Raw genomic sequence first — 144,179 nt, forward strand, 5'->3', positions numbered from 1 at the left:
ACTCAGGAGCAATAGTGGCTGATGAAACTGTGTAAAAAATTTGACAGGCTAGGAAACTTTAAAATTTTTAAATAAACTTTTGTGATTCTTTCCCCACATTTGAGTGAAGGTTAGAACATAGGAAAAGCTCCAAAAACAGATCAAAAAATGTCCTCTGCTCTCCTAGGGTGAGAACTCCTCATGCCACAACATTTTAAGGCCCTGACTTTCCTTGCAGCCTTGTGTGTGGGGCTGGTTTTTTTGTTGTTGTTTTGTTTTGTTTTGTTTTTGTTTGTTTGTTTGTTTTGTGAGGACCTAAGTGGTAGTTAAGGTTAATGCAGTCTCACTTTTTTCCATTTCTCCATAATGAAAAATTAAAAATCTAATGTTATTTTTCCTTTTTTTTTTGCAATTGTGGCAAATATTAATTATACCTCAAACTTCTTTTAATAGAGCACTCATAACTGACATTATGACATTCTTTTATGTGTCATTATCAGAGACAACCTTAATTTTGCCTGCAGAATCCAAATGTAATTAGTGTGAAAAAGACACAGGAAACTCAAGCCCCCCCAAAATGTTATATTTTGATTATTAAAGGGTGTCTGCAGAAAAAGATCTGCAGAAGAGTACTCTGGGATTTACAAATTATTCCTTTCTTATTCTTCCTTGTTGAAATAGAATGTTTGGGCTCTCTTGAAGTACCTCATGTCTTCCACACTTTGTATCTCTTAAGGAAGAAGCAAGTGCTGAATGGACATAGCATTTAGCATAAGTGTCCAAAGCACTTTACACAGAGATCACAAGTTCAAATCCAATCCAGACTGGACCAATATTTAGTGGTGAGTCAAAGTTATGTGAAAATAATTACACAACAGCAGAATTTGTAGTAAATAGGATGCAGCATTACCACCACCAGCAGCAGTTAATTTGGCATTTTCAGGAGGTCAAGGATTCCCTGGACATGACATCCTAAAGACAGCCCTGAGGCATATTGATGAACCTGCTCAAGGAAGTTCAACCTGTTTGTCTGTTATGGACAGATGAGATTTTATTGTTTAGAGCTTTTAATTTTCAGAAACTTTGGAATCTCCAAAACATTAGCTTCATATTTAACATATTTAAAAATCACAATGCAAAAGTTTTTGAAAATTATATTTTAAATTAAGTATACTTGATATAGTTATAACAAGATTCTTCTACGTCTGGCATTAATTGATATGCGAAAAAGTTTTTCCACTCTGTCTTATCGAGTAATTATTTTACTCTCCTTAATCAGTATTAATGTTTTAGAAATGAACAAGTAAGTGCAAAAATTTTGAGATGAAACTTAATGTTCATGAATATGTAAAACCCCCAGATTTTTATAAGTAATGTTGAATCTGAATTGAAAGACATCAAGAGGGAAAATTCAGAGTGGAAAATTATTGACTAGAAAATAGGAAAACAGTTACCTAAGCTTGTGAAGGTATTTTTATATGTCTGGCTACTTCCACATTTCAGCTTTATAATTATTTGCTGGATTTGGTTTAGAGAATTTGGGATGTCAGAGTGCAAGAATTTGCCTCGTCCATGGCTGTCCGTAACAGTGCGCAGTATGGAGTACTATCAGCAAATTTAAACTTCTTCCTAAAGAGGAGTCAGTATATCAGTGAACGGTTTCTGGCAGTGGGACTTCTTTATCACGTTGGGGGCTTTTTTTTTTTTTTTTTTTTTTTTTTTTTTTTTTTTTTTTTTTTAATTGCGTTTATTTTATTAACTAAGTTTCACAAATGTAAAAGCAGTAAGAAGTAGATCAGCACTTGAGCCTAAAGAGATACTCGCTGCGCACAAACCAAACAAGCGACGAAAAGCTATTTCTTTTTTCCTGTTTTTAATTAATTCACGCTTTAAAAAAGCAGAAAACATCCGGCGTACAAAGCCCACGGTCACGCCGCACCCACATGAATTACCACCTCATCACAAGGCCGAGAAACCGGGCGGGCAAACCCCGGAAGAAAGAAACAAACAAACAAAGAAACAAAGAATTAAACAAAAATACAGCAAAAACAAGACAACAAGCAAACAAAAACAGAAAAAAAAAAGGGGAAAAGGAGCGATTTCTGTCGCCAGGCCGCTGCCAAGCCCGCCCCGCCCCCGGAGTGACGGGGAAGGCGCCGTCGGGGGGCGCCCTTCGCGTCGGCGGCTCCGCGCACCTCCCCTCGCGAGAGCGGGCGAGGTTTCCGGTGTTGTGGCTGCGGGGCCGCAATCATGGCGGCGACGCTCCGCGCCCGGTCGCTGAGGCACCTCCGCATCCGAGGTGAGGAGTGTCCCGCGGGCCGCCCCGCCGGCGTCCGCACCGCCACGGTGCCCGCACCGCCACGGGGCCCGCTGGCGCCCCCCGCTTCTCTCCTCCCTTTCTCTTCCCTGTCCCCGGCTTCTTTCTCCTCGCCCGTCTAACGCACTTCTCTCCCCCCGTCCCCGCAGGTCGGAACGACAGCGGCGAGGAGAACGTGTCCCTCGATCTCAGCCGAGGTACGGGCGAGGCGGGGGGGCCGCCCGACCCTCGCTGCGCCAGAGGCGGGCAGGGGGCACGGCGGAGCGGCCTGGTGGTGCTGTGGGGCGGGTGCGGGGGCCGGGGCCGCCGCCGGGGGCTGAGCGGAGCCGCCCGCGGGTGCGAGCCGCTCCTCGGGCACCGTGAGGCCGCGGCGAGGCCCTGCCCGGGCAGCTCCGGAGCCGCGGGGCTCCCTGCTGCCCGGCGTGCGTGCCGAGGCGACTCCGCCGCCACTGGGGCTGCCCTTGAAGCCCCTATTGCTCGCAGACAGGCTTGTTCGCAGTGACCGTGCCGTGCGCCTCCGAGCAGCATCTCGGCAGCGGCGTCTATTCCTTACTCCATCCCTTTCTCGTGTATCCCTGCGTGCCCTAGGCCGGCTGGCCACCCCGTTTGCCGTGAGCCTCTTGCTCCAAGACCAGCGGCCACTCGTCTCCCGTTTGCTTGTTAAATTGCTCCAAACATCCTCCACTGCTCTCAGATGTGTCTGGAGGGGGGGGAGGGGGGTGACTTAAGAGGACGGAAACAACGCTGCTACACGCTGAGAAGTTTTGTCTCAGACAAACAGGTACTCGTTCCCTACCCACACGTATAGGGTACAAAATGTGATCTTACCTAGCTGAGTACTGAGGTAAGACTTAGACCCTCTCAAAGAGACTGGAAAAATTCAAAAAGCAAACTGGAATGTTACTGCTCTAGAAGCAGCGATATTTCGTGGGACAGAGGATCCTGGTCTGGGGAGGGAATGAAGTTGATACTGGTGTGTAACTATTCTGCTTCAGGAGATCCAGGATGACTATTATGCTGAATAGATCCATTTTATGGGGAAGTAGGCAGGAAAAATGACAGAATCAATGAGATAAAAGTGACCTGTGAAATGGAAAGGAAGTAAAAATACCAGCAGCAGAAGTACTGTTTTCATCTTGGAATTGTTGATATTGCATTATACTTTCTCTAATTCTCTTTTCCCACAAAGTAAGCTGTGTTTAGTATTATTTTATTAAGCAATTCTGTCGTGGGCTACAAGTTATCTGTGTGCATACATACCATATTTACAAGTGTGTTTTAATAAAACAGGGAAAACTGCTGGGGTTTCCTCCGTTTAAAGAAACAGACTCTTCTCATTCTGTCTCCCAATGGACATGATTGCTTTAGAGAAATACTGTCTTTAAAAATTAAAGCATATGAAGCTTTCATCAGCAAAATGTGGAATGAAGGCCTTAACAGTTTAAGCACATGACAAAGTTATTCCTGTAAGCAATGTTACCTGTTCATAAAACCTGCAGAATTAGGATTTTAATGAATGGGTTTAATAATTTTTTTTAATGTTCTATAGCATACGGGAATATTTTGAGGTGAAAGAACAATACAGAAAATTTAAATGCTGGAGTGGTAGTTTTGAGATGTGGTCTGTTTGAAATCTTCTAATCAGAATTTGATAAGTGGCCATCATTGTGATATTGGTTTTTGCCATGAGGTGTTTTCAGCTGCCTGCTGATTCCAAGAGACCTGTAGTAGTAGCAGTACAACTATTACACGTGTATAGTGTTGTAAAAGAGGCTCTTGAGTAAGACGCAAACTGCATTTTTAATACGTGTTTTCGTTTTTTTTAATTAAAAAAGGTGTTTTGCACTGTGGAGATATATCTTCTGTTATCAAAAGTATAAGTCATTGGGGAAATCAAATGAGTAGCTACTTTAAATTTAGATGTTAAAAACCCAATGGTTTTGGGTTTTTTGTTAGACTACAGCTGACTGATCAGTCACCGTATAGCATCGTATATCTGTGTAGATATTAACTGCATTTTAAAGAGGAAACAAAAGCAAGAAGCTTAAAAGTCTCAGCAAGACATTAACTGAGCTAGATTTCCATGATTTCCATGGTGAACACGAGTATTTGTTTTTCCAGCTGTTACAATAGTTATGTAAGCAATTATTTTAAATATTTTGTTACCCTAATTTGGTACTAATAGCACAATGTTTTGATTCACTGTGTTGTGCAGATCACATAGTTTTCCACAGGGCTCACATTGGTATTAGCTTAAAAGAATGTTCTAATGTTTTTTGTTTCCTGGTACAACTGAACTTTGTGTTGATTAATGTGAAATATCTGATTTGGAGAAAGTAGAGAATCACCATAAACAGAGCCTCAGCCATATGCTTCTAGTTACAGGGGCCTCTTTGTTACAAACACAAGAAATTATATTGGTACTGCCTTACTTTGCATAGGTTCCTGTTAGTAATGGCATGACTTATCCTAGAGGTTAGACCTTTACTTGTCCATACCTGTGACTACACTTTCCATGCAAGAGGCCAGTGCTGTTATAAAGAACATCAAAACAAATAATAGATGTGGGGAGAGTGCTCCAGTTTATGCTGCTCTGAGTTCTGCTTCTTCCTGGCTTTTCGAGCAGTAAGGCTTGAGGCGTGCCTTGCTGCTTACAGAGTGATCTGCATTTCTCTGTATGTGTTTGGTTTGCTCTTTTCTCTGGTCCTGTAGTTACAGGGCTGCTCATGTTTTCCCAGAAGACACCAAGCTTTTTACAAATTTTTAACATGGCTGCTATACTAGGTTTACTTTTTGTAGCTTCTTGGTGCTTTGCCTTTTTTAAAATGATACATTATGTTTATGAAAGCCATTTTGCATGGTGGTGGATGCTACATTTTGTGTGTTTGTGTAGGTATGTATAAGCTTTCTGTTTACAGTTATTAATCTGGTTAAAGATGATAATGTAAAGTATGTGTGGTTTGCTTTTTCTGGTTTTTTTTTTTTTTTTTACTTTTATGGGGGGCTGGGTTGGTTCTTTGGGGGTTCTTTGTGTGTTCTTTTGTATCATTGGGGGTGGTTTTGTTGGTTTTTGTTTGGGGTTTTGGTGTATGTTTGTTCATTTGGTTTTGCGTTTTTTTTGTATTTATTTTGTTTCTGAGTCACTAAGCCCTGCCCATCTTCTAAGGGAATTCAGATAAATCTTTTTTAAGAAAACCACTTTGCTGAAGGGCTGATCAACTCTGGAAAAATTGTCCCCAGGATAAACATTTGTGTGTATAATGTTGGTATAGTAAGAAAAAAGGTGTAGATACAGGGTAGACTCATTGCTTTTGTCTGGTTAAATCATATATCATGTATTCTGTTGATTACAAAATTGCAATTAATAATTGGGATTTAGAGCACTCATGTTTTGGCCTTGTGTTATATTACCTGCTCAGAATAGAACAGAAAAGAAAAAGGAGGACAGACTCACCACCAGTACAACTCCCACTGCAGTCATCTGGAAGGAATTAGCAGTGGGATGAGAGAGATTGGCTTAATTAGACTGCTGAAATCAAGCTCGTAACTTCCTAAGGCCAGAAATGACAACTGGAGGTATCAACCAGATTAGTGCATTTGGTAGGGGTTTTTCCACTGACTTTGGCCATGGTTGTGTATTTAAGCATAATACAAATATTGTGCATGTTTTCTTTGTTTCTGACTGTTTTACAGGCATTCAAAGTTGAATTACAGGAGCAGATACACCTCCCGCAGCTCTGGGCACTGTTAAAGGCACGTGTAATCCACACTTCATGTGCTTCTAAGTTTTTGCGGGGAGGTTGGACTACATGACCTTGAAAGGTCCTTCTCAACCCATACCATCCTGTGATTCTTTGCTCACCTCTGTAACTGAATCACCTTGTACTGCTGGGTGACCAACACCTCTTCCTTTGTTGGAATTTTGGCTGTTGTCCTTGGGTCTTAAAGGCCTAAGTAGTTTGGAACTTGGCTAGTTGAGAGTAGTCTCATGGTTCATTATCTGTCGTCAGGCTCATCTTCTTTCAAGGGATCCCTATTTTCTTGGAATCCTATGGCTCAGAGATTGCACTGGCTATTAGGAACTTTTCAGAGCTTGTTTGCTTACTGGTGCAGGGGGGCCGACTGCATACTGAAGTTGAGTGATGTTTGTGTGTGTATGTATTCATTTCCTCCTTTTTGAGGGTAGCAGTCTTCACTTGCTGATAGTGTACTCTTTAAACAACTGAAATGTATCTCAAGCATTACTACTTTCATTTATTATTCAAAAACATGCATTACAAGATTGTACTTTGGTTTATCAACTTTTCATGTACAGCCGATTTTATTTTGTAGAGATTTTGTAGATGTTGAGTCTTCTGACTAACACAGGACATTCATGAACAAAGCAGCAGCTGAGAAAATGAGTTGTTTTTTTTTTTTTCTCCCTGAGACTGATATCGCAAAATTGACTAGTGTTATCTGAGAAAATACTCTTTCCTTTTTTGCCTTCATTTTTTCCTGTCATGAAGGTAATAATAAAACATAAAGGAATTCCATTTAACTTCATGGGTCTAAATGGTGTTACTTTTCTTACTATGCTTCCATAATTTTAAACCATGTAGTATTTGAGTCCATGTTCCCACATGGTATATCATAATGCATTGCATGCAGGGCAAACATCTCGGGATGCTATTTGCAGTTTACAGCCCACAGAAATGTCAGGCATTTTTAAGGGTTATTTGTGGGATAGTTAAAGAAGGCTGGATGAATTTTGTTTCCAAAATCAGCTTGAGATCTGATGACCATACTGTTTCCAGCTTCCTTCATCAGTGTGGAAGAAGCAGGGAGGAACAGAGCACACATCTGATACCAAAAGCTCAAGTAGTTGGGGAAGCAGAAAATAACCCTTTTGTATTGCTTGCAGCATGGCAGTAGGGAAACCACTGCAGAGATGGCAGCTGGTGCATACTTTTTGATGGCTCAGAGGCAGTTCTTCCACACTAATGGCAAGTCTGTTACAGAAACACCTTTAGGTAGTTCTTCCTGTACTTATGAAATGTGGCCTGGCTTGAAAACGTGGAGAAGTGGGACTCCACCACACCATAGAAACAATGTTTTTAAAGTAGCCAGATAATCAAAATGTGTGGGCACCTTTCACCCTCACTTTGCAATATTTTCATGGGTAGCTATAGCAGGATGTTGTGCTTGAGCAGGTCACACAGAGCAATAGGTGTTTTTTGCTCCCTTTTTTGTGAATCTGTAACAGAAACTGTAACAGTCATAAGAAGGTAATTAGTAACATTTTTTATTCAGTCTCCTGACGTGCGAAGTATGCAACAATGAGGCAAAAGCTGTTGGAGAGACCTCTTAACTTTGTTGATTGAGAAACGTTATGCTGCATTATTTTTGTATGTTGAAGTTTTTTATTATATAGGAGGAGCAAAGGGAAAGTGATCAATGATGGTGGCCTGCTAGCTTTTTTGGCAATGTGTAAGCTTTTGATAGGTTTTAAAAGTAAGAGAGTTAAAGTGCTGAATACATGCACTTCAGAATTAAGTCACACACTTAACTGTCCTGTGCTTTCACTTGTGCTTTAGTTGACCGTTGTTTTGGAATTGTATAGTGCATTGTCCCACTTAGATTAATAGCACTTTTGTACCTTTGGCTTTGCTTCCTAAGCACTGCTTTTATAATCTTAAGACTTCTCAGAACTACTAAGATGGTGTGTGCTTAAAATATTTCCACTTTCCATTTCTTCAAAACAAGAACAACATTTTTAATGAAGGAAAAATTTTAGCAAAAGACCACTTTAAAAATCTTACTGCTTGCTTATCTGTTGTTAAGATTTCTGTAGGAATTGGGTATTACCATGTCTTTGAAGATCTGCACTTATGTCTGTCTTTAAAGTTTTTGAGTAAAGCACCTCTAAATTTGTTTTTGTGTGTGGGTTCTTTGTTCTTGCTGTTGTGGTCAGAGAATAAAATGACTATTCTTAGATCTTTACTTTCTATTACAAGATATTATTCTGTGATTTGGATCGGTATCACTATACCAATCCAAACACCTTTGTAGATGTTCAAGCAATGCTGTGTTTTCACAACTTTTTTCAACATACTTCCTTCCTCCCCAAGTGCTGAAGTATCAAAATCTCCTGCTGCTGTCTTGATATATTTGAGTCTTTGTCATAAATATTATTCCTGGGTGTTTTGTTGCTTCCCAGCATCTCCCACTTAGAGATTAGAGCAATGCTTAGTTTCAGCATTTTTTTTCTCTTAGGGCCTATCCAATGTAGATGCTGTCTAAAGGAACACAGCCCTCATCATAAATACAGTCACCAAGGAAGCTGTGTCAACCATCTCCTGTCCATAAAGAAATACATCACTAGCCCAAGCTGATGACCTTCATCTGTACTTTACTAGTTCTCTAGCAATCTCAGAAAATTTACCCTAATAACATAAAAGAGTTGCTTAACATCAGATACAGTTACTTTTCTTTAAAGTGGGAAGAAGTGAAATAGCCATAGTTAAAATTGTAGTTTTCCAACTCTTAATATCCATACAAACTCTTAACACTGCAGAGAAAGGAGCAATGCTCAAGGGCTTTACAGGACAGCTTAAGAACTGTTATTGAAATGACAACTGACTTGGGGGAATGTACTAAAAATGAGATAAGTTTTTCTTAATTTTTATACTAACAGAAACTCATTCTGAGATTTCTTTTGTAAAACACAAGTCATCTATTAATACTAACTACCTTCTTGCAACTAAGGCAAGAACATATGTCTTGAGGCTTAGATAACTACACAAAAGATCAGGTAAAGTAAGAAGTTTGCTTTTCTTTGGAAGTGTTTTACCTGCATGCAGGCAGATGCTTTTACAATAGTGCGGGTGAATTCGCACACTGAGCAGTGCTGTGAATAGTTCTGATACAGAAGGGTAGGTGACATAACGCTGCTACAGAAGTGCTGCCTGACATTTATCAAATTTCTAACTGGAGCACTTGTGACTGTGTAAAATGTATCTGTTCTAGTTTGTGTCTGTAATGTTGGTATATTTGTTCATGTTGCAGAATTCCTTTTTTTTTTTTTTCATTTGCCTATCATCTGGTGTAGTGATGGAAAATTTTGGAAGCAAAACTTCAGAACATGATTAGTGAAAAGTGTATTCATCAGATCTTTGCATCTGATGTAAAGGAGGAACACTGGTAGAGATGCATAAATGAGAAAACGTAGTTAAAAATCCCCAAACCAAACACAAAACCCAATCCCAAAAAGTAAACAAAAAAATACTTACAGTTATATTTTTTAGTTATGTTACTGAATTTTACTAGCACATACTTGAAAGCTTTCTAGCTGTCACTGGTGGCCTGCATAATTTTGCATAAATAAATACATCGAAAAAATCTCTTTGCCTAAATTCTACCTCGACAGCAGTAGCCTTCGAATCAATGTTGCTCGTTAAAAAATTAACCTGAGTGATAGCCTTTATGACGTTTTCTTAAAAGGGGAGATTTTTTTTTTTTTTTCTAAATTTTCTGGTTTTGTTCTTCCCTAGACTTTTCTAAGCTCATTTTAGTTAAACTGCTGTCTACTGCTATGGGTTTGGGTACACCTGAAAAGTCACTCAGCTAATTGCTCCTGCAGCATTTCAGAAATACAGTTTTAAGTTTGTTTATTTATTTATTTACTTGCTTAGTAGAATTTCGTTTAATTGTCTGAGATACAAAATGAAAGTTTTTAATTCTTCATATAAATCTCTTCATATAAAGGTGTATGGTGAACAACACAGGGATTTTGTTTAGGTTTCTTTAGCTGCGTAGGAGATTGGTTTCCTGCTTAAAATGTACATAGACTATAAATAAATACATATATTTAAAAATAATTACTTCATAAAAAATGGAGGACTATCAAGAACAGCTGTTGCCTAGAAATTACTTATTTAAAAACAAATTATTAAATCTGTAAGTAATCTTATTCCTTTGTTAGCTCCTGAGCATGAGTGAAGTCATGAAGTCAGAATTCAGTTTGAAGCAACCTCATATCTAGAGAATTTAGATTGTGTTCATCTCCTTCTTTATGCAAACCATATGTGTGTGTCATGGGTAGACTTCTGGGCTTTTTCATGAGGTACAAAAAAATGAAATAGAAAAAATCTTGCTATTTCTATAAATGTGGCATTTGCAGCTCTGTTTTTAGCTTAGCCTGTTACTTCAGCTGGATAGGTTTTTCTGAGTTGAGATTGACCAATAGATTAGGTGTCTTCTGTCTTCAGAGAATTGTTTTTAGATCTTGTGAAATCTATAAATATGACTGACACTTCCTGTCCTTTTTCAGGAGAAATAGTAGAAGTCTTGAATGATCACAGCAATGTGACTATATTACCTGTGTGACAAAAGAATATGTCCTATTCCTTAGTATGAGGAAATAAAGCCCACAAATTTCATCAATCAGCACTGTTTTGAAATCTTCTGGTTATAAAGCATTTTAGAATGGGGAAATTAGCACATGACATTTGCTGCAGTTTAAATGTTTCCTGCTTCAGTCAGTACTGTTTGTGAATTACTTGTAGTTTCTAGTTGTGTCCCTGTATTAATGCTTGAATTTGAGTATGTTATTACTTCAGTGTTTCCATGTCATGCAAATTTTCCTTCATGTCCTTCATTGGCACACTGGGTGATCCTACATTTGCTAATGTTGATGGACTTCTTACATGATGCCCTGTGTAACAGGGTATTTCTGGGGACAGTGGCTACTTCCTGACAGCTTTGAGTTTATTGGTAAGTGCCATGCAACATTTATGCTTTCAGGTTCTTGAACATACTGAAATTATGCAGAGAAGAATAAGAATGCTAATTGAGAAAGTAGCCTCAGAATAAGATCATATTTCAGTTTGATAATATTCAGCAAACTATGTGATAAAAATTCTCTTGGGTGGTTTTGAAAGCTGATTTGCATGGTCCACTCTCCAAATACGAGTTGCAAGATGTCAGAAAGGCACAGCGTTTTGTTAAAACAATGGAAAATTATGACCATCCTGATATTTCTGCTTCTAGGAATGGTGGCAGAAAAGAAGAAAATGGATTGGAGGAACTGAAGATAATTTTCTAAACCATTACAATAAACTCATATTCACCATTCAAATTCGTAATTGATGTTCTGGGAAGTATTAATTTGATTTGTGTACAGACATAAGCAATTTTGTAAGTCTGGGAAAGGCTTTTACTAGCTCTTGACCATAAGAACAGTTGTACTGGGTCACTCCAACCTTGGCCGTAGTTGATAATTGTTGCAGAGAAGAGAGCAGAACAACAGGGCAAGCAAATGCATAGTCACACAGTTATGGAATGTTCCCCAGCCTCCAGCATTTTGACCCTCTGTGTTTTTTGTCTCCTTTATTTTTCTTTTTTGTTTCTCTTAAACATCTGAGCTTTTGAAAGTTTAAAGGAAGTTCTTCCTGAATTTAACTGTATTCCAGATTTACCTAATAATTTGTGTATTATTAGGTGGTCATGATAAAAATGTCAAGAGACTGTAATTCCAGTTTGGTTTTAGTCATGATAATATGCAATAGTTATGGTTGTGTATCTTGTAGTGCAGAGAGGTGACATTCTGGAGGGATTTTTTTGAGGGGCGAGAGGCAGAGAAACTTGGTCACAAATATATATATATCAAGACTTATTGCTATGATTCTTGTTATCAACATCATGTCTTCCTGGGAGTTGAAGATATAACTGTAAATTTAAATGGAGGACTAAATGAAACATTTTCTCTCTATGAATAGGCAAGGGTTTTTTTTAAGAGTTGTTTTTTAATATGTCTTGGTACCTTACGTAGTCTTAACTAATGCTATTTAATATTATTTTCATAATTGGTCTTTGTGGAAGCTTATGCAGGACACTAGATTTTGTGCTGCTGTAAAGCACTTAAAGAATAGTTTGTTTATCAAAAACTGTATGTAATTAATTTTCAAGTCAGCCTTGTAGTTATCCTTCAGAATGGTCCTTCAGTTTTCTCTTTCTGTCCTGGGAAAGCTCTTAACATTTCAGCTATGAAACCCATTTTTTACAAGTTTTAGCAGTAAAGCAATGCTGTTTACAAAGCTGCCATACAAGATCACACATTAGGAATAATTAACATAATTCCTAGGTGAAGATATAAGAATGGCTTTTGTACAGGTATAATCTCAATGTCTTTGTTAGAAATAATAATATAAGACCACATTCTGGAAAGTGGTCCATTTTGGAGCTGCTCTTCAAGCTGACTGAAACACCAACCTGCTTATTTCCTGCTACTTTTATATGTACTTAGGAATATTAAAATGGAAAAAAAAAAGTCCTTTAATTTACAACATCTATGCATATCTGCAGAAGAGAAATCTGTACAATCACAGTAGGCATTTAAATTTTACTTAATGTTTTCAGAAGCGCTTATGTGCCAAAGTAATCTTGATACGTGATTTCCTGTTTATCTGACATTCTAGTGATTCCTGAATCCTACCTTGAATGCACTGTCTTTTCCACTGATTTCTAGTTCATAGAACCTGAGTGAGAACCTGAGCTTTTAACCTGAGTGATGTAAGGAGAGGATGATTTTGAGACTTTCTTTGCTGACTGCCATGAAAGAGAGGATGTGTACTTTTTTCCATATTAGTGAGCCAGTTTCATATATTCATAGCTTTCTTAAGCAATAAGAAGGAGAATAGTTGCAGTTCTTAGTTTTTATTTGCTTTCTGTTTACACATACATGAGTTACTGGAACTTACCTATATTCAAAATAAAGTGCTCTTTGTATGGTTCTCCCATGAAAGCTATGAGAGTCAAACTAAATAAATCTCTAGGTGTGTTCTGCTGCAATGACTCTTAGTCATAGGTACTTTTTGAGGGGTTACTCTCAATTGTTAAAACTTGATATGTGTGTGAATTTTTTTAATCTAAAATTTTCAAGTCTTATTTGGCAAAACATAGAGTACGAAGTATTTCCCACCTTATGGCTTGAAGTGTGATAGTAGAATTTTTACTATAATCATAGGGCTTATCTGGCTTAGTATTGATTACATTTTTCAACATAATTACATTAACTTGATACTACAAACTGACAGGTCTTTTTAGTTTTACACTATAAATCAAGACATACCTTCAGTCTAAAGATGTATTACTGTGTTTTTGAAAATCACACGTTGAATGTAAAGTGTTCATGAACTAATTTTTTAGAATTTAGCAAAGTAGAGTTGATGTGTTAATACAAATAATACGGGAGTGATCTGTGTCACGGAGTTTGCTTTTTTTATGTAGCATTCTCAGGTTTTCTGAGAATATGCAGTGAGAATATGCAGTGCAGTTTACACCTTTTGAATTAAATGTAAATTAAGAATAATATCAAGAAGATTACATAAGTGTCCTGATTTTTTTTTCTTGCAACAAGTTGATAATGGTAGAATATGACTTACTATTGATGTCTCATTTCATTATTAAAGGTCTTGATTAAAATGTGTTTTAGGAGGCTGATTACTTATTGTATAGTCTTACATAGGCACCTCTAAGTAACTGATTTCTAATGTTTCACTGCTTTTAATAACTGATAACTCGTTTCAGGGGAAGTGAAGAACAGTGCATTAATGTTTCTAGTCAGTGTATTTCACTCAACTTCTTTTATTTTGGCAGCATGTACTTTAACAAGCTAAGAACAGCTTAACAATATGCAATTGCATGGCATTTACACTTTAAAAATATCTAATAAATGTAGAAGTGTATAGGAGGTTCATCAAAATGATCCATTATCCAATCATTACTGTGATTCTTTCAGTAAGAGGAAGATAACCTCTCGTGTATGTCAATGCTTGATTGTAGAGAAGTACAACTTCCTTCTTTAAAGGAAGTATTTAATCTTTTATCTCACTTTTTGGCCTTGTGATTCTAGTAGGTGTGACATCAGTCTCTCACTTGAGAATTACTGAACATATATATATATATATGTATGAATATATATACACATCGGCTACTGTATACAGTACTGTGTACTGTTTTAGCACCTACCAAGTGATGCATATAATACACACTCCTCAGTTTAACTCATGCCTCACTTCAGAGTTACTGAATTATTTGTGTGCTAAAGCCTGCCATTCTTTTTTTTTTTTCTTTTTTACTCACATGTGCATAACAGAAGAGAATTGGCATGCTTCTAGCACACTCAGAGTGGTCAAACAATGCTGCTAAATCTGTCAGGCAAACGGAGTTGTTACTTGTGCTAATATAGCTATTGCTGGTCCTATTTCATCCCTGCATTAGATGGAGCGCTAACTGTTTTGTGTAGCTGGACTACTGTCTTGTGCTTTCTCTCTGGAGAATGGGATCTGTCAGAATGTGTCGTGGTTCTCACTGGGAGAAAACAATGTCATGGTCCTGAAGGGGTGAAAAAAATGAGTCAAGCATTAAAAGGTCATGAGAGTTTAAAACAAACAACACAGCATTGGAAATATTTGATATACAGCATCTGTGAAGTACTTTTAGGCATAGAGAATAATGGAGTTCCTGAGGCTAGAGTTTTAAAAAAACACCTTTGCTGTGTGCTATAGATTATACAGGGTGTTAGTGCAAAGAATTGCGGGTGAGAAACTGTTTTATATAACAGAAGTAAACAGAACAACTACTGTTGCTTCAAAGTTTTTGCTGTCCAACAAAAAGCAGAGAGAAAATGAGAATATTGATGAGCAAGCTAAGCTCTTGCTGCAGGACACAAGTGAGCTGACTTGCAGTTTTTATATGTATCAATGAGTTTTTAGATGACATTTGAGCAAAGTGGCTTTGTGTACAATAATTGGGACAACTCGCCAATTGTAAAGTCCAGTCAAAAAAAAAAAGGTGACTTCTTTCTACTGAGTGTCATGTGGAACAGGTATGTCTTGCTTCCACCACACTACCTTTGAATGGCTCAGTGGCACAGCTGCTTCTGAGTGGGTTTTGTAAGAATTTAGTATTCAGTTTGAGTCAGTAACTCAGTAGAGAACTAACATAGAAGAACAAGAAATGGATTCTACTGAGATACTTGGCAGGATGATTTTATTGTGAATTTGAAGAAGGATGCTGAAGTAGTGTAAACAAGAAGGGTGTATTATGGCGGGACAGGAGAGGGAAGGAAAGTAAGGGAAGAGGTTGCACATCTTCTTAGAAGAAAGCTGGAAGATCAGTTTAGTCATTTTGCACGGCTCCACCCTCAGAAGCACCATGGGAAAGAATATGAAGATATTTGGTTGTAGCTGTGGGCCAACTGGAGATCGTAGAATCGTTTTGGTTGATCATCGAGTTCAACCATAATCCTGACATTACCAAGTTCATCACTAAACTGTGTTCCTAAGTGCCATGTCTGTGCATCTTTTAATTACCTCCAGGGGTGGTGACTCAACTACTTCCCCAGGCAGTTTGTTCCAGTGCTTGACAACCCTCTGAGTGAAGAAATTTCTCCCAAGAAAAGTCAGTGTATCAGTAATAAATGAAGTGAGTCAGGAAAGAATAGACTTTTGAGAGGGTCTTAAAATAATAAGCTACTTATCTTCTTATTTTATTGTTTTAGATACAAAACAGGAGGAGCTAGAGAGCAAGAGCTAAGAAATCTCTACAGCAGTGAAATGAAGCAGGGTCCTTAAAACAACACATACAACACTGAGGAGTGCAGTGGGCTAGAGCATGGTGCTAATAACACCAGGGTCTTGAGTTCAATTCCTGTATGAGCCATTTGCTGAAGAGTTAGAGTTAGTGATTCATGTGGGTCCCTTCCAATTTAGAATATTCTGTGAATCCATGAAACAGCAACAACAGCCCCTTCCTCTCCCCCCACAACCCTCCCCCCAAAACAAAACAAACAAAAAAAAAAGTCAAAAAACCCACCTCCAACAAACCAAAACAAGCAGAAAACCAAACAAAAAAATATTTGTCAACACCAAGATGAACTGTTAACCTTGACAATAAAATCTTAAGGCTGTGATATTTCTTTGGAAAATCAGTCTGTGATTTTGCACCATGCTTTTTGCTATTTCTTCATTACTCAGTGTTTTATAGTGCCTTTTAAGATTTTGTGATAGGAAGATAGACAGTGCTGGATCTGATCTGTGATTACAGGAAAGCTACGTGGCTTAGTTGTTAGAATCCAGGATGTATTTAGTCTATTTCCAAGTCCATTTCAATGTGAGGGGCAGACTAGTGAAAAACTGAATCGCCATTTATGAAGTCACATAGGTTTGTTCAAATTCTTTTACACCTGTGACATGAAGTTTTCTTAGACCTGCCTACCTTCCTTACTGGCTTTACTTTTACTAAAATGAGTCACACTTGAGTAAGTAATATAAATTTTCTACTTCTTTGTAATGTATGATGCATTTTGAGAAGAAGGAAAAAAAAGATAAGACAGTCTTACCTTGAAGTTAGTATGTCACAGTTATTTTGTTAAATTTTTTATAGGATACTTTTTGTGAGAAGGTTCTTCTGAAGTTTAAAACAAGACTTCACCTGACAATATTTGACCAAAAAGCTTCTGTTATTTTAGTTCCTTCTGAGGTAATATACCATGAGAGGGTCTTGATTTATTTACTGTCTTGTTTTTCTGCAGCAGTATTGGATTTGATAGGATTGAAGACAGCTAACTTGCTCTATATTTTCAGTACAGTAGTGGAAATGTCTATCATGTTCTCAGTTTTCTCACAGTTCTGTAGTTTTTGCTCTGGCATCCCTAGTTTGCTTCAAATTATTTACCTGCTAATAAAGCTTATGGGAAATACCTGACTGCCCTCCTAAGCACCACAAACATGTCTTTCCTCAAACTTTTTAGTTTCTAAAAATGAGTTTTTCCTCAACTGAAAGAGGACGCAGTAAGGGAAAAAGTTGGTATAACTGCAGTTTTTTGTGCAAAAATAGAGGAAAATAGTTTTAATATACATTTTCTTTAGGCATCCTTATTATACAGATCTGTCATTGCTACAGATTTATTAATATGGGAAATTGTAGTAACATTGTATCCTTGTTTCTTCACATCCAAACTGACTTTTTCCACAGGACAACTTGGGCATTTCTGAGTTAATGCCAGTTTTATCAGATAGCCATATAAGAATGTCCATTGCTATTGCACAAGGAGTTTTCTGGGCTAGTCCTGTGGTCTTTCCTGTCCATGCGGTGAGCTTAATTTTTGTAGGGCTTTGTTGTGCATATGTGGCCATCTGCACTTTCAAAGTCAAAACATACTTTCAGTCATTTTGGAAAGTTATGCTGCTCTAAAACTGCTCACCTGGGATCTTTCTTGTGGCGTAATGGGGAATTCTACAGGTCCAAAAGTGTTGTGAGCCAGGGAAATTCTCAAACATTACCCAAGGCAAGCCAAAGTATAGATACGAGCCACTGTATTTTCAGAGAAACCAGATTACGAGGAAGCTATCTTCCTCTCCTGTTAAGTTCTCTTGAAAGTAAGTTTTTGATATAAACTATTTGTAGTGCCATTCACTAATCCAAACTACATGCTATATTTTAACTTCTGTTTTTCAGTTTACATTATGTTTAAATTACAAGGGGATTAACAGTAAAGTTGTTCACTTACAAGATGTAAGGATTGGTGTTTCAGACACTAAATGTATTTCTTTATCAACTGCAAATCTAAAATACTGATTAAAATCTGTTTTAAAGTAAGAGTATCTCTCTTCCGTGGCCTTTAGCATTTATTCTACAGAACTCAGGTATGCATGGTTTTGGTTCCTAGCATAAATCAGATTGATGCTTTTTGGAGCAAAAGTGCTCTGCATCCCTAACTGAGACCAGGAGAGTACCTGTTATATTCTTGAAGCTGCATATTGAATGCATGTTTAGATTTTTCTTCTTTTTTTATTTTTCTTTTCCTGTATCTGCTAATACCCTCTTTTCTTTTGCAGATCCTTGTGATAATATGAGAGAGATTCTCCAAAATGTGGCCAAATTACAGGGCGTGTCAAATATGAGAAAACTAGGTCACTTGAATAATTTTACTAAGGTAAGAACTCAAGTAGTGTCACAGAACAAGTAATTTTACAGGTAAAATGTTTCGTATTTACTTAGTCAGACATTGACTGGGACGTTAATGAAATTGCTTAATATTACAGAACAGTACTTGAAGCCTACATACTGTGGGAAAGGAAGGTGAGAAATAAAGACAAGCAAATATGTGAATGCAGAGTTATGCTGAATTTTGCATACCTGTCCTGCTGGCTGAATTTTTGTAATATTTTAGTGCTTAGAAGATGGAAGAATCTCCCTATTAATGGGTTAAGTTGCATAACTCAAACTTAAGATTTGGTTCCTGCTGTGTAGAATTGAAATAAAAAATGTAAAATGCCATACTTTCTGAATGTAAGCTGATTGAGTATGGTAAGGGGGGAGGACTGTATCATTGTACATTATATGCAATGTTTTGAACACTAATAGAGTAGGAAATGCAACTTTCACTGCAGTTTCCATAGCAAAAAAGACTTAAAGGGTCCATTTCTGGAATATGTCTGTGTTGATGATTTTTGATGTGCTTCTTCCAAATCGTGGATCTGTGACCGGTACGCGCTGAAAACACAACAGACATATTGGAAGCTGTCACTGTGAGCTGATGAGGCAAGAATTAAAAACTTACTGCTTCATGAGGGTGTAAGCTTAAGAAAGAAACTGTGAAAGATTTTCAGAAGGACAACAAGTAGTATTTTTTGGGTAAAAGAGAAACCTGTGGAGAGAAGCTGAGATGACTCATGGGAGATGGTCAGAGAGTTAGGGAAAAGGTGCTCATTGTAGGATGGTGAGTGGTTGTGGTTGGACCAGTGTTCCATTTGTCAGTGCAAGGGAAAAGTGCATTGCAGTCAGCAAGGCAGGAGACATTGAAGCTTTAATGTGGGCCTTACCCAAATTGATGGACTGATAGAGGGTTATAGTGTGTTGTACACCTTTCTGATAGAGATAGGGCAACACACCTGAAAATGAAAACTGATTTCCTGTGACTGAGGATGGATCCTGCAACCAGCAGCAGCCAAGAAATAACACAGTAGAGGAGAATGTAAGGAATAAAGTAAGATTTAAATTATGCTTGCAGATAAGTTTGTTACAAAAAATTGAGTAAGGTTGCCAGAAGTCCATTTGATGTTTTTGACCCAATCTTAAGTGAAAGAGCGAATACTCAAGGGAAGGTGTGGGGAACCAATTGATGCGAGAAGGACAAACATGCATGATAACCTTTGAAATAGGCATCTTGGCTGTTAAAGACACTCCTTGTGAGATTGACCACTTCAGTAATGTGTAAGATTCACTTAATGGGAGGGTGGGTACTGAGAACAAAATCACAGTAATAAATGTATTTATCTTCTAATGCATTAATAGCAAATCTGTAAGTGCTAAACTTTCTGGATTGATTCAGAGCACGTGTAGGAACGTTCACTAAGAGGTTCATTCACTAAGGAACTGAATGTCACACTGAGATCTCTTTGGGCTATTGCTTTGTGTCTGTCAGAGATCAACCATTGACAGAAAGCTGCTGTTTTCACTGGGATTCCAAAATGTGTTGCAAGAATGCCCTTTATTCTGCTAGAAAAGTCTGATGCATAGCTCGGTTTCCTTTTTCTCATATTCTGGAAACTTAGAAATGTGAATGCTTCCAAATTCTCTAGTTGTCTTAAAATTAAAGAGCTGGATTAGATTTGTAGATGCACAATTTGGAGTGAAAAGTCAATATTTGAACTAGGGATCTTAAGACAGGATCAATTTTGCTATTGAAAATCAGATATAAAATCACACTAAAATCATCCATAACTGTGTTAAATGAATAAATATGCATATTGTAATAAAAGGTGAACTAAATATTCTTTTTAAAATATAGTTTTGAGAGATTGCATAATTCCATAATTGAATATTTGAAGATTATTTGGGGGTTTTGTTAAACCCAGCATTGAAAACGGAAAATACTTAGAGAAATGTAAGGACGGTTTTCGTAAATTGCACTTAAGACTGGCAGGAAATTATGAGTGTGTAAAGCAACTTAATAAAATTAAATACGATATTTGAAGTTGGAGACTGTAGTTCGTAACCTGATATTGATTCTAAATCAGAATCAACGTGCATGAGGGAATCATGCTACTCAATTTAATATTGAACATTTGCTCTTATATTCATCTCCCTGGAATATGTACTTTGTATAACTTAGTGCATTTGATTTTTAAAACTCTTCCTATTTTGTTTGACCTGTAAATGCAGACATGAGATTAGAATAATAGTTGCAAGTTGTACTGTGTTGTCTGTCTTGTGGTTGGAACAATTCTGTGGTTTTCATTCCAGTGGTTAAAAGTGAAAGCCTGGAGCTTGGCGAGATGGTTTTATTTCCTTTTTGCACTCTGTTCTTCTACAATGAGTTGGTGTAGTCTCAGTTCCTCCTTTGTGAGACAGGAGTGTGAATAAGATTGATATGCTAAGGGCTGAGGATGTTTGTATCTTGTGTTGGAATTACAGTGAATATGACCTTGATTTGTTTATAAATTTGTTTATAAATTTGTGTTCCATTTTTAAAGAGCTACTTGTTATCTGCAATATTTGTACTATGGACAGGGAAAGGACCTTTGAACATTTTTAATAGTGTATTTCAGATAAAATAATATGGAACATCTATTATTCTCCTGCTAGAAATACTATTATACTTAAAAGAAAACATCTGAACTAGTCTAAGCAGTTGTTCCCAATTACCCCACATTTTTCCTTCAAAGAGTGTGAATCTTACTGTTTTAGTTCTTCAGTCAGGGAAAGCAAAATGTTTTTATCACATGGAAACAATAATGTAATTTACTCCAAATATGGAGTTTCCTGACAAAGATCAGGATAGACACCAAGTTTTGTATTATTTTCAGGATATCTGAGGTGTGTTATGTTCAGATTTCTTTACTTGAAACTGGACTGGATTTTTAAGGTGAGATCTGTTCCCCTCACCTCCCTTTTTTTTAAGAAGCAGGAGCATAATCATTCTTTCAAAATTACTGAACTAGTACTGATTTGGACTTCAAGGTTTTATGTAGAAGTTAAATACTTTAATTTTTTTTAACATAATGATGATCAGAAGTCAACAGGAGTTGACTTCTAGTTCATCTGCAAGAATGAGACAGTAAGGCAGATGCTTTATATGAAGCTTGTGTGCTTAGTTGCCGTAACTCCTGTTTCGTTGCTACTTCCCTTTAAGAGAAATGTTAACTAGCCATGTTCAGGTTTCCACAGCACCCATTATTACTTTGAAAATATTCTTTATAAGTGATATCTTACAAAAACTTGCATTTCATTTATCAAGTATTTGCTAGTTCTCCTTAGTAGCTAAGTAGCATAACTGTTCAAGTTCTCTGCCGGAACATGAGTTGTTCTTGCCCAACAGGTGGTCTTAAGTTTTCTGTTCCAGGAAATTAGCATTCCCAGTCTGGTGATTCACAGGCTGTGAAAAGGTATGTTTGGTTCCGAATTGTAGCGGCAGCAGACTTAGAAATTTTATCTGCTTTGAATGAGAGTGCAGTCCTCCTGTGCTTCTTGTCACCTAGTAAATGAAGCTACAGTTTTGTGGGTGAAAACTTTTATGAAGTACTGCCTCCATCTATATTCCTTTCAAGACACCCTATTTAAGTTAACTTACATTCTGACCTGAAAACTGTTTGAGAATTTGACCTCCAGTAAATGGTCAGTGACACTTTCAAGTGTCACAGCACTTCACAAGTTCGGTACATGCATTTAGCTCTGGTGAACGGAGTGGGATTACCCATCTTAAATTTATATGGCCGCCTACATAAGGCAAGCACCTTGAAGTTTCCCAGCCTCTGCTGATTAGTACCAAAACATGGTTACATCTTTTGGGTTTTCCCCACTCCCATGAGAAACAAAGATAAATCACTGAAAACCTGAAAAAACTGTACTATTGCATTTACCTAGTGGAAAATACCTTTGTGATTTGAATTATTTATTTATAATCCTCTATTATAGAAGGTTTATCCCACTGGGAGCTTCTGAGAAATCTTTCATACCTCTGTAAAACTAAAAGGGTATTTTAATCACAAGCTGAAAAAGAAATCCACAGATACTTAGGAATTTAAGTTTTTCTTTCAAAAAGAAAGTTAAGTCTTAAAGGACAAAATCAAGCAATTAATTTTAGATATAAACTTAGGAATGGAACAGCATCATTTTCCATAGTGATATGGAAAATTATATTTTCAGTCTGTTTGAAACTAACTGTCATTATTTAATGAAGCTTTGCTATTCTGCTCTGTATATCTGTTAGCTTTTGGCCATGCTGCTGACTTTCACTGGGGTGATATGGATATGGCCATAGAGGCTTTCACGGATTGTGTCTCTTATTCATATTCTGTCATTTTAGAGTCTCTTTGTCTTTTGCAAAACCCAGGTGTCTTAGACTGAATGTGTTGCCTGACTGCAACATTAATCCAAATAGATAAACCACTGACAAAACCTGAAATCTCACAATGATGTAGCAGATAGGAACAGAACATGTACTTAAAGACATTCAGCTGTGAAACAAATATGTCTAAATCCAGAGTCCACAGTTTCAGTAGGGGCTTCTCTTAAGACTAGGATCTACATAGTAGTCTTTGCTTAAATATTACCAGTCACAGCTCAAACTATATTTCCAAAGCTATAATGCAATAGTTACATTCTGAATGCACAGAATAATATAATATTTTTACCTAGTAATTGCTGTGGCTATTCTGCTAAATATAAATTGGAATGGTCTCAAATATGCACTCCATTTGTGCATGTTGTTGACCTCCTATGGTTTTGTTGTTCTGAGCTACTGTTTCCAAGACATGTTGATATGTTACTCATATTGCTGTGACTCATCTGAGTAGTATGAAGAACTCATAGCTGACAGTAAACATGAAAAAAACCTTCACTGTAAATTAGTCACTGTCTGGCCTAGTGTATGTACCATTTTGTCCTAATATTTAATCTTATCCTCAGAGAGTTTTTGCTGTGCCCAGTCACTGTGGTTTTGATCACAAAATACTAATTTTGAAGTGGGCTCATTTGCAGATTTAATTCAGAATATACTGTATTTGGTTTTGTTTGTACCAATATAAAAATATATAAAATTTATTATGTGTTTTTAAAAATTTATACTTTTTAAAAGTGAAATCAATATATGAAAAATATATATAAGTAAAAATAATTTCATCATTCCAGGTATTATATGATAATCCATTGCCATTTTAATGAACTATGTCAATCTATAGCCAAAGATAGATTTCAGTATTCTGGTACTGCTTGTCTACAGAGTTATGCTATCATGGTATGTATGTTAATTGTTAAATCTTACAGTCAGACATATGACAGTTACTTGACTTTGTCAGGAGTTCAGCCATCTACAAATACCACTGCATTTGGGCCAGAATCATTGATCTGCTTAATGTTGTTTGAAGGTGAAATGAGAAGAAAGTTTGTTTTTTAGTATAATATATTTAAGGACAGACATTTATAACATAGCAAATACCCAAGGAATTGGAACCAGCTGAACAGTCTGTTCTTTATAGCAGCTTCCATGACTATTTTCCCCCTTTCAAACTTATAGAAATCCAGCCTTACCAGCCAGTTTGTTTTTTCCTTTTCCAAGGTAAAATAAAACAAATGGCTCAGCCTTCATGGGTGGATTTTCTGTCTGCCTTGTCCATTTTTCTGCTACATGTTTTCCACTTTGCTCTTAAAATGTAGCACACAAAATTTTGTTCTTGCAGTTTTGAGAACAACTAGTGAAATGGAAAAAGTCTTTTAATCTGAAACATAATGCAGTCCTATTAGTATTTCCAGAGATAAAATTTGTTTTGTTTTTTTCTTTTAAATTAACATTCTGAATGTGAATTTCTGGACATTTTCTATTTCTCTGCAGGCCTACTTTCATTTCTTATGTGTCTGTTAATTTGTAGTGTTCTGAAGGATATGGTACATTGTTCCTACTGTTTAGTTAAATCTTCTTACTGAGTTTAGGCACACCTTTCAAGTCACTGAACCATTTTTGAATTCTGGTCTTGCTGTCCATCTTTTTAGGCCCTTTTCTATATGGAACATATATAAATTACAAGGAAGGCTAATACATAAATACTGGTGTCCCATTAAAGGGAGAATAAACTAGTAGTTCTTTTTTTGTGGGAGCAATATTTCAGATGCATGCACAGACACCATCAAACACTTCCATAATTATTATTGTCAAATTCAGAAATTTATATGCAAACAGCAGTTAAACTTGATGAAAGTTTTAACTTGACAGGTTACATGACTGTGTTTGAATTTCAAGATAAGATCAAGTTCTTTTCCGCATCGGTGAAGATGTATGCAGTGGGAGCACATACATAGGTGAAAACAATTGGTATTGAGGAGCTAATAACCACTGTATAGATTTGGTGAGAATGACAACCAGACTAGAACTGGTTCAGTGAACTGAATGTTTTTTAGCAGTGCAGCAAGTTAGGTGGGTTCCTGGAAGATATCAAATGCTTCCATTTAATCTCAGGACTGCTAAAGATGCAAACCAATGGTAAATGTGTGATAGGAGACTGCTTCACTAATGCACTAGTGCACACTATAGCAGCTTTCTAAAAAATGTGTTTTTCCTTCATCGAAATTACAATTCTATGGGTTTTTTTAAAGTAGGAAGAATAGGCTGTTGAGGACAATATGTTGTGTTAAGTTAGGATTTCTCATTTGTGTCTGGGGTGGAATGCTGGGGAAAGGTTTAGATGTATAAATGATTAGCCTAAACAACTATTGATGTAATTGTCTGCAACTGAACAATGAACTGTTTTTACTCACTGTCTTCTCGCACTGCTTTGCTTACACTCTGCTAGCCAATTTTTACAGTTCGTAAGATGTCAATAGAAATGCTGAAGCAGCAGTGGTGGCCTTAGGCAGTCCAACAACGTGGCATAAAAATAGATTGATGTTAGGAAGTGACATGCTGTCATAACCAGTTAGTGCATCAATTGTCTAGTTTTATTATCATTTAAATTTGAAAGGTGGTAAAAAAAGGTATGTAAAAACTTTCTGTATGTTTTATAATTGTCTTTGGTTAAGAAAAATGCAAAATCCAAAATACTTCAATTAACTTAAATTTTTTGAGCCCAAACGTGGAGCTTATCCAGGCCAATTTAATAATCTCTCATTAATAGCTTTAAATTTCAGCATTATCACTAAGTATTTTTCTTGAAAGACAATTTCATGAGACACAATGTTATCACTGAATTAATTTCTGGTTGTTGAGCATAAACCCAAGAACTGTTTGAATTTTAACGATCTTTCTAATAAAATGGGTTTACTTAAAAGAGGAGTTTCTGTCAATATGCCATTTTTTCAGATGGAGGTGAACAGTAGAACTGAAGCATAGAACAACTAAATACTTACAGTAGCCTTAATTTGGTTGTTTGTGTTGTTTATTATAAATTTCTTATTGTTAGCAGTAAATACACATAAAGAATGTGTCACAGGGTTTGATATATTGCAGTATTTTCAGAGCAGAGGTAATGACTAGTTAGCACAAATACTTCCTGAATTCCTCACCAAGGAGAAACTTAATACTGCACTGACTTAGAACTGAACACATGCCTGTTTTGAAAATGGGGGACAAAGTGCAAAGCTATTGCAATCACTATTAGTCACTTGAGTTTTTGGAAGCGCTCAGAAAAGTGCTTTGGGATTTGGATATGATAATATTTTATAATTTTAGCCAGGGATAGTAAGTGAGATTACTAGGAATTTCTTTGCTGCTCTTGAAAAGAAGAACAGCATCAGCTCTTCTTACAGAAGAGATCGTTTTCCTTTCCTCAAAAGGCTAAAACATTGGCAACCTAGCTTGCTCCTTTTAAACATGGTTTTGGACTTAAAAACTGTGCTTATAAATCTTTTCTGTTCACAATAGTAGATATGGTTGAAGTGTCCAGTTTGTGACAGTTTACAGCTGTCTTTTTGTGTTCATAAATTCAAACTTTGCTCTGATTTTTCAGAGGTACAAGTTCTATAGAATGGTAGCAGGCCAAGACCAAATGTCAGTTACAGGACACTTGGTAATGCCTTCCAATTTTTTTGTACTTCTGTGCTACTGTGACAAAACATGACAGTGGACCATCAGTGTCAGTCTTAGTTTCAAAATTCTCACCTGAACCCCTGCAGATTTGCTTTGACTTCAGTCATTTTTGCTCTCTGCTCAAATTACCAGTTGCCAGCTAGCAATCTGGTGCTGAAAAATGGACTGACCAGTACACAGCTTACACAACTACGAAACCTTTTTTTGCTATGAAAATCCACAGGTGATTCCCTGTATCTGGTGTGTATAGGAACACAATACAGACAGCAGAAATTCTCAGGGAAGTCTGAAGCTGGTATTCTCTCCCTTGCTACAAATTAAATTCTTCAGGTTTTTTTGAAAGCATTTCCCAAAATCTATGATTTTTCATGGTTATTTTTGGAGATCTATAAATAATAAATATTTTCTTTTATTTTCAGCTTCTTTGTAATACTGGCCATGCTGAAGAAAAATTAGGTTTTACCTATGACAGCATCATAATATGGTAAGTATTAAAGAGCACTAGGCAATCCTTAGGAACTTCAGTTGTTTTGGTGCAAGTAAATAAACTTTTTTTTGTACTTCTGAACAAGGATTTTGTATTTATAATATGTTTGAAGCTTCATAATGCAAGTATATAACCTGCAAATATTTTAATGAGTAAAATCAGAAATATGTTATTCACTTTTAGGCAAACAGAGACAAACCCTCCAAGTTAGAAGTGTAGATTTCTTCATTATATTCCTCAGAGATGTAAAAGTACCTCTAAGTATTTCAGTAGTTGTAGAAAGCACTTCTAATAAAAATGTACATCTACAAAATACAGAGCATACTTTTGATACAGAATCAAGATTTAAAGATCAATATTTTATGTTGTACTGGTATGTATGTGTCCATGAAACTGCTTGCCTTGCTACTGACATGTCCTGTGTATATACTTTTAAGTGGAATTTCTGTCTATTTTGTGGCCATTTTGACTGTCAAATGTAACTACATGCTTATTTCCACACAGAAATTTGTAAATTTCTGTTGAAGACCAGCATTGGTGATAAAAGCAAATAAGATCTAATATTTACTGCATTTCTGTGTACTTTCAATTTAGATCTCACTTAAGCAAAAAAGCTTAGGAAAGTTAATTGCTCTCTGAGCAAAATGTTGGGAAACCTTGTGTGTTTTCTTAGCTAAAACTGATGTCTTTATCTTTTTGACTAGCTGTATTTTTTCATTGCATACCTAAAGATAGTGACACATCTCTTTTTGGTAGCTTTTGCTTTTGAGTGTTGAATCTCATGATAGTCTTTTCCTTTGTGGTGGTTTCACTGTGCCAGTTCTTTGACTGGTCTACAGCTTCCTCATGAGGGGAAGAGGAGGGGCAGGCACTGATCTCTTCTTTCCATTGACTAGTGACAGGACCTGAGGGAATGGCCTGAAGTTGTGTTAGGGGAGGTTTAGACTGGATATCAGGAAAAGGTTCTTTACCCAGAGGGTAGTTGGACAACAGAACAGGCTTCCCTGTTGGCAGTGGTCACGTACCCAAGCCTGGCAGAGTTCAAGAAGTGTTTGGACCATGCTCTCAGGCACAGGGTGTGATCCTTGGGAATGTCCTGTGCAGAGCTAGGAGTTGGACTCAAAGATCTGTGGTATCAAGAATACATTCAGTATCAACTCAGGCTGGGCTTGAACTGATTGAGAGCAGCTCTGCTGAGAAGGACTTGGGGGTCCTGCTGGACGAGAGGCTGGACATGAGTCAGCAGTCCCACATCCAGTCTTGCAAGCCCAGAAATCTGTGTCCTGGGCTGCATCCAAAGCAGCATGGGTAGTCTATTCATATTACAGGAAAGATGGTCTTGGAACAATTCCCTGTTTGGTGCTGAAAGTAATAATCGGTTCATCTTCATTATGGTATAGCAGCCTACTTGGTCCAGGTATCACCTGGGAGTAGGCTCCTGTTATAGTGACTTACCCTGGCCAGGTATTCACCTAAAGACTCTAAAGATTTTTTGCCTGGGAGTAGCTGATTACCATGTAGAGCAACCGTAGAATAAGGAAAGCAAAGAAAAAAAAAACACCAAAAAAACCAACCAACCAAACAAACAAACAAAAAAAAAAAAACAACCAACCAACCAACCAAACAAACAAACAAAAAAACAACAAAATAAAACAAAAAAAAGTAAACCCCACCTTTTTAGAAGTAGAAATTCAGTCTCAGTCGCTGAAGTATTTATGTTCTTAGATGTCCAGTGAGAAATCCTATTAGAAAATATCACTGGCAGGTTGAGGATTCCCACCCCACCCTGCCTGTGGTTGAGGAAGAGGGACAAATATCTTGAGGGCCTTCAAAAGGACAGTGTGCTACCTCATGCTTTCTAACTCAGTTTCTAGAGTTCTTCCATATCTCATTTTTTCTCACCTACCTTATTCTACCTCTTAATTTTCTTGGACTAATATGCTCAGCTGTTTTGTCAAATAACAGCTTGTGTACAGATTTTCATTCTATGTCATTTCATGGAAATACAAGCTGTTAATTGGGGGGAAAATTAATTTGTGGCTTTTTAATATTAATATATTGTTTACATCTGCTGACCAAGATGAGGGCTTGCCTCCTAGGTTGCACATGAGAAGACCTGAAAGTCAGAAAATTAGTTCAGAACATTTATTTTTAAAAATCATACTTTTTGTCTTAAATGAGTGAGTAATAGGTGCATGTCAGATGGTGAAGTCTACCTGCTGCCTAATAGTTGTTTGTTCCTCTTGTTTTCTTCATTGTAGTCTGAGGTTAGCTTTACTAAATGAAGCAAAAGAGGTGCGAGCAGCAGGATTGCGAGCCCTCCGCTATCTTATTCGAGACTCCAGTATTCTCCAGAAGGTGCTAAAGTTGAAAGTGGATTATTTGATAGCCAGGTAATTTTTCTCTTTCTTCTTGTTGTAAGTTGAAAAGTTCTAAATCACTTTCCTTTTCATGGTTGATACAGGAGAGAAGTGTTTTCATATTCTCTTATGTTTTTAGTAAGTAGTTTTATAAAATACATTTTTCTTCAACAGAATATTTCATCACACTAGCTAATCCAAATAAAATGCTGTAATCCAAATAATTTCTACTTTTAGTCAGAAATGCCATTAACTATAAATTAATAAGGTTGAAATAATAATAATTTTCATGTTTTTAAGTTTTTGTATGGGAATTGTTTGATTCTTTGTATTATCACATTGCTGTGATAGTTGATGTCCAAGAATTTGTAGTCTAAATATAATCAATGACGCCACAGAAAAATACCAAAGGGCAAACCCAACAGTGAGATAATACAATCAGCATGATGAATAGATGTAAATAATAGCATTTCTAGTGCTTCCTTTAATTAAATTTTTTATTCAACATGCTGATACAGATGTGTGTGAATCTGTTTATAAATATACGCATGTAGTTTTAGTGTGCTGTTCAACTTTTCTGGAGCAAAAGGATTTTTCTGATCTCAAACACTAGAACACTCAAGGTGTGTTGATGTGACACATTACAAATATGTGGTGTGGTCTCATTTGCAAATGACAAGTGCAGCTAGCTTGGAAAATAATTGTTGGAGCATTATGCTTTGCCATTTTATATTTGAACATTTTAGTGACTTAATTGTAATGTAAATAGTTGAGAAAATATAAACCAAGCCTAACTGATGTATCATGAGTATATTTGCTGAAAAGTGTACTTTTTAAACCATAAGTCAGTTCTTTTTCTTTTGTACTCATATGCATAAATATTAACATGAGTTGTTAACAGGTAAGGTGAAAGTCACAAAATGTGTTTTTTTAACTTACTTTAGGTGCATTGACATACAGCAGAGTAATGAAGTAGAAAGAACACAAGCACTTCGATTAGTCAGAAAGGTAAAATCTCCTATGTATGGTTGTATCTGCTGTGCCACTCAATTGTGCTGACTCCTGGTTGACTCCTGGTTGTCTCCACCAACAGTGCTTTTTCAGAGTCTCTAATTCCTTGCTTTACCTTTATCATGTAATACAGCTGATAATTTAAAAGACAGAAAAATGTAGTGAAGAGAGTTGCTTTGATATTACAATTTTACCGTTTAGAATCTCAAGCGTGCTAGAAAAATTGTGCTGGGCAAGGTTTGAGAAACCTATCAAAGAGTGAATGCAAGAGCATAAAAACAACATTAAGTTTCAATATTGAAATTATGACTACTTTATTGTATAGTTTGTTTAAACATCTGTGAGTCAGAGATTGGGAGATTTTCTGCCATGTGAGAACAGAGCTAAATTGTCACTGAAGTGATCATTCAAGGAATGCTTATAGCCTTACTGCTTTGTTTGTGGCAGTTGATGCTATCCACAGGATTTTCTCTCAGATACTCAATGATAACGTGTTTAGTCTATGATGGTTACTGTACTGTGTACCCATGGATGTAAGATTTGAAAGTATGGTAGCTGCATTTTCAAGTTTATCCTAGGGAAGTTGGCATATAGAGGTACCAAATGTATTCAGCAAACAAATATCCTGCCTTTGTGCTGGACTTCACTCTTCTTTATTGTTCTCATATTCTTATAGAAACTACCAAAGACTGGAGTAAAGTTTGAAGTAGTTGAAGAATGGTTTCCCAGGCATACTGTCTGTGTTAAATCTCTATTTGTGTTTTAAATCTACCTAAATATATTTTCTGTCTCGCAGAAGATACAATGTACTTGATTAACAATTATGCCAAAAAAGAGAGTTTGAAATATTAAACAGGGCTACCTCCAAACCCAAACAAGCCAAAAACAAACAAAAAAGCCCCAGTATAAAGGAATAAGTCCTTGAGGAAGTTGCACTTTCATAATTAAAGTTTTTTGAGAATCTACTTTGAAAGAAGAGCTTCAGTGTAGACTCATCAGAAGATGGAAGCACATCCACAATCAGTTTTATTTGGGTCAAAAATTTGTCCTCATTATTCCTGTGCTTTTCTGAGCATTTTCTACTTGAGCAAAAGCTTCTGTCTTGCATGAAAGAGGAGACAGCAAGAAAAACAAATTCATTAGTTTGATCTGAAAAAAATGATGGTCAAAGAGAAACATCAAAGAAACCATACAGCTGACCCTTGGTGGGTTTTTCTCTCCATCATGGTGCAAGGATATTGGCGTGCACCAGGTATGTGCATCAAATGCACAGGCTGTGCAGCCATGCTTGTGGTTCCTTGATGCTGAGAACTGTGTTGATGGAAAGCCTTTTCTAGCATCTTTTGCTACTTACCTATAACTTTCTATTTTCTTGAAAGAGTGTCAGACCAACAAAAAGTCACCCAGCCCACTACCACTAAAGTTAACAGCTTTCTCGCTTTCTCATGTGCTGTCTAGGCCACAGCAGTTCAGCATGCATTGGCATAGAGCAGTCAGTACTCAAGAAATTCTCTCACAAGGAATACTGTGCTTCCTGAATAGCACTTTCTGTGTTTTTACACTGTCTTTTTGTTACTCTGCTCTTGCCCTTTTTCTGTCTTCATCTCCCTAGATGTCTCAGATTTAGTGATTTGATGCCAGGATTCCTAAAAGATTATGTAAAGGACTAAAAGGGAAGAATAAATGGCAAATAAACTTGTTCAGAAGATAATTAACTGTGAAACTGAACTGGGTTTTTCCAGTATCACAGAACTATTATTTTCAGTTTCAAGATTTGGCTCTTTAACCTCTTAGGTAGTAAAAATGTCTGTGAGGATTGCATACATTAAAATTAAAACCTTGTCTTTTCTTTCTTTTCATAGAGAAGAACAACAAAATATGAAACAGTAATATTTATTTATGAATTTAGAAAAGGCAATTGCAAACTTTGTTTTAAATATATTAGGTTTAAATGGTATAGGTAGATTTTAAAAAATCTGATTTTTTAAACTTGATGTCCAATAGTTTTTGAAGGCTGAGTGCTCATTGCCTCTTTTGACTGTAATCATCTCTACATTTACAGATCAAAGTTTTACAATTTAGTAATATCTTCAGCCATGAAATGGATGGCATGAAGTTGCTTCAGGAGGCATTTTTCTATCTGATAGAAGTCAATAAGACATTTCTTTTAAATTTAATAGTTCGGGTGTTTTATTTTTAAAGCAGAAGTCTGGGTTAGATGCAATATGGGCCATCTTCTTTCTTCCTCTTTTCTAAAGGAGTCTTAAAAGACCAAATTCATAGTCTCTATTACTTATTTCATTGTAGCTACTTGTAAGTAGCTTTCCTTTACCTGTCCTTGTTCTTTAGAACTGCATTTTAATACCTAGAACAGATACAAAGTGAATATGAAAATTTGTTTATTCTACTGATGTGTTCAGAATTGAGTGTTACAAGAAATCTTTGCTTCTCTTGTCTTCAAAGCAAAGAAGACAGTGAAGCAGAACTGCTTGTGTCCTCACAGGAAGCACCATGTCACTATCAGTAGCAAATAAGTTGCAGTTTCTAGAGTAGATTGATTCACCTATTCTATTGCTTATTCTTTTTTCTTCTTCCCAGTAAAAGTGAAAGAATGTGTGGGTGGAAGAGAATTTGTTTTTTCTTTAAAGTCCTATCTTAAAGCTTCCTGTTCCATTGACATTAACATTATATATAAGAAGAAGCTTCTCGAAAACATGCATTTAAAGATAGATTTGTTAAAACTCTTCCAATATTTTGATTGTTGATCCCATCTCATTTTAACATCTCTGCAAAAAAAGATAAAAAGCTAATCATCTTTGCACAAATACTACAACACATCAAAGGGAGATATAAAATGGATATAGGACAAAACATTTTTGGAAGAATTACGAAGATAAGCCTGGTTTTGTTGAAAACAAAAAAGATTACAAGCAAAAGCATGGGATGGTAACCTTTAATTTTTAGGTGTTTGGTGGATATTGAGTATTTTTTTATTTCTCATTTTTATTTATTAGTGGAGAAAAGTGACGCAGCTGAGTGGGCTATAAAACATTGCACTGTTCCCTTTTTAGGCAGTCAGACGAAAACTTGCTTCCTCCTTAGTAATACATCTGTTTAGTGATCTTCTTGTTTCAGAAGGATATGTGTATTTAATTTTCACAAATTGAACAAAATGTGAGCAAGCAGTTGCTCAGCCTTTATAATCAAAGGCTCACTTGGAGGACAGTGAAGAGTTGGTGGTATTGGTTGTTCAGGAATGGTTTTCTTTACCTTTAATGCATCTTGCTCCTTAATCTGGTGTGAATTCTGAGTGTCCCAAACTAACAGCTGAGGCTTTCCATAGTGCACAATGTTCTTAATAGTAGATGAGTTTGTAGTCTACTCTGTGTCATTGGATAATGTTGTCAATAAAGATATTCTTGGGGAAAAAAAACTATGATGATGGTAGTTTTAATTCTCACTGCAAAAAAAAATATATTTTAAATTCTTTCTTATTAAGATAAAATATAAAAAAACTGAAGCACAAAGAGAATGGTAAAGTAACTTGACAAATTGAAATTGAAAAAAATTCGAGAGCAAAATAAATAGTTGTGAAGATTCACCAGTTCAGCCGAGTAATACATGGACTGGTCTGTCTAACTGTATGAATGTAACAGAATATTAATGAATATGTAAGTGTATTTAGAGAAATGTTTCTTTACATTTCTAGAGTTTCTTTACATTTCTCTAAGGCTTTTTCTTTCCTTTTTGGCAGATGATCACTGTGAATGCTTCATTATTCCCCAGTTCTATTGCTAATTCTTTGATAGCAGTTGGAAATGATGGTCTTCAAGAAAGAGACAGAATGGTTCGAGCATGTATAGCCATTATCTGTGAATTAGGTAAGATAATTTTTCTTAATTAGTGTTCAGTTTTGACATGGTTGTCATTCACAGTATTTGTTCAATAAGGAATTAGATGTTAAAGTGTTCCTGTTGACAGTTTCATGGATTTTAGTTTTTTTATGATATAAACCAAAATAACTTAAAATCTATTTATGTATCATAGGCAAAATTTTCAGGTTTTCATCTTTTCCTTCAAGACTTGACAGTTTTTGGTTTGCCTTAAAAATATTTCTATACAGCAGTTGGTTTTTCTTAAACTAAGGATTTTAAATAGGGAGATTTCCTTACACAAGATGCTGACAAATTTAGAAGAGTTCAGAGAACTCCAAAATGTCCTCATTTTTGAAAATTTTTGTGGTGGGTACTGTAGTTATTGAGAGAGTGGTTTATACTAACTCCCTAAACTTTCATTTGGCTGCTGACTTTTGAAGGTTTTCAAAATCAATCAGTGGGAAATAATTCAGCAATTTGTTTTCAAGATTAAAGCTTCTGTTCTAAGGAAATAAACAAAATGTCACTGTTATTTCAGTATAAATATTTTATCTATGTCGCTTCAGTGAAGCAAGAAAACTCTATGGGAAAATCCCGAAACTACTATATGGAAACTTGGTTGGGAGTTAAGTTGGGAAATGGCCCAACTGGAGACTGAGTGACCAGTATTTTTGTGTATGATAAATGAATCCAAAATCACCATTCATTACCAGTGTCAGCTAGTTCCATTAAAAGCTTTACATGTGCCTCAGCAACGCTCAGGACAAATAAGATACCCATCCTAGAGATGACATGTTTCCATATGCTATGAAATGTTCGCTCACTGGCCAAAATTATCTTCGATCACTGGCCAAAATTACTTGTTTTCCTTTATCTAGCACTTCAGAATCCTGAGGTGGTGGCTCTTCGGGGTGGTTTAAGTACCATCTTGAAAAATGTGATTGACTGTCAGCTAAGCCGAATAAATGAGGCTCTGATAACTACAGTTTTGCACCTCATTAATCATCCAAAGACCAGACAGTATGTGCGAGCAGATGTAGAATTAGAGGTGAGTGCAATTTTATTTATTTAGTTACAGAAATTAAACACTGTATTACTCATTAAAACGTTTTACTTTTTTCTCTCAGATTTCGTGTGTGTTAGTGCACAGTGTCTAAAAGAAAATGTTTTAGGCTAAAAGCCTGAGATTTATGAAGCAGAAATAATACAGCAGTTTGGAGTGGGACTGAGGAAAGGGCACTAGTGATTTAACTAGATTTTAATGTGAAAATAATGCGTGTCTTTCTTTTGTTTAGCGAATTTTAGCCCCTTACACAGATTTTCACTACAGGCATAATCCAGACACAGCGGAAGGACAACTCAAGTAAGTGTTAGTGCTGCTACTTGTGCCATCAGTTATGTTCATAGCACTGGAATTAAGCTGTACTTCCTTCCAAATACTACATTTGAAGTTATGAATATCATAGGCCAGAGTGCATTTAATATCTAAAATGGCTTGTTGAGCCTGGAGAGGAGAGGGTTGAGGAACACCCTCTGCTGAATAGCAGCCTTTTTACTACTTATGAAAATGCTTTCAAGATTATGTAGCCAGGGCCCTTCATGATGGTGTAAGGTGGGAGGACAAGAAGCAACAGAGACAAATTGAAGTAAGAAAGATTTCAACTTGATAAAAGGGGCCGCGGAGATGATTTTATATGAGGCTGGTCAAGAGTTAAAATAGGTTGTCCAGAGAGGTCCTGCTGCCTTGAGTTTCTAGCACCCAGCTGGATAAAGCATTGAGGTTTTTTGCAGGTGTTCCAAGCTGAATTACAGAAGCTTGTATACTTCGTAAAGCTCTGGACACTGTAAAGGCATTTGCTGAGTTCTTGCAGAGGGGTTGAGCTATGATGACCTCTAAAGGTGCCTTCCAACCCAAGCCATTCCATGTTTCTATAATCTGGCCTAGTCTGAAAACAGGTGAATTTTTGTGCAGTAATTTGGACTAATGAGAGATCTCCTGAGATGGCTTACAACTTGAATTATTCGGAATTTTTTAATTATCAAATGGGAGTAGATGCTTAGGTCTGGGTAACTGAGTAAGGTCCAAATCTTTACATCTCTGCTGTAGACTTAGTGTCAGTAGAGATGCAGAGTGATTCATCTGACCCCTTTGAGTGTTTTTGATGTTATCCTCTTGTGGAAACTCTCCTGGAAGAGGAAACTTAACAATAATCAAAAATTCTGAAGCTTTTCTGTGTGTATATACATTGTGTAAATACATATGAGCATATATAAAATATTTCTTTTACTCTGGATTTTGTCCCCCATTTCAGTTAACTACATAATAATAATAATAATAATAATAATAATAATAATAATAATACTTTAGTACTGCTTGTTTTGTAATTATTACCTGCATTGTGACATTTGTTGTTTCAATGGCAGAGAGGACAGAGAAGCACGATTCCTAGCTAGTAAAATGGGAATAGTGGCAGCATTTCGATCATGGGCAGGTAAGATATGTTTATTTGTTTGAAACTGGATGATTGGAAGTGTGATTTTACTTTCTAGTATAAATGACATGGGATCTGTCTCATTTGATATGTCTAATTTCTGTCAATACCTTCCTGCAATGCTACTTAATATGTGTTTTGATACTGTAAAATTGGAGAATGCAATACATAGTTTCCTTAGACTCCTGACAAGGCACAGCTTTTCCCCTCCTGTGTAAAATGCCTTATAAATTACATCTGATGGTCATTCTTGAAATCTAATGTGTGAAAGGATGTTTAAAATAACATCATATTATAAGAACTTGCATTTGAGATGGTTCTGCCACTGTAATTGAAGTCTTTGTGTTAAGAGATTGTCCTGGTTTAGGACAAATTAGGGGAAAACGCCTCCAAAGGAGCCCCTTATAGGAAACCAAACCCTCCGCAACTTCCCCCCACCACCGGGTTCAGGAGGAATTCCTTCAGAGGGGAAGTGGAAAAAACTTGTTTATTAAGGCACAACAAAAAACACTCCCCAGCACAAGAGAAATAGCCCAAGATGACCACAGATGTTTTCACCAGTCCAAGGGGGTTGAGCTGTATCTCTCTTCGCCGCAGAGGGTACGGAGCTTCTTTCGCAGACCCCGGGGGAGCTCCTGCCCGGAGTAGGTCCGATGTCTTCGGGGCGGGGGGGGGGGGGGGAAGGGAACAACGGAAACCGGGGAAAAGGAAAAAAAAATGGCAAAAAAGCAAGCCAGCGAAAAGCAGAGAAAAAAGAGAGGAAAACAGAGCCAGCAAAGCATGCAGCCAGCAGCAAGCAAGCTAAGCAGCAAGCCAGCAGCCAGCCGGGGGGGGGGAAGGAAGACAAAACAAACTGAGAACAGGGAGCAGAAACCACGATTGGGATAATGAGCATGAAAATGTCCTGTCCCCACGACAGAGATACTGGCAAATACTTTACCTGCTTTTGCCATAGCTGAAGAGAAATTGGAAATGGACGTAGTTAGCAATTTTTCATGTAGAAGACATTTCTAAATCAAAAAAGTATTTTTTTCATTTTACTAAATCCTTTCTGTGCAATATTACAATATGTAAGATGAAGGTACTGCCTCAAAGACTGCTTTTTTTTTTAGTCAAGACACTGTCTTGCAGATTTAAGTCACTTAATATAAATACGTACCAAAATTTTGAGTGGAATTTTTCCAGGCTATACTTAGGCTGTTTTTTGGCACTATTTGTGTAATTTTTAAAGTTCTGACTAAGTTAAGCCTAATTTTAATATCCAGGTATCTTTCAAGTCTCTTGTATGTTCTCACATGCTTGAAGAGGAAGCATGTGATGACTTTGAAACTTCTAGAAAACAATTTCTCATAAGTGTGTTACTGCATCTTCCTGCACTCAGGCACTTAGATCTGATAGCTGTTAGAATTTACCCGAGACTAAAAGAAAATTAATTTGTTAGGTTAAGATACAACTTTTGATTGAAATTCCTTACAGTTCTGTTCAGATGATGAAAACCTTTCCAGCTAAGAGTTACTCATTAGAGACAGTTTTGTCTTTTCATCCTTTCTTCCATGCATATGTTGTTTTCACAGGTAACTTTTGAGTACCGTTCACAATAGGAAAGACAAAAGTAGCACAATTTTTAAATGAGAATATAAAGTTTTGTGATTAGGAAATTTTGTTAAATATTATTGCCTGGGAAGAAGATGATATTATCAAGGTGGAAATGTTTATGATTAGTAATTTTTTTTTCATTTGCGCTTGTTTTCAAACTTACTTTAATTTAACAATGTGTCTATTGCCCTTCCTTTTGTTGATGTGAGAATACTGTTACACATTTAATGTTTTCTAGGTATTATCAGCCTGTGCAAACCTGGAAATTCTGGGATTCAGTCTCTTATTGGGGTACTCTGTATACCAAATACGGAAATCCGGGTAAGTGGTGAATATTTAGTACTAATATAGGAATAAAACTTGATATTTTAATTAATTTATTTATTCTTAACTTTTAAACAATTAAGTGGTTTAAATAAACACAGACTCCAGTTATGAGACAGCTATCCTTGAGTTTATTTAACCCCCAAAGTTCAAATACGTAATTCTGTTAAAAAATTGCTATGAAACTGGGAAGCACACCGTGGATATGTGACAAAATGGAGGAGAGAGAAGTTAATAAATTAATTTTTACTCTGTTACAAATCAAAGCAATTTTATGGTAGCTGCAGTTGCAAGTTTAAAGCATAATAATCGGAGTTGAATTCCAGGTAAAAAAAATACTTCTTCACAAATTAAACTTACTAGAGAAAAGTTGATGGTTCCAGATGTAGCTATTCTAAAAATATGCAATCCAAGTAGCTACTATAGCATTCATAGTGACAATAAGGGACAATTAAAAATTAAAAAAGCCCCATCCTCTCTTCTCCAGTTTATTTCCATTTGTGAAAAAACACTGCAACAAATGCACCAGTGTTAGCACTCTAGAAATCTTAAGGTTGGTATTAATAGTGAAAAAAGGGACAATTTTTTAAATCTGTAAAATTCTTGTTGTGTAATGTTTTCTTTGGTAGCGGGGTCTGCTTGAAGTTCTCTACGATATATTTCGCCTTCCTCTGCCTGTTATTGCAGAAGAATTTATCGAGGCACTTCTCAGTGTAGGTAAGTATTTAAAACAATTCACATAAGAATTCTGTCTATTATGCTCCTATACAAATTCAAAACTTTTGCTGTCTCCTATGTACAGTAAATTGCCTCTATCACTGAATTTATTTGGAAGTCCTGTCTAAAATTCTTTATCACCTGTTAAGTGTTGTAAGTTTGATGAAAGATCAGCATAGTTAGGCATAAACACAAAAGACTGTAAGGTCAGCACTACGGATGAAACTTCTTTGAACTGTTAGGAGTACTCAGAATTGTGGATGTGTTCGTGAATACTACCAACAAGTTATTAGTCAGTCTTCTCTATATATTGTCTATTTGTTAGCTGTCCCCATTGTCCTTAGATTTCTGCTTTTTTTTAGGGCAAGTGTATGCTTTTTCATGTCTTCAAATTTAATCAAGTTAGTATTTTACCTTTAGAATTACTCTTTTGTAAACCCAAGAGAAGTCTCTGCTTTTTTAAATTTATAAGTAAATAAATCATTCTTTGTTGCAAACTTGCTACTCATATATATGGATGCAGCTTGTAACATTTTAGGTGCTAATGGTATTTTCTCTTAAGCATGTTTAATATGTTTATGAATTGGAAATATCACTGTTTTTGTTGACACTTAGATACAATCTTTGTCCTAGTTTTCAAGGTACCCTTGCTTTGTTCAGGACTGTAGATTAGATGACTTGTCAGAGATGACAAAATTTTCTGTAATTTGAAACCACCTGAAATAATATTTGCAGGCAAGGATTATTATTTACATACTAACTGCCATTATAATAATACTGTAAAAGCCAAGCTTATAATTACCATTGTCCATATTTTCTTGTTCTAGATCCAGGCAGGTTTCAAGACTGCTGGAGACTTTCTGATGGCTTTGTAGCTGCTGAGGCTAAAACTGTTTTACCCCATCGAGCCAGGTCAAGGTGTGTATAAAATTTAGGTCCTCCGGGGGTTCCCTGGGTTCCCAGCCAGTCCGGAGAGTGATCCTCGGCTGACCGGTCCGCAGGGAGGGGTAGATGAAACCCGGAAAGCTCCACCAAATAAAGACGAGACGTCTCCCGAGCAGCAGGATCCGAGAGGTTTATTGTAGGAGAGGAACAGCAACCTCTCGAAGGGAAAACTGACTCGGGGACCCTAGTACAAGGGCGGGACCGAGAATATAAGGGCAGAGGGATAGGAGTGGCTAGGGCACAAACCAACCAATGGGTAACGGGTAGAGGGGAGGAGACGGGATGGGGTGACATGTAATGAACCAATCGGGATACAGGAGAGGAGTGGCATTCTAACAGGGTCCAATGGGATTAACAGAACAGAAGAACTTTCTAGAACCGGGGAGTGTGTTAAGCTTTGACAGACAGCCTCAACTGGGGAGGGAAACAGCATGTGATTGACAACTTCTGGCTATATTGAAGTTGCCTCCCAAGGGAGGGCGGGGACCCCTCCCACAAAGGTGAGGATTTAATGAACTTCACTTAGTCTAAACCATTCTTCTTGCTTTGTTTTGTGTCAGTGTGGACAAAACATTCCTTGTTTTCTTGCAGGAACAATAAGAAATGTTTCTAAGCTGTTTTCATACTTATTTTCTCTTTAGACCTGATCTCATGGATAATTACTTGGCTTTAGTGCTGTCTGCTTTTATTACCAATGGACTTCTAGAGGTAACTAATGACTTTCAGTTTTAATAGATGCTTGCTACTTCTTTCCCGCAAGAGTTCAAATGAGATGTTATACTTTAAATGTTGTAATATTTTTTTGCTTTCTGAAGGGTCTGGTTGAAGTCATCACAAGTAGCGATGACCATGTATCTGTTAGAGCTACTATCCTTTTGGGAGAACTTCTGCACATGGTAAATATCACTTCATGTAACTACTTAAAAATAGATATTTGCTATTATAGCATTCATTTGTATTCCAAGCTTGAAACATGTTGTTTTCATCTGAATAGTGGGTTAATTTCACATTACATCTTCTGGCACTTCATATATTAAAACCAGTATAATTCAATAGGAAGGTATTTAAAGTGCTGGGGGTTCTGCTCCAAGGCTGTCTGTAGGTCTGACTCTCACTTTCTTGCCATAGCAGCAGTTGTATTTTTAAGCTAGAACCCTTCAAACACACCCATCAGTAACTCTGTTTGGGAAAAGGACCATTGCTAATTTTTGCTTTTCTTAGAATGATGGTCAGTAGGCCTCTGACCAAGTGTATTTAGCTTTCTGCCTCACAGGGAGGAGAGATGAAGATTTTTTCATATTCAGCTTGATGTGCTTTTCCTACTTGACATTACTAATTCAGGGAACCCATCTTGGTGGAGTGCTCCTGCTGCAGGGAAACTTCAGCTTCATTCCACTTCTGTGGACCTAAGACAGCTCATACAGTATCTTCTCTCTCTTAAACTAATCTTGTACTGAGATGATGATACTATTTTCATAAGCACTCTAGTGCTACATTTCAGCCTTCTCTTTTTATAATATTATATGCTATTTTTCTGGTTTCCTGAATACTTTTAAATGGGCGTGATTGTTAACTCATACTGGAGTATGCTGTAAAGCACAGATATTTTTTAATTTTCTGAAGGATGATCTCTTAATCAGATATAGCTACTGTTTCTCAAAAACTGAAAAAAATACTTATCTTTTATTTAGTGTTTGGAAATGTAAGTAATCTCTTTATCTTCGTGTTTTTTAGTTTCTAAAAATATTTGCAGAACTGCATTTGTTTATTAAAACAGTTAAGTATCTAGTAACTTTGAATGTTATGTTAATAAATATGGGGTTTCTATGTGTAAAGCTTTAGTAAAAATCATCAGCTTTAATTGGATTTCTGATTTTAGGGTTTTTTAGTACTTATATGTACATGACACAAGCACATCTGCTGCTTTGCAAGGTTTTGCATATTGCAACTTAAACTCCAGTGGAAACAATATGTATTATAAACTCTGAAAGGGTTTCAAGTTACTTTCTAGTGTAATTCAGGTTGATTTGTTGGATCACAAATTCAAAATGGTGTTTGTAATTATGCCCTGACATTAAGCAAAATGTAATTTTGTTGTCATAAATTTGTGAAAATCTTGTGAAAAGTGGTAGATTCTTGAAATGTTGATCCTAAAACGATGGATGAAATAATTGTAATAAGTTATTCTAACTGGTGTTTTGTTGGGTGTTTTTGTAGGCAAACACAATTCTTCCTCATTCTCATAGCCATCACTTGCACTGCTTACCAACACTGATGAATATGGCAGCATCCTTTGACATCATGAAAGAGAAAAGACAGTAAGAATTATATGTTACATTTGAAACATATATGAAAGCATAAAGTTCTGTCACAAAATGCCATCTTCTGGGTACTTTACAGAATTGAAACTTCCTAATGGAAGAAGTGAAATAATTTTATAAATTCACATGTCTTTAGTATGTATTTTTTCAGTTTTGTGTTCTTAGTTGGTTTCCTTTGTAGAAGACAAATTGAGTGTGTTGAGGTTTCTTTCACTTGTAAAAATGTATTTGTTAAGGACTCTTGCCATTTCTGATCTTTCTTGTTAGATCAGTACTCTGATATGTAATATAATGTTCTGTCTTTCATTGTGTTGTCAGTGATAAATTACAGCATTTTTCTAAACTGCTAGTGTGAAATGATAAATGCTGCTCATCGAGTACTTTCTGAAAGTGTAGTGCTCTTCTGTTTTTTGGTTTTGAAGGTTTCGTATATGTCAGTGGAAGACTTTGCTATGCCACGACAGCACTAGTTTTCAAAAAAGGCATATTTGAAATTTCAGGAGAGGATCTTTCACATGGCCAAAGTGGTGGGGTGAAGGAAAGGATAAAGAGCAGAAGATAGATCCTTATGCGTTACCTGGAATTGTTGTCCTTGTTGGCATTTCTGGACACACCTGATAGAGTAGTAAGAATTCCCATTACTGTTGAAATGGGATTTTTTAGAAGTACTGTTTTTGTTTGAGGATTTTGGCATTGGTCAGCACTCGACACTGTTTTATAGTCTGAAAATTTGTAATCTGTGTTACAGATTAAATTTAAATAATTTAAATGAGGGACCAAATCCAAAGGTGTTCATTTGAAAATAAAATAAAAGCACTCTCCTACACTATTACAATTTTTGTTTATGGGGAAGAAAGATAAGCTTAACTCCTCTTTTTTAAACTTCCTTATTTTTATTTGCTCAGTAGGTGGGTTTATTTCTGCTACTAGTGTTTTGTAATTAACTGGTTTTACCCTTGTCAGCTGTCATTCAAGTTACTTGCTATCTTTTCCCAGAAAACAGAAACATGCTGTTGCTGAACTCTTTAGATATAAAAGCAGGAGGTGTACTATTGATTCTCCTGCCACCCTTTCAGGGAGGCGGGTTGGGGATGGGAATGGATGAGAGACACTTGTTACTCTTAAGCTGAAGCTAGCGCTCTCATCATCCAACTTTACTGCAGGATGTTCATCTACTGTGGTATCTCACAATGGAAATCAACTTTAAACTTTCGAATATCCTCTCTGAACTGTGACAGATACCAGTAATTGCAGAGCAGAAGAAAAGTTATCAGGAAGGATAATGCTTCAGTGCTAGAAACTCTAAAAGATAATTTTCTGTATAATTTTGATATGAGACTGAATCTTGTGGATGTATAAAAATGCATCTCAAGAAAATAATTTTCTTTGTTTCAGAATTATTGGTCAGCTCTTTCTTGAACTGTTTACTCAGGAGGTGGTGGTCCTCTTTAGTCTGATAACAATTGCCAGATAGTAATTTTAACATTTATTTTTTCTATTAGGCGAGCAAGTGCAGCACTCAACTGCTTAAAACGTTTTCATGAGATGAAGAAAAGAGGCCCTAAACCTTACAGCCTCCATTTAGATCATATTATTCAGAAAGCAATCTCAACACACCAGAAGAGGGATCAGTACCGTGTGCAGAAAGATATCTTTATTTTAAAGGTATTATGATAATTCATTTTTCAAACCTGAATTTGACCCTGTGTTCTGGAGACTTGTATCCTACCCCTCAAGCTTCACTCAGTGTAATTCAGAATCATTTGGGTGAATCTGTGTAGTATCTTTTAATCTTACTTGTCTTGCGGGTACTTGTGGATACTAAATTGCATTTCTGGAAATTGAGAAATAAAATTTCAATAACTTTTAATGCTTTTTGTGACCGGTTGTGATCTCTTACTTTTAGATTCTTAATGCAGTACTATAACCTTACAATTTACCTTAAAATGCACATTACTGAGAAACACAGCCCTTTTAATGATTTTTACGTGAGCAGTAAGTATTTCATGTGGCAAGACTGCAAAAGATAATGCAGGGAAACCTGTTATAATTTTTCATGTCTGTATTCCAGGATACAGAAGAAGCACTCATCATGAATCTTCGAGACAGCCAAGTTCTCAATCACAAAGAGAACCTCGACTGGAATTGGAATTTAATAGGGACCATACTGAAGGTGAGCTTACAAAGGCTATGATAATATGTTGGAGAAAAAGTCTGTTTCACATGTGAGTTTTGGCTTTCTAATATTCATTCCAGAGTACATCTAATAATTTGTTTTATTTCAGGAAATTAGAATCTCCTGGGTTTAGTCAGTGCTGCTATATCCTCTTTATATACAACCCTTAAACTATATTAAAAAAATGCATGATAGTTAAATTCACAGTTTTCCTAAGAAGCATGTATTAAATGTATTGTGTCTTTATTTGTATAGAAATCAACTTTATAGAATTAGGTATATTGTCTTTAAAAGCTGCTAATACTTCAGACTGCAGAGAGGTACTGCTATGTTTAGATTCATAGCAGATTTTTTTAAAATAATGTGAGCTGAAGGTTATAGTAGAAGGTGGGTTCTAGATCAAACTTCAGATGCTTAGAGTGAATCATGTATGAAAACTTCATTAAATTTTTTGAAGTAATGCAAATACTTTTGTAGCATTGATTTCACTACAGAATCAATTTCTTTTTACGTCATAGAGGAAATAACTAATGGGGTGATGGGCATTGTTTTAAATATATTTATATATCTTAAATATATTTAATGCACAGATTTTAAGATGCTACCTCTTTTTGTAAGCAGAAAATATACTTTGCTTGACTAAGAAAACTTTCCACTTACTTAATATAATCTTCAAACCAAAATTGCTCCAAAATGTCATTCTGTGCATCAAAGCCATCCTTCAGCTGAGTAGCATTCTCTTACTGTCTTCTTTAAAGTGTTGTTACAAAAATGGTGAAAGTACAAAAAGGCTTAATGGTGACAGTCATAATCAAGACTATGTTGTTTTTTTTGAGAAAAAGAAAAGAAACTAAATATTTCTGTGCCTTTTTTTCAGGGACCGATAAAGTTGAAAGAGCAAGAATCTGTCTGGTATAAAAACCTGAATATGTATATGACAGTAGCTTTGCTCCACCAGATTTCACTGTTTACTGCCATTATACTATTTAGTGGGTTGCTAGATAACTATTATTAGTCATAGATACTTTTATCTTTGATTCCGTATTAAAGATATTATCAGAAAACTGTTTTTCAGAATCTCGCTGTTAGTCCATATAGTATTTTGACAGTGGAAGCCTTATGTAGTTGACCTCTTGTGTTTTGGGGTTTTTTTAAACTGAAACTTTTGTCGAACAGCTAGTTTCTCTGCCATCTCAAACCTCCCTAGCAATGTATTTGCTAGTGTCCTGTCAAAAAGTTCCTAATGTGTGAAAACTGGGGACTCCTTTCTGAATGAGAAGAGTGTGTGTGTTCTGGCTTACTTCTAACCATTTATGTTACTGTATAACACCAGCATAAACTGAGATAATGTTACCAGAGTGGTTGTCTTTAGTCCCCTAATGAGCAGGATCCAGATTCCAGTGTCTGAAACTTGTTACCTCATTTGGCTGCCCACCTCCCCCTTGTCTGTTGCAGCCTTGTATCTGTGGAGCATCAGCTCTCTAACCGCCTCATTGTGTGCATCTCAGGTGGTGCATTACTGCCTTTTTCACTTGCTCAGCTTGCTGTCTAAGCTGCTAAAAGAGCAGCAAAAGTGTCAGCCTCATCTGTATCTGGCACTGTTACTTGGTGTAGTCAATTTTACTAATCATTAATTAGTGCCATGTGTGTCTTAATACTGGAATACCACCTGGAAATGTAGAACTGTGTCACGTAGATAGGAAAGCAGAATGTTTGATTCACTTTTTCCATTCCTGACAAGAAGATACTAGTAGCAAGAGAAAGAAATCTGAAACCATATAGACAATAGATGGCTGTAAAAACAGAGGGAAATGTAATGGAAGAAAGAATAGGTCCTAAAGAGAATATTATTTCTCATGTGGTCCTTCTTAATACATCTTAGTATCAATTAGGGAGTTTAAATACCATTCTAATAAGCAGCTTTTAAGTGATCTGTAACAGAATAAAGATTACTTTTAAACCAAATCTGATAAATATTCAAAACAGCAGCCAAAAATTATTTCCCTGTTATACATATCAATTTTTTTGTTATTTGCAGAAAAGAAACTAAGCAAAATTGTTTATTTTTCATCAGCTTCTCATAGTTTTTTTGTTTTCATTAGAATTGTGGTCTTGTACATATAGCATGTGACCAACATTCCCTGTCCTTCTTTAGATAAAATTTGAACAATTCTTGAAGCAGGCAGTGTGGGCTTTTCAATAAAATAATGTCTTTTTTAAGATGTAACATTAGGTGCAATAAAACTTTCTAATTATTAAGTAAACACAACTGATAGAAATAAGTGAATTTTACTGACTACTCAAGGACTGATACAAGTTTCATATAATGCTATATTTGCTGTTTTTTCTAGTGGCCAAATATAAATCTAAGGAACTACAAAGATGAACAGTTGCACAGGTATGTAAAAATTATGTAGACTTCCTTTGAAGAAAGAAATTTGGAAAACTGGTTTTTAGCACTGCAATAAAATATTCCCTAGATGTATCACATTTCTAAAAGTGTGATCTATAGATAAGAAGTTAAGTTTTGATTTGGATAAGTAAGTTGCAATATTTCCTTTAAATAAACATGTGTTTAAGCTTCTTTTCTATGCACAAGTACTTTATACATTTAGTCCCTTAGGAATCATACCACCTTTGCAAATACTAAATTTAATTTTAAACCTTAGAGATGTTGTTGCTTGATATTTCAATCAGAAGTGTTTTATGTCAGTACTTAGAAAATTTTTACAGAGTTAAGTCCATAGTTGTACAGGTTTTTAACTACAGCTTTCATCAATAACGAAGAGGAAATTATTTCTAGTTGCTGTTAATAGCAGGAGAAGTGTGTGTAATTTGGGAAAAAACTCAACCAACCAGACAAAAAACCTCCAGTAGAACTCTGGTTCCTTTCATGTCTGTTGTTAGTAAGACATGTTTATTACTTCTGTTCCTATGTGTCCATAGTGTTACTAATTAGTTCTTGGGCATGCCTTTTAGCATGTATTTCAGAAATAGATTACATTATTTTGAAGAATAGGCCTGTACTTGTGGGCATGAAAAGCTTCTTCCTGAACTGGGGGAAAACCCAAAAGATAGAATATATGCTGAAAGGCTCGTGTGGCTCTGCTTTAAATTTTTACCAAAAAATAGTCAGGGTACTTTTATGAAGTATTTACAGCATAAGCAGTAGTCCCATTGTTATAACCATGATTTAATTTTACATTTGTATTTTTTTCTGGGTTTTCCTGAAATATTAATTGCCAGTCTGTACTTTAGGGTAAAGGAATATTTTCCAAATATGGTGGTTTATAATATTGGTTCTCTAAAGTAGTGTCTGCAGTTCTGACTATGACACCAACACACCTCAAGCTACCTACGTGGGACAGTGTTCCTGTTCCGTGGTTTTGTGCTGCACTCAAGCGTTGTTGTTCAGTGCCCCAGTGATTTAATTCTGAATAAATTGGGAAAATCTAGAATTGAATTGGTGTGAAGCTTCTATAGTTAATTGATCCTTTCTGCAGGATTGGGAATTTAATGGCTTTAAAATGCCATTGCTCCTGTTTAATTATACGTAACTAAGCCCCAAATCTCTCTAGTTTAACTGCTGATGATAAAAAAATTTTCTGCCGCTTTGTTTTTCAAGTGTAAATTACATTTATTTCTCCTTCTATATATGATCTTTTTTATGTTAGTGTTGTTGTGACAATCTTACAGTAGTTAAAGTGAAATTCCTGTAATTTTTTTAAAGATTCCTTCATTTCATAGAGATACAGTTCATGCAGTGTATGTATACACACAGGATCACAGAACCATGAAAAGGACCTCAAAGATCATTGAGTCTAACACTGCTAAAATATGTTTCCAAGTGCCATGTCTATGTGTCCTTTAAATCCCTCTGGAAATAGTGACTCCAACAGTTCCCTGGGCAGTTGAAATCCTGACCACTTATTTAGTCCAGAAATCTTTCCTAATATTCAATCAAAACTTCTTTGGGGCAACTTAAGGCCTTTTTTTCTCATTCTTTCACTTGTCACATGGGAGAAGAGACTACCTCTACTTGGGTGCAACCTCCCATAATGGAGTTGTAAAGAGCACCAAGGTCTCCCCTGAGCCTCCTTTTCTCCAGGCTAAACAGCCCCAGCTCCCTAGCTGCTCCTCACAGGACCTGTGCTCCAGACTCTTCCCCAGTTCTTTTGCCCTTCTCTGGAAATGCTCCAGCACCACAGTGTCCTTTGTGTGGTGAGCAGCCCAGGGGCACCAAAACTGAATGCATGCATGTTGATAAACACACATACACGCTTAAATGTACACATAGATACATATGTATATAAATTTGTGTGTCAATATATATTTATTGCTAGTAACCCAGGATAAAATACATTTTATTTCACAAAACTTAATTAAGCCCTCACGTTTCCTTTGTATTTGGTCCTGTGTTAGGAGTTGGGGGTAGTGGATTACTCTAGCTTTTTCAAATACGAGTGCAGTTCCGTAATTAAATTTTCTTAATGCTGACATATCTGCCTTCTGATGGAACATTCTGTGTTATTTTAAAGCACAAACATGTGTTTATATTTTGAAGAATTTGTGAAAGGAGGATCTTTGCTGAAGACTTATTCCTGTGATGCAAAAGTCAAACTACATTGCTTACTGTGATTTTAAAAAGTCTGAGAGTGTCTTAACAACCAGTGTGTTATGCTTCAGAAATGGTTAAGTGAGATATTTGGAAATAGTATTGCTGAATAAATGAGACTTTTTCCTGTCAGAACACGAAATTTTTTTTTTTTCCCAGTAGCAGTAACTACTGGGAATAATACTGGGAATAATAGCTGAAGAAAGCTTATGTCACAAGTTTCTTTTTTAAGCTGTTAGTTAGTCTAGATAGTACCATCTTTGAAATTTGCCATAGGATAAATTACAGCAGAATAAATTATGAAAATGAGAAGGAAGATAGAGCTTCTGAGAGCATAGAGATTTTAAGTTCCTTTGCTTATGTAGCAAAGTAGGCCATGGCATAGAAAACCCTTTCTAATGCACATCTCTTAAATTGTGTTTGGATGGAGTCACTACTGTTACCTGCTACTCTTTTGATAAATTTTTAAGACTTTTTGCCAAGAAACGAAGTTAAGTATAACCCATTTTTTTCTACTAGCATCATTTTGTATTGTGAGACTGTCCTTGTCATCCTGAAAAATAGCCAATTCTATTTTACTTTCTTTAGGTTTGTAAGGAGATTGCTGTATTTTTACAAGCCTAGCAGTAAACTGTATGCTAACTTGGATCTGGACTATGCCAAGGCAAAGCAGCTCACTGTTGTGGGTTGTCAATTTACTGAATTTCTTCTTGAATCAGAGGAGGTAAGAAATTTTCAGCTATAAGACTGGAAGTAGAATGAGTAGTCTTGTTGAATGCCACCCAGAAAAACCTTAGTTTTTAATAAAGACGTCTGAGATTTTGGGTGTTAAATCTAAAATCATCAGTGTAATTTAGAAATACAGTGGGAAATATTGAGGAAGATGACTGTGTTATGTAGAAGTTTTATTAAATATAGCTTTGTTAAATGCAACTTAGAGTTTGAAGGAATTTTTTTATTATTATTTACGGTGTGTATAACCTTCCTTTTTGAACTCCTTTATTTTTTTACACTATGTATAACCTTCCTTTTCGAACTCCTGAGGCTAAAGACTTTTCTACCTCAGGTCAGATGAAAATGTCACGGAATAAAACTTTACCCTTTTCCTGGAAAGAGAGAATTAATCCTAAGATATCTCCATGCTTAGCTCCTTTTATTTGCTTTGAAACTTATTTTTTAGTCTGAATCGTTTTCCAGCCTGCATTTCTGTTTTGTGTCTGTATTGTGTTTGTACATTTTAAGACAATTAAAGTAATGAGTTTCAGTAAAGAAAAGACACATTTCTATTACTAACAGATGCTATTCCTCTTTATTTTGCTAGGATGGACAAGGTTACCTGGAGGAATTAGTTAAAGATATTGTACTTTGGCTCAACTCTTCATCAGGCATGAAACCTGAACGTAGTCTTCAGAATAATGGGTTACTAAATACACTTAGCCAGCACTACTTCCTGTTTTTTGGTACTTTATCTTGTCACCCTCATGGAGTGAAAATGCTTGAAAAATGTAATGTTTTTCAGTGGTGAGTGATTTTATTTGTTTTGAATTGTGCTTGCAGTGTAGTAGTTATGCAAATTTTAAACTGTGAGGGCCACCATCTGAAAAGCTGAAAACGTTAAGGTTATTTTGGTGTAGTTAGAGGTAAAGGTCCCCATTTTTTTTCTAAAGTCTTCTAGCCTGTCATTACTAAGCAGACAGAGGTGATAAACAATTTACTTTTTCCTGTCACACATCTGTGTGACAGAGATGCATATCAGGAAGGATTATAGGATACTGAAAGATGCAGTGTAGGGAAATAGAAAAACAAACAAAACTAAAAACACACAAACCATGAAAAGTACCATACTATTTGTGAAATGCTGATGTATGTTGCACTTAAAACTTCACTCCAGTATATTTGAGTGAAGTTCTGCAGCTCAAAATTTTGTTAAGTACAAACAAACTTAGCTTCCTTTGGGAATAAATTGGCTGGTGACTAATACTAGTTTATCAACATATAATAAACTTGAAGTAAAAATGCAAGTATTTTAATCTACTCCTTTTTATTTTTTATTGTTGATTTTTAGAAAGTAAGCTTTTTACTGGCTTCAGGAAACTTGATATACAAAAAAATCTGGACACTTAATAGGACTAACTTAATGGCAAGCTTTATACACAATGTTTTAAAATGAAGAATTGTTCACAGAGCTTCATGAGCATTTGTTTTTATACTTATAATCACTAATTATGCTCACAAAATTTTTACAGGGCAATTATAAAAGATGCTGGTTTGAGGTTTTCCCCTTGCAGTTCAGTGCATTATTTCATCCCTATTTGACTTTATAATTATAACAATTTAATTTACTCAGTTTCAAACGAGAACATACTTTGTACATCACATTTATAGTAATAAAAGTATAATTCAAAGTACTTAAGTTTAAATTATTGATGGCTCAAGTGGGTTCAAATACTAATTTTATTTTCTTCCTCCTCCCCTTCCATGCCTCCAGTCTTCTTAATCTTTGTTCTTTGAAGAACCAAGATCACTTGTTAAAACTGACTGTTTCTAGTCTGGATTATAGCAGAGATGGATTGGCAAGAGTCATCCTTTCTAAAATCCTGACAGCAGCTACTGATGTAAGTTCAGTTCAACTTATATTCCTTATACTGCCCTCTACACATTTTTTTTTTTATTATTCAAGATATATGACTTTATTTTTAAGTTGTTATATGTGAAAATGGTTCTTATTTTTGTATTCAGAGAAATGTAACTCCTACAAGTGTAGTTTTTGAATATATGAACTTCATGCCCTGTATTGTATTTGTGCTCAAGAAATTCTTTCAAATAGAACTTTCTCTCACGTCAGATGGGGGCTAAAGTCTTGATATGTATAACTAAGTGTAATGTGATTGTTTAGGTCAGTGGCATCTTAAATAAATTGTGAAGATATTGCTGTCACAAACAGAAATCTGTATTTCTAGCAGCACTGAGCAAGTTAGCCCTCTAGTAGACACTGTTCTGATAATGATTGAGGTTACTCAGTGTGTTGAAACTAAGTAGGTGCTATAGCTGCTGGAATGAGGGGTTGGTTCAGAAATAGGCATTTGGATTTGTTCTTCTGAATGAAAGAAGCTGAATGGGGATAAAAATATAGTTATGTGGATTTGGGAGAGGAAAATCTTGACTTTTAAGGTAACATTGTTAGACAAGCAATCAATGATGTCAGGGAGATAGATGAAAATTAAGAAACTGAAATGCAACTAGGAAGGAATGTTCATTACTTCAAATGAAGTTGTTTTTGTTGTCTGAACAGACAGAATGTGTTCTAGAATAGATACAAGAGAAAAATATAGGCACTAGCTTTAAATGTCTCACTGTATTTTGGAAGAGGAGGACATAGATTGAGAATATTTCTCTGACACTGTCAAAGATATGATTCTTATGGATTCTTATGGATAAAAAGTGGAGTCTGAAAGTAATGAAGATAGTTGAGGTTGAAGGAATGACTCATTGAAAGACGAAGCTCCCTACTGACTATAATTTTTTTATTTGCTTCTAAAATCTCTTCAAAACATATAGTAATAGAATAATAAAAGATACAAGATTAGACACTTATGATGACCAGTTTACTTGTGATCTTAGAGTCAGTTTTCCCATTTGCTAAGATATAAATAGCTCTCTAATAAACTGTAATTTTAATAGATAAGGTGTGCATCACAGTTGCTTGCTGCAAAATGCAGTAATTGAAAGGTATTTTTAGAAGTTATAAATCATTAACTGTGTTAGTTATTTTCCTTCCATTCAAGAAAACATTTTTCTTACTTTACAGAGCTGCAGATTGTACGCAACAAAACACTTAAGAGTGTTACTGAGAGCTAATGTAGAGTTCTTCAGCAACTGGGGGATTGAGTTACTGGTGACCCAGTTACATGATAAAAATAAAACTATTTCTTCTGAGGCACTTGATATTCTAGATGAGGCGTGTGAAGACAAGGTGAGCATCCCTTCTCTTTTTAACCTCTTTTTGGTATGCTGCTTTTATGCTCTTCCCCACCCCCTTCCCTTGTAGCAAACTACAAATATGCAAGAAGGTACTGATGGTTTCCTTTTTGAGTTGTCATTGATGGACTTAAAATAGTTTATAAGACCCCTTTGATGAAACTACGCAATATTACTTACAAGAAAACACAGACTTCTGGATTATGCCTGTATTTAAATAGGAATTGCAACTTATTTTATTCATTATACTTTTTGTGAAGTAATTTATATTTAATGACAGAAGATACCTAAAATTACTAACACTAGGATTAAGTTAGGATTTGATATTTGTGAAAAACTTGTTGCTTCATTGCAGGCAGAGTGTTGTAGTTATTGCAGTATTCAGAATTATAGTAGTGCTCAAATACTCTGTATGTGTTCCTAATTATTTTAGGCCAACCTTCATGCCCTTATCCAGATGAAACCAGCTCTTTCTCATCTTGGAGACAAGGGTTTGCTTCTACTCCTAAGGTAAATGTTGAATACACTGTTTGACTTCACATTGTGGAAAAAAATTCAGATTCTGGGGGTTGTTTAAGTTACAATGTTAACTATCTGATTTTTTTTTACAGATTTCTGTCCATCCCAAAGGGGTTTTCTTATCTAAATGAAAGAGGTTATGTAACAAAACAGATGGAAAAGTGGCAAAAGGTAATGCTAAGAAGAAAATGTTTGCCAGACATTAGGAGGAATGGTGTAAATATACAGATTTAGAACAGAGATTCTTAAAAATAATTGCATTTTAATGTACCTGTAAAGCTTGTACAATACATTTAATGTATCAGTGACATAATGTTTTTGCTGGTAAAGGTTGACAGACACTTACAGTTCCATAGCTTTTCTGTACATACGTGGTTTAGATTTACCAAGACCTTTATATAATTTCGGTATTTCGGCAAATATTTCAGGAGTCTAGTGACCTTCTAAAATCGGTTGTTGTGGAAGATCATTATCTAGAGAAGTGTGCAAAGTAATGGTGCTTTTCAAGATACCTGTTACCTCTGGTAATTAAAGTTAAACCTAGAGCTCGTGAAGACAGAATTGGCTGATGCTTTACTTTCTAAAGAGGAGCACAAGACCATAGAAAAATTCATTATTGTCATAACTTGAATAAAACTCTTCATATGTTATTTTGGTTTTGTAATTGATTATAAGACATTGGTCTCATTCCTATTGGCAACTTTTTTGGTAGCTAAAGTGTCACTTCTCAAGGAGTACTGAAATGCATGATGATCTTTTGAAATTGAGTGTGTCAGATGTGAAGTATTTCTTTCTTCCTTTTTTTAACAAATTCCCTTAAATAATTATGAAATCAATTGTTGACTCTGCAAACTCATTATATATGTGAAGTGCATTCATTTTCTTGAGCCCCCACCTTCAGATAGTAAAAAAATTCAGTCTTTCTCAAGGAACCTTCCTCAATTATTTCTTCCTTATAAAGTCTCATGCTGTAACACCATAAACTGCTAAATGTACTGTGTCAACCCTCATCTGTTTTCTTATAGGAATATAACTTAAAATACGTTGAATTGATTGAAGAACAACTTAATGAAGCACTTACAACATACCGCAAACCTGTTGATGGGGATAACTATGTTCGTCGGAGCAACCAAAGGTAAATTTGGGAAAATGCGTTCTGAGGCATGAGCTGGTGGGACTGATCAGGAGAGTTGTAAACTGCAATGTATGAGGGAAACTGGGATCCAACAGGATCTCAATTTATTATGTTCCTGGAGCAGTACATCATCAGCACAGTATGAAAAACACACAGGATGAACTGGATGCATTGCTTAGCTCCCAGTGTTTGCTTAGCTCCCAGTGTTTTAATATAATTTATTTCGGAGCTGTTATATAATTAGTTTTAGAGCTTTTAGAATTCATTTTATTAAGACTTGGTGGATTGAGTCCCATGACTGGAGTGTTGGAATGGAGGGCTACAGGCTTTTCAGCAGGGATGGGCCAATGAATGTGTCACTCTAAATAAGGAAGAGGTTTGATTATACAGCCTTTACAGTTAGTGGTGATGTGGGTAAGAACCTCTGGCTGAGGATTAGGGGATGGAAAACAAAGGAAGTGATGTAATGGGTGTCTGCTACTGATTGCTCATCCAGGATGTTAGTTCTGATGAATCATTCTATAGACAATTAGGAGAAACTTCTGGATCAGTAGCTCTTGTTCTTATAGGCTTCCTGTGGAAGATTTCAACTTCCAGGCATCAACTGCATATATCGTGATGCAATGACAGGCAGCCTTGGAAATTCTCTGTAGGAGAAAATCTGTAGGAGATACCTTCTTTTCACAGGTACTCAGTGAGCCAATTAGGAAAGATGCCCTCTTCAACTTGCTGTTTGTGACTGTAGGTCTTGTGGCACATGTGATGGAGGGGAGGTTTTCTAGGCCACAGTAATCATGGCATGGTTAAGTTTAAAATTTTCTATGTAACCAGAAAAAGTACAGCAGTGTTGCTACCCAGGGCTTCAGGAGAGCTAACTTGGGAAGCAACTTTAGCAGAGTACATTTTTGAGGGCCAAGGAGTCCATCTTCAGGAGCTATCTTTTAGAAGCGCAGGAGTAGGCAATCCCGTGGTGTTTTAAGTCAAGCAAGTGGGGCAGAAGACCACCTTGGCTGAACAGGGAACTCCTCATGGAGTTCTAGAGGAAAAGGAAATTATATGATCTCTAGAAGGTCACCCTTCACAGGAAGACTACAAAACTGTGATTCACATAAGCAGGGAGAAGGCAGAAAAGGCCAAAATTCATTCAGGACTGAAGCTTAGCAGTGTTCTGTCACACAACAGGAAAGAGGAGGTCTGAAGAAAACAGTGCATCAGTTCTTGCTGAAGATGGTCACCTGACTTACAGGGATGAAGAAAAAACAGAGACAAATTAAAATTTTGTGGGGTTTTTTGTCTCATCTTTAGCAATATTGATAAACCTTGGGATGCCTGGTTCTCTAAGCCAGAAGTCCACAAATGTGGAAACTGTGGCTTTTGTGGACACTAACATTGTAAGGGACCATCTGTATCAGCTGAATGTTCACCAGGTCACAGGGCCTGGTTCCCACCAGGCTGAGGGACTAGCCTCATCAGTGCTAGCCCACCAGTACTAAATGAGCTATCAGATGTTGTTTCAGGACCTGTCTTTTATCATCTACCAAAAGTCTTGTGAGTCTAGGGAAGTCCCTGCTGACTGGATTATAGCCAGTTTATTCCAGTTTGCAAGAAGCACATAAGGGAAGACCCAGAGAAGTACAGACTTATTAGTCTAACCTCAGTTCATGTAAAAATTGTGTAGAAGATTATACTGGATATTGTTGAAAGACATTTGAAAAACAAGGCAATCATCAGGCACAGTTAGCATGGGTTCACAAAGGGGAAGTTTTCTTTAACTAAGTTGTTAGCCTTCTGTGATAAGGTCACCCAGTAGGGTGAAGGGAAGGTGGTGGATGTTGTTTTCCTGGATCTTGGCAAGATTTTTGATGCTTCCTTCACAGCATCCTTCTGGAGAAGTTGTCAGGCTGTGAGATGAGCAGGTTCATGGTGTAGTGGGTGAAGAACTGGCTGAGGGACTGAGCCCAAAGGGTTGTAGTGAATGGGGCAACATGTGGTTGGTGACTGGTCACACCAGTGGTGCTCCTCAGGGCTCCATTCCAGGGTCAGTTCTGTATCTGGAAGTGAGTGCACCAGTAGCACGTTTGCTGATGATCAGACTGGAAGGTGCTGTGGATTCTTTTGAGGGACAAGAGGCCTTGCAGAGGGATCTAGGTAGATTGGAGCACTGAGCAATCTTAAATGGGGTGAAATTTGTCAAGTCTAAATGGTGGATTCTGCACCTGGGAAGGAGCAACACCAGGCACAGGAATAAAGTGGGAGGGGAGTGGCTCAGGGTGGGTCAACAGTGCTGGGGCAGCCCAGAGGACAAACCCCATCCCAACAAACCCCATCCCAGAGCACCGAGCACGGCACAGCCGGCCCAGAGAGGGGATGGTCCCGCTGGGCTCAGCCTCGGGGCGGCCTCACCTGGGGCCTGCTGGGCCCTGCAGGTGGAGAAGGATGGGAAGGTCCTTGAAGGATGGGAAGGTCCTTGATTTTTGGCCACAAAAATCCCCTACAACGTTACAAGCTGGGGATAGTGTGGCTGGACAGTGTTCAGGCAGAAAGGGACCTGGGGGTGCTGGTTGACAGCCGGTTGGATATGAGCCAGCAGTGTGCCTTGGTGGCCAAGAAGGCCAATGGCATCCTGGCCTGCATTAGGAATTGTGTGACCAGCAGGAGCAGGGAGCTCATTCTTCCCCTTTACTCGGTGCTGATGAGACCGCGTCTTGAGTACTGTGTCCAGTTCTGGCCCCTCAGTTTAGGAAGGACATTGAGATGCTTGAGCGCATCCAGAGGAGGGCAACGAGGCTGGTGAGGGGCTTGGAACACAAGCCCTATGAGGAAGGTTTGAAGGAACTGGGGTTGTTTAGCCTGGAGAAGAGGAGGCTCAGAGGTGACCTTATTGCTCTCTACAACTACCTGAAGGGAGGCTGTAGACAGGTGGGGATCTGTCTCTTCCACCGGGCAGCAACTGACAGAACAAGGGGACACAGTCTCAAGCTACGTCAGGGAAGGTACAGGTTGGATATTAGGAAGAAATTTTTCACCAAAAGAATAATAAAGTACTGGAATTGTCTTCCCAGGGAGGTGGTAGAATCACCATCTCTGGATGTGTTTAAAAAAAGACTGGACATGGCACTTGGTGCAGTCTAGTTGAGGTGTTAGGGCATAGGTTGGACTTGATGATCTTACAGGTCTCTTCCAACCTCATTATTCTGTGATTCTGTACCGATGAGGAAAACAAAGCTGGAACCTTCTGTGAGGAGCAGCTGAAGTATTTGGGCTTGTTCACTTTGGAGAAAAGGAGGCTGAGGTGTGACCTCACTGCTCTCCACAGCTTCATTGAGGAAGGGAAGGGCACAGGGAGGTGCTGAGCTCTTCTCCCTGGCATCCAGGGACAGGATGTATGGGAATGGTTCAGAGCTGAAGCAGGAGAGGTTCAGACTGGATACTAAGAAGCATTTCCTTACCACTAGGGTTGTGGGTGGTCACAGAGAAGAACAGGCATCTTGAAGTGATGGTTGATGCCCCAAGTCTGTCAGTGTTCAAGAGGCATTTGGACAGTGTCCTTAATAAAAGGCTTTAACTTCTAGTCAGCCCTGAAGTGGTCTGGCAGTTGGATTAGATGATTGTTGTACATCCCTTCCAATTGAAACAGTTTGTTCCTTTCTAAATTCCTCAAAATAATTCTCTGTTTGAAAAAAATCAAGGGTAAGTCATTGTATTACATTGCAGTGTAATTTATTTTAGAGTAAAATATTTGTAGTGCTGGGAAACCTACGTATGTTTCTCTTTCTGCCAGATTACAGCGACCACATGTCTACCTGCCAGTTCACCTTTATGGCCAGCTGGTGCATCACAAAACAGGCTGCCATTTACTGGAGTCTCAGGTGGGGATAATAATTTATAACTTGAAATATTTTAAAGATCATTATAAACCTTTTGAAAAAAAAAGTTTTAAAAGAGATGGCATTTAAATAGGTATTGCAGAATAAGTTGATTATGAGTCTTAAGTTGTGAAGACAGTCTTTGCCATCTAATCTCATGTAAAATTCCTTCCTGACACTGAAGTATCACCAAAATACCTTGCAATATTTTTCTTAAAATAACTAGCAAAATCTTAGCATGGAGAGCCAATTCATAAATAGGAAAAATTGTTAGTCTCTGTGGATTGTATAATGACAGTTATACATGTGGTAAAACTATGCCTGTCCTTTTAAGCATACAGAAAATGGGGAGATGAAGGAATAAAATCTTTCTAATATTTTGAAAATCTAAGAAAACAAACCCTAAGCCATAATTGCTTAAATTCACTTTTGATGTGGGTTGGTAAAATGATTTAATGAATTGACAATGCTCTTTTTGAAAAGTTAAGAGAAAGTATATGTATTGCAGTGTGTTAGTTTGACTAATCTATCATCCTTATAATATCTGAAATAACTTCGTGCAATCTCTGATTTCACTACAATTTTCTTTTGCATTATCACTGCTCGTAATTTATGGTTATTATTCCAGAATTACCACTGTTCTTCCTAGAGTGCATCATTTAAATTATTGCTTTAACTTCTACTATAAATGCAAGGGAACCTGTTTGGCTGAAGTTTCCTGTCAATTTTCAACTTAGTTTTTTTCTTCTGCTGTTTTTCTCCTTCAGAGTGTTGTTACAGATCTAAGTTACACTGTTCGTTCTCCAATGCTGGATAAGTGGGAAGGAATTAAGCAGCTGAAAGCAGCCCTTTGGGCCTTGGTTAGTAATATATTTACTGAGTTTTGCAGTTGTTTAGTTCTGTTATAACTGTTGATTCTTAAATAACTAAGCAAAATTCTATAAAAATAAGAAATAAGGGGGTTTTTTTCCAAAAAATGTGTGATTTTTTTTCAAGTTAGCATTTTGTTCCATAACGATACGAAAATAGTTCATTCACTGCAACTGTTTCATTATGATGTTTTTAATAATCACTTTGTCTTTTTTCTTTTATACAAATAAGAATAACACATTGACATATGAATATTAGTCTGGAATTGATAGTTACAAGTTAAAAGTTGCCATGGTCTGAGTTTAATGTATTTACTGTGGTAATCCCTAATGTTTCTGCAAGGACATTGGCAGCCTGTGTTGTTCCATGTGGTCATTATGCCCTGGTACTTGGGACAGGCAAAAACCTAGTGTTAATGTTTATTCAAGCTACACTTCTTAATGTGCTTCTTGTCTTCCCCAAAGTTAATTTTGGAACATTTGTCCAAGGTGACTGTTAGTGGAAGATACTGTAGGTATGTAACAAGATGACTGTGTAAGAGGAATGTAAAATTAATAAACCAAGATCATGCTGCAGGCTACAGTAGAACTTAAAAAGTGAAGAATACATAGTAGTTCTAATTTCAAGCAGCTTTAGGTATTATACAAAGCGTGCTGAGTGCTTTTTTGTATTAGAACAGCTAGGAAATGCCAGAAAGGGTACTCAGATCTTTCAACTGCTTTGAGAATATGTGGCTTTAAACTCTACTACCAACAAACAAAATTGTCAAAGCTTTACATTGATAGTGCTGCAGATCACATTAAGATCAAAACTTACTTGACAAATTTCATTCCAGGGCAATATTGGATCATCGAATTGGGGTCTTAACTTGCTTCAAGAGGAGAATGTAATTCCTGATATAATGGCACTTGCTCAACATTGTGAGGTTCTGTCTGTTAGAGGGTATGTGTATCTGATATATACATAACATTTTCAGATGGTAGTTGTGATCAGTTTTCAGATAGCTGTATGTGATTTACACGAATACAGATTTGTACTTTATTGGAAACCAGCTATTAAAGTCACTGATGTTTGAGTATCAGTCTCGGTTCTATGGAACTGCAGAATTGTGTAGGAAGTCTGAAAGAACATGCAATAAACAAATGAAATCTATGAAAAGAGGTAGATACTACTTTTCTCCTGTCTGTAAAACAAAATACTTGCTGTTTATATCTCTGTGAGAATTTATTATTCCATCTTTTTTATTCAATATATTCTTTATATATTTAAAATCATAAATAGATGGTATATTGTCTACTGTTGCTACTACATAAATGTTCAGCCTTTTTTTCGAAAGGTACTTTTCTACTTTATGTAATCAAGCTCTTGTGATAATTTTATTTTTTAATAGTATCTTGTTTTCAGATGTAATGAGTTACCTAAGCTTACATTTATTTACAAATCAAAATTAACAGTATACTATTTGTCAGTTTTGTGAAGTTTCTCATGAATTGCTTTGAAACTGTTTCCTTTCAAATGTCAAGTAAGTTTAGTTAAATTAGGTGCTATTATTGTTGCTCTTTTTTCCATATATACATTAAATACAGAACCTGTGTCTACGTGCTTGGTCTAATAGCCAAAACTAAACAAGGATGTGACATTTTGAAGCATCACAACTGGGATGCAGTGAGACACAGTCGTAGACAGCCTTGGCCAGTGGTCCCTGATGACATGGAGCAGCTGTGCAATGAACTTTCTTCTATACCAAGCACTCTTAGCTTGAACTCTGAGTCTACCAGTTCTAGGCACAACAGTGAAAGTGAATCTGCTCCATCAAGTAAGTAACCAGAACACCAAAAATAGAAAACAGGAGAAAAATGAAAAAGTAAACAAAAAATACCATCAAAGATCCCAACCCTCCACAAACAGCATTTTGGTGTTCTTATCAACCTTTTGGTAGGATGAGATTCAGACCAGTGGTGTAATGGTGGTCTTGAAATAAAACAGTACAAACAATAGGACTGTTATGTCCATTCAGATAGATGCATACAAGTCAGAGGGAGTAAAACAGTGTCTTAGCTTCACATTTGGTGTAAAAGAAAAATTTTCACATAAGGGTAAGTTACTAATTTTTATGTTGAGTCATGGCAGTTTGCTGTAACATGCTGCAGAAACCACCATGCTTAGGTATAAAGATACAGTTGGTTGTCCTCAAAGGAATAACTATTTATGTTCTCTGGGTGTACACACACGCACAGAATTTTGTTGTGTTTAAATTATTGTGTATTTCAAATACCTAATGCATTTTATTTTTTTGTGGATACTTGGAATTTAAATTAAGAAATATACTATATTTAGGTATCATTAAAGGAGTTCTTAGGTTATAATCCTAGTAGCTGGATGTTTACACTGAAATATGATAGTGTGGCTTCTCTTTTGGAGCAGTGAAATCTTCAGCCCAGTTAGTCATCAAAATAGCTAATTTGCATCAAGTTATGCAGGAAAAAAAAGAGGAATTAAAGTTCCAGTAAATTCTATAGACTCTGATTTGGCTTCTATAGAATGGCTTCCTATTTTGCAACATAGTTTGTAGACTTTGAAGAAATGCCTATTTTTGTAACAAAGTCTTGTATAATTTCAGGTATGTTCATCATGGAGGATGACCGTTTTGGTAGTACTTCCACCAGTACTTTCTTCCTCGATATTACTGAAGATGCAGAACAAATATTTTATGACAGACCTGGACCTTCAAAGGACAAAGACCGTAGTCCTTTTCCTTTTTTTTCTTCTAGTAGACTTGTGAAAAATCGCATTCTAAACTCTCTTACTCTACCTAATAAAAAGCACAGAAGTAGTAGTGATCCAAAAGGAGGAAAGCTGACATCATCTGACAGTAAATCAGGCCTGAGGCGAAACCGTACAGTAACAGAACCTAGTGGTAGCATAGACTTTCCTGCTGGGGAGGAATTGAACCCTGTTTTCAGAGTTCCAAAAATCCAGACTTTACGATTAGAAACTTCTTTTGTTGGAAGTAAGCATGTGGAAGATACTGATTGTACTCAGAGTATCGGAGAAAATGATCTGAAGCTGCCAAAAGGTCTTGGAAATGAAATTCATCGGGAAAACACAAGCAAAGAAAGGCTAATTGGAGATGGTACTACACAAACGCATTTCAAGAGTCGTAGCTTAAGTTTTAATACAGATACCACAACAAGTGGCATAAGTTCAATGAGCTCTAGCCCTTCAAGGGAGACTGTAGGTGTGGACACTACAAATGTAGATACTGACTGTGGAAGTTTGAGTACTGTTGTAAGCACAAAGACAGTTAAACCAAGTCACTGTTCAACACCACAGTCTAACCACCTGCCTCTCTCAAAATCCAACTCTGTATCACTGGTTCCACCAGGGTCTTCTCATACCCTTCCCAGAAGAGCCCAGTCTCTTAAAGCTCCTTCTCTTGCTACGATAAAAAGTCTTGCTGACTATAACTTCAGCTACACAAGTTCTCGAGATGCATTTGGCTATGCTACACTGAAACGTCTGCAGCAGCAGAGGATGCATCCCTCACTGTCTCACTCAGAAGCTCTGGCATCTCCAGCAAAGGATGTGCTGTTTACTGACACTATCACCATGAAGTCTGGCAGCCTGGATTCTCGACTAACCCCAAGCCGGTAAGAAATTATTCTGTGCTCCTGTCTTCAGTGCTGTAGGAACAACTTAAGTGTCTTCCTCATAGTTTTTTTTATCTGCACCTTAAAGGGACAGTTGTCGCAAGGTGATTCATAACTTCACTGAAAGCAGTACTGATATTAAGTGAATAACAGAAGGATAATTCTCCACTTTGTAAGTGCTGTCAGAGAAGCCCAGCTTTCATAGCTGTGCTCAAGCTTTTATAATGTTGTTGGTGACAAAGGAAAAAGTTTCCTTTTATCACGCTTTCTTCCTGTTTTATAATGTAAAAACTGCAGTTGCACTGCTAACATTTTTAAAGTTGGAAACACACGGAACTGTCCATGAAGTCAGAGGTACATGTCAGAAGAGAATTTTCTCGGTGTCACTTGGGGAGGTTTTAGGACAGGGCCTCCTGCCAATATGCTATATTTGTGTTCACTGCAGCACTGAGGCCAGTGATGAGATACTGGTACCACTGATAGGAATGTCAGTTTGGCTTCTTAGCTACAGCAGATCAAAGATTTTACTCATAGCATTTATTTTTAGATGGCAGTGTCACCTCTTTATTTTTGAGCAATATTAGATGTTCTGAAGACCAATTAGATAGTTACATAAGATGTCTAGCTCTTGACATTGACACTGTTCCCAGCTGCAACAGTCACTGCTTAATAACCTTCCCTTAAAAGCTCTTGTACTAAATTTTTCCTTCACATCATCTTTTAGCTAGTGCATTGGATTTTCACATTAATGTTGAGATGGAAAAGGCACTTTTTTGTCTCTGTTATTGCCTTACCATTTCTTGAATGAGAGAAGGGGGAGACGCTACCGGTACATGAGTTGTCTGCTTACTGTGGAAGAAGCAAATGCTCAGTCCTTGAGCTGCCCTTCTCATACCCAGTTGGGTGTATATGTCCTGAATTAAAAGAAACATCCATTTGTGTTGGTATTTTCCCATCATTCTGGAAAGATGCCATGAAAGATGCCTTTTTTCAAGTAAGTTAGAGCTAGACTGAGTATGTTGGTTAGATTAAGGATGATTTAGTAGTTACCCTGCACTGTCCTGGAAATTGAAGTGCCATTCCTAGCTATGTCACTGGCATCCTGTGCTAGTGCAGGGACAAATGGGTGTCATTTCAGTAGTAGTACAGGTTCTGTAATGGCTGTAAGTAATGCTTTACCATTCCTTGCAGTCATGACCTTGATGTGCAGAGCAGCCTTGCTGCAGTGGACTTTGATCCTGCACGCAGTGTCATACTGACTGTTCCTGGTGCTTAGCTGTTCATGTTCTCTTGTGTCAGTGAATAGAGTCAAGGATTTCAGCTGACCTGCTTAACACTGAACTAAAATGTCTGGAGTGCTTGTATCTCTGAGAAGGTTAAATAATTGCAGACATGCATACTCAAAGAGAGATTCATGTTGTGTTAGTTGCTAATATAATTGATTGGAAAGACTGTAGTGAATCTAGTATATATGTTTTTCTTGCTGGTGATGCTGTGTCCCCGCTGAAAAATTAAGGTCCTTGTAATTTCAGATTGTGTTTACTAATGAATTCAGAGTATGTTTACTGGCCTAGATAGAGCTGTCGTTAGCTGTTTTTTAAAAATAAACTAGAAAGAAAAAATCTGTTCTTTTTAACTGCCATCAATTTTTCTGTCAGTCTTCTGAAAAGTTTTATTTACGGTTTATTGACAGATTCTTGTATTAGTAGCAGCTAACAGTCATAGATTTACTTTTGCAATGTTTTTAGTTGTTCTTTTTATTCAGAAATTTAAAAAACCTTTTTCTTTGCATAAATTTTGTGAGGATAAATTTCCCACCTTTGTCTTTAAAGACCAACCAAAAATACTAACACACGTATTTTGGATCCTGATGTTGGCTGTCACACTATCACCTGCAGACATTCTTTCATGAAAACTTGGTGCTGTTTATCGCTACTAATGCTGTATCTGTTCGTTTTTCTAAGAAAAAGCAGGGACAAATGTTTGGGATTGATACTTCTATTTTTAATTTATGTTGAGAGTAATTGTAGAATGTTTTGTTATTAAGTATTTAATGGAGTTGGTAACTTCTTGAGTTTTATGATTAAACAATTTATTTAGATTGGGAAAGACTTTTAAGATGGAGTCCAGCTATTAACACAACATGCCCAAGTGCTCCACTAAGCCATGTCCTTAAGTGCCACATCTGCACATCTTTTAAATGTCTTAGGGATGGTGACTCAACTACTTCCCTGGGCAGACTGTTCCAGTGCTTGACAACCCTTTCAGTGAAGAAGTTTTTCTTAATATCCAATCTAAACCTGCTCTGGCACAACTTGAGGTCTTTCCCTCTTTTTTTGAAGTATGGCTTGACTTCTTTTGTGAGTCCACTGATTCTGTCACTAGCATCAGTCAGAATTACCAACAAGAAAACTATTGATATCCTCTCAGTTGTATTTTGTGCATTTCCATTGCATAATAATTTTTTTAACCTTCCATGGTCAAACTTTGATAATTTAATCTCAATATAACTCCCATCTGTAGGGATAAGAGGACACTTTATTGCCCAAATAAGAAATTGATAGAAAACTTATTCCAAGGCAAAAAGTCAAAAAAAATCAAATGTTCACTTTGCCCTCCAGTGTTTATTTGCAATAAAAATTCACTGTTCCTGCAGTGTGTCTTTTTATTAGGAAGCTTTTATCCAGTGCATATAGGCCATCTACATAGATTGATTATCAGAAAACATTTTTAGGTTTTTCTGTTTGATGAGAAGGAAAATGACAGAGCAGCAAATGTGAAATTTCCAATATCCGGGCTCTGGCCAGCACTGAGGTCTTGTTCTCTAACTTCTTCTCTCCTGTATAATTTTCCCATCCTGTTTCTTTCTTTCTTCTTCAACCTGTTTGTCACAGTCAGCTCCACTCACTGTGCAGGTTTAAGTTTGTTCTTTGTGCATTCATGTTGAGCAAATACTTCCTCCGTGCTTGGGTGACCCTTCTGGGCGGCTCCTTTGGAGTATGGGAGAAAAAATGTTCCTTGCATGTATCACTGGTAGGCTCAAGGTGTGCCTTTGCAGGGATGTGCCTGCTCAGCTCAGAGTTTGTGAATATCGAGGAAATAGATGTTCAGTGCATAGGTACATTTCAAAATTAGGTAGTTAGGAGTTTAGAAACCCAAATCTTTACTGGCTGTATCTGGTTTGTAAGTATTCAAAGCTAGAATGTTGAAGAAAATGATGGTTTTGCAGGATGGGCAGGAGTTCCTGTACCAAGAATTATAAAGGATTTGCCAGGAACTGCCAAACCATGCAAGACAATATGAAGCAGAAAAAGCAATGAGCCTATAGCTGTAATTTGTCTTAACAAGCTCTGAGATCTGCAGTGGGAGGATGACGATGGTCTTTGTGTCAGCAGCCTTTTTTACTTTTAATGTGCCAGAATGAGAGAGTAACTGCAATTGTGATTATTTGTTTCAATGTTACAGGTTCATGAAAGCTTTAAGTTATGCTTCATTAGATAAAGAGGATTTATTAAGTCCTATTAACCAAAACACACTTCAGCGTTCCTCCTCTGTTCGCTCCATGGTTTCTAACGCTACTTATGGTAGCTCTGATGATTACATTGGCCTTGCTCTCCCAGTGGATATCAACGAAATATTTCAGGTATGTATGTGTTAACTGATTTGGTTCATTTGCATTTTCATACTGAAAGGCTGTTGCCTTTTCATCAGACTAGATTAAATCTAGAGAAATGAGGAGAAATGGATGTGGTACTTCAAAGAAATACATTTTGGAGAGCTAGTGTTTCTTTTCTAACTGTTCTTCTCACTTCTTTACACAAGATCACTAGGCTGGTTTGTGTTAAAGGCAAATAATGGCAAAGACTGTTAGAGGAGTGTTAAACAGTGGTGACAAATTTGCTGTCATAAGATTTTTAGTTGACATCTGGCTTTTATACTAAAATTAGCATATTCTGTGCACATTTGTTAATTTCTGCTTTAGCCAACCAATAATTGCTGTGTTCATCAGCCACCTATAAATTACGTGCATAATCACACAGTTAACTCCCTGCTACCATGGTCTGTATTAAATAATAGATTATTTATATATATATATATCATTATAGTATTAAATTATATCTATTATTATATTAACTTTGAAAATACATATATTTAAGTTAGAACAGATTATTTTCAGTGTCTCAGAAAATCCCTTCCTCTTTCTACTTGGTAGAAACAAATTCCTGTTTAACAAACTGATGCTCCATAGGGTTTAATATTCTGTTACTTACTATCAAAACCAGGATGTGGTCTATGTCAAAGGTAAAAGTGGTCTTCCTTGTCTTTATTTTACTTAATCTTTGCCTTTTAAATATAAATAAACTTCTTACTAATCTCAAAAAATTGCTAAACATAGAGCAAAATCATGTTAAATCATGTATCTGCTTCTGTTTTTCCTTTGTGAAATTACTACTTTTTCTTTCTCCTTCACAGTCTTTGTGGCATATTTGTTACCTCATTTCGCCTCTCTCAGCTCTCTTTGTAGTTGAGGCATGCCTCAGCTCTACATCCTACAGGCAGCATTTTAGATGTCCTGGTTGCTTTTGTACTTCATTCTGAAGATCTCCAGTGGTGTAGCATGATCATGGACAGATTATGAATGGCCACTGTGGGTCACTGGTTTCCTTACAGCCTGTCACCATCATTTTAACATTTGCTAACTCTTCATGAGCTTTTATTAATAAATGTTCATTCACAGATGTATATTTTTCTCATTTGGCTTTTCTTTAGTACTCAGCAGCTCATTGTTAATTTCTTCCTCTAATGATGCATTTTTCCTGAAGTAAAAGATAAGGCATAAAAAGTACCTCATAAAATGTACTTTTTTTTCTTGTGTTTGATTATCACCTCTGTTAATTTTAATTTTCACTTTGGTATTCCAGGTAAAGGAAACCCCATATTTCCAGAAGAAAACTACACCTCCATTTGATGAGCATGGATCTAGGGTCTTTACATCTGATGCAGGAGGTACTGGTTTTATTCCTCTCCTGTAGCTTTCTGTTGTTTATTGGTATATTGGGTGGGTTGTTGATGTATTTGTTAATTTTTATTTACAGAAAACATCATTTTAGCTATTAGGCTTTGTGAGAACTGTGTTCTGGAATCAGGATAATAGGCCATTAATTCCCTGTTTTATTTAGTCTGAGCTAATGTGTTGCTTCAAAGTTTGGTCCTGCTCTAAAAAAATGAAGGAGGAAAGCCTGCATATCTCTGGTAACATGAACTAATGCTGCTCAAAGTCTGGTAGTGATGCTGTATTACAGGAAGTAACAACATTTAAGCTTAGAAAAATATGAATCCCACATATTTAAGTATTTCCTTTGAATACAAGATCATTTATAAGAACTTACTATGGTATTAGATGTGTATTTCAGAAAGTAAATTGTCTTTATCTGATGGGTCCATGACAATTGGATCAGTGAAGATTATGGGACGAGAGAATTGCAGGTGTTCTAATGCCTGGCTTACTCTGGAATGTACCTCTAGAGAAGTCAGAAATCTGTAGGGTCTTAGTATGGCTTTTTTCAACTGGAAAAAAAGAAGGCTCGACACTGTTTTTTTTATAGTTTATTAGGTTAGCTGTTGTCCTATGTTTTTTTGGGGTTTTTTTCCCCTTTAATATTATGCACAAAGTTGATTTTGCTGGAAGTGTGTCTCTGTAGTTTGCTAAGTTTCAGTGTAAAGTAACTCTCGTTCAAAATTGTATTTGTTTGTTTTTTCCACCCAGGGAAGAGCATGTCACTAAAGTGTCTTCTGCTTGTTTCTGCATTGCTGAGTCTAGTTTCTTCCTGTCACGGTCACTAAGTTACAGTTTTTTAAATTGTGTTTATTTTTGCATTGGTGCATGTGTAATTTCAACATCTGGTATATTGTTGTATTAATCTTATTTGACACAATGAAATTTGGTAATGTCTTGGTACTATGTGGGTATTAGTGATGTTGCTACCATGTCAGGATTTACCACTTACCTTCTTACAGTGTGTGTACTTAGAGGTTGAATTCTGTCCTTTGCAATGTTTTGTTATGTATAATAAGTTAGAACTAAAACTTTGTCTCTTTCTCAAATGCTAACAATCCTGGGAGCTTAAACACTCAAAAAAAAGCCCTCTATAGGTCTTCACATGCACTCCATCCCCAGCCTTAAAAGGCTTGAAAGTGGAAATTAATTGAAAGAGTTAGTGTTGGTTGCTTGGTTTTGTGGAGTCTTTTTTGATAACTGAATCTTATTTGCAGGTCTTCCATCAGGTGCAAGTGATGTTGTCAAAAGCCCTTTTCAGATGCTCCGCCAGCAGATCAGTCTCACAGAAATAATGAATACCAGTCGTTCAGATGCCTGTCAGTTCTTAGAAGGTACAGAGGACACAGGGCTCCAGGAGCACACAGATGAGAACTGTCTTTACTGTGTCTGCGTTCAGATTCTGGGTTATCAGCCTAACACCAAAGTGAGCTCTTCCTATAATCGTACAGGTTAGTGTTCCTTATGGAGAAGTGTGAGAAAACTGAGTGAACACAGTGGCTTTTGTTCAGCTTTAAATAATCTGGAAGGTTTTTTTTTTAACTGACTTTTGTTTTATTGACCTTAAAATTATTTCTCTAATAAGCTCATTGTGCAGCCAGTGGTATTGCTATGGTCATTTCTAGCTTTCCACTCTTTAGTATTAGTAGGAGTAGGTGTCTGCATGTTTCTTTAGTATCTCTAATAGCATCAAAATAAAAGTTTTGAAACCTTATTTAGTACTTAAAATGTGTGTTCTGAAAACTGACACTTGCTGTTCAACTAATGAAAAGTCTGACAGCAAATCAAGTCTGTGCCATAAAATACAACGAAGGAAATCTGTGGAGTCTGTTGAAGCTGAGCTGTAATTTCTGGGATTTAGTCATCTTTTCTCATACTTTGAGATTCAGAAGAGATTTGGAGTTATTTTTTCTAACCTTCTCTGCAGAGTTTGCAGTTACATGCCTTTTGTCAATTCCTGTGATGGAAAAATAATCCAGTAGTATTATTATTAAGTAGTAATGCTTAGTAGGAGCACTCACTGTTTTACAATACTGTTAGACATTTATTAATAGCAATGTTGGCAAAGGGGTGATGCACAAATGTGAGGAATGGCTCAGAGAGCTGAGCTGGAGGTTGAGTTCAGTAGTGAGAAGGGGTGGCAAATAAAATCCCAGCTATCCCATAACCCAACAGGTGCAGCAGAGCCTGGCTCTTGCCAGAGCCCTTCCTGCAAACACCTGTGACAGCTGTGTGAATAAAAATAAGTCTGCACATGCAAGAGCATCTCTATTGTGTTACATAAAACAGGATAAGTGTATCAGTAACAGTACTATGTGTGATGGCTTCTTAGCTTCCATCAGTGTCTGGAAAAGACTCCAGTCATGTATTTTAAGTTTGTTTTTTTTTTTTAATCAATTTTGGAAGAATTTGAGTGTAACTTGTCCCAAATCCAACATCTAGTTCTGAGCAGATTTTTATGTATAGTACTTAGTGCATCTTGCATGTTTGCAATTGTTGAAAAATAATGAAAACATGTGAATTGAAGAAAAGTGTGAATAACAAAGGTACATCTTGTTTATGTCAGGTTTTTCAGACATTCCATATACTGACTGGTGTGGGCAGACCATTCACAATCACTTAGATGTGCATTCCTCCAAATTTTCTGGAATTTCAGGCTGTAGTGATGCAGTATCCCATGGTTCAGCCAGCAGCACGAAGAGTACAGAGCTTGTATTAGGTAAGTCTGAAAGCCTTATGATTATTAGAGACTATAATTAATAAAGACTATTTTAGGCATTGTGAAAAAAATAATATTTCACTTATGTACACTGCAATAAATTAATGCTCTTTATTAGACTATTATTAATGCTCTATTATTAGACTAATACCAAACAAATCTGAATAAAATTATCATCCATCTCCAGCTGGGAGAATATAGGTCTAAACTCTTCTCCCTCTGCCATACAGCATTTCTGCAGATTATTCAGTGCCTAACTTTACAAGGAAATTTATTTTCTTTTTTTCCTACAGATGTTAATTAAAAAGAAAAAGTCTTAAGAATTACTGAATTACTGTAAAGAGAGACTTTATTATATACTTGTGTATTATATTTTGAATTATGAAGTTTTCTTACAAAGTAGCTGGTTTTTTAATTCTCCCCGATCTGATAGAAGCTTATCCAGTTTGCAACATGATTTAGTGGTAACAATACCACTGTAACTTTATCTTGCAGGTTTTTCTTCTAAATGGTAGAAATATTTTTGAAAAGGTGAACTGTTTAAATTCCTGAAAATAGTGTTGTTCTAAGTTCTAATTTCAATAGAAATATTTTTGATAGCTCAGAATACATGTATAAATATGTGTGTTCATGTATGTATGGAATACATAAACAGACTTATTGTACAAGATTAGCTCAGTCAAAGACAATTCTGTTTAAATCCACGTTGTTTTATTTGTTTTCCAGGAGTAAAGTCAATCCCAGATGACACACCAGTGTGCAGGATACTTCTGCGGAAAGAGGTCTTACGTTTAGTTATCAATTTGAGCAGTTCAGTAGGAACTAAGGGCCATGAAACTGGACTTCTGACGTAAGTTCAATGCATTACAGATGCTTTAGCTACACTTAGTCATAAGTATTCTCTTAATGTCTCAGGGATTGTGAATAATCTCACTTCTCAAAAGTTGTCAGGCAGGTATGATTTGAATGTACTGTAGAAGCTAAACAAATAATCTTAACTGTTGCTCTGTGTTTAGTATTTTACTCTTAAAGTTTGGACCTTTTAAAACCAGTAATTCAACTGCAGTGATTACATACCTGGTGTAGCATGTAGGTAAAAGAAACAGATGCTTTTTTATTTTTGCTGAATAATAGATAAGTACAATAACAAACCAAAAGTGATTTCTTGAGAAACTCAGTTCTACTTTAAGCAAGAGTACAACTCCTGAAAATAATTTATTTTTAGAAAATATTCAAATATAGGAAGATAAATCCACAGACTGAATATTAAAACCTCTAGGTTTCTGGGCTAGTGACACTGGAAACCAACAACTGCTAAAAGAAAATACAAAAGTGTGTGGTTTAGTTTCAAAAAAGCTTACACGTTTAAAAGATTAGTTTAATCTTTTTCCATATTTTTATGACTGCTCTACATGTGGATGCCAATTATTTGGTACACTCTTCTCTTTCCAAGTCTATTATTTTAAGCCTAGGCAATCACAGTAATTCTGTACATCTTACAAGCTGTATATTCTGTTTCATGTCATTAGTTTAGATTTCTTCCAGTTTTGTACAAAGTAATCCTGTCTGTTGTGATTTTCTTACTGTGTCAGTTCTAGGATTAATAATGCCAATTATTACTGAAAAATTAATTATATCATCTTAATGAAAAGTTCAGGGGTTTTTTAATACAATGGAAATCTGTTCAAGACTTACAAATTGTTGTTTATTCTCTTGTTCAGAATTAAAGAGAAGTATCCCCAGGCATTTGATGACATATGCCTTTACTCTGAGGTGTCCTACTTGCTCGCACACTGTACATTTCGACTTCCATCCCGGAGGTTCATTCAGGAGCTATTTCAAGATGTTCAGTTCTTGCAAGTAAGTGGAGGGTGCACATGCACTGAATGTACCAAAATAGCTGGCTGGGTGCAGATTCCACATCCTGAGTAAAAGATGCTTTCACATCCTAAAGGAAACCATTTTGTGATGTCTCCTGAGTAAAATCTCTAGCAATATTAATACTCCATCCTTCCCTTTTAGATGCATGAGGAGGCAGAGGCTATTTTGGCAACCCCAACGCAACAACCTGTAATTGATGCATCGGCCGAGTCCTGACCTCTGCTCAGGCAGTGCTCTGCATTTGGACTTTGAAATGTTCAGACAACATCCCACTGACTGGATAAAAAGTTTGGAACATCATCTTTGAAACCTTCCAGAAGCTTCTGGTACCTGAAGACTGAACTGAAAACATTTTCTTCCTCAACCAATTACTGGCACAGTCATTTGAGCCCTTTGGGGATGTATTAGACATTACCTTAGTTTTAATAATAGTAATTACCAGTATATGCAAGAGCCAAGCACTGAACACCTCCACAAGTTTTCATTTAATTTTCTACCATAAACTACGATGAAATAGGACAACTTGCAGAGACATTTTTAATTGACTTCCGATTCTGTTCCAGAGAAGCAGAACGATGCCTTGCTTTTTAAACCCTGGATACCAGGAATCAGAGAGATGGGGGTGCATTCCACTGCCAGCAATGGGGAGCCATGCTGTAGTTGTGGGCACCAGGGGATTAATGTTAGCCCTTCTCTGTTGATTTTTTGTACTGTTTATAACACTACTTTGGGGATTTGTAACTTCAGACAGAAAGAAATGCCTCTGAATCTGAGGTTTCATTAAGTTATTTTAATATTGCTATAGTTCTAAGACATTTTATTAGCAGTCTCTTCGATTTCATTGCATTTACATACATGTATCTTGTCTGAACCAGTTAAGGATTTTCACTACAATTTGATTTTCAAAACGAGCCATTTAAAATTTAAAATGCTGAAATCAGATTGTTTTCCCTGAATACTGTGCATGTGTTTGCAGTTTCTACACTCATGCTCATATAGTACAAATGTGGGTCTTACTCAACTACAATCCTTTAAAATGCATGATTTGTATCAGATAAGCAAATATTGTATAAACTGAACTTGAAGACATTTAATCATTGCAGGTTTTGTGAGGAGACTTAAGTATGAGTGTTTTCCAAGTTCCATGGAAACAGCTTTTTATAAAAACAAAGGTTTATTTGAATTTTCAATGGATTAGTGATCAGGCATCAGATAGTACTAATAATTGTAGTGAAAAGCCTTAAGTAACAAATTTTGGAGCAGCTGTACTTAAAATTTTGTACTGGTATTTAAGACGTGTTGCAAAAGTTAAATGATACAGTGACTGGTAATAATTGAAGTAGTTGCCTCTATCATGTTACTAGTGCCGTTTCTAAACTAGTAAGTGCAAGCTAAAAAAAAAAGTAGGAATCCCTGTCACTTTTATCATGGATCTAAAGATTCAGAAGCCTTTATATAAAGGTAGTATAAATATATGCAAATGTGTATATACAGTAGCATGGCCACCTTTGTTAGAATGCCTGTAATAGAGGGGATTACCGTTTGATTTTGATATAGGTGAATAATTCAGCTGGACTGTACTAAGTAGAACGTATTTTTATCCATTCACTCCTACCATTTTTTATAATTGTCAGATTAATACTTAAGTGAAATTTATCCTGATGCTCATATCTCTGTTCTTACTAGCTATGCTACTGGAGATTTCAATAAGTAGTCCTGTGAACAGTAACACGATTCCTAGTGAAATGTAGAATTTACTTGTTCTTATTGGAAATTTCATGATGTCACATAAACACTGCTTTGCAGCTATCACTTCACTGAATTCTCATGTGCACTGCATACCATCAGGTTCTGGTAAAGCAGAGTGTAAGTTGCTGCTCATAGTCAAATTTAGTTCCTAAGATTATCTTCTCATGAGTTCCCACTAAAGGAGCAAAAAGAAACTGATTGAATTCTTCTATGGTCATTGACATAAATAATACATCTGTGTGGCAAGACATGTTTGAAATGTTTAGAAAACATACAACACCAGTAACTATTGGACTTCTGGTTATGAGAAATAAATGCTTCTGTAAAACCAAAATGTCAATCACAGTAGACCAAATAGTGGTATAAACTCCAAAGGAAAATAATGTAGTTTTCCCACAAATGGGGATAGCATATGTTATACAGTAGTTTCAAACACTACCTCAGTTAGGCTAGAGTAGAAGAGATTTGTTTTAATAACTAAATGGGGTTACATCGAACAACTCCATGTTATTTTTCTGCAGTTAAGGTAAAATAAACAACTTTTATCACCTGTATTTAAAAAACCCACCTCTCTTCATTTCTTAAGTTAACCCATAGCACTTAATGTAGAAAGCATCATAGGAAGGCCTCTGATTATAGAAAGGTAAGCAAATATACTTTTGAAAGAATCTCCATTCTGAAATGCTCATGTGTTCTGAGTAACGCGCTTGTGTGGGGATCCATGACAGCAGAAACTTGACATAAAAAATTATGGCTGCAAACTCAGTTATAAAGCATGATTGTTTTTCTGAAAGTGTATGAGTGTCAGTAGATTTCAACAAGTATGCATCAAGAATGTTAAGTCTGTATTGTATATAACATACATTTCTAGAAAATTAATTTACACACTGACATTAAGCTCACATTGATGTTTCACCTTAATTGGCAGATGAAGGGGATACTGTTATTGAAGGAAATTTATATTGGCTTAGTTATAAACTGTGAATTTCTAATTTTATAGTTCTCTTTTTTTTAATGTCCCTTTCAAAGTCCTTATTTTGGGGTTTTATTTGTATTGTGAGAAACTTAAAAAGAAAGCTGTAGTAAATAATTATTGTACTTATATTAGCCCTAATAAAATCTCTTCCACTTCTCCTAGGGAAGCTGACAGACCACCCACTTTTTATATTTCCAGTCTGAGTGATTGGTGATACTGCTCAATAAAACGGTAACGTGTGTAGCATTCACACGTTATGGCAAAGAGAAGTCCTCAGGAACTCAGCTTGCTCACACATAGTTCAGAGGTAGGAGCCGCTCCAGCAAGGAAAGACCGCTTGTGGAACTAGTCACAATTATCATCAGCTGCTTGATTCTCTTGGTCTGCTCTGACAGGCAGGGGAAAGAGGAGCCCTTTCCAAAGAGCAGAGAGCTGACTGACAGGCATCCAGGCACCTCCACAAGAGCCCAGTCCTCTCCACCGAGGGAAGGAGGATGAGGCTAGGGGCTGAGTGGCTCCTTTTGGAGAAGGAGAACTCTTCACCTCTCTGAAATTCAGAACTGCAGAATGCTCCCAGCTGTTGTGGACATCACTTGGAGCTGGAGATGATCAGGCTTTGATGTTCCCAACTTGTTTGTGGGGCCCCTGGCATATTGTGCTTTAAACACAATAATGAGTTGCTTTTCCTCATCTGACAGCTCTTGCTTGACTGATGTCTGACAAACGTACCCTAAACACGCTCTCTTTGCTGAGTGGTGGTAGCTTTTCCCTCGTGGAGTCCTAAACAATTCACTAGTTTCAGGCACAGTGCCTCAGCACACTGAAGTAAGCTGCCCTTTTAAACAGTTATAAGGCACTTGTGAGAATCCTGCTTGTCTTTCTGATTTCACTTTGAAAAATACATAGTGGTCTGGAAAGAGACTTGTGGTTTGCAGCGAGACTGAAAACAAAAAGCGCCTCTCCTAGGTGTCTGAAGAGTAGGGTAGCTGATCAAGAAATACACTGTAACCAAAACCCAGTGAGGGATGGAAGAGTTGCTGCTTTGTAGTCTGTGCCTTGGACTTGGTGTATGGCAGTTTGGGCTGCAGGAAACTGACAAAGCTTGTAAGCAAACATGAGCTCAGGTGCAGCAGTCATGGCGGTGGAATTGTCACCAAGCTCAGGTCCTGCTCACCTCCCCACAGTCCTCCTCTGAGCTGCACTGGAGCCACTTGAAAGCAGGTCCAGCAACTTTTTTATAAAGTCACATGTCTATTACTGTGTCCTTATGAAAGGTATACGATGTGAGAGCAAAATCTTACAACTGAAAAAGACTTTTGAGGACATGCTAGAAACCATATTTTTATTTTTCTGGAGGTCTCCAATCTCCTTGGTTTTTGTTTAACTCACAACAGTTCCCTGGGTAGTTTTGTTTTAAACAGATTTATAGTCATTAACAATGTGCATTTTCTTTGGGTTATTTTTGTAGCGTAGATGGACAGCAATGCAGAAATTGCACATTTTGCTTGAGTTGCTTTTTAAAATACACTATTTTATTTGCAAAATGTAATTTATGCCAAAAAAATGTAATGTAATTTTGCCACTGAATAGGGTGTTTCAGCACAAGATGCTATGTCTAAAGGGGAAAAAGGCTTTACACTTTGTAAATCTAATAGCAAAATTGTTCCAATACTGGGCTGTCAGCATCCCTAAAACCAGTACAAGAGATTATCTAAATTAATCATTCTGATCTGAGGGATAAGAAAAATCTCAATACGTATTCTCCCTGTCCCATGTGGTCATTTTTTTTGTTTAGTAATACGCTGCTACGTATTTGGAGGTTCTAGTGTTTGTAGGTCACTGAACAGACATTGAAATCTGATTTATATTGTATACCTGTAACATAGAAAGAAAAAGTATTTATATATTTTACGTAAGAATATTGCATTGAGCTGTGTATAATTTAAACAGAGGCTTGTCCCAAAATTGCCCACCTTGATTTTTTTTTGTGTTTTCCTTTTTTCTTTTTTTTGTATACTGTGTACAGTTCATGTCAATGAGCATTAAAGGCCTCCTGAAGCATAGTCTTATCAAAGGGATGCATTGTTAATAAAATGTACTTAAACTTCCTATAGTTGTTTTGGTCTCCTATGTACCTCTCAGCATTAGAAAGGGATTGGAATTTAATTTATATTTGTAAGTTACTAGTTAACTAGAACAATCAGAATCTTCCCAAATAAATTTTTTTGGCAAAAAAAAAAAAAAAAATTACATTGATGCTTGATAAGCTACAGAGACTCTTTAATAGTTCACACACCATTTTTATTTTAAAAATGTAACATACTGAGAATGATGTTTAATTATGTGATGGTTTAAGTATTACCATTTCAACAACAGCTGTGACAGTTTCATTATGAACAAAAAAAAAAGGAGGATTACAGTTTTGAACTCGTTCAACCATTAATGCCAAATGGATGTTTTAATATATAAAAATTATACACCTCCACATATGCCAAAATACTTCTCTAATCTTCAGTTCTGGTGCCCCAACTGTGCCCTTTGACTGGCACAGAGGCATTATCCTTCCTGGAATCCTCCACTTTTGTGCTTTTTATGCACAGGTTTCACAAAGCACCACCCACTGGAGCCAGGAAACAGAAGGTTTTACAGGTAAAGAGGAGCTGACTTCTCCTTCCATCACCCAGTGATCTCAAATGTGGTCAAGTATGTCACTGAGTCCATATAATGGAATGCCATCAGACCAGGAGGATCTCCCTGGGAATGGCCAGGCCCATATGTCTTATCCCACCATCAGAAGGTACAACTGGCTGAACCCACAAACCCCTTCATTCACTTCTTGGGTGGAATTGCTGTAGCCAGGCCTCAGTGACAGCAGCTTTTTCAAAGCTGGGAGTTGTGCCAGGTTGCAGCTGTCCCCTTGGCAGAAGGAACTGCAGCAATGTCAAAATTCAAAATGCTTTGTACAGTACTCTGATTTCTTTGACTGATGTCTAGATCTGAATTCCTTAGTTCTTGATTTAGGATACCTTTTCAACATTTTAGAATAAATACACCTTTTTCTGAAATGTACAGCTCAGAAGTTTTGTATTGGTTTTGACAAAGCAGCTCCCTTATGTTTATTGGCCTTTTTTCTAGTAGTAAAGCTTTTAAGCTACTCAAGTACATACAATGTGATGAAGCATTCTGGAGAAGCAAATGTTCCAAGCTGTATAGATACGTGTTATCAAGCTTTCACATGCATTGTTACTCAAAGAAGAGGCTAAGATAAAGGGAGGAAGTTTCTCTGGGATGTATCTGTCAAATCAGCCTTCTCCCTTACCCTCCCTGTTCTCTTGCCCTTCAGCAGAATGTGCCCGGCCATGTTTCCTTACTTGGCTGGCTGGAGGCTGAAAGGAAGGACCATGCTGCAAACTCTTCTCTACTTCTCAAGTCTGCACCTGTGCACAGCACACAGATGGACATGGCATGACATGGTGGGGACTGAATGCCTCCAACCGCATCTGCCCATCTCTGTGTATCTTTGTACCTCCCCTTTTCCTGGCTGAAGACTTCTCCCTCTGTTTACAGGCAGTGCTTGTCTCAGCCCACAGGCTGTGCAAGGTCTTACTGGTTTTCCTGTTGCAACACAGCTTGTGACAACAATATCTGTAAGCAACAGTGTAAAAATTAGATGTGGTTCAGTATCAGAACTCACTTTGTCTGCAGCTGCTTGGTTTCTAGGAGTGTGATTAGCCTAGTTAAACACAGGGAAGGGAAGTAACTGCATTTTAGCAAACAAGCTGAATATCAAATTGTCAGACACTCTTCATTTGTTTCACCTTTGAGAACTGCTAATGCTGTGTTAAGTTGAAACCATCTCTCTGTGACAGATTCTAAACAGCCTAAGGAGGTAAAACCAAAGGGTTCCTTGTGCACTGAAGTAAATCGGATAAGACTTTCAGCTACAATTCCAACTGTGCTGCTTCATTACAAATGTACCATTTCCTGAAAGCAAAATGAAAGGCCAAATTCACTGCTGTCTACTGTAACAATTCCGAGTGTTACAATAAATATTTTTTTGTTTTGTTTTTTTAACACATGCAAAAGTAGTGTTGGGAGATCTAGATGTATGCAGGCTGAATATGGTGTCCTTGACAAATGGGATTCAGACACCTGTGCTTCCTACCAGCCTGTCTGGTTGGTTGGTTGGCTGGGGCTTGCTATGGAAGTACAGGGGTCAATGCCAAAAGTTCAGGTCACGTGCACCAGCAGAGAGACCATGCCATGTGGTACCAGCTCTATCCTTCTGGAAAATTAACTCCTTTCCACTTAACTCCCTACATCTCTTCAATGTACAGTTAAGATAATTTTAAAGGGTCTTTAGGCAGAGAAAGCAGAAGTGTGAGAAGCCCCAATTAAAAAATATGGAAGCAGGGTAAAAATAAAAAATCCCTCTAAAAATCTGTTTTCTGTGCTCTTTCACACATCAAGTGGAGTTAGGACACAGGTGAAGTAGAAGGATGATCAATGGATTTTGGTGCTCTGGGCAGCACTCCTGGGTAAGTAAAAGTTCCTTCAAATCTTCTAGGAATGAGACACACTGTGTGCAGGTAACATTTCTACAATGATTTCTTACATTGTTGGAGAGAGAGAAAATACAACCCAGCCCCCAAAATGACCAGGTAATGCTGCATGCCCAGCAGCACAGTACCCACTGGCTGGAGTGGCCAGAGTACACAGAACACTGCAAGAGAAATACACTCCTTGAGCAGCACAACATTCCCACTTGTTTCATTTGCTCCTCTATTTTACAAATACTTTAAATCTCTGCAAAATAAAGCAGTTCTCTGCATCAGCCTGCGACAGACTGCTGTGATGTAACTTGCTGCATAACACAAGCCACAAACCAGCCTATAAATCTCATCTAATGCCCGTAAGTTGTAATGGAACCATAACACACGTAATTCCTGTGTAAATCAGTACTCGAAACTAGTCCAGAAACAACAGCTTTGCTGTTATTAATGAAGTCAGGCATCTGGGCTTGTGAGAACCCTAATCAAAAGAAGTTGTGGCTTTAGAAATTCTTACTTATAGTGTGTAACCAAACACTGAATTGACTCACTGGAGGACAGAACATCAAAGCCTCCCCCCCAGCCAGCATGCATCTGTTTGTGAGATGTATTTCAGACTGTTCTTTCTCTCTGTTGAGGCTGTGTCCTCATGAAAAATATCTATGTAGCATTGTGGCTGGTACAGCACCACTGCCTGATTTGTCTTGCCTGCTTCCAGTGTCTCCGGTATTTGGTAGGGATCAGATTCAGCCTCAAGTGGAGAAGAATAAGCAAAATTCTCAAAACAAGTATGAGTTTGAGGTGTAGGAATGGGTGGAAAGTCCCTTGCTATATTTTCACTAGGGTAAATCCAGGAAGAATTGTGACCATCAATCTTATTTTCAGTTGGTGTTGAAGATAATCGGCTCCAGGTAACAGGATGCAATTTATGAGCTTCAACATTACTGTCCATGGCTAGCACGTCAGGAAGGCAGTCATTTATCTTCAGCACTTTCTCAGAATCAATCTGCAAGAGAATCATTAAAGAAAAAAACTACTCAATGAAAGAAGCCCAGAGTAGAAAAAAGAGAGTGATTACTTTAAGGAATTCTAATATTCCTACACAGTTTTTTTTAGTTTGCACTTTTCAAATTGAATTTGAAGGAAAATCTACATAGAGGATGTTCAATGGAAGCTGTATTTTATGTGAAATTTATCAGACTATTTATTTAGAAATATTTTTTTAAGTAAACTCACAATGACCATATTTGAGGAAGGAACTATGTCCCTCTACTCTAAAGACTTAGCCAGGTTTTTGATGTGTACTGTTTCAGTTTGAGGCAGAAGCAACTGGAAGACAGCAGCAGTTGCTGTTAGGTATACTTCACTCCTTGCTCTCGTGCTGCTGTTCAGTGAACACCAGCAGCTCCACCTGTGCCATGGCAAAGGCTTTGGAGCCCCCTGCACACAGCACAGAAGCAGCAAGTCCCAGTTCGATGGGGCTACAGAAGAAGCTGACAGCCTTTTGCCAATTCTGTTCTCCCAGTCAAACCTGGCAGTGCCTGGCAGAACCCCCTGCATCCTCCCAGGGCCAGCAAGTGCACAGCCCTGCAGTGTCCACCCGCGGGCATTGGGGCAGACACAACTCCTGGGCTGCAGGGAAGTCCAGTATTCTCTGGGCTGCTGAGTTCAGACAGTGCACGGGTTTGAACAGTAACAGGGGAGGAATCACCTGCTGGTCAAAAGATTTCATTTATTCTCCAGTTGTGCATTTTCTATTTGCAGTATAGACTGCAATATAAGCTAGTCATTGCAATATAAGCTGGTCATTGCAGAGTCACATGAATGTCAAAAGAAGAGTTTTCCACCAAATGGTAATAGTAAACTGTGTTAATTTGTATATAATGATTAAAAGTAGTCAACACAAAAACTGACAGGAAGTTAATTTTTAAATGCAGTCAACACAAGAATAGTATGTTTTTTTAAAGCTACTAAGCAAAGAATGGACAAATTGAAAACTAGATTTTCAGTGATATTACCTTAAACTCTTTGAATGACAGCACTTTGCTCTTGTTAGGACTAGGTATTACAGGACAGCAGCACTCCTTCACCCTGGAAATGAGAGACAAAATGACAAATGACATTTTTGTTCTCTTATCAAAGTACACTCTACTAGCAGAAGCCACCCACAGAAGAATCCAAGCATAGCAGCAGATGACCAGTGTCTCAGAAATGCCACAAGCCAAGTACTTAAAACATCCTCACAATCAGACAGCCAAAGGAAGAAATGAATGAGGCCTTGCAAGGGGCTGGAAGCAACAAGCTGCAGCAGTGATTTGTGAATTAGATTAGTAATATTCTCTGTCTACAACAGAAACATGCATTACAACTTACCACTTCATCTTCCAGTGGCATATAGCTGCTACTAGGGTTGGAACTATCACTAGCAGGAATACAAAGTACAGCATGTTTGCTGTGGGAGAAAAATACTTTAAAATTTTCGTTTTAACTTCTCACATATTAAAGTCAATATAGCTTGAGTTTCTGGGGCAAAAATAACATCAAGACTGCATGGGATACCTGCCACTAATCCAGCAATAAAACTGTGCAGTCCATGGTTGCAAGGTAGCTTGGCTGGAATTTCTGAGATACCTCTGTAAGCGTTTAGACCTTGATTCCCTTTATCAGAGTGGAAATATGACTAGATTGCTTTTTATTTGCCCTCCTATTGGCACCTTAGCTGTAATTTTCGAAAGTAAGGCAATGATAACCTCACTTAAATATTGTTTAAGGTTTTCTCTCAGACCTGCAGAGAAGACAGATTTTTACCATGAGACATGAACAACATCTGTACTTCCATTTTGGACTGACTATAGCAAGAAAAACACTACACAAGTGTTCAAGTTTCCCAGGATTTATGCTGATACAGGGATCTCAGTATTTCCTTCCAGCTGGAAGACAGCCTTGGGCTATGCTGTCCACAAACAGCTGAGGCTGTAGGTGGGCTGAGGGGAGTACTAGTTAGCACCTGCCCTCCCCCTGCCTTGTCCAGTGCTCTCCTCCCTGTGCCAGAGAGTTTGTGTATCCCTACCACAAACCACAGGACTGAACGGACACATGTTACATTCTATCTCTTGTATCTCCTTAGGGTTAATTAAGATTTTCTTTTATTCTCTGCTTGGCTGTACAAACATCTGGCTGGCTGATGGGAGCTGGAACTTGTGTGTTAGAAGCAGAACAGAGCTTGTGAGGGTACCATGAAGGTCAGACCTTTCCCATCAATTCCCTTCATCTCCAGACCCAAAACATTTTTCAAAACCAGGCGTCTCTAGTTTGGATCCTAAGTTTCACAACCATGCTGACTGGTATTTTCAAGGGAAAAAGTTATGGGCAAGTGATTTCCTCTTCTGCTTTGGTGATCAAATATGCCCAGTTAGCAAACTACTGTGCCCATGCCGACAACCCTTCTGTACTGATTTATGAAGGAGTGAACTTGGCAACAGTTTTAAAGACTGATGAGATTAAGAATCAACATTAGAAGTTCAAGAGTCCATACAGGAATTCCCTGTTTGCACACAAGTCTGTAAGTTTTCCTATATTAGAAAACCAGCTAAATCTAAATACAATTCTTCAGTGAGTTCGAACAAAAAGGACTCACTACACATGCAAATGTGCATCTATTGGATATAATACTTAAATAAAGATGTAAATTAGGCTCATTCTACAATTTAGAAAAAATCCTTTCTACTTAAAAGTATCAAAATGCCATGCTGGTATGCTCGTATCATTTCTCAGTTGGATTCCTTCTTAAGTGAATATTTCACTGAATTAAATGTTTTCCCTTAAGAAAGGAAGATTATTATAATATTCTAAATCATCCCATCCTTCTGCTAGGGGGTATTATTCACCGCCAGTACTCACAATTATATGGTGTATCTATGTATCTGAAGTTAACAATGGGAGTCTCTCCTCCACCTGTAAATGCTTTAACCACTAATTTGTATTTTGTGTTTGGCATCAGGTGTTTCACGGTGTATCTCTTTTCTTCTGGGTTTTCAATTGTGTATTTACATAGCTCTGATTCATCTAAAAGAAAAGATCAGATAGAATCACTGGATCACAGAATGTTCTGGGTTAGAAAGAACACTAAGGATCACCTAATTCCATCTCCCCTTCCATGGACAGGGACACCTTCCACTAGACCAGGTTACTCAGCCCCATCCAGCCTGGCCTTGAACACTTCCAGACATCCACAGCTTCTCTGGGCAACCTGTTCCAGAGCCTCACTACCCTCACAGTAAATCTTCTCCTAATAGCTAATCTAAACCTATACTCTTTCAGTTTAAAACCACTACCACTTGTCCTATCAGTACAAGCCCTGGTAAGAAGTCTCTCTCCGTCTTTTTTATAAGCCCCCTGTTAGGTACTGAGAGGTTGCAATAAGTTGTACAAAACATTACAAAACCAGTTAACTGAAATAACAAAACATTTGCAATCCGCCTTCTTTGTAATTTGTATGCTTTCTTCCAGGAAGGATGATGCATTCTGACTCACTGCCACTGGGCTGGACTCACATCCCTTCTAACTGGACTGGCCACAGCATTGCTCTCCTCTGGCAGACACCTAACAATTTGTTGTCAAAGACTGAACCTTATTTATTTTCTTTTTCCTCAAGCATTGTACCAGAATGATTTGAGTTTTGCCATTTCTTTTTTTTACCAGAATCCTTTAGCCCTTAACCTTATGTCAATTTCTTTGAAGATAATCAAAAGCAAGAAACCTCTGCCTGAAAAATTAGCTCTTTTGCCTCTCTACTGTGCAACTCCCAAACCCCAGGGAGAAACGGGTTAGCTTATTTCTGCTATTTTCAATCACACCCCTTGTCTGCTAGCAGAAGCAGTGAAGCAGAAAATCTCTGATTTAAACTTTTTAAAGTGTAACGGGGACTACTTACAGAATAATGGTACTTATATGACAAGAATTTCTACATAAGCCTCCCTCAGTTCAAACTATACTTTTCATCATAGCACTAGTCTAATCAGCAGAACACTGGACATGACCCAAGCAGAAGAAGAGGCATGGAAAAAAAACTAAAACATATTCTTTTAATGTGTTGGAAACATCTGAAAATTATAATGGAGCAAAGTCATCTGGAGCAGTTCTACATGTGGAACAGAAAGGTCTGAGATAAATTTGTGGCTTTGTGCCACTTCACAGCTCAGGTCTGCTGAAGGAACTCCACTGTAGAGTATGCACACAAATATTTTCACTAAAAAAGAATTTACATGGGGAATTTATACAGTGCTCCAGTTCTGAAGGAAATAAATTATATCCCATGTGTTCCTAAAATACCCCAAATCCTAATAAGACTAACATCCCTATGACTTCTATCCAAGTAGACCACAAACAGATGTTTTTCAACATTCATCCAGAACTCACATCACAAGAGGCAGAACTCCTCCTATAGTACCAAAGTCTTTTCTGGAGCTAAAAAAGGAGTCATGGACAACAGGATGTGGGCTGTAAATCACTATAAAGCCAGGAATCACTTCTGCCTATCAGCACCTCAAGCACAGAGAGGAACCAAAAGCAACAGGTGTTGAATTCTAGAGAAGGCTGAATGAGCCAGCCAGACTGCCTAATGTGAACTTTGTAAGATGCTGCAATACCAACAAGTCTTCCACCTGTATCAATGACACAACCTTCTGTAGCAGAGAGCTCAGTTACCTGAAAGAATGTGCTTTTTTGATCCTTTCAAATTGCAGTTCCCTTGTATAGGTGATACATAAACATGGTAGCCTCTTACAAAACCAGGCTCTGACTCATTTGTGAGATAAGAATCCCAAGACAGTGTTACTGAATTGTAAGTCAGGTCAACTTTTCTCACAATAGGGTCAAGAAAAGGAGCTGGAAGAAAGGAAATTGAAGTTAAACTTGCAATTATTCTTCAAGACTGTTTCCTCTTATCATTTGAAAAATCCACACTCCCATGTGGTGTTTAAGTTTATATCTTTCTTGTATTTAAAAGCTGAACAAAGTTTTCTACAGAAACCGTCAGCTTCACAGCATCCACATTATCAGCAATAACTGATAATCACAGCTTTGTTTAGCTCTCCTAATAAACATGGGCTCTACCTGGTCACTCCACTAGCCAAATATCCTCCAAGTAGGGCCTGTATGTTGACACAGAACATTTAAATGCCTCACTAAAGGTACAGAAAGAACACAAAAACTCCCAATTTTATCTAGCTGTAGGAGGAGGCAATTATTCCATTTGTGACAGATCAATTTAGCAAATGGACAAACCCCAAATATGCTGCCAACTTACGCAGCTCCCGAAGATAACCCATCTTCTTTTCCAGTAAGGATGCTCTATTAGCAACAGAGCCATAGATGCGGAATTTGTATCTCACCCCCGGAACAAAAGCAGCTAGAAAGCAGAAAATAAGCTATGGTTTGTCTTCCAATGTTACTTTTATTTAATTGCCTCCTACCGAGGTCAATAACCTATTAGACACCTTCTCTGAGTGCTATTGATGCAACTGAAGGAGACAGAGGGCAAGCCAATTCTTGGTGTGCATTATGTGAATTAAACAGATTTATTCTGTCTGAAAGAGAGAACTGGGAGAAAGGTTTATATATATATATTTTTTCCCCATACAGCATTCAAGGTGATTGAACAATAGGCTCCAAGTGCACCAAAAAGAAAGACAATTTAATTTATGTTTCTGGCAGAGGCAAAGCTTGTGTTTTGGGATATTTGATGCAAACATATATCCAGATATCAAGATTCCTTGTTATCCTCACAGACATCCACTCCCATTCACATTAAGCAAGTGCAAACCACTGAAGAATTTGACAATACTCTTCCCATGTGTTACCACAGTCCCCTTCATTACGTGCAGGTTTCCATACATTTGTGAGAATTGAGGTGCAGCTCCTTTATTGCAAATTTATGTGTGTTCAATCAAATTTTGTTCAAACGAATTTCATTCCAAAATGAGCTCTCAGCTTGAGAGACACTAGGAAAGCTAAATTCTTGCAGCTGTGAAAGCATATCAGAGCAACTTTCACACAGACAGAAAGGATTTAGGTCTGCTGGCCACAAACAGGATAAAAAACACGCAACTGATCCTAAGCAAGGACTGGTGCTGAGACACATCATTTGTGGCACACTGACAGCACCAAACCTCTCACTACACCACGGGTTTAAATTGCCTGAGTCTAAACTTCTGATCCATGTTACAGATAGGATAGAGTGCCCTTCTGCATTTCTCTTGCTAAATTATTTTAACTTCTTCATTAACCTCACCATCCTCCTTCAAGATGCTGCTATAAGCCACTCAGAAGAGGTTTTGTCTAAAATACTGTCTTGACTTTTCAAATATAGTATGCTGCCTTCCAAGGCTTAATGGTGCTAGTAAGCTTGTGTGTCTAATTACTTTGGTAGGAAAAACTTGATGTCACATGCCTTTAAAGAATTACACCTGCACAGCACAGAATTCAATATTCAAAATATTAAAAAAAAATTGTTTCCTAAATTCAATTAATACCCACAGCTTGAAGAACTGCTGCACAGTCAGAAAGAATATTTGTTTAGCTTTCACCTGAGCTGATCACAGCACTGGAAGTGTTGGGTCCAAATCTCTTCCACTGCAAATCACAAGGCTGCAACCTGGGAAAGTTACACCAATCAATAATGTAACTGTCATATATACTTCTGGGCTCCCAGGAGATAAAAATGCCATCATCTGTACCATTAACCTGTCCTTCCTTAAGCTCTTCAGTGCCTAGGAATGAACAAAATAGAATCTCTTATTATTGTCCTGCATGACACTTCAGAGTTATAAATGAATACAATACCGCTCCTATACTAACCACTTGAAAACAACAATAAACCAGTTGAAAACAATATAAGAGTTGCACTCCTTCACTAAATGACATATGGGGTCTTTCACATGCTGAAAGCTGACAGCTCAGAAACCATCCAGCAATTGTTACTACATATTCACCAAAAAAAAAATCAGCTGCAGCAACCTAGAGTCAGAGAGTCACAAGAGGCTAATCACAGTGGCACTGGCTGGACCATCAAGGCACCTACTGCAGGTCTGAGGCCCTAGTTTTAGGCTAAATGTATTTTGCTCTGTGGAGATACTCTCTGCACTTAAGCTTAATAAACATACAGCTGCCACCCTGTAGGAAAAAATACAGTCGTAATTTTCATACAGCAGTGGTGTGAGTTAAGAGGTAAGGTTAATTTGTTGCCAAAGATGATAAATTATGTCTTCACTCAAAACGGGTAGAAACAAAACTCTAGTAATATAACTGAAAATACTCCTACTGTTATCTGTAGCTCTAGAGATGATCAGTACTGAAGGAAGTGAAAAATTAGCATTGTTCTTTGCCACAATACTGATTCTGTAGGAATGGCTATCAATGAAAATCCTTGTGCTATTGTAGATTGAAGAAAAGGAGATGCTTTCAGGCTGGGAGCCATCTTCTATTTTTTCCAAGGTTACTTCATATGAAATAATTTTTCCATTTGCTTGAAAACTTGGTGTTTGCTGAGGAAAAAAGTTTTGGAAGAAGAGAACAATAACTTAGTAAATTTTGCTGAAAAAAATATGAGAGGATCACTCAGAATTTTAAATAACCAACAGGATGTGTTATTTCTGTAAGAATATAAACACTTGTTTCCATATATTCATACATACTGGTCGAAATGGAAATGCAGAAGTCTTGGTAATGGGATCTGTCTTGGTATAATACTTAGAAAAACAGAATTGTATGTGTGAAATTCCAGGACAGCACACCATCATAGCTACATGTGTTCTAAGATATTTTATATACAATCTGTTTTAGATTTGTAAAAGACATTTTCATACTGGATTGCTATCAGCTGCACACAAATCATGGGAGAAATTTCCAACCCCTTTATGAAGAGCTTTGTTTTTATTTCTGTAGGGATGTCTCACCTTCCAGAACAAGGTCACATTTCGTCCCCTGAGAACTGGTGTAATTTCTCTCCATATGTCCAGTTTTCCTGATGGAGCTGCAACAAATACAGCAAAACAATAACATGAGAATGATCTGGGTGTGGAAAGGATAGGCAGTTTAACTGCTCCCTCCCATTTGAAGATATTCCACTCACAACACCTCCTTTTCCCCATCACTCCCAGGTCTTGCCCAAACATTATCCTTTAACGTAATTTTCCCTTTGTTCCTTTTTCTGAATTAAAGTCTGCTTAATTTCCCTAGAAAATCTTTGCTTGCAGTCACCAGACTCTTGTTCCCACCTCTGCACCATTCCTCCAGGCCTCACTGGAGGCAGGGCACTGTAACTCAGTCTGTCCATCTTCCCAGTCAACTGGATTTCCCACTGACTGCACAGCTGGGAATGTTCGAGACTAGCAGGCAGGCTGACAATTATTTAAGAAGTCATCTTCCTGAAGTTTGCTTAGTGTGTTTCTTTCATGCATGCAACAGGCCTCTGCTTTAGCTACACAAGGAAAGACTAACAACAAACAGCAAAGGTGGCAAGCAAGGAACATCCCTCAAAATTTGCTCCTCAACAGGTTGGACATACTTCCTTCCTTTGTTCTGGTGGTCAGGGGCTGGCTCCACTCACTCCACCTCCAGAAGTGTTTGGCCGCTCCGCAGCGCACCCTGGCCGTGTACTCTGAGTACGGCTGCAGCCCACGCACTGTGATGCGCCTTGAGTCCGCAATGGAGCTGTTGTGCTGCAAAACACAGAGACACAACAGGCACAGCTCAGAACAGTGTCCTCAGCAAGGTGCTCTTCTCTGAGAAAATAGCTCTTCCTCTAGACGCTGCAAGGTCAGTTAAGCATCACTTGGGAAAAATAGTCATGAAACAACAATCAAAAAAAAAAAAAAAGCAAATAATGCACAAGATCAAAACAGTGGGAGATTCAAAAAGAGGGCTGGAAACCACCTGTGTGTAACTGTCTGAGTTACTCAGAACACTCCACATGAGTACTTTTTACATCCAGGAGGGACTTTACTGAAATCTTGCCCTCACAAGAGTCTTGGGCTATTACCATATAAAAGTAGGATGTTGTTCCAGATCTATGCAGAGCAATCTACAGCCACCTTCTATTTCTGTGGTTTTTTCCCAGCCTTTACCTCACTCTCTCCTAAGAGACAGAGTGAGTTCTGGTAAGAATTAGAAAGCCAGCATGCTTTTAAGCCTCTTCTCAAAACTGTCTCCTGCAATGGCCAACTGCAGTGGTCACTTGATCTGACAGCTACAATCCTAAGCTACAATAAAGACAGAACGCAGCTTGACTGTGATCTGCACTGCCTTTTTGACTGTGATCTGCACTGTGCCTTTTCAATATGTTAGAGGCAAGCTGCCTTCTAAGTCAAGAGCTACAGAGAGGTGACAGTAAATGGGCAAAGAGTCCATCAAGCTCACCATTTGTGGAAGAGGTGGAAAAAAGTAAGGAATCTAGTCAAATAATCTTCAAAGAGATTGAAGAGGAAGGGAAGAAAAACTGTTCTGGGATTCCATCACTAGAAACCAGACTCTCTACCATCAACTACAATCAATAACATACAGAAAAAGCTTGGACTGATAAAAAAGAAACCTTCAACACTGCTCTGTTGAGTGTGAAATGGCATGAGCAACAAAAACAAATCAAGATTACCAGTACCTAATATATATATATATAAAATATATTATACAACTTAACCATTATTAGGCCCTTCAGTGTTTCCACTAACTTCAACAAATCTCAGAACCCATTCAGCAAAGCACTGAGCGACATAGTCAGACCAGTCATACCACGTACTTCTGACAGGGTACAGGCAGTACTTGGAGTGTGAATTAGAGCAAACAGTGGCTGCCCACATGGACTGCATAATCAGTGTAGAGCTTGGGAAGCAAACAAATCCAGAAACAGACACATCAACAAGCTCACAAGACTTACAGTGTATTTGTATTGCTGGGGAATTATTTTTTAATCAAATCAGAGAGATCCTCACTATATTTTTGTTTAGGAAAATCAGGTTTCATACCAGTTCTACTTTGCCATCAGGTTGGAGCACTTCAGTCTGACAAAAGAGATCAATTTCATTGTTTTCATAATTCCAGTGTAATGTCATTTCTGTATCTGTGCAATCTTCCCAAACCTGGAAAGGTGCAGTGGGATACACTGCCAATGGAAAATCTGAGTTAGCTCTTGCAAAACATAAAATACATGCAATAGAATGTTAAGATATTTTAGCTGAGTAGTAAAAGCAAATAAAAAATACAGATTTTTCTCCTAATCTAGAAGAAACACATATAAATTTTGAAACATCATTTCATAATGTAAATGTAAGTAAATGTTACACAAGGTTTAAAAATCCCCTTGTGCTGACTTAGAAATGTTTTAAAACATCATAGACAAAAGGAAGAGAAACATTCATTGCAAACCATTAAAATTCTCTAATTCAGGGCCTGGCAGAAGCTCCTGATGTAATATGGTAACATTCGACAGATTTCTACACCCCAGAATTGGACCTCTTTGACAAAAATTTTATTCACAACTCTAACATTGACTCCTGTCAGTAGTCATCCTTCAGTAAACAGTGACAAGGCTACTTCTTCCAAAAGATTTCAGAGATTCTTTAGTGCTGTGTAAGAGTATTCAGCAAGTGAAGTAAATCTCAAACCCTCCCACATTATCAGTATAATAGTGAGGAATCAATGCAATGTGAGGGCATGGCAATGCAGGTGAGGGGTAATGCTTATACCCTAGGCCATTTATCCTAAAACGTCACATGACTGAATTACACTACTCCATGAAATACAATTTGAGGACTTTCACACTCAGAAGAGTTTGTATTTGATATAGAAGGTCCAAACTAGCACATTCAGAATTGGAAACAATGGATTTGCATTTTCCTTTACTTACTGTCATCCTTTAAGTAAGGAAAATCCTAATGTAAATATTTGCAGGATCAGAGAAAACATGAAGGATTTTAGAGGAATCACTATTTAAAAGCTTAACTCATCACACATATTGTACATAATTTCTTTAACTTGCAACTATCACTAGGACTGGAAAAATAATATTGTAGTAAATTTTAATGTACTTATCACATTGAATGTAAGCTTTTCTAGCCTGACTTCCCATGAAAACTGAGTTTATGACATTGTGTTGTCTCCCTACATACCTGTCAGTTTATTCCTCCACTTTCTTGACCTGTTTCTTCCATTTCCAAACAATCAGATAATCAAATTTTAGAATTCTCATGCCTCTCTGAGACAAATCTAACACAGACATTTAACGTAAGTTTCTTCATATAAAAAAGTGTGGCTTGCAAAACTGTCAGCAATGCCTCTGAGGAAGGAAGCAGTGCCAGGGTGCAGCAGTTACACCAAGAGCCTCCTAGGCCATTGTCCTGTCAGCTTCTGAGCTGCACAAAGCACATGTTGCCTCCTGCTTCTTCAAACAGGCTGGGCAACCACAGGACGTGAGGAACACTGAAGAGGACTCAAGGAGAACTTCAGTCTCACTGCTGGAAACTGAAGAAACACCCAGTTGTTTTGAGGCAAGAGTAGGAAGAAGCTTAGGGGACCCAGGGCACACTGAGATAATGGACACAACTACTAGGGAACAAGGAACCACAGCCATTAGATATGTAGAGAATAACCTGCCTTTTGTCACTGATGAACTACTCTTCTTCCCTTACAGTAGCACAGTGGAGGTTACTGTCCCATATTAGGACCAAAAGCAGATTAGCACCATGACTTCTTTCCCAGCAATAGCTCCTACACACGTATCACATCTTGTATCATACCAATTCCCAAGTAACCTACACAGATATTTTGCTTAAACGCCCCATTTTATATCCTTGTATCATTTTGCTTTCTCTTCCATTAAACAGCTTCAGCAAAGCAGCAGATTTCAAAACATTAAGGGGTAATTCTAATAACCAAATCTGACGTTTGGAGTAAAGCTGTTTACTACTGTTCATACAACTTCCCAAAGGTGAAACTGAATAGAGAGCAGGTAACTCTAGCACAGGGAGACATAAGTAATTAAACTGGGAAGATAAAAATCAAGGACTTCCATACTTCAAACCAGGGCACAGAAGTATCAAGCTCAGAAGGAGCTGAAAAAAGGTATAGAAAAAGCCCTTACTTCTGTGATTTACATCAAAAACATCTGTGGCAGTTTTCTTTCCCAGTGGGTTTTCCACAGTCACTGTGACATTCCAGATCCACTGCTGGCCTATATTCCAAGAGCATGAGCACTGCTTAGAACAACTTGCTTTGCACAGAGCCATTTTCTGGGATGACCTATCAAAGAAAGTGAGAGGTAGGAGCAGGGCAAAGAGAGTTGTCCATAATACACAATCAACATAGATCTTGGAAGTTTCTGGTGTCCAAGTAGAATCCAGCATCATAAAATATAAGGCTGAGGGGCCTTGTATAAGAAGCCACCCACTTCTTTTCCTTAGCCTGAAGTATGATGAATACAAATACTCTTAAAAAAAAGCTTCCTCTGAAATCCAGGTTTGTTTTTTTAAGATACGGCTACATTGCTTTTACAAACTTCCTAAACCAGTGACTTGTTTGCCAAGACTTAAGTAGTTTACATGTTTACCATTAAGCTTTTAAATAAAGTTGTAATTTCAAGTGCACCTTGAAGTGCATCTTTTAATCTTCCATTTTTAAATCAGCATCCCAGTATCTTAATGGAAGTGAATGATGTGGAGACCAGGAAGGTATGTGCAATGCTAGCCTGTTTTCTGCTGAGATCTTTTGATGAAAGTTTGTTGTGACTTTGAGGCATCTATCCCATTTTATGAGTTTCCCTTTCTCTGCAGACCTTGTTGTAAAACCCCTCTCCACATGCAAGGTCTGATATCCCACAGCTGTGTTGCCTTGACTCAGACTACTAAAAAAGCTATGAGAAAGTCTGCAGATGTTTGTTTGTTTGTTTGTTTTTAAGTAAAGAAGTCAGCTGAAACTACAGAAATTATAGACACAAAAAGGACATAGGAGATAGGATTGTCAGTGGCTCAAAGACTCAAGAAGGGTAACATCAACATGTAAAGCTCTAAAATCCTAAAGGAAAATAACTAGAGACATTAATCAGGCAGAGTGCTAAGTTTGAGTCAGCATTAGTGCCAATGGATGATCATGAGCACACTAATACTCAGCCTACCAGCTGATCAGATCCTAGTTATCTGTTGTGTGTGCTGCCCAGTAATAATGTTATACTTTTAGGTTATCTGCATCCTGATTTCAGGGTGTCTTCATATCTACAGAAAAATATCCAAACATACTAACTCAAAAGAATGGTTAGAATAAGCTTTATCAGGCAGAACTTGATCTAAAGGACTGCCAACTTTGTTATAGCTAGTCTGATTCAGAACAGTTCAGCACTACTCAAGCTTTGTTAAATAAGTGATCAGTGAGGTGGAAAAAGGTAAGCACCTAATTACATAGCACCTAATAAAAGATAAGCACCTAATAACTCTGACAGATCAGAGTTAAAATAACAATGAGACTTACGTTTTAGACAAGGTGTAGCGTGGTGAATTCTTTCCATAGAGATAGGTCTCTTCTTCTCTCCAAGTACATGTTACTCTTTTCATGTCTTGAGTTTGGCAGGAAAAATCTTTAGGTGTGTCAGGCGGTTCTTATCAGACAAAATAACCAAAAAAAACAACAACACCATGGCAGTCAAGGCAAAGCTCATCAACCTTGTTAATACATTAACAAGCTAGAAATAATGGATAAGTACAAAGTCTGGTTTATTATAGATGCTATTACTGAAATTACAGTTATTCAATGGCTACTCTGCAGAGATAGTCAGGATAATACCATGAGTCAATAGCAATCACTTTTATACTCCATTATCTTTTTTTAATACGCATCCATTCATTTATTCAGTCTGTACTCTTTTCTATCTTTAAAAATTGCTATTGGCCTTTGAAAAGGAGACTGCTGTGTTTTTACCACATGCACACAGACAAGGGAGCTGAACTCCTAAATGGGTGGGTATATTTATGAATCAACCACCTGTCATAGGGTCAATTAATTTAATGTTATTCTTTCCTGTTTTCTCTACATAAATTTACAAATCTCAAGTCAGATGGAGTTCAGCCAGACATGACAAGAGCATGATGACTTACAGCAAGCTTTTTTCCCCCATCCATTTTTTCTACAGTCATTCTTGAGTTAATAACAAGAGGAAAATAAAACTGTAACAATGTATTCACTTACTACCCACAAAGAAAGCTGCTTCATGTGACCGTTTATCCTCATCATAACAGTAGACATGAATGTTAGACCCTTTGTCATGTGACAGATTTTCCACAGTGAGAAGTCTGACTTGACTGTTTGTGTGCTTGAAAACATCAACACTTGGGAATACAGTGAATTCCTTAATGGTTTGACCTTTCCCTCCTATGCAGCAAAGAGTGATATTAGAGCCTTCTGCTAAAATTTTTTCTTTTGGAAAGATTTGCGGTCCACTTCTATTTGAAGTGTCCAGGCCTGCAAATTAAAAATAAATAAATAAATAAGTAAATTCAAAATCTGCTCAAGGCAGCAGCATTCAGCCAGAACACAAAACTAAGCATTTACACAAGAAATTGCTAATGTTATATTATCCATTCATAGACTTTTATTTAGTATTCGTCTGAATACAGAGATTAATTTCACATGCAATAATACCTTTCTCTTAAAGTCATAAACATGTAATGTAGTCCAACAAACTACCTAAGAGACGTAATCTGTTTTACTGCCTTTCACTTAGAGGAAAACAAAAGTGTCAAGAATTCTCTTTACAAAGGAACACCGCCTCCTGCTCCTATGCACAGACTGTTGCTTATATCCAAAACACCTGCTCTTGAAGACTTGTAGCAGGGGGCTACAAAAACATTATGGTCATGCAGAGCTCAGCTAACAGAAGTCAATATTGACTGAATCAGATCAAGGGGATAATCCCTTGGAATGAGACTCCCATAGCTTTCTATGTTGGACTGCTTCCTGGATGGAAAAGTTAGTGGAATTTAAGTGACTCACAGCCTTTTACAGATCTTGCATGGGTAAAATCTACTCTCAAGAATCTGATCCAAAAACCTGATGACATGTGGATTTACTATCTTTGAGAGAGCTCTAAATCAGGTCTGTAATGTGGGATCAGTTTGTGACCAAGAAAGTATTTTTGTGCTGCATCCACTTGTAATTGAAAAAATAAGATCTCCAAGACTGAGGAGATTGTGGGACAAAAAAGAGTCTTGCATCTTACTGCCCATTATATAACAACAGATGAGTGCCACAATACAAGTATGAACACCTGTGATGCCTCTTCTGCTGGAGACATGATGCCTCCAATATCTAAAAGCCCTTGCTGCTCCAAATGAGTGTTTCATTATAAAATCACTACAGTCATGTTTTCTAAAGTAGTTACATATTTTGTTTAAACAAGATTCTCTGGAAACCAAACCACTCTAGTAAGATATGGTAACCCAAAAAACCAAATTTTGTGATGTCATTAATTACATTATTGGTTCACTCTCTGTTTATTGTCATATAATTCAGAAGACATTCCTTCCAAGTGAAATAAGGAGCTAACTTGCTCCTTTCTCTCTGTTTCTGTAATACCAATTCAAGCTATGAATCCCAGACAAAAACCACACATTCATCAGATCATGTAGCCTCTAGCTCTGTGCTTCCCCTCCTTTCCCTGAGTCTGGGCTAGGGGTGTGCCTATCCAAGATCCCATGTCACTTCATCTGCACTACATTGTTTTAATGTGTGAGTGAAAAAAAAAACCTCTAAAACTTTTGACTAGGGAGATAGTCTGCAAATTATAGCAATGCCTGAAGCACTTCAATTATTGCTGGCAAAATATAAGGAACTGGTTAGTGCTTACAGCAAATGGATTGATGCAGTCTCTCCTGAACTGTCCTCCATGGTTACATTCAGTGGTGAATTACAAACCAGTTTTATTCTTGAAACAAAACCCCAGTATTACAAAGTCTTGTTTTGCTTACCCGGAAGAATCTCCCACAAACTCCACTGACTCCAGATTTTTGATGTTTTGGCCTTGCTCCTGATCCTCACAGCATGTGACATACACTCCAAAGGTATGTCTGAATCCCATGTCCAATGAAGAGGCTTTCCCAATTTATCAAGTGTGACATTTTGAAATTCCTACAAACAAATAGCAGTAAGGCAAAGTATTGAAAACACAGCAATGTGAAGATTTGGAGATACAATCAAAAGCAGTGGGAAAGCTCAAAGGAGAAAAATGCTTTTGAAAATGAATGTCTGAAACTCCACTACCTACACGTGATCTCACACTAAGTAACTAGTCAGCTAATCAACTGCTTACAGATCTGTGCTAGCAGTGGTGGAATGACTGATGTGCTGACATATTTAGGAGTGAGACCCTGCTTCTCATGACATGGATTTGCTCTCAGAGGCTCTCTGTAGGTTATTTGTGTCTGCTATTACATAAGCTGCTGCCTACAAATGTGTCCTAATGCTCTGGGTTACATATCCCTGTGGTGGAGTCACCATCCCTAGAGTGATTTAAAAGATGTGCGGATTCAGCATTTGGAGATGTGGTTTAGTGTGGACTTGGTAGCACTGGGTTAACAGCTGGACTCAATGACCCTACAGAATTTTTCTAACCTTTGAGATTCTATCATTCTACATGTTTTAGTACTTCTTATAGCAACCACCCTAGATTCTCAGCATATAGATCTGTGCTGCTCATATGATTTGTGCCAAAGCCCTGACTGACACTGAGCAGTAGAGAACTTCTCCCCAGTACTGCTTTACATCAGCAACACCTGCACTTTTGTATTACCACTGCTCTGGAGGAATGTGGCTACAGCTCTAGAAGTTATATAGGCTGTCCATGCTTTGGTATGAGCAGACTCACAGAACTTCTTTATTGGTACACATACTTCAGAAAAACACAGAAGCAAATATATTCCTGTATGGTAGTGATGTCCAAAGTAACTTGTTATATTTATTATGAATAAACAGAACAGACTACATCCCTGGATTTGAAACACTTTTACTTCCTTCCAACAGGTTAATAAGGATTTGTTGAATGACACTTCAAAAAACCCAAAACTGAATTGTTTGTAGCTATATGGCCCCAGTTACTGACTTCCAGGTGAGATGTACTCATTGGGCTAAAAATCCTATCCAGCATATCAAAGTGGTAAAAATCTTCAGAACTGCATAGAGCTCATTTGCAGTGAAGATGTGGTTCTTCAAACTCAGAGACAAAACACCACCAACTAGGGTGATCAAAGTAAGCTGTGATTTATAACAATGCCTATTTTATTTTATTGATCCCTGATTTCAGAAAAATAAGCCCTTGTCTGTTTTATGTACTTTCTGACAAATAGCAACACTAAACGAGCTAGTGCAGTTTTTTAGTTTAAGTTCTAAATTTTCTTTGGAGACTGCCCCCATGCAGAAGTCACAAGCAGAAAACCACCCAGAATAGGCCTAAGCCTATTATTTGGGTGATCTCCTCTTCAGAAAATGTTGCTGGCTTAGATGCTACGGAAAACTATCAGGACAGGGACTTTACAAAGAGACATGACTATATCTTCCATCATTGTAAATGACTAGGACACTTCTCTTCAAAGTACACTTACTGTCCACACAGTAGTAGCTTCATCAGTTCGACGGACTTGTATCTCAAAAGATATTGCCAACTCAGCATCATGTGCTGACTTGACAACATCCCATTCCACCAGCAGCCGTTGAAGATCCAAATCCTTGGAAACGTTAAGGTACGTTACTGGAAACACATCGGATTCTAGGAGCAGAAAAAGAGCACAAAAATATTACTGTCTAGCGAAGTTACAGAGCAGATTTGAAAAAATGGTGGTTAGAGGTAAAATAGGTTCCACACCAGATGGTTTTGAAGGAAAAAAAATACGTGATCAGGACCCATGCTGATGATGACAAAAGGAAATACAAGTCTTCCTCTTAAGGAATCAGCAGGCTAATGAGGTTCCTGAATCTATTCAATAGCTCCCCACCATGGTATTTGGTATGCTGTTTAATTTCTTTATGCTATCAATTTACTAGCTGTTTTATGGGAATACAGACCCATCCCTTCATAATTTTATGAAGAGGAACAACATAAGGTATTAAGAAGGACTAAATCCCAAAAAATCCCAAACCCCAGCAAGGCTTCACACCATTGGGGCAGAAACTCTGGCTCAGTTTTGATCTATGACATAATATAGACTAAATGAGATCATGCAAAACCATTATTTTAACAGAACAGGATAAGGGTTTCCCTCCAGTAGCTGGCTTAGATCATAGTCTAGTATTAAGTGCATTCCTGTTTGCTCTACACAGAGCTTAGGTCATGGCTGTGGTTTCTTCTACTGGAATTAGACACCTAGTTCTAATGGCACTTGCATACTTCTCTTGGTCTGGATTTAATTCCAGACCATGACATGATAAAGCAAAGTTTACAAGTCCCTTTTGGGACTGCGAAATAAAAGGCCCTGCAAGATTGTTCTGTGGAGAACTACAAATAACCCTGTAAGTGGTTCCTCTTTTTTTTCAGATGATTCCTTTGTGACCCCTCCCTAAAAACCCTAACTGTTGGAAGAGCTGAAATATATCACTCTCTGATTTGTCATTTCTCTACCTCCTGAAAACGAAACAAACATAAACCCCCTAAATTTTATCTGGTTGTTAATGAAGCCAGGGAGCTAAAACGTCTAAGTAACTAGGCTTTTTCTTTTGCCACAGGTGCTTTCCAAGGTGCTTCTTCTTGTTACAGAAGGACAAGGTCAGAATGTTTATCCTAACCAAGACAGAGAAAAAAAGAGACACAAAAATAGCTATACCTTTTAATAAAATAGAACTCATTCTGAGCATTTCTGCCACATTATAGCCAGAATCATCAGGGACACGATGGATTGAGTGACCTCAGCAGCCCTCTAACAAAACTGCCACCTCCGCTCCTTTCCTCTAGATACACTTCGCCCACTGGACTACCTGAGACTTTCACCATGTATCACTAGCAGAAACACAAGAATTCAGGAGATTTAGACTGAGAATCTACATTTTGATGGATGCTTCTGGTAGCCATCATATATCCAAATCATTCTGCAATCTATCTTGGACTACCTGCATTAACCTAACCCCTGTGCAGCAGTTTTCCAACACAGGGATTTTTACATTAGGAGAAAGGAATGAAAGGCTCAAGAGAAGCAGCAGTTATAACAATCTCTGGTCAACCAAAGGAAGCAAATAAAACTTTATAAGCATATTTGTTTATTATGAGAATACAGACACTGACACAACTTTGTTTATATAAACCCAGACTATAATTAAAGAATAAATGGAGGAAAAAAGGTACAAAGTTATTCAAAACTGCTGAACAAAGGACTCTCTTTTAGCAAATCACCCAAAAACTCTGTTGGGATATTTTTAGCTTACTCCATTTTCAAGGGTACTAGAAGTCAGAGCAAAATGAAAACCATATGCTTTCCATCTAGAGAAAACTACTGGTATGGGCATCTTCAGATAAGCTTGGTGAACAAATCAAGTTTAACTGTTCAAACACATGGTCTTAGAACCAGGACTGTGGTATCTTCAAGTGTTTTGGAGAAAGAAATATATGCAACACATCTTGTATAAAGTCTCACTGCAGTCTTAATATATAATTACTATGAAATTATTAACATGTAAATTTACGTGAAAGCAGAATTTACAGCCTTAATGTCTCTGTGAGGTAAGTGCAAAATGTTTCATATGCAGAAATGAAATTTCCTTTTTAGCTTTGGTAATGATATAGTCCTTAAAAAGTGTATCTGCTGCTTCACAGCTGCCTTTGGAAAACTATGGGCATCAGTTTTATACTGCCATAAGGTACCTATGACAATTACTGTCTGAAACTAAATAAACAAGGTGGAAAGCTTGGGGGTAAATTTCACAGAATGATGACAGAGCATCAATTTTAGGTTTTACCAGAAAAAAGAAATATTATTAACTTCACTGCCAACTGACTAGGCAAGGAGCCAGAACAACCAAAACAACACAGTGATTCATAAACTTAACTGTGGAAGTGGAGTATCGCTTTATTTTGGGAAGATAGGACAAAACACACTTCATTTTCCCACATTTTCCAGACTTTCACCATCAAAACAAGATAAACACTGTTAAAATCCCACTTATGCTAAAGAATTGTCTGTAATGTTGTTTGTCTCCAGTATTCTAGTCAACCTTACTTGTATGTTCATAATCCGTTTACCTGAAGCACCATGTACCAAATCTCTTGAGGGATCTCATTTCACATTTCAAGCTGATCTAGAACTCTGGGCCTTGCTGTTTTCTATTGTTTTTTGCCTGAACTGCTGAAGCAACAGGGGAAGAAAGGAACTGGGGGAAGGAAAGGACCCTGCTAGTCTCTCAATGAAATTCAATGGTACAAAGTAAGGGTCCAAGGAAAGAAAATAAATACACCTGAAAGAAAACTCAGCCAGTTGGCAGAAACCAACTTTCTTTTTCAGGGTGCACCATTAAAAGAAACTTCTGCATATCTTCTGAATTTCCCTATCCTCCTTCTGCTCTTTTTCTAGCAAATTCTAACTGCAAGTTTCACTATTATGCCTATTGCATTGATGATGAGCCTGCATCTCCTCTCTGCATCTATTTCTTTTTGTCTAAATGAAAATATCATCCCTTTTCTTGCCATAAGGAATACTTCCACCTGCCACACTTACTTAGCTTGATAAAATAACTGCTAAGGTCTTATAAGTTTCTGTTTTTTCTCTATGTGTACAAGTGCCCCTCCACTATCCCTCTTCAGCTAGACAACATATCAATTCACACCCCACACTATATTTTGTTTTCTACAGAATTTGGCATAAAACAATCTAGATCATCAGTTGATGATTACACACAGCACTAAAAAATAGAAGAAACAATATAGTTAAGGATATATCCAAAATGTTGATGACCACCAACTTACAATGTAGGTATTAAAGAATTTTGTAGCGTATTTTTAACATGTGGAAGTATTTGCAGCATTCACAGTTACAATATTCCCTCCTAGCAAAATTAAGTGATTGAGGCATCTTACGACTTGTTTTAACTTGCAAGCTAGCCTAAGACTGTGTGAATAGTTATGATTAACAACAGACACTTAATTTTATTCCTGAAAAATTGCATGTGAAAACAAGTGACCAAGTTACTGTAATGAAGTAACTGTCTGGACTTGCCTACATTACAAAGTTTTGCCATACTAGGAGCCCTAGTAATAAGTCGCAAAACTGAGACTTGGGTGAGTGGTGTGTGAACACATGAATTTCATGGTTGAAGAGAGAAGAAATGTCTGAAAGAGATATTTTACCCCTTCAGTATGATAATAAATGTATTTTTTAAAACCGAAACATCTCTCCTTTTTCTTCACCAACTTAAAAAAAAAAAGGCAATAAAATTTCCATAATGCAGACTAGAGCCTGGTAAGGTCTGCCTTTTTAGTGGTGGTCACAGAAAAGTCAATTAAGAATTTTCTTTTTTCTTTTAATGGAGACATACCCAAATGCTATTGCTAGCAGCAAGTACACAAGAAGTATTTTTTACCTTAAAACACACAGCCTTTTGAAGTTATCATTATATTCAACTTTTTCCCCTTAAAATATGCATATTTGCTTTTTGTATTTGTATTGGATGAGTATTTGAAGCATAAAAAATAAAAATCTGATCCTGGAATCTTGTGGCACGATCAGAAAAGAGCCAACAAAAATGCTAAAGTTTTCGGAGATGAGACAAAAAAAGAAAGGAAAGAAATAAAAAAACATAGAAGTTGTCAAAGAGGAAATAAATTATTTGAAGATGACAGTACAGGTGATAGGAGAAAGAGGATAAGAAAATAAATAAATACACTTTGGCTTCACATCATTGCAAGTTGCTGATTCAACAGGCAATTTTGCATAACAGGGTCACAAAAGGTCATAATGAAAGTTGCTCCATCACCTTACCAAAGAGAATAATTTGATTAAATGTGCGACATGTTGCTTGATCAGAGACTTACAAATCAGCAAGCTGAAAGCTTCAGTTGCTGTAGATTACTTCCAAATAAAAAAATCAAACATTTACCTTGCTGTGAGTATGTACTGTAGCTCGTCCTCAGGGGGAGAAGTACTGCCAGAATCATTAAGTGATTCATCATTTGTCTACCTTTTCCTGTATAAGACTTAACAGCAAAGAAAACATTTTTATTTATTTGTTTCTTTCAGGAGAAGTGCGACATGCCAAACAACAGTCCAGATAATATTACTGTATTTAAGAATGAATGAATAAAAACCCAATCACACAGACTCCAGGAAGCTTAAGAGAAATTCAGGAAGAATGCACAAAGAAAGATAAGGAATGAAAAAAGTAAACATCTTGTTTTTAGGACCTAGTTACAGAAAAGTACTATTACAGTCAAAAAGTTCAATTGAGTCTAAACAAATAAATCACACAATATCTTTAAAGTTTTTAATCCACTTATTTCAAATAAACATTGAAGTAGAAGTTTGTTCTAATATATTTTGGCTTTCATCCTGCACAAGTTAGAAGATATCCATCCTAACAAGGGGAAAAGAGTATTAAAGGTGCAAAACACCTTGTGATTTCTGCCCCACCTACAGCCTGACTGATGAATCCAGCAAACTCCTCTGTTAGCACCCAGGACACTATATATGGAGGGCTTTAGTTAGACTGGAGCTGAAACAAACATATAAAGTCTTAGCAAGTTCCATTCCCAGATGGACTGTCGTCTCAAGAACCACAGAGCTCTATCTTGCATTCCATTTACAGCTTTGACTGTGCCAGGATGAAACTCTTGGACTTGCACAGCCCAGTTCTGAAGGACTGATTATACATTAGATTTCAGAAGACATGAATCACTTGCAAACTCCCCCATGCTGAAGGGAAAGCTAAACATTAGGCTGTAGTATGGTTAAAGCTCTCAGAGGCACAGAGCGTACAAGGAGTACAAACAACAGGAAGAGGACAATGGATACAGGTATCTTTAATGTAAAACTTGTACATTTTACATTTCTGAAGCTGTGCAGAATACTGATAGTCTTCTATCACTACTTCCATAACAGACGTTGCAACTGCTTAGCAGGAGACAACCAAAAGGACCTGTCCTCACTAAAGCTAAGGACAGAACATTTACAGATTTCAGAAGGGCCAGGAATTCACTAAAGAATTTATTTCTAGCAGAAAACTTCTGATTTAATTCCTCAGAGCTGAAGACTCTTAAGTCTAATAAGTTTAATTAAATTCAATGGTTTTGAGAAGCTCTGAATTCCTCCAAAGGATAAAAGGAAAGACTTCAAACTTTTTTGAAAAATATGTTTCTAAAGGTGACACAGTCCCGCATGCAGCATTGCAACCCAGGGCTCAATGCACACAACAAGCACCTTTGTTACAGTGTGCCCAAACTTCTCCTTGTGAGCTCAAATGCTTCACATGCAGGCCCCCGTATTTACCAGCTGAGTGCTGTCTTGCCTAATGCATAAGCTTCTGCAGTCTTTCCTGCCACTAAACAAATATCCTCAGAAGTATTTATAGAGCACTAGGATTATCATGTATGAAGAATCTAAATATTTTTGAGAAGCTAGGATTCCAAGAACCGATTTAGGGAGACCTTATTTTTTTTCCTAGAGTTTTCAAGGTTTTTTTAGCACCTGCAACTGAAAATAATTTGCTATGTATTGTCTGGAATAAACAAGACAATATAGTGAAGAGAGAGGAAACTAAATGACACAAAAAGAAACTTTTACAAGGCAGATCACATTAAAACTTCTGGTAACTCCTTCAGCGGATTGCTGTTTTTCAAGTTGTATGAAATTATATTAAGATACAAAGCCAAATCTTACAAACCTCTTTCCCCTCCTCCCTAGGAAAAATGTGAAACTAAATCTGCTATTGAAGTCAAAGAACTCAACTCTCTGCTCTAAGACAGTTTAACACACAGGTTGTCAGTTAGGTTCAGCAGCATATCTCCTGGCTTAATTATATCGGCATGATGAAAATCTGGCCCTGCAAGACTCCTAATTTTGTAAATATCTTTGGTGTTGGACATATAACTTTGCCCCATTGGTTAGGAATCATTTAAATCCAATATTAAAAACAGTGGGAAGGTATGGTGGAATATCAACATACGAGACTATATCATTAAGTTACTTCTTATTTGGAAAATAATTTTTTTTTATGCCCTTAAGAACCATTCTCAACTACTGTCATGAAATCAATGTCCAATTTAACTATCTAGCTCCAATCATTTACACCGCCAGCTCACTAATGGCACAGCCTAGATCACTTTTATTGATGCAAAATCCTTACGCTACTATAGTGTAATTTAATAAGGATTACCAAAATACAATCATATTTTGGATAGTGACAACAGTTTTCACTATTTGGTATGTTAGTAATCTAGTTTAATAATGCATAATAAATAAATTGTGGTAATATGTGCAATTGTAGGTAACAAACTGGTTTTCATGAGAAAAGTCCTAGAATTCTCTAACAAAAGAGAATATGAAGTGATTTTAAATAAATGAAACACTAGTTGAGAAAAAATAATTCCTTAATATAAAAAAGGTCCTTAATATAAGAGCAATATTTTGAATTAAATCCTCTTTATTCAGAAACATCTGCCTCTGACTAACAAATTAATCACACATAATAATTACCACCAAGAAATGTCAAGCATTTATACTGTATTATCAATAATTAAGTACTTTTATAAAATCATCATTTATAAGTCTGTGTCTTGGCTACAGTCGTACAAAATACATTACCAATTTAATAAATTAAAAAAAAAAAAAAAAAAAAACAGCAACAGCAAAATGATGGCAATAGACTAACAACATCCTTGCCAAAAGTGAAAATAGAACAACAAAGGGAATGAAGACAGGTAGCCAAAAGGGGAGATGGTGAGTAGCAAGTTGAAGTCAGTTTGGCACAAAATGATCTGTCATGACTACAGAAGTTAACTGAGTAATAAATCTTTCATTTTTAGCATACATTCTTTCCGTTCTTATAAAAACTTAAATTCCCTGGGGGAAATAAAGCAGACTTGCTTGGTTTCGTCAGCCTGCAGGTTAAAACACAAGTTGGTTTTTGTTTTGTTTTTTTTTTTTATCATACCTTCATAGTCTAATAATAATTGTCCTGTTGAAAAAATGTAACCTCGGATGACAAAACTGATAGAGAGAGATTTAGGACTCCCCCGCCTAACTTGAAATTAATCAGCACTTATAGATATTTCAATAGAACATAATTATTTTGGAGACCTCACAGGAATTTAAATAATATTCAGCAGCAACAGGAATTGTTCAGATTAAACACTATTAAAGAGGAGTCACTCAAAAAGTGGAGACAGCACAGGAGTAAATTACCTTTGAGAAATTGAAATTTCCTTAACTAGATGGTCTGTGAATATTTCAAATAAATATCTCCAGGTAGACTATTTCTCCTTCAGAGCTAAAGGCTGGCTTACATGATCCCCGAAGTTCTGTCCAAGCCAACGTTTTTGTGATGCCATGCATAAAATTAAGAAGAAATTCTCATTACTTACCTAGTAAACGCACCGAAGACTAACATTTCATCAAACACCACTTCAAAGTCACCGAAGCACCAAAAATTCAATTGACTGGGAATTGGAGCTATACAGTGCACCTACTGTTGCAGCACCCAGAACACCTTTGTGTGTCAGGAAAGGAAGCCCCTGCTAAGAACATCTAGTCAAAGCTGACTGCAGTACAGTTTTGTAGCAATCTTCCTGAAGGAAGATATTTCAAATCATACTTAATACAGCTTTGTTTTCTCAGTGCCCTTTGCTTTGTTTATTTAAAATAGCTGCCAGGCACAAGCCAAATCCTTAAATGAACCTGAGCATGTACACAGGCTAAGAAAATAAATGTTTTCAGTTGCAGAATACTTAATCTATTTAATGGAGAGTACTTAGATATTAGATACGGATACCAGCTCATGAACACCATGGACTTAACAAGTTTTTCTAAAACAGACATGGAAGAAGACTGTCAATGAGGCAAAATGTTAAGTGGTAATACATAACACTGTTCATCCCATGTTGTTATTCCCTCTACTTCATGAACTAACAGAGGATCAGAATCACAATCCAATTTTCTACCAAACAACACAAAATTGGTAACGTAAGTGACATTTTAGTGCTAAAATCTAATAAACTCGATCCACGGCCTACAAAGAGGTACCCCTAAGTAAGCACAAAGTAAGCAGAGCACAGGTAGGCTAACTAATCCTCCTGATGTGGTTTTTTGTCTCCTAAATAAAGAGAAAACTATTTAACTATCAAAAGCAGCTGGAAGTCCCTAAGTCAATGATTTGTACAAAGACTCTACAACACTGAGTGCCTCTGCTCTCCTGATTTCTTCAAGTCCCAACAGCTCCTTTGCAAAATCAACAGTGCAGAGCTGACATCCAGCTATGGCATTTTTCTTCACACAGGGAGGCCTGACAAGCCTGGAAGCTATGGAGTATTGGTAAAGTAGTGTCTCCTAAAACATTCCAGCTAAATTGATCCTTTCTGAAAACAAAAATCACACTTTACATAGAAAATTGAAAATTTGATTGCCAACAATCCTGAATGCTAAAAAGAAAATTAATATCCAAGATACCACATTCTGAAGTGGATTAATCTTTCCTTTAGTCCTTGTACTTGTTTTTTTCTCCCAAGCAATTTTAAAGGTGGTTTCAATTACACAAAATACACAAAATATATCTGTGAATTAGACACTGAAAGCTCCTAATAAGCCTTTGTAATTTAATGGCTGAGCAACAAGTTTAAAAGGCTGCATAAGAAAGAAAGTAATTTCTATAATTAAGGTCTAATACATATATAATGATTTGACTGCTGAGGGGTAGTTTTATCTCTTATGTTTTGATAAACAGAAAGCTCTTTGATGGATTTCATGCTGTTGCTTTTCTAAAAAGCTCTGCCAAAATCGAACAATATATATTTCATGCTCTCACAAAGAAAAGAATCCAAACAAAAAAGCAGTTGAAATAGGGGGAAAATGGGATCTAGAACTATAAGCAATTAATGAACTTGATAAAATTACTCCTGCCCCATCAGAAAAGAAACATCAGCAGTTGTAGAGACGCTATTTATCAAGCATTACCTACTTGTAATTCTGTTAGGATCTATTTGGTTTGCTGTGCTGGAGTTAGGTCCATGCATGCAAAATTTAGATAAAAGGAGAGGCAAAAGGTTATGCCAAAAATAGTCAAACTCCAAAAGCTTCAGGAATCACACTAGAATTTATGTTTTCTAGTTTACTTAAACGGCCTTGATATCAAGCAACAGATTTCGGCTGCGTAAAAGAAAGTTTTCTCTGTATGATGTCGGATTTAAAGGTCTGGGCTCGTATTTCTGAGCGAGTCAACATCTTGAAGCAGTGGCCACAGGCAATGTTGAAACCAAACCCGAATCACCTGTGGCAGGTACAGCATCCTCATTCCACAAGGCATTTTACCCACTACCCACCTAGGTAATTTTTGCTCGAGTCAAATCAGCAGCTTTTATGCTGTAGCTAAGCAATGGCATCCTGAAAGCAGAGGAGACTAGGCGGTCATGAAGCACCTTAAATTCACCGGTATGCGATGATGCTGGCGGGTTCCCGGAGGACGGAGATGCTGTACGAGGCGCTTCTCCAGCACTCCCGCATCGCCGTACCGAAGGGTGCCTGCAAAACACGGGAAAACGGGAGGGCAAAGGGTGGAGAGGGCTAAAATTCAAAGTAAAAACTCCACAGCGCTCTTCAAAACTAGTGCCGGAGTGGAGAGGTGGGTGTTCTTCAGCGGGGCAGACAGAGCTCCCCTCAGCGAGGACGGACGGGACGCCCGCGGACGGAGAGGAGAAGGGGACATCACTGAAGGAACGGGGAGCTGCCGTGACGGGGAGACACCGGCATTACTCACCTGCAGCCGCCGGGAGCTCCCTCACAGCCGACTCAGCCGGGTCCCCTGCTCGTCGGAACGCGCCGGCCCCCCCAGTCAGTGCCGGGAAGAGTCTCGGCCGCCCCTCCCCGGGCAGGGCGGCGACTCCTCCCACCTCGAGGAGCCGGGTGAGCCGCTTCTCGGAACTTTCTCCCCCGCTCCGGGAAGCGCGGCCAGTCCCCTTGGCAGCGCTCCCAAAGACAGAACGCGGGCCGCCCCTTCCTCGAGGAGCCTCAGGGCTGCAGGGTCCGGGGTGAGCCGAGTAGGGACAGGGGAACGGGCTGCGGGAGCCCGAGAGGACCGAGAGGGACAGAGAATGGACACGTTCCGACCTGCCCAGTCCCCAGCGGGCAGGAGTGATGTCCGCAAGCCGCCTTCATCTCTGGTGCCCCGGCCCCCGGCTCCCTGTGTCTCCGGGAGCAGGGCCGGGCGCTCTGGCCGTCTAGGCGGACGGGGTGAGGACGTGCCCAGTGCCCGCAGCGGGGCTCGGGGCCAGGTCGTAACCAATCTGTACAGTGCCACATTACCGCAGGCAGCTGTCTGAGGAAATCCCTCACAGAAACCGCGTCAGCTAAGGCTGCGGCTCACAAAGCAAACTGTTTACTCCCAAAAAATGACATAAAACGTGGAGGGAGACCAGGAGTTGACCAGGTTTCTGTTGTGGGTCCCCATATGACTGGCCTCATTCAGAAGGTATAGTATGCCAAAAGCTGCCTGGCTACATCTTCTGATGTAGCTATGAGAAAGTTTTGTTTAAGGTTGTTGCTCATCCTTTCCAGGACATTAATGGTGAAGGTTTTTTCAGTTTGTAGCACTTCTACATAAAAGAAGTCATCTTCTCTTGAAGCTTTGTTGCTTCTTCTGTCTCTTCTTGAAGCTTGGTTGCTTTTCATCAGGGGGATGTGATCTGCAAAGTTTTCAGCCTTATAGGCTATCTTATTTTTATACTTCATGATATATAGTTTGCCTTTTTTTTTGTTTTTGTTTTTGTTGTTTTGTTTTGTTGGGGTTTTTTTTGGTTTTTTGTTTGGTTTTTTGTGGTTTTTTTTTCTTGTTTTTTTTTTTTTTTGTTTTGTTTTCTTTTGTTTTTTTTTGTTTTTTTGTACCAGCATAGTGTTGCTAAAACACTTTTCTTGTGGTCCACTTCAGCACCTTGGTAATTTTCTTCTGAACTGCTGTCTAGCCATTTGTTCCCTGCCTCATTGTATTTCAGGGATGTCTCATACTTCCCTCTGCCCAGTAACATCCTGTCCCTTAGTCAGGAGTTCCATTTTCTTACGATGCTTTTGCTTTTTAGTCAAGCAAATGATTTCTAGTCAAAGGATAGTTTTATTCTTCAGAACTGTATTCTGAATACTTGCATCTATTTCTTACACACAATTCATGTGCATGTTTTGAGTCATATAAACTGAACTTTTCACAAAGGGTCACTCATTTTTCATTGCCTGCATGTGGTCTGGAGACACCACAGCTGGACATTTGCTGTTGTTTCAGAATTCAGACCTGACATAAAAGGTCATCTAACTGCTAAGTTTTACTGAAAATGTAAATCACAGATGTCTATGGTTATAAGCCAAAATTTTAGCTTTTCTTTTTTTTGTTTATGTTTGTCAACAAGTCTCTGCAATATGCTAGTAAATTCTTTCTTCTAGTGTTTCCAGACAGCATAATTAGTAAAGCTTTCTGGAAAATTATCAATTGCATATTTAAAGTAGATTTTGAATTATATAAAATAAATCAAATGTGAGGTAGAAAATCTTGGCATATACTATATTAATGATAATAACTAATTTTTGTGCTTTGAGCACTCTCATCTGTGTTTGAAAATATTTATTCTTTCAGGTCTGTAGTGGAGTTACCTTTTAAAATTTATCAATATATTTAACATTTTCTGAATAATTTCAACCCTGCTGTGGCAGGGATTGAAAAATTCTCTATTGCCATTATGTTTGGGTAGCAGCAACAGTTTCTGACTTTGCTTTTACTGATCCACATGATCTGTAAGTTCCAGAATGAGCAATTTATTAGTTTATCCTGTGAATGCTTCCTTATGAACATGTGAATTCACTGCTTTTTAGAAATAATGCTCAAGATACTAATTAGAACCAAAAATACCCTAAAGAGTTATTTAATAATGTCTGTAAGGAATTTCATGCCTTGTCAGAAAGTGTTTCAAAAAGCAAATTGTCAAGTTCCTGATATTTGAGCAGGAAAAACTGAAATACAAAGAGAAGAACAAACGTAAATCCACAAAATAGCCTGGAATCTCAATGTGTCAAGTGTCATGGAATCTAGAGAATTGAAAATCCCAAGTCAGGTACCAAACTTCTCTATATACACCAGGTTGTAACAATGTAGTTTGGAAAGACCTAAAAGGCATCCAATCCAACCTGGCACCCTCTGTGTCTGTAGGAGCAGCTCTGAGTTTCACCCCACTTTTCTGGGTGTTTTGTTGCCTATGTACATATATCCAAAGCCCACCTCTGGCACGACACACCTGCCGGACCTTGATCCAGACTGCTATGAAAATCTGCCATCTGTAGAGGTTTTGAAAGCAGGGCTGTGGACATGAGATTGTTGATGTAAAAGTATTTCAGAGGGAAAGTACCAGCATGAAAAGGTTATATATATAATCATAAAGGTTAAGATAACCTAGGGAAGTCTGGTCAAGCTAGACAGTCAGATGGGGACTAGCTGTGAGCCCTCATGTTGTGTTTTAAGTGTTGATGGAAGACTGCAAGTTAGAAATGCTGGGATTCCTCTCCACAGAGCCATGGGAAGTGATCCTTACCCTTTTGGCTCATGCCTGCCTGCTCAGCAAAGACTTGTTGAGTAGCTTAATATGAGTGGTGAGTATAGTAATGCTTTGTCTAGTGGCTCCTTAAACTCTAGCTAGCTCTTCTCTCTGTTAGCTAATAACTATCTGCTTTATTTTCAATTATGCGTATTCTTGCAGAGTCTCTGTACCTGGCTAAAATACCTAAACAAGCTGACCAAGTGTGACAAATGCACTCAACTCCTTAACCAAACTATTACAAGCTCCAAAGCTATTTACAGGCTCCAAAAAAGCCTTACAAGCCAAGCTATTACAGGCTCCAAAGAAGGTAAAGACCTAGGGCATAACCAGGGCAAGAATTTCTCTAGTTCCAGTCCATTCTATAAAAATATAAAAGAGGTGAGCATTGATGCACATGAGCTTAGCTCACTGATCATGTAAATAGCATGAATAGCAGGTAGCTTTTCTAGGACTCATTTATCAAATAACGAAGAAAGTTGTGGGTGCAAGGAATCTCACGCATACCCTTCCCATTGTATGTAATTTGAATACAAGCCAACCACTTTATTCCAGAAATATGTCAGCCTAAATGAGTGTTTTTCAAGATCTCTCTGCTAAGCTGCTGTTTGCATGGAATCTCCCCTTGAGCAGGGACACCTCTTGAGTCTGCTCTTCAAAGCAGAGAGACATCCCACCAAAAGCAGATGCTCAGTAACTGACAGATACCATGCATAATCTGGTATTACAAGGCATGAAGATTTTTGTATTGGTAGTTTTGAATCATTGTTATATTCTTTGTGCAATAATACAGTGAACCTTGCCACTGAATTTTGTTGTAAAAGTTGCACTTCTACAACATATTTTAATAAACTCACTTTTGCTGATACCTTTGGTGGTAGTTCTTTATTTTTCATATTTGAATGTCAGCTGTTCCTAAAATAAAATATTTCCTCTTTCACATGTAAAGTGTTTGTAGCTTCTTGGCATCAAAAACTAATTTTTTCTGTAGAGGTCTATGTTACACAATGTTCTTGTAATGCTACATAACTTAGTTGCATAATTTGCAAAATTTACCACTGATGCTGGTATATCAATAATTTCTACCCATATGTTACACAATGTAGTAAATCTGCCCCTTATGAGTAATAAAAAAATAATTTTCTTATTTCTCCACCCTTCAGGAAGAAAGTAAGCCATTGGAACAATGCTATCTATGTTAACAGGACCATTTCAAAGGAAAACAAAAAAACCCTGCAAACATATGGTGCAAAACACAATTCCCTTTGTCAGGCACTGAATCAAAGACTTGAAACAAGAAAAATTTAATGTTAGTTTAATGTTCCTCATTAACCAGTGTAATGAAAGACTTTTGTTAAAAGTAAAGCAGAAATATTCGTATTTCAAGAGTTTCTGATTCCAATTAGTTAGTGATCATATGTGTGAGCTTCTGCACAGTTTAATAGAGGCATTGATTCTCCTGTTAAAATACAGTAATTTATATGAAAAATCTGAAGTTCTTTTGGTTGCAAATTAATATTCAAAATAGTGTAAAAGATACCATCTTTAGCCCCAAAGCAGGATGAATCCCACCTGATTCTCAAGTTTTTTTGTTAAAGTCTCCCATTCCCAGAAGTTCCATTGCTTTCAAAGACAGCCTCTGGCTAGGACCACTATAGTGGTAAAACATTCTCTTTTTCAAAAATGCTTAGTAGGTCTTTATACCCACTGCTCTCTGCCTGCAAACTAATGGAGACCAAGTTATTTCCTGTTCTGCAGCAGCCTTTGAAGCATTGAAGATTAATAATAGGACCCCCTCAGGCCTCTCTAGGTTAAACAAACTGAATTCTTTCCATGATTTACAGAATGTTGATTGTGTTCACTGCTATTCACATGTCTCTTGAGTCCAGTTTCAAAGAAGAATTGATGGACAAAGCTTGCCTTTTAACAGGAGCCTTATTAAACCTGTATTTACTCACAGGTGACAATTCTGTTCCTTCTGTCTCTATGTTTGCTGTTTCCTCAGAAGCAGAACATTGTTTATTTAAGATCTACCTGTGATGTTCTGTAAGTCACAGATCATTTTTGTCTTGCAAACTCTTTCCTTGTTTAATTATTTCTCCTTAATACCATTTCTCTTTCTCTTCTGACATACCATTTTTTTAACTTGTCAAGATGCTTTTGAATCTTAATCCTATTTTCTGATATAATTGTGATCCCTCATATCTTGACATCATTTGGAAATCCTGGGTATCTTGTTTTATCAGACAGATTGTTGGCTGTGTGCAGCCCAGACAGGTGTTTTGAACTCCACGACTTTTTTTTTTAGCTGCAAGCCACTGTTAATTGCTTTCTGACTGCACAGTGGCAACTTCCAAACCCAAATTAAAGCAAACCACTGTTTTCCATAAACATTGTTCTTGATACATGATTTCATTCCTACCCAGGAACAATTTCTATGTAGTCAGAAGTTGCAGAAGTACTCTACAGAGTGAAAGAGTTCAGAGAAAAGTTATTGAGCTGAACTGCACTGAACAATTTCAGATGCATATTTTAGAGCATCCAGAATGCTAAGAGGTTTTCATAAATATTCATGGAGTTTCTCTGGAAGTAATATTGGTCATTCCACAGCTGCAGAGGAGCTGTTGAAACTGTATAACCATGTTGCATAGGCATAGTACTCTCTATTTCTCAATAGGCCTCTCAGCTTGTAGTCAAGCTGAGATTCTTCAGTTACCAGACAATTCAGTCTGAATTGTCTCAGAGAATGTAGGAGGCAGGAATAGTCTAATTGTTTACACTTGTTTTGCAGGTGAATCCTGAGTGCCATACACACAGATAAAGTTTGAGCTTTTTATAGGCATTTCCATTGTGGTTGTGGTAGGTCACTGTAAAGCGCAAAGCCTGATCTTGTATCGAATTGCAGTGTTATACACAAACTTATGTGGTTGCAGCAACTGTCTCCTCCAGGCATACCTCTTTGATCAAGTAGTAATTGTGGTTTCTGACAAGAGATGCTGCAGGTGTTATATATGTATTGTCTGATATGATCATAACTAATAAGTAACAAGTGTAGGTTTGTTCTAAAGAATTAAAATCACAGTAGCATAAATAAGTTATGGGGTTAATAAAGAAGAAATTATCAGTTATTTGCTTTTAACTAATAATTGCCCAACAATCCCTATTGTAAATGATTGCTATTTAGATGAAAAAGCAGTGAAATTTAGGAAGTACCAATATTAGAATTAATAAGTAACTTCAGGTGTAATTAATAAGTAACTTTATCTATATACATGGTTTATGTTGTACTAAATTATGTCAGGTCTGCTTTCTTTCACAAAGTCTGGTTTTGCGATGAACACTGAGATATATGAAGTTCACTTATTCTGTAATCTTTTCTTGTCTGTAGTCCTTCATCCACAGTCATATAAGCTAAATTTATGCATGTCAATTGAATAGCAATCTTTAATCTTTTTCCCTGCCTAAGTTACTTGGAAACTAAAGCTATGAAAATTCTGTAGTGTTACTAGAAATGCAGTAGGGTTCAGCAGTGCAAGATAATAGATTCATTACTAACTAATAACTACTTACGTCATTTAGGCACTTATTTACCAATGAGATTGTTTGTGGTTTAGAGAACAGCACCTTCCAAGAATCTTTAAAAGTCATAGGTTCTCCTCTGAGTAGATAAATTGCAGCCTAATCATGTCCCAGAACTATTCTGTCCCATTGGATTGGATGAGGCACAAGTAGTCTGTCTCTCCTGGTCACAAGCTTCTGTGTCTTTCTGAAGAGTTGGCAGCTTTAAATGGAGGGCAGTGGCTGTATCCATTTACATTACTGTTAAATCTATGCCTTTAGTCATTCCTGGGGTCATTCCAAGCATGCATTTGAATTTCTTCCAACTGAAGAGGGAATTGAATCCTTCTCTTTACTTTCAGGTTGAGCACTCTAATCAGTACGCTATTATAAAAGGGCTGTGTGCTTCCGCATTTTAAGAGCAGGCCTCAACATCTTCATGTCAAGGACATGTGCATGCAACATGCAATAGTCATACTCTGAGAATGAGCTTCCTGGGAATCCCCACACCTACCCTTTGATCCCAAAAGCATTTTGCAGGCTGCATGCTCCTCACACTGCAAGGATTCTGTACAGATGAAGGCTAGTTTTTCACGGAATTTGAGTGTAGAGATACCAACTGTATTCAGACTTTCAGGTTAATGATTAGCTAAATGGAATTCAGAAGACAAATTAGCTTCTGCCTAAGAGCCTCGATACGTAATTGTGTAGTTTCCTAGCTCATCAGGAATATGCACTCTCTGGGGCCCAAACTTGAGACAATTCAGTCTTCTATCTGATGTTCAGATCAGTTTTCCTCGGGAGAAACTCTCTGCTACCATCTTGTGGTAGTCTAGAGGAAGAGAGATCAAAAGCAAACTCGGTTCTCATCGAAGTCGAGAGTTAAAATTCATTCCGTTTTTGGACTACTAAACATGGAGAGTGTGATGTAACATTTCAGGAGAGAAGAGTAAACAGCACGGTGTGGTAGAACAAAATAGTTGTCCACTTTTGTATATTGAGACTGTGTGCTTAAATATGGCTTATACATATTTGGTTTGTTACTGGATTTGCAGTTTTTTGGTGTTTTTTTGGGTTTTTTTTTTTGTTTGTTTGTTTTGTTTGTTTTTTTTTTGTTTGTTTTGTTTTTTTTTTTCTGTGAGATAATTTGCTAGGATGAAAAAGGAGCACAGTATTTCTCTCTGTGTATCAGAATATTATTTATAGCAGTAGCAGGGCTACTTGATGACCTTTATGGTTACATTAGAGAGCACTTATTCAGGACATATATACAGTATATTATATATATGTGTCCAGAAAAAAATGCATTTTTGAGTGGATAATGGAGTTCAGCATGTTCAGAAGGAGGAGAAGAAGATTCACTGTAGATTTTTGCTGTTCTATGGAATCTCACACTGTTATAAGAACAGATCTACCTGGTATCTGATGGAGAAATCATACCACTATTCAAACAGTAGTGCTTTCAGATGCAAATCCAGCATTCCAGTTGGAGATAACAGCTAGAGGGGAGATGACACAAAGACACTTGTCTTCCAAAGTCCCTCTGGTGGCACAGGACTAGCCTAAAACCATTCCTGAGTTCTGGGACACCGCAATCCACTGAAAAGATGTGATGGAGTACGGGCAGTAACTGAGACTGAGGCAAAGTTTTCCACTGGGTGAGTGTAGAAAGGGAGGCTTGCTACAACAAAATGGTTGTTTCCATAGATGCTCCACTTTCTCCAATTAATACTATGCCATTCTAACTCATAACACAATTATTTGCTTTACACAGTTTCAAGGTATGTCTACTGTAGACCCCATTGAAAAATCTATATTAGTTGAATAGGCTGAAATTGAATGGGCTGTTGCAACTAGATGGTTTCAGGCTTCTTAGCTAGTTATTTAAAATGGGGATTTCCAGTCAAACATTGGAGACAGTGGGACAGCTCTAAACAAGTGTCCAGTTTTCCATTAAATATGACAACTAGAAACTGCGAAATCACTTGGACTGAAGTTTAGGAAAACAAACAGGCCTGCAAGAAACAACTGAGTTTTTCAACTGAATAAATTGAATAAATTCATGGTGACTGAAAATAGCATTTTGAAATGGTAGTGCTACCTTTATATGCCTGTTTGTCAGTTCACAGTAGTAAATAATATTAGTTGGAAAAGGACTTTGTAAGCCCACTGGTGATGCAAATGGAAAAAAAAGTTTGTTTTGTTCCATGTATTGGCTTTGAATTGCTGTATTCGACATTCTTGTTGCTGAAAGTCTTGTTCAGTAGAAAGTCTGTGGAAAGTGGAGTCAAGCTCCAAAAGACAAGGTAGGCTTTCTCAGATGAAACTCAGGATACCTCAGCAACAATTGGGATCTTTTCTTTATACATTGTTGGAATATCTTAGATAAAAAACCTACTGCATTTTTCAGAAAAATGAAAAGAGCTGGGTGTTATGTGGATGTGCCAGAAGTAGAAATTCAAATTCCCACCACTGAAAATTAATGAGTTATCTTTTTTCCCTTTCCCCAAAATGTAGAGTCTGGATTAAGATGTGTGAAAATTTAAAGAAATCGGAGAGCAGAAATCTTGTAATTTTAAGTATATTTTTGTCATGTACTATATGAGATGCCTAGATTTAAATTATACACCATAAATAATGTTATTACTTCCTTAAACTTGGCTGTGTATTTAGAGAATGAATAGGTAATTAACCAATTAGAAATTAATAATAAATTCACAAGAGAGGATGGTATAGTGTGAATGCACAATGACTGTATAAAAGGTTGGCTATATTATTTAAAGAAAATTGCAGCTTTGATGCCTTGGATGCTTAGGCTCAGTGGATTGATGAAATTTAGTGCAGTGTTTCCTATCTGCCACACTGAGTAAAAGAATCTGTGGCGAGGCCAGTGTTGTGTTGTATTGTGTTGCACACAACTCACTTAGGTGAGGCTGAGGAAGTCTGGCTTGTGGAGGCATTGGAAGTACATCCTGGATTAGTGGACTGAGAGCACCAAGCAATCATTCCTGAGTGTGGGGTGACAGGAGTTGGGAACGCTGTGGCTGATAGTGCCCGTTAATGACAATTAAGTTGTGAGGAGGCAGACTTGGCAAGGAGCTGCCCAAAGAATATGTCATTAGACCTGCTCATGGGCACGCTCTCAAGTGTTGTCTGTGCATCAGGGGATTGTGGACATTCTGACAGCAGCTATTCCAGTCCTAAAGTGGTATCAGCAAGCCTTTGATGGAGACAGAATTTCGTCGTGATTTAACCGGAGCCAGCAGCTAAGCACCACGCAGCCGCTCACCCACCCCCACTCCTGGTGGAATGGGAGGGAGAATCAGAAGTAAAATTTCTAGGTTGAGGTAAGGAAAGTTTAGTAATTGAAACGTAAATTGAAAAGTAAAAAGTGAAATGTATGAATAATAAATAAAAAATACATTTAATTTTTTTTTTTTTTACAAATGAAAAAGGGAGAAACAAAACTCAACAAAACCAATTGATGCACAGTAGAGTTACTCGCCCCCTTCTGAGCAATGCCAGACCCAATCCTTGCACCCTGATCAGCCCTTCTTCCAGGTAATTCCCCAGTTTATATACTGGGGATGGTGTTCTATGCTGTGGAATATCCCCTCTGGCCAGTTCAGGTCACCTGTTCTGGCTATGATGCCTCCTAGCTTTTTGTATGTACCTGTTCACTGACAGAGCATGAGACACAAAAAAAGAGTCATTGAATTAGGACAAACACTAGTTGGCAGAATCAAAATGTTAGTGTGTTATCAACATGATTGTTATACTGAATCCAAAACACAACATTGTACCAGCTATGGAGAAGAAATTAACTGTATCCCAGAGAAAACCAGAGCAAATAAGTTTTGTTTTCTTCACATTGCTTCCCTGAGAAAAAAAAAATTTGCTGTTAGCCAGTGGCTTTTCTGGTGACACAGAGAGCGTTTGCATAGGATGTAGGTCCCACACAAGGTTGCACTTGTGCCACTTAGCAGTATGACGGTTTTTTCTCTGATGACTTATGTATAGAGGTTTGCAGACCATGTCTTTTTCTAAAAGGGTACCTTTTCTAATTTAGCTATAAAGCCTTTAGAGATGAGAAACACAAGCTGCAAAATACCACTGTCATACTAGGGTGTTTTACCCATGAAAGTACTCCATTGCATACTCAGTGTATTTAAATCCACTTCTTGATTGACACACATTGTTCCATGACAATGGATTCCAGGGGAAAATGTCCTCCAGACAAGGCTAGATGGCGCAGTAGGTCAATGCATTGAAATTTTAAGGTCCGCAAATTCCTGTAAATTTCCACAGCCTCATATGTTTATAGATGTTTTGGTGCATTGATTAAGGTCGAAGAATCTCATTACCTTTTGTGAGTTTTCTGAGTCATTATTTTTCATACTCATCCAAGTAAAAATCCATAGAGAAGAAGCTTCCAAGATACTTTCTGGACTAAACAACTAAATTTTTGGTATCTTGCCTTCCAAGCAGAAGTATAGTTGAGGGCAAACAGAGTCTGGCTGCTTCTAATTTGGGAAAATTAGAGTTTATTTCATTCTTACTGCCCTCTTGAATACCACAGTAGTGTGTTTATAGATGTTTTGTATACCAATAAACCACTGTCTCCAAATAGTTACCAAACATTAAAGAAATCTTCAGTGTCAGCTGTTTCCTCTATGGAAAAGGAAATATTTTATGAAAATATATTATTAGTGTGCCCTCAGTACTTCTTCTGTCTACCATGAAAAATAAAGCTGAGTCTAGTAGTGAAAAATTTCTGGTTTTGTTTTGAAAACCTCAGGAGAACTAGCCGGACAATTTCGTGAAGCTACTTAGTGAGCATTAAGTGGAATATTTTTTGGTTGCCAAATAGGTTGTAGCAAACTGCCAGTTTCTCAGATAGAGAATATTGTTTACATAAAAAGTTCAAGATAAGTGTCCATCTCGTGCATTGTTATTTGCAGAAGATAACTAAGTGATTAGTGAGTTATATATATTATTTAGAAAAGTTCAGGAGAAGAGTTATTAATATTTGAGCAGCAGTATGTGGCATTTTAAATAACCCCTATTATCAAAAATGTTGAGAGTAACAGTGAGATGGTTAATGTACTGAGCATTTAGCATGTGCTCCTTTGAGGTGTCAAGTGCCTTTGCAAGGCACTGAGTGCACTCAAATTACATTAAAATAATGAGGGAACTCACTTCCTTACAGGAGATTCTCAGCCACAGGCAAGATAAAGCTATTATCCTGTGAGCTGTAATGGATAATAGGAAAAAGCCACTTCCTTCTTTAATTTTTATTTTATTTTAATTTTTTTTTTATGTGTATGTAGCTTTCTACTCCTGAAATGGCTTGTGGAAGTTACAAATGCTTTGTAAACACCAATGTGAAAACTGAGTGCCTGCAAGCGAAGTATCTTCTGTCTGCTCTGAGATACAGGGTAAGCACAAAGTCTGAAGACAACATAGGGAAATTGAAGAGAGCAAGAGGCCACGAAAACCTTTTTGTGATAGATTTAAAGTCTTTCCCTGCAATCTGTTTCCACAGATTTCAACAGTGTGCAGCTCCAGACATCTCTGTGCAATGTGGCCACTCCTTTGTCTGCAGACACATGGTGGGTGCTCTCTGCTGCCAGCCTCTGCCCCGAGATAGAAATGCAGTTGCTCAACAACCTAACTGCACAAATCCCAGGAATCACAGCACACCACTCATCAGCATTCACAGCTCATATTCCTGTCTTGTTCCAGGATAATCTAATGGTTGAGGAAGGTGCTAGTTTAGATCCACTTTGTGAGGGTTTCCACTCTTAAAATAGCAGCTGTGCTAGCTGCTTGTGGTATTTTCAATGGCTGCAACACTGAGTTCAGAAGGTTTGGACCAGAAGGAAAGTAACAACTGTATTCCACAGGAAAGCAACAGCAACTGAAAAATCTGTGAAGATTTAAAGAAGTGTGAACCAAGGTGATGCTGCTTTAGAACAGCAAATACCTTCTACTTAAGTAGGAGCATTTTTATTGAGGTGGTGTCCACCCACTCCATACAGTGTAATCATAAGAGATACATGCAGAACTCTGCAGGACAAAATACTCTGGAGCTTGAGTGACACCCTGGTGAAAGAGCCAGCAATAGGCAAGTGATTAAATTATTGAGGAAATTCTCTCCTGAAGCCTCCATCTCTTCTATGCCAGGTCGTACACAAATATTGGACAAAATAAATGTAAATTCCAAATAGTTGAGGAAATTTGAAATAAAAGACAGCTGATGCTTATATGCAGAGAAGGAACCACAAAGAAAAAATATTTTTTATGTGATAAGTAGTGATAGCAGAATTATATATAATATATATATAATATATATATAATTATATATTCAGCTATATATATTATATATTCAGCTATGTTTGAAATTTCAATGACTTCATGATATAGAGTGTGAAGTTGCTCTGGGGAAGCAAACAGGCAACATGAATTTCTCAAGCTATTGAAGTATGGGGTCTATTCTAAGTCTATGTCATGTCACCACTGCTGGGGTGGAACAGGCTGCTGAGTATTCTTGGCTCCTCTCTGTGGGAGAAAGTAAGCCAGCAAGGGTTTCTGAAGCTGGCACTGTGAGATAATGCTAGAACCAAGCCTAGCCCCAAACCACAGAGAGAATTGTGGGTCTTCTAGGAGCTACTATCATCTTTTTAGGACAATGATCTTGCTCTATTCAGATCTTGGAGGGATATGGTGAGTGCCTTGTGATTTCTAGCCCTCTGGTTTAAGGGTCAGCAAGGGTGTCTGTACTTGGGTTAGTTCATGAAAGGCCTTGAAAAACAACGAAGGGAAGTCAGAGATGTAGTACTGAAAAAAAGACAACCATTCAAAATGCTGGCAATAATGTATGGGACAGATATGAGCAGGTAAATCTGGACAAGACCAGGGAGGAAAGTTCCTTAGGCACTGACATGAGACTCAGCAGTCTTTTTAGAGGACTTTTAGCTATCTGTGTAGATAGAAGAGCCTAAGCTGTAGAAATATTATGTGGGAATGATGCTCAGAATTTAGATCTGACCTGTCAGTAAAGACAAGGGAGGTGTAGTCAATGATAATTCCTAGGTTATTGACTTGAGAGACTAAGTGATGTTAACTCAGAAAATGAGAGTGGGGGATATGTAGTAGATTTATGAGAAGGTTGTGTGCCATCAATTTACCAGCAAATGGTTTAAGATTGGAAAAAAAAAATTATGAGTAATGTGGGAAGTAAATATCAATAAAAAGAACTGGATAAATTATTAGTATTTCTGGGCATCTTCTGCTGAATGGGCCACACAGGAATCAGATTGGGTAAAAGGGCTTTAGTTTGTTCTGTATTTATGCTAGGAATTGTTCTTTGTATTCTGTGGTACATGGTAGCATCAAGACTATTCTAGGGAACTTTTTGGGAGTTTTCTACTGTGGTTTATAACTCAAAACTTAACCTTTTAAATCCAATGGACATCATTGAAACACCAAGGCTTACTCACTGATGACACAATCATGTGTCATGCCCTTTTTTCACTTCCCCTCAACATCTTTCTTCTGTTCTTTGCTATGCTGTGTCCTTTTCTGATCAATTAGAGCAATCCTTTGTGTATCATTACTCATCCACTGCTTCACTGTCAACTTGTCTTCTGTCCCAGACATTGAATATTCTGCTAATTACCACCGTATAACTTCACATGTTTAAAAATTTGCTCTTATTCTTAGCAGTCACAGAGAAGAAATTAAGAATTTCCTTCAAATTTTTGTAAATTCCTTTGTACACCTTTGCAAGTGATAGGTTTCGTATAACAAGTATTTTTGTTATTTACTCATGCTTTTGAGACATTATCCAAGAATAAAAAAATAAAAACTTCATTTGATCAATCCACATAAAAGGAAAGTATTCCTTCAGCAAATTTGCATTATCTACTGCTTCTGACCATAATGCCACCTCATCTGCTTTCTCACCAGTTCTGTTCACCCAGAAAGTTTTCTGAAGGATGCATAAATCTGACATGAGAATACATGAATAACAGATTGATGGTACCAGTTTTTCTTTTTTGACCTCACCAAATGTTGTCTTGTAGCAATACCAAACATCCTCTGTGGGCAGAGAAAAGGAATGGTGAGAGACCAGTTATTTCTTTCTTGTGTAGCTGATTGGCATTATTAATCTTTTGAGCATCTAGTGAATCTTTAGACGTACTTTGAAGACTCTGTGGTTGCTCTGGGTTTGATTAATTTTGACTCATAGGAAGAGATCAAAGATCATGATAACTCTGTTGTGGTTGCCCAGAGCTGCAAGTTTTCTTTGTGCAGTAACGTGCACGTTTTCTTTGTTGGTAATACGCAGTAATAAAATGTCTTGAGAGATACCATGAGATTTGCCAAGTGGCTTACCTCATGGTTGATGTCTCACCTTATGGAGTGTAGTTGTGTGAATGTTGGGTAAGGAGGAAACCATGGATGAGAAACAGGAGAAAACAAAGATATTACAAGACCAACAAACAGTGACCACAACTTCTAGGGTATGAGAAGTAACAATTGAAAGGAGATAAATTCTATTCAGAATTTTTTTTTATCTTCTGCTTTATATTAAGACTTCAAAATCAGTATGACCTAATGGGTTAAGACCTCTTAAATTTCACAACTTTGTATGATCTGAACTTCACAGATATATGATTTGTATTTTGGCTATAATTTTCTTCATCTATCACAATCACCACTCACAATGTAAGGATATAAAAATATCTTGTCTGTGTTACTTTTGCTATGTCATTTAAATCCTCTTCAGGTTAGCAGAGTGTGAGTGAACCATTAAGTTGTTAATACTACCATGGATACTCAGGCCCACCAAATCCTTTGGGAGTAAAGGTGAGTGGATCCTTTGAATGGCCCTGTGATGGTGTCATAGCTCTATCAGGATCAGTATGCGATGACCTTTTTGAGATACCCTTCATTCGGTTCCTCAAAATCTCCTGAAAATGTAGAATTTCATTATTTTGACACTGATCTCATCATTTTACATGTAGAAGCAGTACTACCACTTCTCTCTGTTTTGATTCTTCCTCCTTCTTTACTGTTCTGTCATTGTATCACTGACATTTCTAGTGAGTTCCGTGTCCACTTGGCCCCATGCCTTTTCCAAATTTGTTGTAGGACACTTTTGCCTCCTTTTGTTCATCTAAACCCACTTAAGTTTCTAATACAAAGGTGTTCAGCTCACCCAAATTATTTGAGGCTGTTCTCTTACCTTTTCTGTTCTCTGTTACCTTTCTTTTCACTTGCCACACCCTTAATTTTGTGTCATCCAAAAAATTCACATTTATTTTCAAATTCATATTCTTTCTGAAAATGTGAGATAGCATGCAGTCCTGGAAAACTGGTGAAAGCAGTTCAGTGCAATCTTTTTTGAAATTATAAAAATTATTTCTCTGCATCTGCAGAAAGCATTCAGCAGACATCTTATAACACAGGATGTATGCCTAACCATTTTAACAGTTCTTTACATGAATGTTTACATGAATGTTTGCATGAATGTTTACAAAATGTTTCATTATAATTGTCTAGATGACCACTCCTTATGGACCTTCACTACCTTCTAGGGGATTATATTAGTGAATGGATTCATATGTGTATTATTCGAGATTGCAGGATTTCCAGTCATTGATCTTTTGCCCACAATTCCTACCAGTTACAGGGTGGTTTTATGTTCCAGTTACCTGGAGTTGCTACTTTTGCATGTGAGCAATTAAGAATTTCCTTTATATCATTTGTCATATAGATTCAGTTTCTCTCTTAAATACAGATTTTTAGCTTGCACAGTACTTGATTTCTTTTTCCCATTCTTCATATCTCTGTCCTTTTTGGTGCTTAACAAATGTATCAGTTGCTACTGGAAGTTTGGACCAGAGGACTTCCAAGAAGCACATTGAAACAAGGCAGCTGTGTTTGCATTTTAGAGAAGACTTTTGGAACATTATAAAACTCAGGGTTGTCAGGTTCTGCCTGGAATTATAATCTCAAGTACAAACAAAAAGTACCCATAGTCAAACCTTACCAACAATAGCCTGATTGTACTATCTGAGATTAGAGATGCTGCACTGAAAGAAGCACTTTATTTTTTTCTTTGTAGCACACAAAGACAGAGATGCAGTGAGAAGGCAAGCAGAGTTTTCCAATGGCCATATTGTGCTTTGACACATAGTCAACTTGGTAACAGGGAAAGAAAGTGATATAGGCATGGTCAGCTTTCTTCAAGAGAAAATACAAACCTATACAGAGACTGTCTTGATTGTGCAAATCAAGTAAGACATTAATTTGAACTTTAATAACCACAGCACTGTCTCCACAAATCAGCACTGCAAGCATTTTAAAATCACAGGCTAAAGCAGGAAGCATTGGATCAGTTTATTTCCTAAAGTAGAGTTGAAGGAAGTTTAATGGGTCACCTGCAAGTCTTCTGAGAAATTAGAATGGTAAGTCCTGCCAGAAATGATTGAATTTTTAATCTGCAGTTAAAGTCCCTAGCGCAAATGTCATGTCTCATCTTTATCAGTGTGTGCATGTGTGAGTAGAGGATGCTACAGGATATGACCTGTTCTCAATTGAAAACATTAAGGGAGAAGATCAGTGCTGCCAAAAGTAAGGGATTTTGCGTGACATTTGTGTACACTTACACTGCAGACTCATCAAAATTTGTCCAGTCTCAGCAGGATTTCTGTGCATTTGACCAAGATGTCTCACAATTGTATCCAGGTCTTTATTTCAGCATGATAGGGATGGCACAGCCTATCATTTTTATATAAAAAAAATGCAATGCACAAGAATAAAGAACAGACAGGAATGAATCCCTTGCTCTCTGCAATAAGATTTCCTCAGTAACACTCATACTTCCCACTTTCACAGAGGATCTTTGACAACCTAGTTCAGCATCCATATAAATTTAGAATTGCAGCTTTGTGAGGAAAGGCATTTGTACACATGAAATTGCAGTTTCATATATAGGGCAGCAGTAGGCAGAATTTTTCCACAATTTTTCATTATAGGCTTCTCCGCTGGTGCGTCACTTTTCCCACCCCAACCGGCTCCCGAGAATGCAACTTGGCGCCTCGGCTCCTCGTCAGGGTCGGTGCTGCCGCTACTTCTGGGCCCTTCCGTGGCTGCGCCCCGGGGTGGGCTGGCCGCACTTTGTTGTCGGCGCAAGGGAAGGAAACAAAGAGGCAGGGAATTGTCCAAACCTGTCCGCATCGTGGCTGGGTGCTTCATTGGTCGCAGGAGCTGCAATGGAGAAGCCGCGGCTGCTCCCAGCCTCGCTTGGACGAATCTGGCGCCAAGGCTGGGGTGCCATGGAGGGATATAGGGGTGGGACAGGGGAGGACGGGAGCTCTCCGCCCAATGAACACAGACGCCGTGGTGGTGACATTGCCACAACGGCCAATGGGGACAGAACGGGGGCGGACACGGGGGTTCAGGGCCAGTGGGACCGCGAGAATGAGGTGACGAGCACGGAACTGCCGGGACCCGACAGGGGAGTAGTCACAGGAGCGGCAGGGGAGAAAACCCAATGGCCAGCAGCCTGGGGCTAACTTCCGTGGGGGCGGGGGAAGACACGGGGCACACACGAGGATACATGGAACTGGTAAGCTAACAAAGATCAGAACCCCAAATCTGAACTCAAAACCCAGGATGCAACAGGCTCCAGTCACAGGCCCATGGCAAAGCCAAAAGCAAGTCCACATGCAGAAGTGAAAGGCACATTTGCTGTCATCCATCTTGAGCACAAAAAATGGTTGCAGCTTCTCTTTACATTCTCAGATGATGCTGGATCAGAGGATAATTGGGGTGGAACAGGGAGAAGCTGCTCAAGTTCTCAAAGTTGTATGTGGCATAGACCCAGTTTTTTTTTTCGTCCTGTGTTTAAATGGTCCCATCTTTATGCTTGGAAAATGGCTTTGAAAATGCTGATTTTTGTAAAGATGGTTTCTCTTTGTTGTAGTACCTGGAGCCCTCTTTTTGGAACACTTTCAGGAGAAGTGGATATAATGGTTAGAACTTGTGTGTCAGATCTGAAGTTGCAGTGAGGCAAAGTCTTCTCACAGCCCTGTTCTGATGGCAGCTTTATAATTACTGATCTTGCTTTTCTTTCTAAGCATGCTGTGCAGTCACAAAGATGTAGGATTTCTTGTTGTGAGATCACACCATTGCTGTCTCTTCTGAAACTGAGCTAAGAAAGGAGGTTTTTTCAGCATGAGTCAATGCCTCAATTCAAGAAATGTAGCCTGCCTTTTGAAGTGCCCCTTATTGTAACCACAGGCTGCCTTTAGAACGGCAAATCTCAAGACCATAAACTTGGCTGACATGCCTGTGATCTGCTTTTGTTTAATTAGTCACAAAATCCTTCTGCTAGCCACTCATCCCACTTGCCATCTGTAGAAAAGATTTATGATGTTATGAACCACTTAAAATCTGTTTTAAAAAAGTAGGCCTGAGATTTTTATAGAAAAAGGAAAGTCTTTTGGAGCTTAGACACTACACTAGTGCGGCGTGGGTTTTTGCTCTCCCCGGCCGCACGCGGCTCTTGGGAGCCCGGCTGTGGCGTAGCTTCCACGTACTGCCGGGGTTTGCTGCTGCGGGTTCCCGGACACGGCTCCGTGTCTCGGGTGCGTGGGCTGGCCAACCGCTGTTACTGTGCGCTAGGGACCCGGCAAAGAGGAAGGAATTTGTCCATTTACTCCGTGCTTGGCAGGAACGGTTTATTGGTCACGTGGCGCGGTTCGATGGAAGGACGCGACCGCTCCCGGCACTCGCATGGGAGAAAATGGCGTCTGACTGCCGGCGGGATAGGGCTTTATGGAGGGGCGGGGCGAGAGGATCCACGGCCTGCCGCCCAATAGGGGCGGCTGCCGTGGCAGTGACGCCAGCAACCGCAACCAACCAGAGAACCCCGCAGGGGCGGGCGCCGAGCCACGGGCTGAGCGGGATCGTGTGGCTAGCACGGGGTTTCCCGGGGCCGGACGGCAGGGTGGTTACAGGAGCAGCACAGGGGTAAGAGCCGGCAGCAGGCAACATGGGGGCAGAAACCGCGGGGGGGAACAACGCGGGGGAAACACGGGATTACAGAACTTGACTTATTTTAACATAAATTAAAAACCCTAATCTAAACCCAAACTCCGGGATGCAACACACTAGCAGTTGTGTTTTTACTCCTGTTTTTACTCATAAGCCCATCATAAGTGGGCACTCCTGAAGGGCAGCATGTGAGTACTCAGGTAGGAGACTCAGGACTTGAAAATAAGACTTTAATGACTGAAGTGGAAACATACTGGAACCAAGAATTTTGTTTTCTTTCTTTTTTCTCCTTTTTTTTTCTGAAAGAAATGGAAGGAGCATATAGGAAATTTTTCATTTATTGAAGAAGGCAACATGTAGGCTAATTTCTAAATTATATTGCCAGCAGTTGCTTTTTAAAATGTTTTCTGTAAAAAATGAATTTGAAGTTCACTTCTAATTTTAGAGTATTAGACAGACTAATTAGGGAGATTTTTCCCGTATGACATGCAAGACCGACGTGGTATGTAGAGTTATGTAACTTCCACATCCTGGTGTAAAAATACACAAACGGCTCTCCTGTGTATTTTCCATTTTTTCTCAGAAACATGAGGGGTTTTTTTGTATCTTTATTCTAAAAGCACTTTTTTCACACTTTTTGGGGAGTTTGGCCATACAATATAAGCTTTCTTTGATGGTCTGCATTACTAAAACTTTCCATTTCCCTAGGTCTTAATAAATAGATATAATATATAAAAAGTAATAAAATAATGCAATTTAGTATGCAGCATGAATCTATGTGTGGTGTAATTATACACACTCTTCAAGATTAACACAAGGCTCAAGCAGAAGACAAAGAGTCAAAGAAACTCGGAGGTAGCAGCATAGCTCCTAATACTTCCTAATCCTATCTTCTGCTTTTTTTGCAAGGCAGTCTTTGGGAAAACTCCAAATTGAAGGAAAATAAATATAAGAAAATTGTTCAAAGAAAAAGGCCAAAATGTGGCTTAATTGAAATTGGAGTTGACAGCAAGTGAGATTTATTCTTTGCATTCTAATAAGAAAGCAAAAAGGAGAGGAGAGGAGAGTGATGTAAATGGGCCAGGAGACCAGCTCCTTTAAAAAAGCCTTTATTAGGTGATCAGCTCTGGGTGGGGGCCCGAGGGGTCGTGCACACCGCCGCTGCTTCCTTCGGTGACGCAGAGGAGGAGGTGATCGGTTTTGCTTCACAGCAAAACTGGGGCTTCCGTCCTCGAGGGCATGCCTAGGAAGATGTCTCCTGGCTCGTAGACTAGGGTCCTCATCTCGGTCTGGTTACCTTTAGGTGGTGGTGACCTCCAAAACTTGATTGAAGGTATGGGGGGACTCTTCCCACTAGGTCTAGTCACTTGGTTCCTCAAATTTCCACGTTGGTTTGGTGTTTCCAGGCCCTTTTGTTGGATTCTGATCTGCTTTACCTCATTTGCATATCGCCGAAGCTGTTTCCGGCCGCCAATTTGGGAGCAGCAGAGGCAATACCCGAGGGACTGAATAAGGGTACCAGTAAAGGGATTCAACAAGGGGTAACAGGGGGGGTATTATACAACCTTAGTGAACATGGGGGAGCATATAACAATTCCACAGTGGGAGAAGTAACCGGGGGGGGTATTACAACAAGGGTACAGTTGGAATGGACATGGGGAGGCATATAGAAGTAGCAAACGGGGGGGGTATTACAACAAGGGTACAATTGGAATGAACATGGGGGTACAACAAATATGTAATTTTTACTGAACTTATTCATGACGGAGAGGAGAGGAGAGGAGAGGAGAGGAGAGGAGAGGAGAGGAGAGGAGAGGAGAGGAGAGGAGAGGAGAGGAGAGGAGAGGAGAGGAGAGGAGAGGAGAGGAGAGGAGAGGAGAGGAGAGGAGAGGAGAGGAGAGGAGAGGAGAGGAGAGGAGAGGAGAGGAGAGGAGAGGAGAGGAGAGGAGAGGAGAGGAGAGGAGAGGAGAGGAGAGGAGAGGAGAGGAGAGGAGAGGAGAGGAGAGGAGAGGAGAGGAGAGGAGAGGAGAGGAGAGGAGAGGAGAGGAGAGGAGAGGAGAGGAGAGGAGAGGAGAGGAGAGGAGAGGAGAGGAGAGGAGAGGAGAGGAGAGGGGGATGGGGAGGGGGAGGGGGAGGCCTGAAAAATGTACAAGGACTGGAAGCAGGAGGGCACTCAGTGGTAGGTAAGCAGAGAGAAAATAGCTCCAAAGAAGGAACCCTTCAAATTTGAATTAAGAATGCTTGTGATTCCAAAAATTAAAACCCAAAAGTCAAATCTTGTTGCCTGCTTCTGATGGCAGCAGGAAAGGCAGTATTCAAATGTCTGTCAATAACTGTTGATAAAGGAGATTTAAAACATACTCTCATCTTCCCTTATAGCATTTCTTTACAAGAACATTTCTTTATAGGTTTGTGTTTACCTCCTGAACACTTTCCCTTTTCCCTGAATACTTTCCTTCTAATGCAGCCTTTTTTCTAATATTTTTTTTTTCTGCTGAAATGAATCACAAACACTTCTTTTAAAAAGGAGTAATAGCTACCTAAACAACCTGTGTTTTTCTTTTTTTTCTTTTTTTTCTTTTTTTTTTTTAATGTTGGAACAATTTATTTGCATTTGTTCTTGAGATTGTCATCTGACCGGATCTGACCAGATATAGGTACTTGCTTAGTGTTGGTGCTGTCAACATTCAGAAACAGAGACAATGGCTTGCTAAAATCCAGCTGTCTGTCATTAGAAAACTCTTTCTAAAAAGAGCTCTGTAGGACTTTAATTCCATCTGTCCTTCACCATGACTTCAAACATACCAGTATTTCTAAAAGGCAACTAAGTTCCTATTAGGTCAGTCATGCTCTCCAGGGACCAAAGTAAAAAAGAAAAGCTTTAGCTGACAGCTTTATCAATGATATATGAGGGAGAACAGAATTCAGTGTTGGTTTTTATAGATGCATTAATTATGCATTGCTGGCAATTAAATATCATTTTCATTAGTAAAATAAGAACAGAGCTATGGGTTATTTCTTCTCCCTTGAAAAGCTTTCCCATACTGTGCACAGTGAAAACTGCAAAGTGTGCACAGTGAAAAGGGAGCTGGTGGAAGAAATGCATGAGACAGAATGGGACAGGACAGAGTGAGACAGGATGGGATGGGGTGGGATGGAATGGGATGAGCTGGGATGGGATAGTAAAAATCCTGGTGGGATCTTAACAGAGCTAAAAACACCGCCTCATACCAGGAACAGATCTCTCTATAGGTAGTTAGAAAGTGATGATGGGGAAAGATGGTAAAACTTCCAGTGGTTTCCTTGGGAAAGGGGAAGAAGTATACTTTGAGAAATGACTGTTTTAGGAGTGTGTAGCTTCTCCAGGACCTGGGAGCTGTGTGCTTGTACCATACATATACAGCCAAGAACTGGGGTAGAAAAAGGGGGATCTCCAAATTTTTGCCTAAGATTGGTGGGGTCCCTGACACTGGCTTTTAGTTATAATCTACTCTGTAAATGGGACATTCGTCACTTTCAGAGCATCTTAATTGAATGTCAGTAAACCAGCCACACTTCAGACCTTCAGAAGCTCAGCCAATATACAGTGAAACAATGCTCTTAAAAATAGCCAATCCTACTGATATTCTCTGCAGACGGTATATTTTGAATTGAAGAGTATTGACTAGGACATAATACGCAAAGCAAAACAAGGGAATATGATCTAGAAGATACAATAGCTTAGTTCTAGTACCAAAGCTTGGCTAGAAGTAATAGTGAGTACCATTTTACTTGTGCAGTTAGTAAAATGCCTCATCATTTAGCTTTGGCATCTGGAAGCAAAAGATTTCTTGTCCACAAACACAAAAATTCTCTTTAATTGTGTCAAATATATCAAGTGTTGAAAGAAATTATCCTTTTCTTGGTCTTTTGTTCAAATCTGTGGCTGCCTTACTTGAGTATTGAGATTGTGTTAACAGTCTAAAAGTTGTGAATGAGAGCAAATGTGATACAGCCTTTTGGGCACAGCCAGCTAGTGGTTTATGCTTTAGACTGGGCTTTCACAAGGGGATAATATTTCAATTTAAGCTTTCAGTGTAAAATTACACTATTGTTCTGTCTCAGGATTGATTGAGCATTTGAGGGTAAGTATTATACAGTAGCCTTCAGACAAAAAAAAATAAACCAAACAAAAAAACCAATTCAAAACCCAATCTGGTAAATGTGGGGGAGCTTAACTAGATTTTTCCAAGAAGACCAGAGAGAGAAGGGAAGCTATGGGACCTGCTGAAATCCCTCAGCTGTTTCTGAACTAATCACAACTGGCTTTGAAGGGAGTAATTCAGTGCAGAAATATAATTTATTTCCCCATCTGGTTAGGGAAGGTGGAGTTCAGGCTTTAAACATAGGATCAAAAGTTTTCTTGAAATCTCTGTGTGATATTCTAAGATTTGAGGACCTTTGAAGATACTTGTCTTTCTCCTGCCTTCAAGTTTATACAATCTATACCCATTGATGATAAATGGGAGGTGTTTATGCCATCAGTGAGGATGTTACAGTATTACAAAATTTTGTCCCATTTGCTTCAGTGGTATATTTTATGGATTGAGCTACTACTTGACACACACATGGGATTTTTGTAGGCTTTCAATAGTTCCACACTTCTGTTAAGCATATTGAAGAAATATCCATGTGAATTATTTCTGAAGTCTGACTTTTCCTGAACAGAACTGCAGAGTGCTGTACCAGCCTGGCTATATCAATCACTGAAGGTAAAAAAAATATATTTAATATAAATTAAAATTAAATTAAAAATTAAATAAATACATAAAAATAAATTTTAAAACCATCTATATTTAATGTTGTTCTAGAGCTGAACTGTGCCTTTTCTTTTGGGATGATGTCTTAGAAATACTTTCTGTCTTCTCACATAATGTTTCTTGAGATTGAGTCCATACTTGTGATATTCAGTATTCAAGATCATGACTGCCATCCTTGAGCAAGTATTGGGAAAATGAAGAACTGCCTGCTGTAGGACATGACTAAGTTCATGAACTTGAAGCTGCACAAGTCCATGATGACATATGTCCATGAGTCTTGGGGAAGTTAATAAGGCGTCAGCCATCATATTTGAGTAGTTGTGTCAGTCCAGTCAAACATTGGGAAATGCCCTATTTTTAAAAAGGGAAACAAGTAACACCCAGGGAATTACAGGCCAGTCAGACTTACCAGTGGCTGGTAAGATTATGTAGGAGATTCTCCTGAAAACTGTGCTAAGGCACATGGAAAACAAAGAGGTGATTGTTGACAGCCAATCACCATGTTAACATGGCTTCAGTAAGGGCAAAATGTGCCTGACACATTAGGTCACCTTCTATGATGGGTTTGCAGCAGTGCTGGATGAAGGCAGGGTAAGAGACATCCGCTACCTGGACTTGTGCAAAGCATTTGATACTGTCTGGCACAACATCCCTGTCTCTAAACTGGAGAGGTGTGGATTTGAGGGATGGGCTGCTGGCTGGATGGTAACAACCAAAGAGTTACAATCAGCAGCTCAATATCTAAGTGGAGACTGGTGGTGTCCCTCAGGGATCAGTGTTGGGATGCTTTTTAACGTGTCTGCCAGTGACATGGACAGTGGGATCAAGGGCACCCTCAGCAAGTTCACTGATGATACTGAGCTGTGGGGTGTCTACACTGGAGGGAAGGGGTTCTGTCCAAAGTGACCTGGACAGTCTCGAGGGGTGCATCTGTACAAAGTTCAACACAGCTAATTTCCAGGTCCTGCACCTGGGTTGGCACAATTCCAAGCAGAAATACAGTCTGGGTGGAGAAAGTTCAGGGGGTGTTTGTGGACAAAAACCCCAATATGATTCAGTCACGTGCACTTGCAGCCCAGAAAGCCAATTGTATCCTGGGCTGCATCCAGAGCAGTGTGGCCAGCAGGTTGAGACAGGTGATTCTTTCCCTCTACTCTGCTCTGGTAGCACCTGGAACACTGCATCCAGCTCTGGGGTCCAGAGCATAAAGAAGGCCATGGACTTTCCAGAGAAAGTCCAGAGGAGGCCACAGAGATGATCAGGGTGCTGAAGCACCTCTCCTGTGAGGAAAGGCTGAGACCATTGGGGTCATTCATCCTGGAGAAGCAAAGGCTCACAGGAGACTTACAGAATCTTCCAGTACCTAACTACCCTTACCAGAAGGGTCACAAGAGAGCCGGAGAGGGACTTTTTGCAAAGGAGTGTAGTGACAGGACAAGGAGCAATGGTTTTAAACTGAAAGGGAGTAGGTTTACATTAGGTATTAGGAAGAAATTCTTTAATGTGAACATGGTGAGGAACTGGAACAGGTTGCCAAGAGAAGTTGTGGACTTCACAACCCTTGAGGCACTCAATACCAGGTTGGATGGAGCTCTAAATAACCTAGACCAGTGGAAGGTTCCCTTTCCATGCCAGAAAGGTTGGAACAAGATGGTCTTTAGGATTCCTTCCAACCCAAGCCATTCTATGATTCTCTATTTCTATGATTGTATGATCTGAGTTGGTTGAACACCAAGAGTTTGCCATGCAACTTAACTTTCAAAAACCCTAAGATTTCAGCTTATGACTTTAGTTGCTGGGCTAAACACCAATTCTGTGTCTCTATTTTCAAGATTTTAAGAATCCATTTTTCACTGCCAGGACTAACAGTAAGGCTACTCTTGACATAGTGAAATGACACCGCCTGAATTTCTCTGTAAGTGTTTGATGAGAGAAGGAAGGCTTTTAATTTGCCAAATGGTAGTTTCATAATGCAAAGTTTAGAGATAAATACCACTTCCATCTTTCAAACATCTGAAGTATAATTAGACAAATCTTAAGTACTTTTGAGCACTCCGTTCCAGGATGACAGCCCTGATCCCATGTTAGAACACAACTAATGCAAGCCTCTACAGAGTGCCTTTGAAAAGTGGAAGAGGTTGGCAGAAACATCAAATAATGATACTTATATCTTGGAGCACTTTTTGGCTGTAGATAACAAGAAATTCTCCAATTATTGTTGCAGCATACTGAAGTACAGATGATAAGCACAGGTGCCCCCTGTTTTTCTTACTACTCTGGCACTAACATTAACTGGCTCACCCCAGAAAATTGGTCACATTGAGGAAACAAAGTTCCTCCTCATTGGATACAAGATGGCTTTATTTAAAGGACTTTCTTCTTTTTAGAAAAGTTTGGAGCTCATAGTGCCTCACTCCAGGCAGACACACAGATCAGATCACAGACTATTCTGTGTTCTCTTGAATTTTGCTTTACATCCTAGCAGAGAATAAGAGGGGAAACACATACCAGCTAATATGAGGAATGCTAGCCTGCATACAGATTCGGGGAAGAGCTATAATTAAATCCACGTCCTCCTACACTGCATGTAGGCACTTGCATAGTTTTTATCCCTAAAGGCTTCTCTGTGTGCCAGAGAATGCCTAGGAGCAGTTGAAGTCTTCTGACAACTCCTGCAGAGAGATAATATTTCATGGTTCCAAGGCCTATCAGTAACTAAGACAAGTTTCACCTCCTTGTTCTCATGTTCTCCATAAACCATATTTCTTGCTTTTTTCACACAAGAGGTAAAGTCAAAAGAGTTGATTCTCAGATACTCAAAGATCCTTTTCCTATAGACTGTGAGAAGCGAAAGAGTATCAAGCTACATGGTGAAAATAAAAGCTAACCCTGAAATATTTTCATGTGTTATTATTATTGTTATTAGTTCAATATCTATTATTATTTTAGAAATAAATATGTACCTTAGATTTCAACAGTTTCCAGCACTAGTTTTCAACTCTACTCGATTCCTGATCTATTTCTGACTCCTGCTTTTTTTTCCCAAATGGAATGTACTTCTGCAACAATGTCTTGTCCCCACCCAAACATTAAATTTAGCACTTTTGACCATAACCAAGAGAATCAGAGCATGCTTAGAACACCAGTAATTCCCAGCAAATTCTGTCTTGCCCCTAAACATCTTCAGAAAGCTTCAGAAGTTTCAGAGAATGAAACAGTTTTTCAGAATTTCTTCAATTTGATTAGCATATTCCTCCCTCCAAAGGCACAAAGCTCCAGGCATCCCAAACATACAGAATTGTTCTCAAGAAAGATTGTCAGAGCTGTCACATAGGGAAGCTAGGATAAGGTTTGCCTGCAAGACATCTAGAGCTTTGCAATACCTTTTCTTTGTTCTAGGAAAATCCAGGCACATAGGTTATTGCTCTTTCTGGAGAAAATTAGAACCACCCATAAAACCATGGGTATTTTCTGCTGTGCAGAAACCTTACAAAATAGAGTTGTATGTTTAATGTGGTATAGCCACCCTATAGGAACATCCTTGTTTGTTTTTAGGATAACTAGAATTTTATACAAGTTTGTTCTGCATCTGGGCTAACAGAAAATTGAGTCAGAGGGTCCAAGTAACATCACCTTTAGAAAAAGAAAAATATTTTCTGAAAACCTTAAGGTAATTATTTGCTTAGAAATTCCAAGACAAATGAAGTGAAAGTAATGAGTAAGTGAGCATTTTAAGAGAGAACAGATCTTGTGGGAAAGTCTCCTGGGAAAGAATTGTTCCAGCCGCTGTGAGTGAAAGCAAGCACTGTTTTAATATTTAATAATGTGTTTCTTTCCTTTGGCCTGGCTTTTCCCTAGAAAATGTTCCAGTACAACTGAGTGATAAGGAAAAGAAACTGACTGTCTTGGAACAGTTTTATTAGGCTTTGTATAGCAGACAGGTAAAGGACCATGGAAGTGCACAAGTAAGGTCTCACTTGTGCAACAGAGATGAAAATACTTTCTTACCTACCTACACTTGCAGTGATCTCAAAGTCATCCATCACTACAGTCAGGAGTAGCTTTCCCATTTTCTGGATATACAGACAGCCTAAAATACATGAATCAGAAGGTGGTGTTTGAAATGCACAGCCCCTACATGTCTGCAGTCTCGTTCTACTCTGCACACATATTTTCTATCAATTTGTTCCATTAGAGCAGCCAAAAGGCTAAACTCAGCATCCTCCACAAAACCATTACTTTTGTTATAGAGCAGCACTACCTGTGTTTCATCTTCATAAATCTGTGTGTTTCTCTTACCCCTCTTCCACCCACTGGAACTCATTACATGCCTAGCTAGAACTACCTAGCACTCCTAGCAGTGGTCAGCTCTGATCTCTATCCATAAAGAAAATGTCAGTGTGCTCGTATGGAAAACAACAAGGATTTCAAAAAAAGCTGTTGTACTTGTCAGACCACAACAGGGAGGTTCAGCTCTTCTAGAGAGCTGGAAAGATGCCAGGGAGAAATTATTTAGAAACCCAGGTCCTTTGATCAGGCTTTCCACCTGAGTGCTGCTGAGTGATTTTGCACAAACAGTGTGTGAGGTCAGGCACCTGTCAAGCCTGCAGAGGGCTTCAGCTATAACTCTGAATCATATTAGATGTCTATACAAAGGGCCACAGGAATTCTCAGTAGGAAGTGTGTGTGGCTTGGCTGCTCTGTGTGCTGCTCAGATGCATTGGGAAGAGGATTAAGAAGTTTATGATGACATCCAATGGATGATTAAAACAAACTGGTAAGCTGAGGATGAGGAATCAGCAACACAGGAACATGGTTTTAACCTAATGATTTGTTGCCTCCACTGGGCAGCCTGCCTAACTTTGGTATATCTGAGTTGCATCATTTCAGGGAATAATGTCCTTGAGTGATTAGTACTGTAGTAAAGTTACAGGTCAAAAGGTCTGAAACACGACCTGTTTGGAAAGATGGAAGAAAAGGCAGTTGTTTAGTCTGGAGAAGTAAAGACTGTGAGAAGGAGTGGTACAGCTTCAAATTTGCAGAAAAAAAAAAGGAAAGGAATACAATGTTGCAGAGAAGACAGGAAGTAGTGGGTATGAGTTACAGCAACAGAGATAATGTGGTAGAAGCATTAGGTAATCTGTCTCCGGCTTCAGTTGCCTAAGATAGTGTTGAAGCCTCATCAATTAAACTAAATAAGAATTAGACAAGAATCACCAAGTGACATGGATACTGTGATAGGCAGGGAGATGACCTAGATGAACTCAGGCTTTATTCTGGCAGTAATTTGAATAATTTTCGTGGTATTTCTACATACTGAAAATACACACAAGGCTATGTATTTTAGTACCTATTTATGAAGGACCTCTCCTGATCTTTAGGGCTGCTTGATTTTAGAGATTTGCACTGAATATTTTGCACAGAATAATGGGGGTTTTTCAACTTTTTTCAGCATCCCATATTTGAGGAGATTTATGGTAGAGTTTTGCAATTTTAGCACCCATGCAAAAAAGGCAGCTTACTGTTTTGTTTCCTTCCACAAGTTTGCATCTATTGAGTTTGTTTTGCTAGCATTTATTGCCAACAGATTCAAAGCAGAGAAGCTGGTCAGAAGAAACCTTGTAAAACATTGACAACTGTTCATCATACCATATCACTAACTGCAGTTTGTAAGGTTTTTCCTGATTCTCAGGCTGTATGTGATAAACAAACATACAACTATTATAGTCAGGGCTGGTCTAAGCCCAGCCAAGGGCAGCTGGTGCAAATGTAGAGACTCACAGGGAGCAGAGCAGTCATGGAAGCAAGGAGCTGTCTAATTCTGTTGTGAAGTAACATAGCAAGAGTACAGAACTGACGGCTTGCTTATCACTACGTGTTAGTGTTCTGGTAGAAAGAAATAGGTCTCTTTGCTGTTCACTGCAGTATTTTCCTGCACAATCTATTTCCCTTCTGATCTGATGATTCATGTTTATGAAACTTTTTAGATCAATGGTATGACTTGCTGCTTAAGACTAAGGCTGTCTGCCAGCTCCGATTAGGGGAAATGCTTGAACGTGCACAAGCAGATGGTGCTTGCTCGCTTTACTTAGATTGTGCAGAAATTTAGGCAGCGATAAAGGGTGTAAATACAATGCAGTGCCTCTCAGAAACACTGGAGTGGGACCCAAATAACCATAATTGCATGGCACTGCATTGTTTGCAGACTTAGCTCAAGTGTACCTACATTTTCCTATAAAAGGTATTTCTATTAATTTGCAATTTGGCCAAAGCTGGACAGATTTTCATGCAAGCATGTCGCCTTCTGATGAGAAGGCGGGAGACCTGGTTTCAAGACACAGCACGGCAACCCGGCCTCCCCCAGGTCACTCGGGCCACCAACATGCACAGACACCAATGTGGTGGATGGTCAAATGGCGTTTATTATCTTATCTCCTGGGGTTAAATAGTCAAGGGGGCTTCACAACATCAGAAGGGGATGGTGGGTCTGGCTGGGGTTAGTAAGGAGTGGAAAACTACTGGGTTTAGGAGGGGCTGCATGCTTTAGGGGTAATTGATTAACTATAGCAGGAAGAAGGGGGGAAGGGTCTAGCTTTCCGTCACATCCCGAGATCTTCCGTTCGCCTGTCCCTATCTACCACACAAGCAATCCAACATCTAACATTCTCAGATTGCCCCTTTATCATATTGCAAGACTTAGTCTAAATCTTGAGGGTTTTAAAATAAATTTTTAAATCTGATATGATCTGTTTTCTCCTTATTTTACTTTCAGGAATGGAGGTGGTGTTTTGCCAAAACTGGGAACAAATGAGAAAATTGTAGTAATGCTCCTTAGGTGGTAAACTTTCGACAAAAGAAAAAGAAGGTATATGATAGCATAAATTAAACAATTTTGTATTGTTTAATAGCTCTCTTTCTTATGGTAAGTATCATTTAAGATCTTTGTTTCATAGAGAAAGGACAATGATAAATCAATTGCTTTCTAGTTCTTAGAAACATTGACAACTTTTAACTTGAAGTTTATATCTTGCTCTGATGAAAAGTCATGTTTGAACATGGTAGGACCTTTGCATTACTTATAACATCCAGGTAATCCAATGTTATTAATAACAAAGTATTTAGAAATGTTGTTCTTGTTCTGGGATGACAAGTGACATGTACTGTGTTATCAGTTGGCTCTCTCCTGTATACCTTCTTAGGGAAGTAAATAGCTGGCACACTTGGAGACCTCTGGTTAAGACAATCTGGGGACAAGAGCGAGGAAACTGGAGGTGGTGGAGATAGTTAGGTATAATATTCGGCAAATACCTGTCTATACTCTTTGTGGTTACAGCCTTTGATTTTTATTCCTCCCTAAACACTAGCCCTGTTAAGAATTTTAGGTGAAAAGGTCAAGGAAAAGGTTAAGGGCAATTCCTTTTACCTTTTTTGCAGCTGGTAGTTCTAAAACATAAAGAACCTCTATGACAGTGATTATCAGAGAGAGAAGAGAAAGAGAAAAAAGTAAATCAAAAGACACTGGCATTTGCTTCTAGACTCTTAAAATGCACAAAAGCATTTTAAGATGCCTTGGGTGCATGACTGCATTCTAGAAAATACAGAAGACTTTGAAACTGAGTTGCCAATTTTTTTTTTTTAAAGCTAGCCACAGTTTCTTCCATTTTTGGTGTATTCTGCAGAATGTACTCTGTTGTACTCTGCCATCCAATCTCATCACAGACACACTCTGTTGTCTGTCAGCCAGCTACAGAAACACACATGTGTTTTATACAATAGATTCTCACAGAAATGAGCTTAGCACAATGCCTCTCTCCTGCTCCACATACAAGATGCAGCTGGTTGGTCTGATTTTTTGCTCCTCTAATCAAAGCACTCAGCACATGTGGCCTTGAGCAGGGTAATGATCACTCTGCAGTGCTATAGTCAAGGTAAGAAGGGACAATTTATCTGTACCTCCTAGTATGTCCTTTGCAATACAAGAGCCTTGCCAGAGGCACACTGACTCTGCACACTGAAGTTTCAGCCAGGCTCTGCTCCCCTGTGCCATGTGTGGACCCCTGTTTTTCAAGGAAATACTCCCCATCATGTGTCCTGGCATGCCTCTATCTGTCAATAGCAAAGAGAAAGTCACCTGCAAGGTCTACAAATGTCTTGTGTCACTTTAAACATAGAGTGCCTCCTTTCTTCTTTCAGAGAGTTTGCAATAAGACCAGTCTCTAACTTTTCCAAAGTAAATTGTCCATTGAGCTAAGTTCCCATATTAAATATGAGCTTCATGGGCCGTGTCAGCCACAGGTTTTACTTATGATATGTACAGTCCAATGTTATGCAGCTAAAAAGCTACAGCTACCCAGGAAGAATAAAAAAACTCAGCTTGCTCTGGTATAGATTGCTTCATGCCTGTACTGGCAAAAATATAATAAGTTGATAATAATCTATCACTTTGGGTAGATCTCATGTAATTTTTTTTTTTAAGTGACAAAATTTTAAAATATATCAAGTGGAAAAAAGGTAAACTATCTCTGCATAAAAATAAATGCATGTATTATTAAACACTGAAAGATAATTTTATGCACATTTTGCTGTGCCCCAGTACCAAGTAAATATCATAGAATCATTGCATGAGTATACACAAATTAAAAACTATGACAGGTAATTTTTGTCATGTGTTTTGCCTTTAGGTAGGGATTGTTTATGAGAAGGGTATAATTTTCTAAAACTGAGTCATCTGTATGCAAAACAGCTAGAAATAATATTTTAATGTAGGCTTTAAGATTACAACATTAATGTAATTAAAAGCCTTTTTCGTCCTTGGAGGCAAGTTTTTGTAAACACATGAAAATCCTTATAACGTGTTTGATAATAAGACTACACTTAGACTTGATATTGGTTAGGTGAAATTAGAAGCCAAAGTTTCCCAAGACAGAGAACCTCTTTGGCATTCTTCTACCCAAACCCAACATGATAGACAAGATGAAGAATATATTTTCCCCTTCCTCCTCCTCTCCTGAAGGTCAAATCATTACTCCAGTCGCTTAGTGAGAACTGTCATGCTGACAAGTCTTTTAAGCTCTGACAAAGCCACTTGGCCAGTAGCCTGTCTCTGACAGGGAACAGTAACAGATGCCTAACAAGAACTCAAACAGTGTGACCTGCTGTTAGGTTCCGTGTCCTAGTTGTTGGCCTTTGGCAGCTTAATGCCTTCCTGAGCCTGTGGCTGCATCTGGACTGTACCTGACAGCCACTGACAGATCCAGTACTGTAATATTCTTCAGTCTTTTCTTCGGCTTTATAAGGGTTGCAATTTACTATAACTTTCTGTGCATTCCTCTGGGAGAAGCAGGTCAAATAACAGAGAGGATGTCTGCTTTTCATGGCCAGAAAAGGGTCATTCAATGCCTTCCTTTCTTGGAGGGCACCTGAATGTGCTTGACAGGAGCAGGACAGAAAGATGGGTGAAGAGCCCTTTCCACAGTATGGAATGGAACAGACAGAAAGGAGTCACTAAAGCTGTGTTTCTGTTTCTAAATGGGACAGACAGGAGAGGAGCTTAGCTGCTGGTATAGTTTTGGCTTGTGTCAGCTAGCACCCTCTGAAATACTGCCTGAGTATGGTGCAGGCAATAGCATGTGCCAGGCTATTCCCAGGCTACTCCCAACAGGGGTTTATATGTTGAATCCCTAGCATTGAACACAGTTCTTTTTCTATTCTTAGACAACTTAAACTGAGAAAAAAAAAATAAAAAGAAAAAAAAATTAGAGCTGCATAATCACCACATGGAGCACAAAGGAGACCCAGAGCCAGCTCTGTGTAGTGTGAACCCTGTCATTTGGCACAGGGTATGGGAACAGTCCCTGCCTTTGTGTCATTTAGGAGAATGAATGGATCCAGAGAGACCAAGAAGCTCATGAGAAAAATCAGTAAGCACACCCCAACCAGAACTCAGAGATGGTAGGAAGAGTGGTTTTTTTATGAACCTGAGTAGCTGCATGAAACTGGTTGTATGTCATAAACCCTACACTGAAAGACTAAAAGTCTGAATCCAACACCAAGATAATTAGGATACTTCTAAACCTTGTTAATATCTAATCTGTCTCGGTATGATCTTCTCTACTTTAAAACAAGTTTATACCCATAGTTTATCATTAACATCCCAAAAATGTTCAAGCTTAGCCAAACTCAAACTAATGAAGCCTTCACAGAGTCATCGTGAGGTCTCCACTCAACTCATGCTCTGACACACTCATAGGGTACTGGATAAAGCTGTACCTTTCAGCTCTTCTGAAAAGGATACATACCTTGTTTCACGGAATATACTATCAGTAAAATTTTACTCATTCTTCTCTGTGTGAGTTGTCTTCTGTACTACTTCCTTGTAAACTACTTCCTTTAAACTTCTATTTCCATTAAACTTCTATAGTATGGTACTCAGGAATAGAGACCGAGTGACACAACATGGGAAATGTAATAACTTTTAAGTAACTGTTGATAACTGTTATTAATAAGTAACTTTTCCTTAATCAGAGTTACAGTGGCAAAAAAAATTTCTTCTCAAAAGAGCACTGGTCTTCCAGAGTAGCTTTCATCATAATCCTGATTCAAGCAAGTCCTGACAACTGTGATAAGCACATTTTCAGACAACTCAGTTTTGCACACTGAATTTAACTCCGTCATTTCAGACTCCCTACTGGCTAGAAAAAGCTACATGTAGTTAAATACATGTTGGTTTTTCAGTTCCCTGTT

At 37.9% G+C, this 144,179-nt stretch overlaps 2 protein-coding genes across 4 annotated transcripts; one reads left to right on the forward strand and one right to left on the reverse strand.

Annotated features, from left to right (window-relative positions):
• The first annotated feature begins 2,209 nt into the window (after nucleotides 1-2,209).
• Nucleotides 2,210-77,787, forward strand: RICTOR (RPTOR independent companion of MTOR complex 2). 3 transcript variants are annotated; one of them, XM_054004284.1, is made up of 38 exons: nucleotides 2,210-2,278; nucleotides 2,446-2,493; nucleotides 18,178-18,275; nucleotides 26,780-26,844; nucleotides 29,109-29,240; nucleotides 30,152-30,215; nucleotides 33,973-34,099; nucleotides 34,972-35,141; nucleotides 35,389-35,456; nucleotides 36,518-36,585; nucleotides 38,420-38,502; nucleotides 39,135-39,222; nucleotides 40,050-40,140; nucleotides 40,809-40,875; nucleotides 40,983-41,063; nucleotides 42,385-42,485; nucleotides 43,991-44,153; nucleotides 44,560-44,661; nucleotides 47,016-47,062; nucleotides 49,868-50,003; nucleotides 50,601-50,800; nucleotides 51,768-51,894; nucleotides 53,088-53,252; nucleotides 53,691-53,767; nucleotides 53,869-53,947; nucleotides 54,802-54,911; nucleotides 58,693-58,780; nucleotides 59,545-59,637; nucleotides 60,483-60,589; nucleotides 61,234-61,463; nucleotides 62,268-63,297; nucleotides 66,763-66,940; nucleotides 68,220-68,304; nucleotides 69,571-69,804; nucleotides 70,920-71,072; nucleotides 71,799-71,922; nucleotides 72,794-72,932; nucleotides 73,095-77,787. In XM_054004284.1, exons 1-38 carry the CDS (start codon nucleotides 2,230-2,232, stop codon nucleotides 73,167-73,169), a joined length of 5,142 nt encoding a protein of 1,713 aa, XP_053860259.1. In that variant the 5' UTR covers nucleotides 2,210-2,229; the 3' UTR covers nucleotides 73,170-77,787. The 3 variants fall into 3 exon arrangements, with proteins under 3 accessions (XP_053860259.1, XP_053860261.1, XP_053860260.1); XM_054004286.1 differs by lacking the exons at nucleotides 2,210-2,278; nucleotides 2,446-2,493; nucleotides 18,178-18,275 and adding an exon at nucleotides 18,403-18,421; XM_054004285.1 differs by lacking the exons at nucleotides 2,210-2,278; nucleotides 2,446-2,493; nucleotides 18,178-18,275; ... (1 more) ...; nucleotides 29,109-29,240; nucleotides 30,152-30,215 and adding an exon at nucleotides 31,444-31,470.
• A 170-nt stretch (nucleotides 77,788-77,957) lies between these two features.
• OSMR (oncostatin M receptor) lies at nucleotides 77,958-109,261 on the reverse strand. The gene is made up of 21 exons (XM_054003855.1): nucleotides 109,197-109,261; nucleotides 108,763-108,961; nucleotides 106,634-106,749; nucleotides 103,846-103,946; nucleotides 103,335-103,431; nucleotides 98,861-99,024; nucleotides 97,232-97,391; nucleotides 95,454-95,726; nucleotides 94,740-94,866; nucleotides 93,361-93,518; nucleotides 91,247-91,383; nucleotides 89,794-89,947; nucleotides 89,183-89,259; nucleotides 88,549-88,771; nucleotides 87,815-87,997; nucleotides 86,536-86,637; nucleotides 85,935-86,114; nucleotides 84,129-84,293; nucleotides 82,602-82,680; nucleotides 82,247-82,319; nucleotides 77,958-81,234 (listed from the first exon to the last, which is right to left on the reverse strand). Exons 5-21 carry the CDS (start codon nucleotides 103,405-103,407, stop codon nucleotides 80,794-80,796), a joined length of 2,769 nt encoding a protein of 922 aa, XP_053859830.1. The 5' UTR covers nucleotides 103,408-103,431; nucleotides 103,846-103,946; nucleotides 106,634-106,749; nucleotides 108,763-108,961; nucleotides 109,197-109,261; the 3' UTR covers nucleotides 77,958-80,793.
• Nucleotides 109,262-144,179: the final 34,918 nt, after the last annotated feature.

The sequence above is a fragment of the Vidua macroura genome, chromosome Z (genome assembly GCF_024509145.1).
Source record: "Vidua macroura isolate BioBank_ID:100142 chromosome Z, ASM2450914v1, whole genome shotgun sequence".
NCBI lineage: Eukaryota > Metazoa > Chordata > Aves > Passeriformes > Viduidae > Vidua > Vidua macroura.

Bases quoted from the DNA above. Each gene is read 5' to 3' on its own strand.
- RICTOR (XM_054004284.1), top strand. From the start codon at position 2,230: ATGGCGGCGACGCTCCGCGCCCGGTCGCTGAGGCACCTCCGCATCCGA. The intron at 40,876-40,982 runs GTAACTAATGAC...TGCTTTCTGAAG, and splicing joins TTACCAATGGACTTCTAGAG to GGTCTGGTTGAAGTCATCAC. The intron at 68,305-69,570 runs GTACTGGTTTTA...TCTTATTTGCAG, and splicing joins CTTTACATCTGATGCAGGAG to GTCTTCCATCAGGTGCAAGT.
- OSMR (XM_054003855.1), bottom strand. From the start codon at position 103,407: ATGATGAATCACTTAATGATTCTGGCAGTACTTCTCCCCCTGAGGACG. The intron at 89,948-91,246 runs GTATGAAACCTG...TGTGTTTTGCAG, and splicing joins CTGATGGCAAAGTAGAACTG to CACAACAGCTCCATTGCGGA. The intron at 88,772-89,182 runs GTGAGACATCCC...TTTTTTCCTCAG, and splicing joins ATGTGACCTTGTTCTGGAAG to CAAACACCAAGTTTTCAAGC.